At 42.4% G+C, this 144,179-nt stretch overlaps 2 protein-coding genes across 4 annotated transcripts; one reads left to right on the plus strand and one right to left on the minus strand.

Moving 5' to 3' along the window:
• Positions 1-28,712: 28,712 nt before the first annotated feature.
• On the plus strand, positions 28,713-119,448 carry RASSF8 (Ras association domain family member 8). Of its 3 annotated transcripts, none has more exons than XM_030040788.2 (6): positions 28,713-28,827; positions 70,372-70,470; positions 97,701-97,896; positions 109,184-110,073; positions 113,842-113,986; positions 115,133-119,448. In XM_030040788.2, exons 3-6 carry the CDS (start codon positions 97,794-97,796, stop codon positions 115,252-115,254), a joined length of 1,260 nt encoding a protein of 419 aa, XP_029896648.1. In that variant the 5' UTR covers positions 28,713-28,827; positions 70,372-70,470; positions 97,701-97,793; the 3' UTR covers positions 115,255-119,448. The 3 variants fall into 3 exon arrangements, with proteins under 3 accessions (XP_029896648.1, XP_029896649.1, XP_029896650.1); XM_030040789.2 differs by lacking the exon at positions 28,713-28,827 and adding an exon at positions 45,058-45,076; XM_030040790.2 differs by lacking the exon at positions 28,713-28,827 and adding an exon at positions 55,453-55,471.
• Positions 119,449-135,380: 15,932 nt separating this feature from the next.
• BHLHE41 (basic helix-loop-helix family member e41) lies at positions 135,381-139,993 on the minus strand. Its single transcript, XM_030041376.2, is given in 7 exon segments — positions 135,381-137,771; positions 137,773-137,939; positions 137,941-138,191; positions 138,319-138,430; positions 138,680-138,787; positions 139,070-139,133; positions 139,404-139,993. Coding segments are annotated over 7 exon segments (1,905 nt in total). The 5' UTR covers positions 139,979-139,993; the 3' UTR covers positions 135,381-137,143.
• Between the last annotated feature and the right edge of the window lie 4,186 nt (positions 139,994-144,179).

Consider the following 144,179-nt stretch of genomic DNA (forward strand, 5'->3'; position numbering starts at 1 on the left):
TAAATAAAATGGAGAGTTGATGGTACCTAAAATCTCTTTTTCATGATGGTCAAGGAAACCATGCCAGACCCCTGCTTATTAAATCCTTGTTTAAACACAGTTGTCACTAGCTTCAGTGTCAGGCACAGTGAAGGCTCTGAAAAGAGCAAGGAACCCAGGGCTGTCTCAACAGCCCGTTAAAAACAGACAAACAAAATCCTGTTTTAAACTGCTTTTCTATTCCAACACAGAAAAGTAGCCTTATCAAATTAAATATCACAGCAATGGCTACAACTACACAACATTAAGAACATACAGCATCTGCATGTTCAGACACCCAGCAGCACTGAAAACCTATTAGCAGTGTTGGGAAGGAGAGACAAAGGGATCTTCAGAACATCAACACATTTATTTCATAGCACTTTCCCAAAATAGTTTTAATGGACGTGGTGGTTAGGTGTTCTTCCCCCCCAGGGCTTTCATTTGGATTGCCCAGGGTAAATGATTCTGATAATGTTGCCTCTGTTTTCTGTGGTTTGTAATAGAGCTATTATTTGCAAATGGACTTTCCAAATAACAGTGGAGATGAAAGCCCATCAAGCGAACATCTGCTGTAAGCCTTGGGGATGCTAACCGGAAACGGTGTCAGAGGCGTTGTTTGAATAGGCAGTCAAGAAAATACCCATTTTGATGAAATGTGTACAGGCATTAGTCTCAATCATAATCTCCTACCAAAATAAAAACCTTGGAAATGAAGCACTTGAACCCAGCTGTATACACTGCTTTGAACATGTTCAAAATGTCTCTTTCAAAACAGATCTTGCTGGGCTACTTTCCTTGACCTGTCAGAAGAATAGAAAATAATCTGAAGTATCCTAAATGCAGCTAATTGCTCTAAACTGTGACTAGGCACATAACAGAAATAAAAGTTATTTCTCTTTCCCGGTAGAAATCAGCTACAGGAATTATTCATGTGGGGGAGAAAAGAGTGTTGGTCATTTGACATAAATCAGTTCCCTTTGATGTTTGCAAAACAGAGCAAGATCATAACATACGAGCAGACTGAAATTACAGCTGAATAAATTTATAGACTTGTTTTCATTCATTTTAAAATGAGATTGTAATGTCTAAAAGCAATCAACTGATCGTTTTGGTCCACTTCTGTCTAATCACTGCTTCAATTGATGCATCTCCTAAAAATACTTGAAATTGAAACCATCAGATGTTAACAATATCTCTTCTTCTGCCATTAGATAATATCCAATCAGTGACTATGGGCAGCAATGAAGCTTCTTAATTCAATGACTATATGCCACCTATCTTTCCCATTTTGCTGACTGAAGATCCAGCTGTTTCTGGTTCGTATCAATGCACTTCAAAGATTGGCAAGTATAGCTATAAAGCTAAAAATAGGAACACTCTGCATCCCACATCAGTCACCCTTTTGTAGTACAAGAATTTTAGAAAGTTCTTGAATGGGACAGAAAGATGGAATGGGATTTATTTTTAATAAGCAGTAGACACACATAATCATTGTTATATATTTTCTCCATGGAACAAAAAATGACACCTTCATTGGTGGGTTGGTTGACTCTTGGGCTGCTTTGCCTCCAAAAGAATTATCCTATACAGGGAGACTGCTGCATCAGTCTTTGAGCCAATACCTGCCTGCAAAGTGGCTTAAGATTTGATCCATGGAGACAAACAGTTCAGCTATTTTTTCTTCCTCTGTGTCATGGTTTCTTCTGTGAGGCTATGTTCACTGTAAAAGCTTAAACTTATAAAGCACATGGGAAACTCCAATCAGAGACAGCATATTCACCTTGACTGATCCTGGGATTTGTGCCTTTCCTGATGTGAAAGGTGGTAACACTTATACCACATCAAAGCTCAGGCAATCATTTCTGTAACCAAAGAGGGTTTCCACTCTATGGATCTCACTGGTGGGACTGCATAAAGATGAGTTAGTACATGTAGGTGTCAAAATGACTGTACAGCAAAATCAGCTCGCAATTAAGTAGGCCTGCTTTGAGGATAAAGAACGTTATTAACTTTAAAATGTTCTAAAGAAGTGTCTAACCACTGACTTCCAAGAGCCGAGAACTGTTTTAACCACGGGTGTGCAGGACAGCTCCAGACACTGTGTTAACACAGTTTGTTTTAGTCACTGCTATTTTTGGATGTCTGTAAATAGGGCTACTTGAAGACGTGACCATGATTACTTTATGCATTTGTTCAGGGTTTGTGCAGTATGCTGAGCTCCATTGGCACATGTGCTCCTAAGTCACTGAGGCTCATCCATTAATATCCACTACAGAACCTTTGTGTTAGTAGATAAATTCATGTACAATGAAGGCAAACCTGAAGGCCTGCCCAAATTGATTTTTGTCAGGTCCCTGAGGGCATTGCCAGCCATGACTGCCCCTGCCCAGCCTCCCCCAGTGCTCCCGTCACCCTGCCCACGGCCCAGCACCACATTTCAGCCCAACCTGGGGCCGTCAGTCCCTGCCCCAGTGACAATGCAGCCGCGACACCAGCCCACGCTGACCCTGGCAGTTTTGTGCTAGGACATTTTGATGCTGTCAAAAGGAGAGCACACAACATGATGGGCAATGCTCCACACCATGCCCCTCAACATAGGGACCACAGGAGACAGAGCAAAGGAGAGCACGAGGGCAGTATTGACATCTCTTCCAGTTTTCAGAGTAGTAGCGGTGCTCCTCTAGATCTATCTGTAAGTACAAGAAGCTGCTCTGATTTATGGCACACTTGCCTGGCTGCTGTCAGCTTTTCCAGGGTACAGGTTTCTGGTCTGTAGTGTGCCCAGGTCATTCCCACTCTTTCTCCCAGCCCTCCCATGCTGCTGACATGGTGAGGAAGCAGTGTGGAAAGCCTGTGACGTGCTTTCGGGTAGCGAGATCCCCTCAGGTCCTCCCAGCCTCCTTTCTGCTATGAACAGAGACCAAAAGGACTGCAGCCTAGCCTAAGGTGCTTTATCTGAATTTTCTCTAATAAATACCACAGTCCCAATAGCAAATTCTTGCAGACAACTATTTATGGTCAATTCACAGCCTCAAGAATAAATGCCATTACAGAATTAAAATACTTTTGAATTACAAAGCTGAAGAAATTGTGTTCTGCTTTCAGGGAGACCACAGAAAAAAAAGCAGCTGCCTCCATTGCGTGGCCTTTACTTGCAACCTCTTGCAAGGAAGAAGAAGTCACAGCAACACCAGCATTTCCCCCAGGGATCTGCTACAGGGTCTGCCAGGTCAGCGGGGTCCGTAGGGCCCCCGGAGCCTGCCCGGGAGCATTATGCTTCCCAAAACTTGCTTCTCCCTAGACTGGCTTCAGTCACTTCTGTGCCTGTTGTCTGCCTCTTGTGGCTGGTTTTACTTCTTCCATCCCTGCTGGGTGTGGATTTACTACTAGGAGCAACAGTACTGAGCAAGGAATGTAGCCCAGCATTTTACTGCATTGTGCGTGTCTGTAGACACAGATGCATGTCAGCCCGATCTCCTTTTAATTGCATTGGTTTCCCACCAAGGGAACTCAGGATATGATTTGGGTAGGACTACAACACATATGCCTGCATTTCCTGGATGTGGCCAGATTTTCTAGCCAGAAATTTTATCTCATAGGTTAAAAGGGGAGTTCAGACATATTCCTAGGAACTCTTTACTTTTCCGGGAACTGAGTCAGAACGGTCTTTCTGTCCAGACAGTCTAACATTTAACTACGCTGCATAGTTGGTCACTACGCATGTACAGATAAACTCTATAACACATTCCCAGTGGGTCCTACACATCTTGATTGCATCAGAATTACCGTGCATGCACAAACCCTCTGTGCAATAGATGTGCAGTGCCTTCAGCATCTCTACAACATGCTGGACCCTCGACATGTGTGCAGCCCAGCACAAATGGTTATTAATGCATACGTATTCAGAAAATAGCAGAAAATAATATGGGAGCCCCAAAATATAGAAGAATAAATTCAAAATATATTTAAACCTATCTGAATGCAAGCCACAGGTATGGATCTATACTTCTCTTTAAGTCTAGCATTTTTTTGTACATTGGGTATTTGTCCAGAGCATCGGCACTCAGAGGTCTAACAGGACCTGCCTCTGTCCCAAGAGCTGCATGGCATGCAGAAATATGGGATAAATCAGCACTGAAACTGGGCTGTCCAAAACATGGCAGCTTCAATTCAGAGAGATTTGTGGGGCCCTCTTCATTTTTGGCTCAAAACTATGGTAAAAATAGAGCTGAAATAACTGAATTTACCTAGTTGCCATGGCATGGCCAGAGGACTATCCCCATAGATAGGTTGTATTGTAGGGACAAAGTTCCCCCATGTGAAGTAAAGCCATGTTTACTTGTGCTGGAAACAGATGAGTTCTCAGTGCTAGGGCAACCAAATATGAAATTGGTATTTTCTGAATAGTATAGGAGGGTTAAAGCTGCTTTAGCTCTTCCAGCTTCCTTGTGTACCTTTTACAACAAAGTCCCTCCATCCTAGGCTCACGTTTTCCCTAGGTTCATGGTACTGATCAGTCCTGGTTTAGATGCTAGTTGTACGGTCTAGATCTGCTATACACAACTGTTTTTTCTCCATTCCAGCCATATTTGGAGCCTTTACATGGAACCACACAAAGCTTCGTGTGCTGATAAATTAGCCTTTGCTCAAATGAGATTTTCCTCAATTATTAAATGTGCTTCCCTTTTCCCCTCCCTCTTTGATTCTTTTCTATCTTTATGCTCTAGGGAGATTTTCAGAGGTCTTGTGTGAGGATTACAAAGGCAATAAGCGGATTATGGAAAAGTAGCTTTTTGATGTACCCAGCGTAATACAAATTAGGATTGTTTATAACTTTATTCCCTTATCGGTTGTTACTGCATGTATGCTGATGTACTTTGAGGTCTCTAAATAAACCAAAAGGGCCGAAGGTAACAATTATTTTAATTGGCACATTAAGGAATGCACTTGCCAAAGAACAGATCTTCTATACAATACTGCTAATAAGGAAAGTTTGTCTTATTATTAAAAGAATCTCTGAGAAAAGGGGTAATCTTGTGGAGAAGGACATGAGGCTTCTGCAGGTCTAATTTCTCTGTCTATGAAAAGAGGGCTGTCCCTGACTTTGATGACTCTCTGGTCCCCTTAGGTTTTAAACTCTTCAAGGCAAGGAATGCCTTCTTACCTAGCCCAGCAGAGTGAGATTATGAGTTTGATGGAGACCTCAAAATGTTCACCTAGTGCTAATTAAAAACAATATTGTTTAACATTTCTCCCTTTATCTGCTGGAAAAATCTACTGTATATACTTCATAGCGAACCTAAATAACAACAAAACTTTTCCATCTTATCACCAGGAATTCCAAAGAATGCAAAACTGGGTGTTTTATTTTAGACTCTTCTACTTTCAGCTCTGCAGCACCTGCTACATTCAGGAAGGATGTTGATGCCCAGACCTACCAAATGATAGACCAGATGCTCAGGTAGCAGAACCTATGCAGTTCCTCCGGCTTCAGGCATTCCTGTATCTTTCAGACAGGTATAAAAAAGGGGGGGGGGGGGGGGTGGTTAAAAATTAATTGCTCTATCAATGGAATGGATATATCCTCTGGCGTTTTATTGTCCAGCAGAAGTGGTCAGGCAGTTATTCTGCAGCAGTGTTTATGTTGCTAAGAATGTCAGTAACAAGGTGCAGTGTACTGCAATGTTGTTTTGCTAATGAATTGATGAAAGGAGAGAATTATTTTTAGATTGTGAATAAGTGTGAGAAAGTGAGCTCTAAAACTCTTCAGGGAAAAAAGAAGATTCCACTGTTTCCAGGTTTAGCAGTACTGAATGCCATTTCCCTATCTCCTGATAAAAAATACAAGTGTAAATGTCAAGCCAAGCCAGTGATGACCTCTGACTTCTTTGAAAATGTTGTGATTCTTTCAAAAGAGCACTAGGAGAACAGGCTGAATGACTAACTGGTAGATTGTGCCCTCTGAAAAATCCCAAAGACAGTGCTGAAATTGCTGAACTTCCCCAAAGGCAGGATAAGCTGTACTGAACAGAGATGCTGGGATCTGCATAACAACAGCTCTGCCTTCCTCCAACACCACAAAAGGCTCCTTCTCCACATCTGGCACTCAGGGGAGGAAAGGAATGAAGAGAAATCATCCTCTTCAGCCTTTTCCCCCTTGAAACCCGAGCCGATTTTGAAGTCTGTGTCCATGTTTTCCCTTCTTTTGCTCTCCGCCTCCTGTTCCCAAGGGCATAGGTGTTAGCACAGGGGCAGCTGCTGAAACCCACATTGCCCTGACCTAGGAAAACATTTTGGGTTGGGAGGGTCAGAATCCATAATCCCTCTGCTGACATCCAGCCTCAGAGACTGCTGCACTGTTTTTTGACCCTCTCTGTGCGATGCAGCAACTGGTCCGTGGATAAGTCTTACAAGTGAATGTAATTCTGTGTGCATTCCTGTGCTTCGTAGTCTTGCAGCTTGTACTGTCTCATTTTACTGCGGTGTGAATGGGCAGAAGGTGGTCCTAGGTGACACTGGAGATGGTACTGCACACACATCAAGGACTACCTGGTACAGGTATCGAGAGTCAGATACAGTTTCTCAATACAAATATATATATATATCACACACACCTATACATATACTATAAATAGATATATATCTCTTCCCCTGTCAAGGTGTTTAAGGTTTTACGTAACAAGTCATCAGTAATAACAACATTAAACTACACTATAATTCAGGGTATTAGAAAGGCCGACTGTGACATTTCCACTCCTGCAGATTTTTCAACTAGAAGAAACCTTGCTGAGGACTGCAAGGCAGGCTGTCCAGTGGCATTTTTAGCATGCCTTTCCCCCCACAACTGACACAGACACCTCAAATGAGGAGCCCCCTGGTCATTAGTTTCTTGGGATTAGGGTCTTTTTCTGCTCTAAGCAACAGTGACTGGGGTGCAGCCAAGCTGGTGGAGACTTCTATCACACCTTGCAGACATTACTTAATACTTACTTTCTCTCTGGAAGCTCCTAAAGGATAAATCTTCCTGATGCCAGGAATTCTCAGCTAAACATCAACATAGCAATAACCACGTACTCTCCATCCCTCTGGCTAACTCAGGCAGATTTGTTGTTGGTTGCTAAAGGCAACTAGTTCTGATTGATGGTTTCCATGAACTTTCCACTAGCAGGGTGGGGCCTGGGCTATCGTGTTTCCAGGGCTCTGCAGACCGGAGAGGCAGTAGGAGAAAAATAGGGAAACTGGAATACCATAAAGGTACTTGCCCTAATCATTCAGACTTGTACTTGTGAATGGCTTGTAACCACAGAAGCATAGGGTGGCAAAGACTTTTGTGGGAGTTTGTAAGTGACACTGGTTGCACACTGTATATAATAAAGTAAAACAAAACAAAACAGTTTGTAAAGCTCTTTCTAACCCATGAATATTAAACCCCTGGTCTTTTAACTTTCTCATACTTAAGTCATCCTGGTAAGACAAATCTCTTTTTAAACATTTATCAGAAGAGAAGCAAAACGGTATGAAAGAGATTTGCACAAAACTTGTTTATCAGTCCTGGGTGTGTGAGCCTATCTATCAGCCCTTCCGTGACTCTTGGCGTAATTTTCTCTGTCTAGCTCATATACTTCAGATGATACGAAAGGATTTCAATGTGCACTTGAAACATTTTTCTCCAGATTTATTCTACCAGCATTTTTCTTTAACATGCTTATTTGTCTCTTTTAAGGTCTGCTTTACATTACATAGTCTCTTTGTATTCTCTGCAGATGAAAAGCACATGCGTTTCCATTCCTCCCTCATTATAATGCTACTTTTTGAAGAAAAGCATCTCATGTGTTCTAAAAAAATGCTGTTATTACAAAATTTTAAAAAACCTGTTGGTGACTCATTGGGAAATAGTGAACAACATAATTTTCCCAGCTTTGCCTTATACCCATTCAATCTTAGATCTTCCTGCCAAAAGGGTGCAAACCACTTCTTGTAGGTGGGGCTGGCAGCTCTATTGTTAAGATTGCTTAAGTACATTTACCAAACATTAGATATTTTAGCTAAAATTTCCATGCTGAATATTTACCTAAACCTGAATTACATGGGAAACTCTTAGCCAGAAGTTTCTCTTATCTCTAAGACCAGGGATAGGGTATATTTTGCCTTGTCAAAATATTCTGGTGATCTTTCTCAGAGAGGCTTTAATGCCCTTACCCTTTGAAAAAGGAACATGAAATCTGCCTTTGTGAAAGCCTGCCCCAATTTCACCACATTACGAAGCTTTGAAAAATTGCAGGCACCATCTGACCAGATCCAGAGACTGCATCTCTCTGACCAGCTGAGCTTGTTGAGAGGCTCCGGGCTAACAGAATGGGGACAACCCTGCCCAGCTCCTTCTCCTGGCCAGGTCGTCTCAGCCCCCTCCACGTGTCACTTCTCAATCTTATCAGGGCCTTCCATGGGCTCCCCTAACTCAGCTCACTAATCCCACAGAAGATGGCTGCGTTAGCTTTCTGCCAGTGATCAGAGGTAGGTCCGAGGGATATAAGCACTGGTGAAAGATAAATGGTGGCAGCAGGCGCTTGAGAAGAGGAGGTAGGGAGACCTCACGCTTGCTGGTAGTGAGCTGTTAGATCAGCGCACCTGTGCTTGTAAAACTTAGCCTCAATAAAGCTTCACAGCTTGATTTTCTAAAGATTTACTAAAGCTCATCTGCACTATGCACCTGGCATCCTAGGGGCAAGCAGGACTTTCACTTTAGTTGCAGTTCTGGCTCCTCTAGTTTGTGGAGAGGGCACCAAAGCAAAGAGCGGGCATTCCTTCCCTCCTGTTTTCCCAGGATTTCTCTCCTACTGAACAGACCCCATGAAGAAGGAAGCTACCAGAACTGTACAGTGGTATGAGAAGCAAGATAGGGAACAAGAGAAAGAGATTAGACTGTGAGACAATACCTGAGGCAGAGGACAGAGACTAGAGGTCTACAGAGGTTGGACTGGGTGCCTGGGGTAGCAAGAGGGGACCTCACATGACATGGGGGTCAGGACATGGGACCAGAGTCTGGCTGTCAAAGAGACCAAGATTTGGGTAAAAAAAAAGATTCTGAGACTGGATGAGAAGTCGAAGAAGGGTCAATAGGGATGAATGTTGATGGCCTAGGAAGGGGTCTATGCCGGCACTATGTGGAGGAGAAAGATGGCTAGCTGAGTGAGGAGAACTGGAGTGGGGAAGAGACAGGACTAGGTGTGTGTATGTACTGCACACACTATTTCCATTGCCATTCCTGCAGATATACCAAACCTACCTTAAATCTAACTGCTAAGTGTAGCTGTGGCCCCTGGGAACTCCCTGTGGTTTGCAAACCCCACCCAAGATGATGGGCGAATGCACAGGCAGCACTTCGCTGAGTAGCATCCCAAGAATGAAAAGGAGAGGCTGGAAAGACCATGCTTCAAAAGGACACATAGAAGACTGTGCCCACTAAAGCACACCCCTGTCTGGAGCCTGGAGAGGAAATCAGGAGTCCACTGTTCTGCTGTCAGCAAATACCTGCACCAAAGTGCGTCATGCCTCTCCAGTGGCAAGTTCATAGTCATTCTTGGCATTCCATAGGCCCAAATAGCAGAAATGCTTGAGCAGAAGAGAGGGTCCCCCTCCTGCTGCTGATCACTCTGGACAACCGCATGACGCTCTGTTAACAAGGCTTGGAGGGGCAGGGGAAATGCTAATCCAGTGTAAAAATACATACTTGAAATTCAGAAAACTCCAGTTCTTAATATATATAATCTTACTTCATGTTTTTTATGCATATCACAAGGTTCATTAGAGTAATAGCTTTTCATTTCTGTCCTTGTGACCCTTAGTACACAGAGAATGGGTGTGCAATAGGGACCGGTTTGGTCAGGTTTATTTAATGAGGCCATTGCTTTTCTACAGAAAAAAAGTACAAGGTCATGGAAGTAAAGATGTGTTCAGAGTGGCTGTGAACAAGGGACCAGATAAAGGTTTCGGTGACTGTGTAGCTATGGCCTTTCCTGGCACTTAAGAAATTGTCTTTTCAGAGTAGAAGTGATCTTTTAATGGTTTGTTTAATGTTTGTGCTCAGTCACACTGTTATGCCATGCTGCCATATAACCAATCCCCAAAGGTTTAAAAGCAAATTTGACCCCAAAACTGCCATGTTGGCTGCAAGTTCCCAAGATTTCCCTTAATGTAGCCGCCATGAAAGGCTGTTTGAACTAAGCCATGGGACTAACCACTGAAACAAATGAACAGATGAAACAAGTGCTCATATTACCTGTTCCAGCAGTTCTGCTTACATTGTTATGTTTCAGCTGTGAACACCTCAGCACGGCTGCAGACCAGATTAATTCAATCACTTTCAAAACTGACCAGATTGGTGCAAATCAAAGGGCAGACCTCATCTGAGGAAGCTAAGCTAACTTCATGTAGGCTACCAAGCATTTTCCAAGAAGTAGCAACTTTGGATTCTTCCTCATTTGGAGTTGGTTTTAATCTGCGATTCAGAATTGAAAGTCTCTGTTTCATATTATTAACATCCTCAGATATTTAACCTTGGAGAAGTCTGTTTTTCCAAACTGCAACAATTAACAATTTCTTTCCAATGCCAAAATGTATACGTAGGCTTGTCTTTCTGCCCACCAAACCAGACAATGAACACTGCAGCCCCTCCAATTAATAAAGTCCTGAGTTAAGGCTTTATTCAGAGGAACTGAACCAAATGAAACAGAGCGACCCAAACCATTAGACAAACAGCTAGGTCATGCTCTTCAGGTCAGGCACTACCAACCCTTGGTGAGTTTGGGGCTGAGGGAGAAAGTTAACCCAATACACAGAAGAACCTCGAGTTCTTTTGAGCACTCTCTCCAGGATGGATGTAGTTTAAACACCCAAACAACACTCCGCACTTGTTTCCTGACTCCTCTGTGCCACTCTATTTCGGAGAGGGCCTTGCTGCTTTCCCAAGTCCCTAAAATCCTGTTACTCTCTAGGTATCAGGTGCTACTGTGGTGTGTAAGGATGGTGACAGTAGCCCTGTTGTGGTCAAGCTGTCTGTCATGGAGCCACAACTCTTGACCTGTGATTTTCAGTTCCCATAGTATCCAGCCGGGATATATTGCAATTTTGAAAAGATTTTTCTGGTGTTCTCTCTCTTCACATCAAACAGATCATCATGACTTTCATCCACTGCTCTTTACGGTCCTACAAAGACTATTTCTCTTACGACCATATCAAGCACAGATTTTTCACTCCAAAGCCCCACAGCCATCGACTCCCTTTACCTGTCAGGCCTCACCAAGGCTAATGCCTTCAGCCTTTGCCCTGGACTGCCTCCCTTCATCACATAGCTCAGCAAATCCTTCCTTTGCATTTTTCTCAGCAGCCCGTTCTCAGCAGACTGCTCAGTGCACCATCCAAAGCCTTTTTCATGTTGTGTTTTATTAGCTAATGTATCATGCTGTAGCTATAATATGCAGAGTAGCATTTCACTGCATAATTTCAAAACTGGACACATTCATCTTTTCCCCAGTCACAGCTCAGAAAGCTCCTCTGAATGGCTGATTAGTGAGTCAAGAAGTTTATTATAAGACAAACAACATACCAAGGTAAAAGCTATAAACACAAAGCAAATCGCTTATGGCCGTTGTTCTTTCTGATACCAGGAGTAATACAACCTTTAAAGCTGTGTTTGATGGCCTGTTTCTGGCTCTCTCTGGTCTCCTCAGCTCGACATTCTTGCAGGCTTCAATAGAGAGTAGAGATGAGTTCAAATTTGCTAGAACAGAGTATGTCCCAGAAGCAAGCACGGATCTGTATCTCAGGTTTGCCTATGTTGCTATATAATTTTATAATGTTATATTTTGATGGTCCTGGACAGACTGCTTCCTCAGGTTTTCTAAGGTACTCAGCAGGAAACAAACAGGGGAAGCAGGCCAAAACCCTCCACCATATTTCATTATGAAAATATGTTTTTAATAATGGGCTTATAATGCATAGAGGACCAACATAAGGCATGTAATATCAGGAAATAGTCAGGAATACATCATTACCAACATCAAACATTCAAAAATTGTAAGCTAGAGCTCCAAAAATCATGGAATTGGTTTTCAAATAAAAATTTTAAGTATTCAACATTTAAATTTTATGTTTTTCAGCTTTTTCTGAACACAAGGACTAGACACTGCCTTTTGTGTAGTGTTTGAATGATGCTGGGACAAAGGGCTCTAGAGAAAACAATAAATATTTTGAGATATGTCAAAGTTACAGTTTTTAACCTGCAATCTGTGTGTTCAAAGGGTGTTTTTAAGGGGTCTGCAGAGGGTAAGTAAGAAAAGCAAACCTATTTTCTGCAGTATTAAATCACTATACAGGAACTGACACTTCCACTGCAAAAAAAGTTTTAAGGTGCTGCAAATTGTAAAAGGTTGAAAAACATGTTTCTGGCAATTCTGAGTCGAGCTTTCAATTATTTAAGCGATGTGAGGGCCCCAGTTCTACTGAAGTTAACCAGGATTTGTTCTAAATCCCACAGGTACTTCGGAAAGTTCAAACCAGAGTTTCTGGATGAGTGGTTCCAACTGTGTACAGTGTGCAGAGCTCTAAACTTTTTTTTCTTTTTTTTTTTTTTTCCAGTGGAGGTGTAAATCCCTGTGTATCGAGTTTAAGCCTATGCATAGCAAGCTAGCATTTTTTGATTACCTTCTGCAGACTCCTTCCTGATAGTCTGCGAGCCTTGGCATTTCCAATTATACGGGCTGCCTGAGCTTTTAGTGACTTGCTCCTGTCCTTCAGCTAGTATTTCTGGAAGGGATTTCAGTGATCTTTTTTGGCTTGGGAGTAGTTAGTTAAACTGTCAAGGAAATGATGAATGGAATCTGCACCCATGTGTTACCACAAAGATGCCTTGCAGACATTTCCTCAGATTTTAAGGCATCTGGCTAGGACTTTCTTACGTCACCAAATACAATAGAAGAATAGTAATGATTAGCAGTTGTATAACAGCATACTTCTCCAAGGCCTTTTTGCTTGGATGTTTATAAAGCTCTGCTGGAAGAAAAACAATAATTCACAGATGGGAAAACTAGGGAAGAGGTGAAGCTGAAGTTCCTTTCTTAAGCCACAAATCCATCTCAAGTCGGAGCTCAAAACACAATCCAAATTCTGTGCTCAGATCAAACCTTCACAATGAAGACAATTTTTTTAGAAATGAGGAAAAGAGATTTTAGTTTCAAAGCCCCAAAGATTTCTTGACAATAACACTGAAAAAACACATGCAGTTCCTCTGAAAACTATCTTACAATTCAGAAACTGTAACTATTAATTTTCCTGTGTGTCCTTTTCCCATTAAAAGTTTCTAAATACCAGGAGATGAGCATGTGAAACAACTAGGCTCATCCTTAAAAACTTGTGCAAAAGGAAAGCAAGCAATTCCCGAATACAAATTATTTCTTGGTGTTCTTTTTCGGCTCCTACGCCTAAGGCCAAATCACTCCTTTCAAGGAAACATCCACAGGAAGGGCAAGGTTGCTCACACTCTGAGTCAGGGTCTGTCGCTGGGTTGCTGCTGGCTCGCAGCCCGAATCCTGCCTCCCTGCTCCTCCCGCTCCTAGGCGGGGCAGAAGGAGGCCGTGCGTTACTCATGGTATGGGATGATGGAGTCTAGAGTACAGCCTTGCAGGAAAGTATCTTTGCTCTGGCCTCTGGGACATGCCTTTCCCACTCCATGGCATTCCAGCTCTCAGTTCTCAGTGATGGCTCCCTGTGCGTTAGAGAAAAGCAGATAATATCGGAGCTTCCCAGACCCTCTGAGGGGTTAAAAACAGAGAATATTTGGGGAAAAGGTTTGTGCTGATGGTGCTTGCTCGGAGCCAAAGATCTGGAAATTAGTTGTGGTCTCAAAACAGTGGACATCAGGTAGGGCACTTAATGCTGAACTTTGAGGGTGTTATTTTTAAATTCTCAGGGCTGGCTTAATTAACTGCAATAAGTAACAAAATAATTTCAGCATAAAGTGTGTTTTCTTCATATTCCTTATCTCAGCCCTCTCCCTCTAGCCTAGTTTGGCATTCACATAAGGGAAACTGTTGTACAGATTACCCGGCCATAAGAGAAATGCAGCCTTCACGGCGATACCGTCCCCGCCAGCCTCCGGCTCCCAGCCCAAGAGTAAGACGCTGGCAGGAATTTCCCCACTTACACAATCTTGCTGACACAGAGGCCAAATTCAAGCCGAGACCAACTTCCAGGGCCTGTCATGCTGCCATCTCATATCATCAGCCTTTGCTCTTTCCTCCTCACTTTTAGCCACAGGTTTTCTGCCATGGTTGTCTCTGTCCAGGTCCTTCCCATATTGCTGCAGCAACCTCTGCAATTCAGCATTGATTCCAACAAGGACTTTTTGCCCTTCCTCTTCCTACTTAACAGCTCTACTCTCAGAGTTTCTCAGCAAAAGCAGTGGACCTGCAGGGATAATCTCAGTGCAAGGGACCAGCCTTCCTCCAGCTCACATCTGTCACCTTGCCTCTTCGCTGACGCTGCTGCTTTCCGGCATGTTGTTACTCCAGTGCTTGTTGCACTGAAGCATCTCACTCCCCAGGCAAGTTATTAGCCTCAGTGGCTAATCCTCTAGCTGATGGAGTTTGTGTAGCCTTCCGGTTTGACTTCTGAAATTGCTGCTCACACATTTTCTTTGCTGACATCACACAGGCTGGGAACACGGCCACACTCCCTCCACCTCAGCCACTGTCATCTGGGCACCTTTGTATTCCCACGAGGTCATTTTAACTGCAAACATCTACCAAGAGATAACTTAGGAAAGGGTTATTTACACTGCAAGCCTTCTTCAAATCTCCTGACAGGCTAGTTACTTGATGGAGCATCCAAACTGGCTTTTTGCACATTGTGATTATGAACGCTCTTTGGTACAGGAGCTTTTTATTTGCACATGGCTGGACAGTATTTGGCACATGCTAAGTGAAGTTAGCAGCCGCTTCTGTGATGTGTTGCAATTCTACCCAGTAAATAAGGTTTGATGCGTTTCCTTTTTTCTGTGTAGGCTCCACTGCTGTGTCTCTCCATGCTACCTTCCCAAATGATTATTGCCGCTGCACTGCACCCCTTTTCCTTGATGAACAGGCAGCTCCATTAATGCAGCTGTCTCACCGTATGCCGTTATCAGCTTGACTCATCACAGCAAGACCTCTAAAGGTTCCCTAGAATTTCTGGCAGATATTATGTCTTCCTAGATATAATACATTACCTTTTAATAAATTAGTATGTGCCCAACTGTAATGACCCAGGAAAATGTAATCTTTAAATTGATGGTATCCTTTTAAAAGAATTTAACCAAAGATATGTCTTATGTAAATTGCACAGTGTATTATAGTTACATCCACTTTGAAATGACTGAATGGTCTGCCTCCAGCTTATAGGAGATTTACATTTTTTAAAGATACAGCATAGAAAACAACAGTTCCAACCTTCACCTTTCATTGCTTCATACACCGGAAGGTGTATTTGGGTTCACATCCCCTCTCTGGGCTATTTTGCTGCTACATAGTTAAAAAATGTAATTTTGGAGTTATGTACTGTAAATTCACTGAGCCATTCTTACTGCTGCACAAACAGCACTGCCCATTTAAGGGCCATAAAACTGCCCTCAGTCACAGCGTGGGACTCACGTGAGTCGCACTTCTGGCACCGTTTGGCCCTGAGCGTGTTACGGGTTGCAGGAAACTTGTGACAGATCCCATTCCGTGTATCAATGTAAATTTGTCAACCAGTAACTGGTATAATGGTGTTTGAGGAACATACCGTTCATTTGTTAGGTCTGTTTAGTTTGCCGGAGTCTATGAAGGAGTTTAATTTTTCATACCCTTCATTAAAAGAGACCACAGGGAGGAGAAATCATGAGTAAGCAGAGCCATAAATATATTACAGATGTGTGGAGTTTTCTTTGGGGACTCTAGTCAGAAATCATTTGGCCGGAGCTGTCTGACACTCACACTAGTTTCCTGTGTCGTAGCTGTTACACAGAGGGATTTCTCTGTTACGCGGAGGTAAGGGCACAAAGGGTGCACGCACAGAGCAGATACGAAGGGTACCTGATTGTACCAGCAGACCTTGCCAGTACCAGAGGAAAGTAGGTATTTTCTCTCGACAGCTTTGAAAACTATTGCTGGTCTAGGGGATTTCTGTGTCTACACAGATTAGAAGACAGAAACTTATACATTCACTCAGCAGAAAGCAGGGGGTTTTGCTGACACTCTAGGAATTTTCATGAGAATGAGTGAAAAACATTTCCTTGACGTGCCAGACGATGCCCTGCATTAGCCTGGCATGTAACAATACAAATCATCGTGTGCTTGGGCTCTGAAACTACTGCCATACCTGAAGAAAGATTAGAGAAGGTGAAATTGGCCCCTTCATTTCCTGAAGGCCAACGTGATAATTGTACACTGTCTTAGCCCTCAGATAATGAGGCCTATCAAGTGTCACACGTCGAACATGGGACTCGCAGGACAGGCCCCTACTTCACATCCCTCAGTCCCTTGGCTTCTCTCTCATGCATTTACACCATAGGTCCCTGGCCTCTCTTCTTCTTTGGGACCATGCCAGGCATAGCTGTTTGTCCTGATGTACGATCCTCCGGCGGGCTGTACCTGGTCCAAGGGGCTGTGAATCAGCGGAATGCCTGGGGCAATGAACCACAGGACACCTACCAAGGCTTCACATGGACAACAGCCCTGCTCTGAGGCACGTTCCTCGGTTGTAGTCTATCTGTGCAGGCATCTCCCATGGGATGATCAATAGCAGCACTCTTTCACCCACTTGGAAAGCAGATACTGACCGTGAGAAAACAAATTAAAAAGGAATACTTGTTCAGATATGCAGCCTACCCTCTCTGTCAGTGGAGGCCCATAGTTCCACACATAAAATGAGGCTCTTCTGAGAACTCTTTACAGTCCATTCTTTTTCATGGAAGAGATGCCAGGCTAGTCCTGAGGGTGCTGGCTCTTGTGGTTATCTACAAATTGCTTATGCTGAGGGGAAAAAAAAAAAAAAAAAGAATAAAATCAAAACCATCCCAGATGCTTCACTGTAGCATTTCTGAAATAAAGCATTGATTTTTCAAAGCAATGTTTGGTTTTGTAATTTTTTTCAAGGTTATTATTCCTTTGAAGTTTACAAACTGGAATACTGGAACAGAGTTTAATACTGGAACAGAGAGAAAACCCCCCCCTCATTTGTCCCAAAATTGTTTAGATCCTTGTTTTCATGGTGAGTCTCTTTGGCACAGCTTGTGAAAGATGAAATATTCACACAGTGCTAGGCATAAATAGGTGTATGACTTTGCCAAACTTTCCCCAGAAGTTCGGTGTGAAACAGGGATGGGAACATTGTTTTAGGAAGAGTGCCTTTGGATAAAAAAAGCCCTCAGAAAACAAAAGTAGTTTCGCAGCAGGGCATAACTGGCAAATAACAAACAGGATCATCTTTATAACCCTCTCACTATTAAGAAACAAAGCTGTCTAAACCAAATTTCCTTACAGTCTGCCTGCCTCTCTCTATATGACCCAAGTAACAAGGCCCTATTGTTGCTTTCTTTCATTTTACAGCCTACAGGAACTATTCTTGCTTGCCCAAAGTGCCTCTGATTTCAACACCAGCCTGTGTAAGGGAAGCTGAGATGGAGCAGACCCCCAGCTCCCATAATTAGAGGCAGTCAAGAAGGTATTGATTAACAGGAAAGACTTGGGGGGTGTTTGTCCGCAAATATCATCTATTAGTCAATCTAAAAACGTATGTTTCAACACAACTTCTGTCAGTGCTCCTCAGGTGTGGCACGCTTAAAATCAGAGAACCCCAAAGAGAGCAAGAAGCCAAACAGTGGGGATTCAGAGCAAGGTTAAACTGTCTTTGCTTGATGCACAGAAGCAAAACGGGGCATCGGCCCCTTGACGCCTCTCTCACTGATGTGAGCCAGCCCTTTTGCTTGGCAGGGAAATGAAGGTAGGCTCAGGTGAGAGGGAACTAACTGCACCCCTGCAGATGGACGACAGGCAGTCTCAAAAATAGCCTGGCTGGCATTCCTGCCCTGAAACAGAAAGAGCAGAGTTTTAATCTGCCTTCCTCTTGTCCTTTCCTGAGGAATAGGGATGCACACCCCAGTATCCACATCCTATAATTTCACTAGACTGTAGGAGAAGAAATTTGCTGACATTTCTGAAATATTCACTGAACCATCTGGAAAACCATTTCCCACTTGAATCTAGGCAAGAGCCTCTTTTGAATGGGGAGATCTGCACAGCATCTCAGAGATGCCTGGATCAGCTGTGTTATCTAAGTGCAAAGGGCTTATCATTACTTTACAAGCAGTGTTTGTACGGCACAGATAAACAGAATGATTATTGTATAGCAGCTTGGCTCTTCTTTTGTTTCTCTCTTTGGTTGAAAGGCTGGCTCATCAGTTGAGAAACCATTTTCTGCTACAATATCTAAAAAAAAAAGTCAGTCTTGTTCAAGACCTTCTGTTTTTCAGCTTTCCTTAGTATTACGATCCATATAACTCTGCCGTCTGTAAGTACAGCTCATAGAAAACAAGTTAAAAGTGACCAGGAACAAAAGATCATTCCACCTTTTTACTTAGGCATGACACAAACTGAGTGACATGAAAAAGCAAACAAACAGCAGAACAAGTCAGGGACAGGTCAGAAAAAGAGAGAGCTTAGAGGTTACTTGCTATTTCTTGAAAGAATAAAAATTGGCCTAAATCAATTTACTGTGTGTTTACTGCTTTCCTGCTTGGCACGCTGTTTGCCTTTACTTACTGACCAGCCCCTTGAAAGCAGCTTGGAGCTGTGATTTTACAGCAGTGAAGAAGAATACATCCAGTACTGATCCAGTTAGTGTTAGAGGGCTGTGCTTGCCTTACACCTCCTGTGCTTACATTTCAGTAGAAAGTTTTAGTGCACAAATGAAATGATATCTTTGTGTTGGAAATTTCTACCCTGAATTTCTACCATGACACATAACAGATTCCTTTTACAGCTGAGTTCTTTAGAAAAACATCAATAATTTAATAAAACTATTTTGCTGGGTTTTGACCACCTATACTTAATACTAATTTTTTTTCCTGCCATTTAGTATTACAGCTCTTTTTCTGCTTTTACACCCCTTTCATTCTCTCTTGAGGAACTACGCTGGTGGGCTGTCTGACATAAAAGATAAAATTAAAAAAAAAAAAGGTACATCAATAATCAGATTTCAAGGAAATTCACTTACGTAGCAGACTACCAGGCAACTGTAGGTATGTAAAAAAATAAACAGAGCCATTCTCTCTAAAGCTATTACTTTCTCTCTTCCTCTGCTTCCTCTAACAAGCAATTAAAATCCATCATCTTCAGGACATTGCAATATTTATCATTCTGTTCACTGGAGAGTTGTGCTTCAGGCTGTAGGGAGCAGTGGGGAAAAAAATTGAAACCAGTGCTCATTTTTACTTGGTATAGAAAATTATAGACCAGAGCCTCATTTAGTATAAATCGCTATAGGTCTTTTTGAAGCAATGCTGAGAATGTGGCCCCGGACCCCAAATTAAAATTACACTTCTCCAGGCATTATAGTTATGTGCATGAACATCTTCAGAGTTTTTGTTGTTATATTTTCACATATTAGCATGAAACTTTCTCTTGGAAAAAAAATACTATTGTAGATCTGAGCTCTCTTGTGGATTGATATTCAGGACAAGGTGCCACTTGCCTTTAACCACCAGCAGACAGTCTCGGAAAAAGAGTTCCCTCCTACCAGGACTCTGCTTTTCCTTCTTCCAGGAATGCCCCAGAGGACCTGTGTACTCTGCAAGATGAAGCCCCACCTCTTTGCAATAGGGGTGTACAGTCCTTACCACAAAGGGACCCCAGGTGGGCGTTTAGATAACCACCACCATGGTGGAATATAAGTAGCAACAACCCCGCTTCTGATAGCTCTGTGCAGCTCACCAATCCTTCCCAGTTACAAAATGATGTGGCTTTGTGGAGCTGCAAAAAGGAAACTGGCTGGTCCAGAATGGGCTTGCTATTCAGCAATAGAGCTGCAGTTCTAAATAACTGCTGTAAAATACTTACCTAGTATAGAAAAGAGTACATTGTGTTCAGCTTATTTCCCAGAAAGGTAAATCAGCTTGCCCTGATCTCAGGTCAGATCTGACCTTATAACACCACTGTTACAGCTATTCTGTAATGGCTTGGGTATCTCTCTACTATGCTTCAGTCACTCCCGTGAGCATATCCATACCCTACTCTTCAGCTAGCCTGGGTGAGGCTTTCTCCCTTATATCTGGACGCTAGAAAATGCACCTTTCTTACGCTCCCCTGAGACTGAGTGTTGGCTGCACAGAAAACAGCCTGTGGGAAGAGGTGCCAATCTGCTTCTTCAGAGGTACCTCTGTGCAGTCGAGCAGAGCTTCGTGTGGCATTGACCTTCGGTTGGGTCTAGAGCTGTAACTCCGGCTGTGGAGTTACTATTCTTGTGGAGCAGCCCAGTGCCATCCTGCAGTGAGAGCACACCAGTTCAGAGCCCAAAGCTGAGCTGCCAAACTTGGCTACTGACTAGCTGAGTGATTTTTAACCAGTCAAATGGTATTTTCAAACACTTGATCCAAGAGAAACCCAGATTCGTGCCCTCTTCTTAGAACTGGCCTGCTCAATTCCTGGCTATAGTTTCCACCCATCTGTAAAACTATTATGAACCGCAAAGCAGTGTGAAGGCTTTACCTCATTTATTATCTCCCAAGATCATCAGGTCTGCTCAAGTGAAAGTTGCTGAAACAGATTTAAGCTTTGATGTCCCTGGCAGCCCATCCGATAGCTATCAACAGAGCTCTCTACTCTCTTCTGGGCCAGGAAACATCAGCCCAGATGTGCGTTATGTGAGGGTACAACCGGACGGCTGTGTCAGGCCACCTGGCCAGCCTGTGTGTGGCATCAGGAGGAAGGGTCGCACTGGGAAACCTCCCCATGGAGCCCCTCGGGGACCCCGCAGGGCAGCACCCCGTCCCGGCACAGCCTCTCCTAGGTTGTGAGTCCACACGCTACTGTGTGCCTGGTCAGATCCATCAGTGCTCCCAGTGTAGGGTGGCCCAGGGAGGACAAGGAATTAGGGTGTTGCACAACAAATTTGCAAGATTTGTGAGCTGGGGGAAAAACACGAGGCACGAACCAATAGTGAGAATCTCCCACCTTGATTCACCACTAAACTAGGTACTTCCAATAGGGGTAAGAAGCCTTGGCTTTAAGATACATGCCCTTAAAAGTTTAACACAGAAAACCCTAATCCAGTGAGGACGTGCATAGATCCGTAAATACATGTGTGATTGTGGACAGAGCCTCACACAGGTACACAAGACTTTTGAAGATTTTGGACTTAAAAAGACACCATGTAAAAGGAAGAGGAGAAGGGACAAGAAAAGTAGCAGGAAGGAAACTTTAATACCAATAACAGCCAGTTTATAATGTACCTATCTGAAACCTTCTCACAAACCTACTTTTGCTATTCTCTTTGCTCTTTTTCAGTTGTGTCTGAAGTAGACAAAAAATGAAACCTCTCAAAAACAAAGTGCCCAATGAGAAGCAACTACAGGTAAAGCCAGGAAAGAGCTTTTCACAGCTCTGATTTCCAATAACTTACTTGTAAGGCATCGAACTACCCAATTATCCTAAAATAGTCATCCAATTTGTTTCTCTGTGGGGAAGCTTGGCATGCTCAGGTCATAAGGATCAGGAAATTAGTTTTTTGTTGAAAGTGCGTATCTTGCCCTCTCATGTTTCCCAACTGATGGACCACAAAAGCAAGGAATGAGACTGAGAAAAAGACTTTACAAAACAACAGAGAAACTGTTTTCAACAAAGAAATTAATCTGCTGAATTCATGTTAAATACAGACCTTGCAAAGCAAAGCACCAATTTTTGCTGCAACGGATTTGCTAGGATGACCTAAAACATCTATTACAAAGCTTTGAAGATCTGTTGTACAGTGATGTTTCAGTGTTTATTCCCAAGCTTTTCCCAAAATCCATGAGAAGTAAAAAACTCTTCTTTTTTCCCATGCAAACTTCTTAATATGGAAACCTCAGCAGCAATACTTTGTTCTGGTTTTTTCCCTTCTCCATTTTGATGTGTGCTTTTGAAAGCCCTCTAGGCATCTATTTGCATTTTCCAAAAGCTTTGGAAATCTGGCCCTAACTTACTTATGAAAATGGAGTTTAAGCTCTGGAATTACTGAAGTGTTTTTGAAATTTTGCACTCTTTGTATTTTAAAGTGTATTAGACTTGATTTCGCTGCTTCAGGGGACAGGTAATGCCCATAATTTTCGATGGAGATGAAGTACTGTGTGGTAGGAAAAATAGAGGTTTTAGAATTTATTGACAAGGGCAAAATATGAAAGGGTTTAGTATTTCTTTTTATGTGTGTGATAGAAATCTGTGCATAATAAAGAAGTAGGCATGTCTTTTGCAATACTGTTGCCAGCTTTACAGAAGAATAACAAAACTCTGATTTATAAACTGAAAGTGAATATATTTATAAATGTATTTAAATATATTTAAATATATTGCCTATAGAGCCATATCTTACACTGGAAATTATAATTGTGCTAAATCATAAGCAATAGTACCATGATAGGCCCTTCAAGTATTGCTGGTTTGTGAGCTTCATGGAGGGACATCTTAGTATCTTAAAGCTTTGTATCACACCTAGACAGAGAGATGATTCCCCTATGTTTTACAGGAAAAACAAACAAACATTGGAATCGCAAAGATTTTACAACCTTTCTGTGTATTATAAAAGAATATTATTGTCTAAATGTCCTTGATCAGAGAAGGGCACAGATTTCCAGACATCAAGCAAATTAACTTCTACATTAAATATCATACCTGTTTCAAGTGCACGTTTCCAGATTTCCAAACTAAAATCTTTTTCTCGTCATTCACTCCTAGTTAAGTCAACTGTTTTTGTCCCCATCACTGGATTTTTTTTTAAGGTGTGAGGTTTTTTCTATACTAAACCAACTCTTCAACAGAAGACTCATTTTAGGTAGCTTGATCTTCAGATGGTTTCTCAGTCCTTGATTAGTGTAGTGGTACTGTCACCATTTAGCTTCTCTAGGGAAGATGGATGCGAGTTCCCATAGGGATGTTTATTTGTTTTAGCTGATATCTGCCCATGCTTTATCAGAGCTATAGTAAGTAATTTTCTCCCTTCTAAATAGCTTGAGATTTATACTGATACTTCTTGCCAGGATTTGGCAAAAAGATGATGCAAAGTACTTGCATGAAACTTAATAGGCAAAGCATTTCATTGTCATTCACATTAAAATTAAATGTCTAAAGACTAATATTGGTAACTTCTCCCCCCATATCATATGACATTTAGATTTCCTCTTATTTGCATTTTGGTTTTGGAACTGTCAAGGTTCACACATTTCTTGCTTTTCTTTGTAACCATGACAACTACAAACTTACTTTTTTTTCTAATGAAAGTCAAGACTCTTGTGCAATGATCTATGGAAGACAGAACTTCAGGGAAAATACTTCAAAAATTATAGTTTACAACTGACCGTGCCAGATAACTATTGATTTAAACAGGCCAATGAAAACTTTAAAACCTGGTTCATAGGTATTCATCCGGATCTTACAATCTTACGGCTAATGCACAGGGGTGAGGTTTGCTAGTAATGTTTCACTCTGAAACACGCACACCCCACACCCCCCCGATTTCAGCGTATTCCTCTAACTTGAGTGAACTGAGCTCTCTCTGAAGGAAGGAGATGACTTTCTATTAATCAAGGAAAAAGAGAGGAAAAGAGTCATTTCTTGATTAACAGATAGAACCAGGCTTACCTGATTCCAATTCCGGTGCATTAAAAAGAAGAGCCACCACACTCATAGGTAATGAATATCTTGCCTGCCAGAACTGTAACTATCCCTGAACATATTCACACTGTGCTTAGGCTGGAGCCATGAACTGGTAGAGTTACCAGGTATTACTGGTGGTATTGACAACAAAAATAAGAGTATAGGATCGCCCTGGTTACTTATTCAAGGCTAGTTCCCCAGTTAACGTGAGTTAACATACGTGGCCAGGTCAGGAAGATGGGGGAGGAATTTGGTCAGGATTTGTTTGTTTGTTTGTTTGAGCTAATTTGGATTTCTTCCATGGAACTAAGTCTTGAAATCTGCAAGTCTCTGGGAGCATCCAGAATCTGCTGTGTGAAATGAAAATTGAACATATTTCGCATCTTGGAATATCAGTCTTGTGGATTTCAACCGTTTTAAGACAAAGATTGCATTTTTCTGTATATCTAACAGCATGTCACTCATACTCAGTAAACGGCAAATAACAAGGCAAGATCTAGAAAACCTGGAGGAGAAACAACCAGGAATTATTGCTCTTCAGGCTCCAAGAAATAAATATTAATTGAAGAGAATAACAAAACTAAGAAGAGCAAGCTTGAAGAATGCACTTAACTTAAATTCTAATCTGATGTTTGTTTGCTTCCCCTGAACTTCAGACAGCAGCTATATTTTAAAAAAACAGCCTCTTGAAATGTTCATTTTACAGTTAAGCAAATACACCGCAGGACATAAATTAACCCCACTCCAAATTAGCTTGTTTTTCTGCTTGTTGAGTATCAGTTCAGATTTATTTGCTATGGACCAAATTCAACAAAGTACTTAAGCACATGCATAACTTTGATCATGCAAGCAGCCCCACTGAGACTATTCACATGCTTAAATATATGTACACAGTTAAATAATTTGCTGAATCCAGACCTACTTTATTTTTTCTCAAGAAAGCATTTGCAGAGACAGAGTTGTTCTATTCTGACCGTGAAGAGTTTACTGCAAATACATGATACTGAAGGCTGTCTTGATTACTTGTAACTGGTCACATAGAGCTGTTTCTGTTCTCAGTGAGCCTGATTTTATAGTCTGGATTAAATTTAAAGAGCCCACCAAGACACTGGATTTCTCAAGGTGAAATGACAGTGGAAAGGGCAGCAGTAGCTGAAGATAGATCAAGGAGAGGAGGAAATTAAGGAACCTCAGAAACATTCTCTTCCTGGTTTTGGTCAAAAAAGCATAATTCATGGAAAACTTACATAACCAAAAGGCATGTGGGCCTATTTTCTACTTTTTGTCCTCATTAAGAACATATGTGTAAGGCTCTGCGTGTGTGCGGCTCTGTGCTGTAAGGAATTCCCTGCGCAACGCTCAGTGCTAGCATCAAAAGGGCGTCCTACTCCTCTCCTGGGATACTTCAATCACCTCAAGATTTCCACATAAATGTAAATGTTTTACTGAATTAGAGTCCCTACACTTCTTCAGCAATGTGGGAAGGAAGGATTGACTGAAGGTGAATGAAATAAATACAAATTATTTAGGATTACATACAACATAACTAAGTTAGAAAGTGATTGGGATGGGCACGGAGAGTGAGGAACTGACTGCCACAGCAGAGACATCCTACAATGGCACAAAGTCATGTCCTTGGCTGGTACGATTTAGCATCACTCCATAAGATCTTCCTAACCAATTTTCTGGGGAAAAAAGGCACCTTGTTCTTTCAATATAGCTCAAAGAGCAACTAAGCTGCTGCATTATGGGGTGGGGGGAGCTATTTGTACAATTTCAGCCCTATTTTACAGCTGGATTTGAGGCTACTTTCCCCCCTTTTTTCTTAAATGACCATTGTCATCTTCCCTGTTGGAGATAGCCTTGGTCAAATTCTACATACTCATGCAATCCCAGCAATACAGACATTTGGTTTTCTCTTTTTCCCACCACCTCACCTTCCCAAAGAGTTCCATTTCTGATGTGAAAAATCACTCTCAAAAATGTATTTGATACCCTCCCTGGACATACTTGGCTTATCAACCTGTGCAAAAATTACTCTGAAAATTTCACCAACATTATTTTGAAGCAGCAGAAATGTGTTATCTTCGGTGCCTTCATAACTGAACTACAAAAGGGAAATAGGAAAAAGACATTGGAATATTAAAAATACCAATGTTCTTTCTAGCTACAAAAGCTCTGTCACAGCCAACAAGTGAAATACCATGCCAATAGCGAGCATAAACATTTTATGCCTTGTTATGTATGTTCTGAACATCTTCACCAGAAATGTCTTAATTATGGCCATTAATTTCTCCTCTATAAAAGGGTGATTTTCATTCACTAATGTAAACTTTCTAACAGGAAATTATATAGCAAGCATATAAAAATTATTTGTTGGGTCTGAGAAACGAATGGGCAAGCTAGCTTTCAATAGAAAATGTGATGTTTGATGTTCTGGCTCCCAGTTCTGCTGAACACCTCGAGCGGTAAACAATACAAATTCAATGACTTATCAAGTACTTCTTTTCAGTAAACCATTAACTCCTTGAAAGAGGCTTTTCTCCTTCTAGCAATAACTTCCCAGGTCATATAGTTTCAATAGTTTCCCAGATCACTTGCCTTTCTTCATAAGAGTCCCTGAGAAGCCTGGATTTTGAGAAAGGATCTTCCATGCGTTTTATAGCTCCTGTTGTGTTTACAGGCTTCATGAAAAAAGGAAGCAGTGGTATTCTGAGGACAGTACTTCTTGGGATCTTTACAGGAATATTTGGTTAAATATTTGCAACAAACAATCTACCTGAAAAACACATCCCTTTTTCCTCCTTGTAAATTGTCTGCTGACACCCTTGAAAGCCATTGTAAAAAACACTTAATGCAAACAAATCTCATCCAGTAGATTGCAGGAGGACTGATCATCAGCACCATTTCTTTCTCCCAGAGGTAGCCCCTCCAGTGTTGGGTTTTTTTCAGTTTCTTAAGGTGAAGGGGTGTGTGCGTAGCTGACCACGTCAACGACATAATCCCCAACAGACTCACCTAATCTTTGCAATTTCTTCCTAACCATGCCTAATTTCATGTTGCGCTTAAGGTCTTTCTCACAGACTGCTTAGCACTTCTTCCTGTCTAAAGGAGCGTAAAAAGGCATAGAGGCAGCTCAGAACTAGAAGCCACGACCTCCTGTGTCCCGAAGACTTTTTCAGCAGGGACTTTACATCTCGCTGGATGTGCTTACAAAAAATACGCTCAGTGGTATAGAGCCATGAAGGAAGATGTGATCATAACCCAAGATCCAGACCTACTGGAAATATCTGTAGAAACATCCCCAACCCTAAATCTTGTGAATACTTATATGCTTGCATTTAAATTGAAGCATGTGTGTGCTCTTGAAAGCATTCTGCATGTAGTATCAATGCAGAGTCACATGGAAGCAAAATCCTGCTCTCATTGAAAGGATCAGGACTTAAAAAAAAAAAAGCCAAAAAACCAAAAAGGGAAAGCGTGCTACACTCAAAAGCCCACAAGAGGAATGGTATGGGAATATTGTTAAAATGGTGATAACACAAACAACACAAGAAGTTCTCTTGATGAGACTCTTCTTTAAATGACCAGCGTGTCCTGATCGCTGAACAGGGCGCACAGGCAGTTTTGAAAAAGCCACCAGCCCAGGGAAGAGCTAGGAATGACTACAGCTGCTCTGCTGCTGCTGGTAGCTGAGAGCAGACCCAGCGCAAATGTTCGCAGACAGCAAAAAATGCCTGTGCATCACAGCTCTGAAGTTCATTTTCAAACAGGTTTGCGGTTTGTTTTTTTTTAAGGGTCATTTTTCCTATTCCAACTTGCATAAACACAGAACTGATTAGAACTTCTTACTCAAAACTTTCTGCCCAAAATAGCCGTCTGCTTGAGAGTCTTTGCTGCTCTGAGGTTTCTTTATTATTTTTTCGGGGAATTTTCCATCATCAAAATCCAAAGCAGAAACAATAGAAAACACTGACTGCCGGCTTTCCACACTTCAGTTAAAAATAAGCACCAAAGGCATTCTTGCTTCTTCCAGAAACAATAGAAAAATCTCAGGGAAAACACACACACCCCCCCCCCCCCCCGTCTATGCCCCAGCCAGGGCTCTCGCTATTCTCCCTCCTCTGGGACCGGAGCTCTGCCTCCAGCGGGACCCCCGGCTCACCTCCCTCCCTCCCTCCCGGGCTGCGGGCTCCCCGCCCGCTCGCCCGCCCCGGCGGAGGTGGGCGCGGGAGGCCCCGCTCGCTTCCCCCGCCCCGGCCCCGCGGCCCGCCCCGAACTCCCGCTGCCCGCCGCACGCTTTCTCGGCCGCTCGCAGGGACTCCGCGGAGGGGTTTATTTTTAGGCAAGGCTGCAGCGCCTCTCCTTTAAGAGCCTGCCGCCGCCGCCGCCGCCTGCCTCGCTGCCTCCCTGCCCGCCCCCGGCGGCGGGGGAGGACGCGGCGCGGACGCGCCCTCGCCCGGGCCGGCGGCGGGGAGCCAGCGGCGGCGGGGGGCAGCGGGCGGCTGCGGCTTTAAGAGCTCCCACAATGCCGTGCTGGCGTCCCAGTTCCGTTACATGTCTCTCCCGGTGAAGGGGAGCGAGGGAGAGGCAGGAAGGAGGCGGGGGCGGCCGCTCCGGGCGGAGGACACCCACCCACCCACCCAGGCGCGGCCGGCCGGGAGGCGGCGGCCGCCGCTCGGCGGGGCCGGGGGAGGAGCGGGGCGCCCCGGAGGGCCGGGCCGAGCCGAGCTCCGTCCTCCCCCCCCCCCCCGCCCGGGCGCTGCGCTGCGCCGCGGGCCGGCCGCGCCGCCCCCCGCGGGGCGCGAGGCGGAGCCGGCGGCCGTTGGGGCCGTTGGCGCTGCCCGGGGAGCCGCCGCGGGACGGGCGCCGAGCCGCCGCCGGCGGAGCGGTAAGTGCGCGGCCAACTCCGGAGCGGTCTGGTCCCGCCGGAGCCCGCCCTCCTCCCCGTCGCCCGCCGCCCTGCTCGCTCTCTTCCCTCGCCGCCTCCCGCCGCTGCAGCCCCTCTCCCGCAGCCCACCCGGCTCCGCGTCCCGCCCCGCTCTCTCCTCCGCCCTGGCGTCCGTCGGCTCGTCCCCGCTGCGGGGTTTGTGACCCTTCCCTGCCGCCCCGCTTGCGCCTCTCCCCTCCGCCCGCGCTCGCCAACTTTCCCGTCCGTATTGCCCGTTTCCCACCTCCCCCCGAATTTTGGGGTGTTGGGGTTTTTTGGGGTTTTTTTTGGGTTTTTTTTTGGTTTTTTTTTCGTTTTCGGCTCTCCCGTTCCCCCTTACGCGTCTCCCCTGCCCGCTCGCACTCGTTCCTCTCTTTTCGCTTCTTCCTTCGCTACTTCCCCAGCTCCCTCCAGCTTTTCCTCTCTCCTGGCATTTTGTCTTTCTCCTTCCTTCGGGCATCGTGTGGAAAAGTGAGGGATCTCTCTCTGTGTCCTTGAGGAAGGGAGTTCAGAAGCTACTTTTCCTACACAGGGAAATCTCTGTAGTAGTTTTCCTTCCTTTCTCATCCCTCTTAATGTCCCCAAAAAGCAAATTAAACCTATTTTTCTTTTCCCTTTTTTTTTTTTTTTTTTTTGCCCCCGACGTGGACTGTTTGTTTTGGTCTTTTTCCCCCCCACTCTCCAGACAGTGCCGATTTGTTTCACGATTAATCTCTTTTATTCCTGCCCCAACCCTTCCCTCTCTCTTTCTCTCCCCCAGCAAGAAAAAAGATTAAAAGAAAATCTTTTGCCAGCAGGGAATGTATGAGGGTTGGTGTGGTTTTGTGGGGGTTTTTTGGGGGGGGGGGGGGGGGGAGAGTGGGGGACTATTGATGAGGAAAGCTTAAGCAAATACGGTACGGTAGGACAATACAGAGGCATGAACTTTTAAAGGGTAAGAAAATGGATTCTGCTCCTTGGTTTATGCAGCTCTAAACTATTGTTGGGAAGGTCTGGTCCAGGGTCCGGTTTGGGGTTGTAGTAGTCCGGTGTGTGTGTCAGCCTGTGTTTTCTGTTCAGTAAAGCAGTGTTTTAATATGGCAACAGAGCGGTGTACTAAATTGCCGTTCAATATTGTTCGTGGGTTTCATCAGCGTGGAAAATCAGGAGGGGGGGAAGGTTACGGATGTCTGTGTCCCCTTTAGAATTGCACCTGTCACGCTTTCCATCCCAAAACTGCAGATATATCAGAGATTGACACATTAACAGAATTGCTGGAAACTGCTTGCATCTGTGTCAAAAAGTGCTGTTGTGTGGTTTATGAAGTCTGGTTCGGACCTCACAAGCTTCTGCCTCGGCTCTAGTCAGCATCACACATTAAAATTAAGTATGTGCCAGGCTGTGGAGAGCAAGTAAATCAATTGCCTAATGATTTCTGCAAAGACACCTGTTTAAGGGTTTTCAAGCTCCCAGTTAATTGTGTTTGGTAGTGGTGTGATTATGTTAAGTGTTGTAAAAGTTAAGAGCTCTGTCTTTTTAAGTAGACAATATGTAGTTCATGAATAAAATGTCAACTTTTTAGGTCAGAAGGAAACGGTGTGGATCTTGGTTGTGTTACGTTACCTCTTTTGATGGGTACCGTTCCAGAAGACCACAAGGTTATGTGGCTAAATTGCAAATTAAGTAAGCCCTATTTTTTCCCCTCTTTCTTTAAAGAAGAGAGAAAATACTGTTTCAGATTGAATTTTGTTTGATGGTATCTAATTAGAAAGTAGGCTAGACATTAAACTAGGAGGACTTCACTTTGTATCTTGTAGCAAATAATTATTTGATATGTGATGAATTGCTGAGGGAACTGAAATGACTGCTTGGCATTCATTGTATTTAGTTGTATGCCTTTCAGGACAACTGAGAGAGTTAAGGTGGTTCACTTCTTACACTTAAGTAATCTCTCTGTCTTTCTCTTTCCTCACCCCTACAAGCCCAACACAATTTGATGAGTTGTTTGAATTAATCTTTTTTTATCTTTCCTGGAGATGAAAAACTTTGGGATAGGGGGAAATAAAAGGAGAAAAATAACAAGTCATATTAGTGAGAAGTTTAAGTCTTTTAAAAATGTACCTTGGACTGTTTCTGGAAACACCACCAATAATTCTGAAGAGCCAAATCAAGTTGATTAGCATCACTTTTTAAAATCCTTTTGAGGGAAGCCCTGAAAAGGAACATTTTAGATAAAAGGAGATTTAGTTGCTGAAGTGCAGAGCTGAGCACCGAGGATGGTGGGTTCTGTTCCTGCTTCTGCCATCGCATGGCAGTATGACCTCTGCCTAAGCTGCCTTCCTGCCTGCACCTCATAGGATGTGGAGATTTTCCTGAATCTCTGTTAAGTACTTTTACTCATGATTTTAAGAATAATTCCATGTAAATGCATTCCTCCTTCTTTAGTTGTGGTTTTGAGCGCTGGTCGGGTGATAGTTTTGCTTGTGCTAATATTCATTCTTCAAAAGTTGTGAAGTAGAATTCTTGATCATCGCTGTTTATTCTGAGCGCGGCATAAGATTTTTTGCATTGCTGTAATGGTTTTGAGACTAGAGTTATTTTTATCCCCTGTATATCTCTGACAATATCGGTGCGTGCTGCTTCTGTGGTACCTTAACAGTCTGCCTCAAGCTGAATTTGAAGGGCACTGTTGGCCTCTCCAGAAAGAAACTTTATTAAATTGAATTGCAGGGTGGAAAACTGTCTTGTGAGGACTGGGCTGAGGACCCCCCTCAGCATGATGCACACGGTCCTGGTTTTTTTTGGTTTGTTTTTTTTTTTTAGCTCTGTAATTATGAGATTTGCTTAGTACATGTGGGGTTTTTGTTTGCTTTCTAATTTTAGGTTTTTGTCTGGGTTTTTAAGTCTTTTAAGATCTCTATCTTGAAATTAAATGTTAATGTTGTGTGGTTTTCTAGGGCTTTTTTGAAAGCTCAGGTTTTCTTTTAATTTTTTTCTTGCTCGGGTTGGGACTTTACAGCATAATGGGTCATATTATAATCTCACTGCCTGCCTTCCTGTAATGTTTGGGACTTGTAAACTTTGTGAATGCAAGGCTCTACCCTGTTGCAGGTAGTTCTTTCTCTTCAGTGAAAACAAGAGACTTGATTCTGTAGAATCTTGCTATTGGGTAGTTGCGTCAGCTTTGGGTTATAACTTACTGTCCTCTTGCACAGGCACATAGCTAGCTCCATGCTTCTGAATCTGGACAATTAGCCTAGTTTCAAATTCAGTTTTATAAATAACTAATTCTTTCTATCCTTCCTAAGCCCCTTCAAAGTGTGTGATGATCTCACAGCTTTGAAAAGAATAGTTTTCCTGGCTGATGAGAGGATGTTTGTGGTGTTTTCCCCTCCTTGCTGTTCTGAGGACTGTATGTCATCTTTCTCTGTACTGGTAAAGCATGGGGAGGGGGCAGACTGGCCTGCGTGTGCCGAGCGGTGCCGTGCTGTGCTGCTGCTTCTCTGTCCCGTTCGTTACTTGTGAAGTTGAGATCACAGAACTTGTCCTGCTTGGGAAAGGAGGGTGGGTTTGAGCTGTAGCTTATAGGGGCTTGTCACATCTGTCATGGAAACTGCAGACTGGGCCCCTCTGGGCTGTTACTTCACTCAGATCTCTGTAAGCATCTAGTTGTCTTTGTGATAACATAAACATGGAGAGCACTGAATGTATCTGAGAGGACTTGAGGAGATGGGCACTGTAAGCATTCAGATCGGAGGCATTTGAGAAATCCGCTTATTTCACCTCTACATTTGAGTTACTCCTTAAAGGGAGGAGGAGTCTGTTCACTTTCTTGTTGCGCTTGGAAAAAGGGCTTACCCACAACAAAAGACATTGTAATGCTTTCTATAGTCCAGGATTATTGAACAAAAGCGTCTTGCTGTGCAATATTGTTGCTGCGCTCAATGTTGTATGATAACACATGTTTCTCAGCTGTTTTTGATTCCTCAGTGGCACAGACTTCAAAGGAATGTGCTGAAAGAGAGCTGTGGCCAGAGAAAAAACGGGTTTTGTTCCAGTGGCCTGTACCATCCATCTGTTTAAATACTTTGCTGAACTATTCCAGAGTGTTCAGGCATCCAGTTAGGGCTGACAAGCAATTATAGCTGGGAATAGAGCCTACTGCAAAGAGACCACCTAGCGAAGGCTTAAATGCTACCTCCCCTCTATGGGTCAGAGCCCCCGTGCAGTCCCAGCCAGCGAGAAGAAATAAGGCTTGTCATTTAGGGAATCTTTCAACATGACATTGTCTAGTTCCTAATGCTATTGAGGATTTATTTATTTTTACTCTCTATGCTATCTTTAGCACAAGAGGGGAAGAATGGTGATGAGGACAGAAGGTCATCTCTGTAGTCTCCTCTTTGTATGTAACAAACTAGGTCTGTAATTTAAATAAGTAAATATTTATAAAAAAAATACTGAACTCTTTTTTTTTTTTTCCCAAAACACATGGGATAGTTGACAGATCACTCAAGTGTCTGCAAAGGTGGCAATATATATTACTGAATTAGTTTTAGTTCCAAAACATTACTAGTAAAATTAAAATTGGAGCCAATTACGTCGTGCTATTTCAGATTGAGTTTGGGGAAACACTCCACAACTTAATCCATGGTAACAAATAAAAAAACGCTGTGTACTTATGCATTATGATACTCTAGGATGCTGCCAATTCCCAATATTATAATTTATGTTTTTACTTAAATTCTGATATTGGAGTCCACTGTGCAAGATGGGTCTCAACTTGTGGTTGCCAACCAAATCTTCAAATTGTGGCTTATGTGCTCTCTGTAGTCTCAGATACTGGAAGTCAGAGGGGGAATCTTAACAGGGAGACTACAAGTAAACTATTGATAGTCTGTAAAGATCCTTGAAGTTTTTCTGTGAGGGACTGACATTCATTTTAAGTATTGGGACGAGTACTGTAGATAGAGTAACATGTGTTTCAGTTAAGAGGGTTTAACCTTCTTTATGAATGGAAAATGATCATGCAGATGCACTAAGAGGATATTTGAGCTTTGAAAAATTGTGAGGCCCTCCAGGGTTTGTTTTTTCACCTGCAAACAAGCAGCACAGCTCTAAAGGTAAGCTTGAATGTTGTCCTGTGCTGTAATATTACTCCTGCCTCTGTACTGTGATGTGACATTTATGCCTTTGAAAGGATAGTTCTTTCTCCTAGTGTTGGCAGTTGTGATGGTTTTTTGGTATTTTGAGACTTCAGATTTTAATGTCTTGCTACCTCTTTGAGTGGAAAGGGGAGGGAAACTTCTAGAAATGTGTAATGTAACTGACTTCCATCCAGCTCCTGCCCTTGCTCCAGGGTTGAATGTTGTAGTTTGAATTTATTTACTTGCTTTGAAAGCTGTACTAGGTATAACCTTGAGTCTTAATTCCCTAACTGCAATAGTACCTGATGTGTATCCAGCATGCACCTTGCTGTGTCTCTAGATTGTCCAGTTTTAAAATGGCGAGGTGGTATTGGTGCTTTCTTTTTATTGTATGCTTCCCTTTAATCTTAGAGCTGTAACTTCCTTTTGTTTCAACTGAACTGAAAGTTTTTTGCTAAAAGATTTTTGGACCCCTGAAGTGTTTGTCAATGTTTTCAAGCTGTTATTCAAAGGGAGGGTTGCAGTTTCCGGAACAACCTCTTGAAACTTTGCTGACTGACGGTAAAATGTAGTTTCATGAGCACAGATAAGGAAAGGCTGTAATTCCACTAGGCGGCCAGATGTTTTACGTCTATGCCAAAGTGGGGAGACGGTGTGGCTTTAGGAGTTGGAGGGTCTGTTTTTCTTGTCACTGGACTGTTTGGGGATCTTCAGCAGATTGTATCTGCTTTCTCTCCTCTCCCTTCCCTTCCCCTCCCTCCTGCCATGCCTGTACTGATTGTGACTACCTCCTAAGTAAAATGAGATAGAGAGCAAAGCATTCTTTGTTGCTTTCTAAAAGGAGATATTTTTGTTGTCAGTTTGTGTTTCTTAATATTAAGCTTAAAGCCATAGAAAAACTGCATGTAATTTGGCTATTACTGAATTTATAGCTATTATCCAGTAGATTAATACTAACGTTGACTCTGACTAGCGTGGCATTAGGTGAACAATATTGAGAAAGCAGTTTTCAATGCAAATAGAGGGGAGAGCACTCTTAGATGCAAATCCCCCATATTAAATCGCACCTTTTTTTGGCCAGTACTTCTTAAAGACTTGTAAGAACTTGGAGATCCTTGTCTTGCTTCTCCTGCTTCTATGTGACATATGAAGGAAGGAAGGGAAGGAACTCATCAGATGTCTGCACATGTCAAAATCTTCCTGGAGAAGAAAGTAGGAAGATGCCACAGCTAATAATATTTACAAGTTGATCTCGGGAATCAAGATACCAAATGCTTAAATGTGCCTTTGCAGCTGCATAGCTGGCAATGTTAACTAGCACTGCTACCTGGAATAACTGGCATCCGGAGAGAAACATATGGCAGTAGTGCAATGCCCTTGTCCTTGCCCATCAGAAAGTGATTGTATGTTTTCTTTAAAACACGTTATCACTCATCAGAACTGCTCCTTCTGTGTTGTGTGTGCGCTTGCTTTGGGCTTCATCTGTGCCTCCAAGTCAATCAGAGCCTTTGCACTGGTTTCACTGGGAGCAAGGACAGAAACTTCTAATGAATCAGCTGCATGTTTGAGGCTGTGTATTTCAAGTAATGGAATAGGCACTGATGAGCAACAGGACTAACGAAGAACAGTCACTGAATACAATGCAATGTTTTCATGCTCTTCATGGGATTGGAATTGGTAACGTGATACTCTGAAGAGATAACAAAGGCTATTTCTCATACAAGGGAACATTGATTTTTTTTTTTTTTTTTTTGTTAGGGAGTTGGTAAATAGCGTAGTAAAATCTTCCATCAGAACTCATTCTAGTGAACAAGATCTGTCAGAAAATGACTGAATTAACAAGAATTTACAAAATAGTCTGAATAGAAAAGTAATTTTCTGTTTTCTTACCAGTGTTCTTTCACTGCAATTCCTGTATTTGCTTACCAGTTTACCTGCTGATCTCAAGTCTTGTGAATTTAGCCTCTGTTTCAAACTGAGATCAAACACTTTTTATTTATGTTATGTCTTTTTTCTTTCCCAGAAGAGAAGACTTATGGGGATGACAAAATGAAATATGTGCAAAGTTGACATAACAAATATGGTATGTGACTGTTCCCTTGTTTCCCAGGAACAGACCAGAAGGCAACCAACTAGATGTAGAATACAGCAGTAGTACATGGGATTAAGCTATTCTGTGTGAGACTGTGGAGAAATCTTTGTAGACGCCTTTTAATACAAGTAGGATGGACATCTGCAAGGGTCATCTGGTGCAAGAAAACTCAGTCTGACTGCGTAACTCAAGAATTAAGATAATATTCTACTTTAGGCCTGCTGCTTACTAGCAGAAAAAGCTGACTACTTGCCTCCTTTGTGTTTTTACTTAAGCAGAGGAACACAATTGCAGTCCCTGCAGGCAAGGCTAGAAGATAAAGAGAGCATACCTTTAAGAGGAGATATGTGCGATAGGAGATGACCTGATTGTGAGTTTGCTGTTGGCGAACTAAAGTTCTGTGCGCAATAGGTTGGTCGTGTTCTGTAGCAGAAGCTAAGGGAAGAGGCTCATCTTTCCTAGGTAGGGTGTGAGGGAGCTGGGCTCTCGCCAACAGCCAAGAATCACGCTTTAAGAAGTACTCAAGTGGTGGGTTTTGTTTCACTTAAACTCTTAGCAAGACAAGTTTTTCGGATGTCTAGTCTTTTAGGACTTGCAGGTCTACACCACCTCATCAGCAATGGTTGGTTGCCGTAGTATTCGGCGGTCTTGAATGAGATCCCGACCTCTACCGCTAGGCCCTGCGCGAGCGCGGGCGAGGCGAGCGTCCCCCTCCTGTCATGGTCCCCCTCCTGTCATGGTCCCCCTCCTGTCATGGTCCCCCTCCTGTCACGGTTGGCGGGAGCCCTGCCGTGACCTGCCCGCGGGGCATGGCAGGGGAGAGCTGGCAGCGCAGGGCCAGTCTGCGGCCTTCCAGGCCGGGGTCCTGCCTCTGTCGTCTGTCGTGGGCGTCTGTCGTTCAGAATATCCTCTCCCGGGCTGACTCGCCAGGTGCTGAATTTGCAACGTGCCTTTTAAGGGATGGGGCTCTTCCTCAGCTCGATGTTGCTGGTTTCCCACTGCACCCGCTGTCTGTCATTCTGTTAATGCTTTCAGTTAGTGAATTGTTCGTGTGCTCCATATGTATGACAGCACTGTCACTTCTTTCTGTTCTGCCATAAGGCTTCCTAAATACTTGTTCATGAACTAGTGGCTTTCTAGGTGTTTCTCTAGTTGCAGCACAGCATTTGCTTTTTGATGGGAGGGAAAGATACTGGGACTTTCTCTTCGTATCTCGCAGCTGCAGATAGAGGCATTCCTCTAATTCCTCTGCTGCTGAGCTGTTTGGAGCCGGGGGCAGGGGGGACACACACTTGCTTTGCTGTTTCCTTGTCCAGGAGCTGGATTTAACTTGGATGGAGCACCTGTCCTGTCGTGATCCTGACATCCTGGCGGTGCTCGTTCCCCTGCTCCCTGGGAGATAGTGTGTTTGTTGCTGGCAGCTCTCTGCCTTACCTTTATAGGAAACCACAGCCAGGAATTTTCTAGAATTCTTCCCCTCCCTCCCCTTGTCCTTCACTGACCTCTAACCGTGTTTTTATCTTTCTTGACAAGGTTCTTAGTTTCATTTATCTGCTGCTTTTCCCTTCACTCTTCAGCTTTTGATTATTTTTCCAGGAGCTGCTTAGAAACATTAACAGTTACAGATGTGTACAACAGTCAAATACAGTCAAATTCCTTAGTTGTCCTTTTTTTTAGCTTGACTGTAATACTAAAACACCTATGGCGGGTAAATATTTCTTATGTACACTACTTATGACAAAAATATCTATCCTCAGCAGAGGGTAGGGAACTGCAGTGGCTACGTTTCCATATTACAATATACCAGTATTACCTGTTGTAAGAGTTTGATGTTTCCCTTTCCTGTGCATAAACCACTACTATAGTAAGGGCATGTAAGTTCAAACTTTTTGTGTAGAAAACGTTAATGGACTTTTAAAATGTATTTACACACTGTAAGATAAAAATGTGACATAAACAGAAGGAACTGGCAAATGTACTTTCCTATCATAGGCTTATGGCTTCCTAACTGCTTGAGGTATGCTCTGTCACCTCTAGACAATATTATTGTTCTAAAAAACTTTAATAATTACCCCAAATTTTGTAAAAACATACTTTCTTTAATTGTGGGTAGCAGAGAAGAGGATGACTGGATTTGTTTAAATATATGCTGCAGGGATATTTTTCATATTTTGCAGTGCCCTTCATGCTTGTCATTCTAAATGCATATGGAAAAGCCTAAATAATTAGAGATCTGTATGCTTTCTGACTATGATTTACTTTAATAGTCCATAATGATCTCTGGACAAACTGTGTTTTACTTTGGAAGACAACATTTCAAACTAACCTTCATTATCTTCAGCTTGACTAGTATGAATGAGGATAGCATTCAATTTATACACCATTTTTAAGAATACCCTTCTTTTTCTTCCTCACATAGACATAAAGCATGTGGTAGGCAGAAGATAGTTCTGCTATAATGGAGTACAAAATGAAACAAGAGGGAAAATTGTACTGCAGTATCTGAAATCTCCTCCTTACATTCCTGCTGTAAAATATTCTCTGACATTAGAAAGGTGGGTAATGGCTTCCCAGCTTTCTGTCAGATGGGATATTTCTCATCATCCCCTGATTTTGAGAATGGACCCTATTGTTCAGTAGAGCAACATGGGTAGGTGGCTTCTGTGAATAGACAGTGCTTCCCTCGTATGCACCGTGACCCGTGTGGAGTCCCAGGCCCAACAGGACTTCCATTTCAGTTCTGGGGCTTACAAGAAGTGGTTGGCTTCTGAGCCCTGCAATTAGGAAATGGAGCTAACAAAAGTTTGACACCACCTGAAACTGGGATCTCATGGAAAAAAAGAAAAAAGATTGGTTTTTTAGATCAGTGGATAGTATTATTTGAATCCTTCATGATGATCACAAAAAATGTGATGTCACGATGTATAGCAGTAATGTTGAGCATCTTGTTACTTGCTGGATTTCAAGTATGGGGCAGATGAGAATCTCGGGTTTGATTTTAATATTGAGAAGGGAGCTATCTGAGATGCTTCATTCATAGTACAGGGCAAACTTCCTTTGGATATCCAACCACTACTTCTCAGTGGCTTTTTTCATGAAAATGTAGAAGGTATAGCTACTAGATGACTAATTAGACCTTAAATCAGTAGTTGATATGTGTATGTCCCATCCTGAGTCAGGGAGACTTGGCAATCCCCACAAGATGTTGCCATAATGAAGTCCTGCTCTGAGAACCAAGTACTTGATTAACTTGTGTGTCAACATGACTACCTCTGTCCGTGTTCTGAAATGCTTAACAGCAGGATGCTATTTTGAAGTTGCAAAGGCATAGATGTAAAGTTATGATGGTCAAACAAGATGCCACCTATAAGCCACTATAACTGTTAGTAACAATACCTGAGTGCTGTGGCTGTCAGTGGAAATGTCTGTAAAAGATGCTAAGCTAACCTGATTTATATAGCACCTTGAGTGGGATAACAGCACGCACTTAGCTAAACTGCAGCATCTCTGCCAGCAAGAAGCTCAAGCAAAGAGAAATATAAAACATAATGTTCTTATGGTATACTTAACAACAGTACTTTACGAATGACCTTTTAAGGAACAAGTGTCAAAGCAAAAGTTCATCTTGTAAGTAGACACAGCTATGTCAAAAGTGCTAACTAGAAGAATTAGTATTTACATTACAAGCTCGTTAATTGGTTTCAGAGGTAGTGGTGAATTGTTAGCTTACCTTGTTGATTCTAGTAGTTGCAAAGTGTATATATAAGGCGTAATCTAGGAGTTGGTACCTAGATGCTGTGTGGCAAAAAACCTACTGGCTACTCTTACGATGTCTTTTCCTGCAACTCCTACTTTAGCTTTTCCTACAAAATAGTAACTGTAATGACCATTGCTCTAATACTGTTAGAGCATACAGAGCTTTTTATGAGGGTTTGTGTGTTCTTATGCTTGATGGAATTTCAAAATAATCTTGCTATATATCCACTGTTTTCACCTTGCTCTGTGTTGTGTTTTCCCTGTCTTGCTGACTTCTGCAACCAGTTTTAATAAAGTCAGTCCTGTGCTTGTTGAAGTGTCATTAGAAAAATGGAAATAGCTATATGGCCCAATATGGGTCCTTTCTAAGTGAGACATTAAAGCCAAGGCAAACCTAGTGAGTAGTTTGACTTCTGTGCATTTTTATAGCCCTTTTTCAAAGAATCTTGGTATGTCTTGGTCATACGATTTCCTGCAATGGATTTATTCCTGATGCTGAGAATTAATACCAACTTTCAAAAGAGATCATAAAGTAAAGAACGAGCAATACTAATCTACAAGCTTTTACTGTTTGTTTTTTAAAGTTCATATAGAAGCAAAGTGTTGGGAGTATCCTTTTTGACAAGTTCTTCACCATCATTTTTGTAAGAAGAACTTTAGGTGCTGTTTTGCTATGCTGAGCCCATCATCAGGGTATCTGACTGGTTACTTTGTACTCTTTAGCACTCTTGAGATGCACATGGTTTCTGTTTATCTCAAAAGGCATTATTCACACTGAACCCTGTGGATGTACTGAGATATGTTCTTTCTGTGTTTTGTTCACATGACTTAATTTCACTAAAATGAAGGCCAAGCATGTCTGTGAAATTTGTCTAACAATGTTGTTTGCGCTGCTAGTACTTATTTGCTCAGACCAATTTGACAACATGTGAACCTGAGGCAGAGGTTGAATATGTCTGAACTGGTGACTTGTGTCTACATTTGCCTCTTATGTAAATTTCGGGGGGTTTGTTTCAATTATCAGTTATTTCAAAATTTCTCTAATTTTAAATAAAAGTAACCATGTTAATAAGACTTCTATTCATGGCTGTGCTGATATGGAATATAATACCTTAATCTGAAATGAACTTTCTTTGAGGACTGTAAAGATACATGGTGAACCTTTGCATAAGCTTCAACAGTACAAGTTGCCTGGGAGACTTTGAGGAAGAATCATTGTTCGAAAGTGAGTAGAACATTCTTCTCTGGCTAAACTGGATTCCCTCACCCAGAGCTTGTCCTTAGTACTTGTTGATGGGAGCACAAGGATTTCTCTGCAGTCTCCTGTGCTGTAGGAAGCCCTCAGGAAAGAAGCCTGTCTTCTGACTTTCTGTGTTGCTGTTGAAGTGCGTGGTACCAAGCTGCCTGCCTCTTACACTCTTGCCTTTTCTGGTGGGGTCTCAAGAGCAGGCTGGGAAGAGGAGATGCAGTTTGTGATTATGGGCTAACACTTAGATTGATAACCTGCTGGCTGTTTGTCTTTTTTATTTTTTTAAATTAATCATTGCCAGGTTTTGGTCAATGAGTAGTGAAACTCCCAAATGTCTCAAGTCACCTATTTTATCTTTCTTATACCTCCTGGGACCTGTATATGAAATGAGCTGCTTCATACACATTTAACAGATGTGGGATTTTTATTTGAAAATTAAAAAAAAAGCTTAAAGTATGGATTTATAGGATTTATGGATTTATACAAGTAGGCTTGTAAGAATGTGTTACTTTGTTAGTTTATGCTATTAAAAAATATGCTATATGTAAGAATGTGTTGGTCTTCATGTGAGATGCTCTTACGTTCAGTCAGCAAATGCTGAAGCTTATTTGAAGCATCAGAAATGTAGCTGGTAGAGAGTGAGGTAAAGAGTGATGTGGTACAAGTCAATTCGAGCCATCATCTCCAAGCAAATACTGTGACACAAATCACTTAATGTAAGTTTGCTTTTGTGTGTTTGCTTATTTGGATTGGTCTGTGGTAACTGATTTGTATTGTACCTTGAATTGGGGAAAAGTGATGGAATTGTGACAATTCACATTAAAAACTAATGTGCAAACTTATTTACATAGGTTACTCATATGAAATTCAAGTTGACTTATTCCACTTAAAGACACTGGTGTCAGGCTGTGAGAAACCCGGTTGCTTTTTTTAACGAGTCAACGCTAGTCTTCTGAGACTCAACTTCAGCTGTGCCTGTATAGATGTACCCATGACTCGCTTGTGAGTGAACATGACTTGATTTAAAATGTATTAAGCATTGATAACAGCGGATAGTTTTTGCACTTTTAGAAAGGAACGTTTTGGAAAACTGGAGTAATTCAATGGCTCTGAGCTTCATTAACTGTGAAAGTATTTAACAAAGAAAATTATCAAGATTTGTCACTGGCTTAGGGCTAGCCCTAGTGAATGGTCTCTGCACTGTGTCATTATCAATGACCATATGTAAAGAATCAGAGGCTTTCATTTTCTAGGGAAACATCTTCATCCTTTGAGTCTGTTTTCAAGACCCTGCTGGTTAAGGCAGCCTGGTCTGAATTGAGTGTTAGCCTTACTTTGAGTGGGAGGCTGGGCTCCTGTGGGTCCTTCCAGCCTGAAGGATTCTGTCATTTTGTTTATTTTCTTTAAGAGGTGTTTGTACCACACAACCACCATCAGCTGTGATAGGATTGCCTTGCTCATACTTCCAGCAATTAAACCAGAGGTGTAAATAAAGCCTTGCTCCTCAGTGATTTTTTTTTTTTAACATTTTTTTGCTTTATAGCACTTCTACTGGATAAATGCAGAACATCTAGGACTTTCTCTGCATCTCTTTTTCTGGCTACTGCAGAATCTTTGTTTAAATAGGTGGAGTAGGGCAAGTTGATGTGACCTTTCACTAAATTCTAGGGTAAACTCTCAGCTTTGCAGAAGCTGAATTTTTATATGGAATCTAATGATTCTGTACTTGAATGAAGCAAACAAACTGTGCTTAAGGGAAACTTGTCAGAAATGTATAATATATTCAAATTCCCTATGAATTATTTAATGAAAAAAAAGCTATAAACATAGTGAATATTAGAGATGATAATGCAAAATGTATTGACTAAGAAGAAAAAAGCTTTTATTCAGGGTACTTCTAACAAAATTTACTTTATACATTCACCTGATGAGACCTATAATGAGGAGTTAAAAATACAGACTTTTCTATAGGAAAGGACTAATAAGATATTTCTCTTAATTGGTGTATGTGCGTACTTGAGTAAGGTGCATATGGAAAAAACATATGCCTGATAATGGATCCAGGATTTCAGGTCTGCTTGTTCACATGCCACTTCCTTTGTGAAAGGAGTAGTAGAGTGGGTGTTCCTTTGTGTATTTAGACTTGTGCAGCCTGTGTCACAGACAAGCCTGTAATTCACTGGTGACTTACAGAAACATCCAACTCTGGGCCCAACATGATAAATCAGGCTTCAGCTACAAGCTTTGAAGGGGGAGCAGAAGAACATATTTTTAATGAAGTTGAGGGGGAATAATTGATTAATACCCTGTGCTTCACTGGGTGTCACATCACCAGAATTTTTTGTGAAATTAAATCCTTGATCAAGCCATTCTACTGTCACTTTACTTGTTGAGAGAAAGGGTTCCCCTTTGGTTCAAGTACTGATGTACAAATCTTACACAGTTGATAAAATGTATGTTGAGTAGGTTGCTTGGTGTACCTTTTTCATGGAAACCTTATTTTCTTCCTTTCAATTACCTGAAATTTTTTTTTTTCTCGTAAAAAGAATGCTAGAACATGCTATCAAGAGAAAGGGGGGGAATTTAATTCTTCACTACTTATAGATGAAGTAATCTTGCAAGAAGGCAATAGTAGATGGACTAGAGATGGATGAAGCCTTACAGGAGTAAGAACACAAAGGAAACTCACTAAGCGGTCACTTGTGCAAAAATACACAGCAACTACAACATCAATTCTTGGAAAGTTTGGCAAATACCTGAGCATCACAGCATCTGTTTTAGTTACTTATGTATAGGCACCTGAATTTCAAAATCTTGAGTTTCTTAATTTAAAAAAAGTCAGTAAATTAAAAGTTAATTTAATAGAACCTACACTGTGAGTCAGGGGGAGGTTTGAAGGGAAGGAAATCTCAGGATAGCGGTATATTCTGGCATCTTCTGCTGATTGTTTAGTCATATGCATCAATAGTTATCAATCCTAGTGATAACTTCTATTTTCTCTATCAAGATTAGACAGTGATTTGGAGTCACTGCGGTGTCTCAGAACGATTTCTTGAGGAATTTTACCTGATTTTGGTAAAAATGTAAGACTTGATTTAAACTGCTTGCTAGCTTGTGTTGGAAGCTCAGACTTTAGCTCCTTAGTTTACTTGCTGAAAAGCAATGTATTATGAAGATGTGAAAAGTGACTAACTATTGAAATTTGAGCATGGGTCTCTTGAATGTGCGCATGTTAGGCTGATTCCAAAGTCAGTGGCCCGATGCCAGTTGAGGTGGGCTGCGGTGGAACTGAGGCACTGCTAAGTACTTTTGCAAATACGATCATCTGTGCTGTGGAAAGCTGGTGTGCAGTGAACACAGGTTATTGTGTGCAGGAGTCAGAGAACATGTAAATTGCTCTATATTGCTGGTTTTGATGTTGAGATTTTCTTGTAGAAGATGGATGGGAATAGAAGAGTTAATTGTAGTAGGCCCTGTGTCTATAGGGATGTGTAGTTGCAGTACTTTCATTTAGAGTTGAAATAAACATTGTAGTACTTCAGTGCTACCAGCCTTACAATAACATGCAGGCTCACTGCCAGAGCTGTTGTAAAAGCAGTTGTACCAGCTTTTTTGTAAGAAGGTTTGGAGGTCAGTTAAGTGTCTACTTGGGACCAGTAAGTCCTTATTACTGACCGTGTTGTGGAAGTAGGACGTGCTAGAGCTTGGAGAGCCTACTGTAGCAGTATCAGTTGCAAACCATAGTATTTATGATATTGGAGGCAATGTCTGTGGAAATGCACTGGTATTATCGGAAACTGTTTTGTAGATAGCAAAGGGTGATTAAAGATCTGGGACCTCTGAGCTTGTCAAGTGTTTCTGTAGTATGCTTTGGCCATCTTTTAGCCACTTGTGTTGGTAGTCTGCTGAAATTAATGGCTTCTTGGTGTGCTTCTCTTACAGGGATCAGTTGATTTAAGGTGTTAAAAGTTCACTAGTCAAGCAACACCTGTAAGTCCTGTCTTCTTTTGATGTAACTTTAAATAAAAGAGCATTTGTGTGCTTGTATATATCTCTTTTGAAAGGGGAAAAAGAAAATTCCATACTTTAACAGCAATTGTACTTTAAAAATACCTATGATTGGCTATGGAGCGCTTTCTGTGTCTTCATGTAAGAATTTTGCACTTCCTTTACAGTGACGATTTACAGTGGAACAGCATGCTTTATATTTGGCAATCTTCTTAAAAGGGCCTAGATTAAGATCTCTGACCTACAGCTGTTGTAAATAGAAGTCTTTTTGTTATAAAGCCTTTTAAAGTTGTTCCTTTTTGTGTTAATTGATTAACATGCCTACTCTGTTGGCTCAAGTTCCTCTTGCTAATTGGATAAAATAAAACCACAGACTAGATAAAAAAAATCAACAATAAAACTTCCTTGTTGGGAAGGTTGACTGTTATTCTGATGGGCTCTGTTTGCCTGTTGCACACATGTATATATGTGTGTTCTAGCCCCAAGACCCCTGAGACTGACATCCTACTTTACGAGGTCTGTCTGTCTAAATGTTTCAGAACAGATGGTTAATTCAAAAACAAGAGTATTAAAGCTGAGTAGCTAAATCTGATCTCCTAAAAATGAGGTTGCCAAAACAAGCTGCTGTATTTGATGTAGCTGCTGAATTGGTCTTTTATTTGATTCAAAGGCAAACCTCAGTCTAATGCCTAAATGCAAAGAGATTGGCAATTTCAAAATTTTTTTCAGCTTTTAATTTCTCTCAGAACCTATAACTTGAAGCAGTAAGTTGCTTACATATTGTAGGGACCCCAGCAGAGAAAAAGGCTTATTTCAAATCCATTGGTTTTTCTGAGTTTATCACTGTGGCCCTGGGGTTTAAAAGTAATGAAGACAAATTGCAGCAGTGGAATAAGGCTGACACCTGCTTTGTAACTTGCCATGATTTGCTTTTTTCTTCTATTTAGGTGGTCTGTGAAATTAGAAGAAAAAAGCAAACTGTTAGAAGAAAGGATTATTGTGTTTACAGGCAAATTCTTTCTCTTGTTGTCAACAAATAGGATAGATAATCTGAGACAGGTGCTGTTCCAGAAGAAAACTTTAGATTATCTGGTCTGACCTGCACACCACAGATCTGAGGTATCTGTGGACTGGGCCTGGTAGTAAATGAATCTACACACGTGTGTACTGATACAAAAGGGATTAAAGCATTTATTTTCTGCATTAATCCTGTTGGGATTATTTCTTAGGGACACCATTTCACACTAACCTACTTTCCTACTTTCAAATGAAACAGATGAGCAGACTGATGCTGTTTGTCTAAGCCCTTGCGGGTTTAAATACTTATGATTCTTCTATGAGCTGCTGGAAGTTATAGTCACTTTTCAGGAATCTCTGACTTTGCAATCCATTTTTCTATGGTAGATTGAGTATTTGATCTTAAAGAGTTCTATATGTGACTTTTGGGGGGTTACTTTTCACTTACGTGATGCTGTAAGATGAGCTATTACATTTTGTAGGAATACTTTATCTGGAATCATAACGCATGACATAAAGGTAGCTTGATCATTTTATAAAAAGTTGGGGAACGCAGTGAAGTTATTTGTGTATGCTTCTGCCTTGATAAATACCTTAAAGTTAAAAAATCTCAGGCTTTCAAATCTTTATTTGCTTTTGCTGGTTCTTTTAATGTTTAACTTTGTGTATGAAAGGTGTCAGGCAAACAGGTGGAAACTGAATCCTTCCATCTGTTTGATTTACACCACAAGTTTTGTGAGTAGAATTGCACTTGCTGGGTAAGAATCTCAAATTTTTGTGGGGTAGCCCGCTATTTGGCATAGCAAGGATGTTGCTTTACTTGGTGGCATTTTTAAATGCTAGGTGAAATCTTAATTTCCATGGGGCTTTTGGGCTTTTCTTAGAAGAATGAGTTGGTTCAGGGATTTCAACAGCTCTGTTGAAGCTATCAGCCATATCCTCAGGCTTCTGGAGGTGACAGTCTTTGAGAGGGTGAGTAATTTGAAATACCATATTTGTCTGCTGATCTCTGCTTGGGGCATAGGGTTACATGTTCATACCTCAAGTTCTTGCTCACAACTTGAAATGGCCCCTTCAAACCTGGTAAACGAACAAAGCGTGATACATTACGGAAGAAATTGGCAGAGGCACCAAAGTGTCTGAGAGCAGATGGAGTGTTGTCATCAGTTGCAAAATCAATGTAAATACTTCCAGAAAATTAGTCTTCCTCTGCTTTTGCCAAACACAAGGAACAGGAGCCGTAAATACCATTGGCAAATTCTAGCTGCCAGTGAGCATCCTGCAGTTGTAATCAACAAGTTGGAATTCTCCCTTGCAGCGCTGGGCAGCGGCTGCTGCGTAAGTGTTGTATTAGTGGCGACAAAATACACCTTTTTGGTTCTTGCCTAAAGCCAATGGATTTTTACAGTCTAAAAATCCCACAGTTCTGATGGGTCATATCAACAATAAAAATGAGATTTTTTTTAAATTTTTTTTTTTTTTTTTTAACTGATTGTTCCTTGTGGATGTGTTGTATGGTATGACTTTCCTGGTTTAGTGTGGTTCAGTGTTGGGCTGTAAAGCAGTTCTCTCATATGTTTTACCATATGAAATATCACATAACTAGTAACTGGTCTGTCCTCCCAAATGCACAGTTTGGGGATACTGTCATGTTTGTAAAATGTGTCTGGCTGGCTGCCACTAAATTGACCACTATGGTGCATGGCTTATAAGGGGATGGCTACCTCTAAGTGAAAATGAGGAGCCACAAGGCAGGTTGAGTTACTAGATCACAAATGTATATGGCATCTGTGTCTCTCTTGAACCCTTGTTACCCAGGAAAACAAATGTTGGAGTAGAGAGTGTAGGGTGGAGAGTGTGTGGTTTTAAATTCTGAAATCTCTGTTTGTACTGATCCAAATTCCATTTCCATGGAAACTGGAAGTTAGTACTCTCACTTGTCAACTTCAGCTGCTGGCTGGCTTTGGGGAGACTAAATTGTTCCCTTACACTAAACCTTTCAGAATCTAGAGTTGTGTTGGTATATTAGCACCACATATTTTGTGGACACTGAGAAATTGTAAGTAGAATTATTTCATGCACTTAATTTCTGAGAGATGCTTAACTTTAACTGCTTACAGATCAGGTATCTAAATGTTCAGAGCTCATGCCAGGTTATCTAATTGTTGAATTGTCGCGTACATAATGTATAACATCATAGTTTCTTTCCTGATGGGAGTGGTTTCTTCATTATGGTGTAGTTTTACAGATTATGAAGCGAAGCCAATTCTTTTATTAGCAGACTGTGCAGTAATGCAGGTGTCCTCCCTTGCCTTGTACCAGCCATGGAATGCTGCACGTGCATCAGCTGCAGCAACAACTTACACCTAAAGACATCATGAATCTGCATTCTTAAGTGACCCTGGGGCTCAACTGCCCCACCTCATCAACTTTCCAAGTTCTGGTTATGCTCTTGTCAGCAGGACAGAGCTCCCAGGCCTGGTCTGCGTGGAATTTAGAATGGCAGAATGGCTATGCCAGACCTGGGGGGAAGTAGGTGAAGGCTTAACTTTCTGGAAAAAGCCCTGAAGGAACCGATGGCTCTTGCTGCTTCTAAGTGGAATGGGGTTGTTGAGGAGATTATGGAGAATACAAAGAATGTACCACTGTGTTGTGCTCAAGACAAGACTCAGTAGGTGAAACTTGCAATCCTTTGGTTGATGAGTTAAGTGTGCTCTGTTGTGAGAAGGTAACTTTTCTGTTCTTGAAGCTTTGGCTGGTGAAGTGAAACTTTTTTTTAATAACTTAGACATACTTGTATCAGTGTTCCACTTCCACTTAAAGCTGCTTGGGGAGCATTATAATCACTGCGGTTACTGTTTGAAAGCAAGTACTCTTTATGGATTGGCACTTCTGTATTTTTGTAACTTGTACCATTCACTTTAATGCACAAGAACATGACATAGTAGAATTATATTGAGTGTATGGGGAAACAGCATTACGTTAGAGATTTGTAGCCGGAGATGCGTTTGCTTACTCTTTCTTTGGTGTAGAGTAGTAGTGTAAAATAGTAGTGTGGTAGTGCCTGTGTGGGCTATTAACTCTGTACTTTTGGGTCCTGATTCTGCATGTAGAACAGCTTCACCAGAAATGCTGATGCCAGTTTGGCTTTCAACAGGTGCACTAAACTTCAAGTCCTCTTCTCTGTAGGTAGGTATTTGAGGCTTAAAATATTCAGTTGTCAGTCAGGGCAGGTGACCTTCCGTGTAGGTGATGTATTGTGTGAGCACAACTGGCATGCAGGCTGTCCTGGATCTGTGTGAACAGAGACAAGGTTGCAGAGAGAGCTCCTCTCAGGTTTTTTTGTGCAGTAATAAGGCAGTTTGAAAGAAGATGAACTGTTTTGGTAGGTAAATAGTACTACTTTTAAAATAAAAAAAGTAAAAAATTTCAGCTTTACAGCAAGGTGCCATTTTGATTTCAAAAAATGAGTAAGGTGGTTCTGAAGCAGTGCCTGGGATCTTAACAGATGTCTCCCAAACATTTAAGAAAAAAATGTTTGCAAATAACTTACCCTAAAATGCACAAAATTAGATCTTTCCTTTGTCTGACAGAAGTATCAGTTTGTTCATTAGTATATTTTTCTTTTAATGATCATAAGGTCAGTCAACCAAGTAGTATTAGGAATGAAAAAGGAGAAGCCTTTAATTTGGACATACTTGTCTGTCATAAGCTGAAATCTTCTGGAGATCTGTCTTCCTGACTGGATTCCCTTTTCAATACCAGATTTCAGTGTGCTTGCTTGTTTAGGTGCAATATAGCAGGCTTGTTTAAGGGGAGGTTGTCTTGGGAACATGCAGCATCGCTGCTGTGGTGGCCTTGTCCATCATCTCTTGAGGTAGGAGGTTTCAGGTTCATTCTAAAACGTGGGGGACTCCTCCCCTGCTGTGATGGCTGGAATTCAATTGGAATTTGCCAATATAAAACCAGGAGCTGGTAGCAAAAAAAGACATGCATTTTTCTTAGAGCATAGATACAGGGTTGGGGGAGAAAGAGCCAGAAGTAACAATAATTGAATAATTCTGTTGCTACCTGGAAGGACTAGGTGTAGCCAAGAAATCTTGTTTGTATTAAGAAGTTTGCCTTATGTTTGAAAGGTGTTGCTATAATGATTATTTGGCAATGACTCTTGTTCTCTGTTGCAGCAGTCAGGAAGTCTAAAAGCTAAAGACAAGTTTTAAGAAGGTATGTGTACAAGGTAAACCTTTACTTTGGGAAAATATTCCCAAACCACCTGCAGCTAAATGCAGAAACAGTAAGTAACCCAATGGAGCTTCCAGTGTTCTTTAAAATATTGCTTGAAGAGGTGCTTTAACATAACAAACACCAGCAGGAGGAAAGGATTTTTATCTGGCACATGAATTTAAATTGATAAGTAGGAAAACATCAAGTAAGCTTAAGCACAACTTCTCTTAGTGTGTAGCGGGTGTTATTTAAAGGGCCAAGCCAGGCTGCCTGTGTGCCCAGTCAGGCAATTATTCAGCTGCTGTTTATCTGAGTGAAGAGGTTATTCAGCCGCTTGTTTCATCCCTGGTGTTCAGTTCTCCCATGATTACTTGACTTCTTTCCACTAAATATGTTACAGATTTAAAGAAAAAAAAATCCATAACAATGGAAAAGATTAGTAGTATTGCATAAAAACCTTGTGTGATGCAAGTGCATCATAACTGACTGATTAAAAATCTTGCGAGGTTTCGTTCCTCTCACAAGTGGGAATAATCTTACATTGTTCTCACTGAAAATGGTTTTCTGTCCATGTTGTACAATGGTAACGCAGTTTGAGCATAACAGGTGATGTTTACCAGGGATTTTATTATTTATGCTTTGTTCAGTGAATGTAGAAAGCTAAGATGCAGGTAAACAACTTCAGAAATACAGAAATGCTGAACTTTTTTCCTTTTTTCCACCTCCATGTAATATGTCTAGATAATAGACATAAACATAATCATATATAAACGTAATAAATAAGATAACCTGGGTTTTGGTGCTATTTGTCAGTTGTTGATAGCTACTTCCCAGTATCTCCTCTACCTAGAATCGAAAAGCTAAGATTCTCATTCACGTCATTCTTGGATGTAATTTGCTTACCAGTAGTCACACTACTTACATTATACTACTTATTTTTAGAAGGCTCAAGGAGTTATGTTGTAATTTAATTACTTTGAAGAGTGATCTGATCCATTATCTAGCACATACACAGTCATGGTCCGATGGCTTTTAATGGCATTAAATAATAACCTCATTAGTACTAGGAATATATGTGTTTTCCCCAGAATCATAGTTTAAGAATCACAAGCACAGAAAAAAATAGCAATATCTGATAGTCTTGTATTGTAACACACCTGAATGCAAAGGAAAGCACTGAAGCTGCTCTGGATCATAAACATTTGGCCATTCTGTCCCTAAAGTAGATAGGAGCTTGTACTTGACTGTAACTGATTTTACTTTGTACGAGAACTTCATGTACTATGCTATCAGTGAAAGCAGACTAAATTAAAAAGCTCTTTCATGCCTCTTGTGTTTCTCTTGAACACGTGCACATGTTACTAGTGGCAGACCTGCAGTTACATTGCTTTCAGAAGAAGGTGACTTCTAACTCTCATCTAGAAGAGGTGAAAAACTCCTTTTGCTGAAGACTATAACACCAATTTATTCACAACTTGGATTAAAAAACTGGTTTTGTCTTGGTGACTTAGCTCTAAATCTTACATTTCTAAGACTTATGTAGATCATAAACCATGCTATGAAAATAACTTTTGGTTGGCTTTTCAACTAATACACATAAGAAGCCAATTCTGAAGTCTTTAGAATAGTAATTGTGGTTGGTTTATAAGCATACTTCTTAAAGTGATGGATTTCCCCTGCACCGCTTTACGACAATGTACGCTTCTGTGTGTGTAGTTCCGGGTTTATTTTAGGCCGTATGTATTTAATTAACGTGGTTGGCTATTAGAATTGACCTCTGTGCCCCAAATGATACTTCCTTTTGGTGTCTTAATAGCTGTTCTGAGGTATTGTATCCTATTATGTTTTTAAGGTGAAACATTTTTAGAGCTTAATATTGATGTTAAGTCACTGCTTAGCCTGTTCTTCATAGGGCATACAGATCTGGGATTTTACCTTTTGTAACTGCATTGTAATTTGCCTTATGGGGTGCTTCATATTTGCTTTCACATGATGCAGCAGACCAAGGGCCAGCAGTGTTGATTCTGTACTTTCAAGGGATGACTGATTTGATGTGTATCTGATGTAAGCACTGAACTGGATTGCATGTGGATTACTTCTTTCTGCTGCAAACGGAAGTAAAATATTTAATCTCCCCTCTTCCTACAGCAACCACAACTAAAATAGGATGAATGATGATGAACAGATCCTGATGTGCGGTTTATCCAATGAGCTATTTGGCTACGGCATACTGATAGGCATGCCTTTTCATGTTTTTGAGATGGACAGCATTTTGTTTAGAAGAATGACATGCTGTACTTCTACGTGCTGCCCAGTGTTTTGCACATGGCTTATGTTTAATGAGTTGTTCTTTATTTTGTTTTGCCTGCAACTCTAACATTTCTCGGAAGGTATTCCAGAATGGAGTAGCTATGGGGAGGGATATCTGTGCTTGTCAAAGACACCTCATTTGTATGGCCTTGAAGAGTCGCGTTGCTGTCTGTGAAAGGCAACTCTGCAAGTTAGGAATGAACTGGTTTGCAGTTTCAGTAGTCGTGGAGATCTGGGTCCAGACACAAGGGCTGAGGCATATTTGGTGATAAACGCTTCAGTTACCTTCTCCAGCTTTGTCTGTGTTGACCTTTCCAGTAAGAGAACAACAGCACTTCCTTGTATCTTCCAGTTTCTGTGACCTTCTCGAGAACATTGCAAGGTTCTCAAGTTGTTCTTATGTGAGGCTTTTTGTAGGTATGTATTCTTGCTGCAATTTTAAGTGAGAATAGGTGGTGGTCTATGTATATGAGGAACTTTTTGACCTCTGCATTCAGTTCTTGTTTTTCTTTTTGGATAAAACACGCACAAGAGAGATTTCTTTTCTGGATACATTGCTTTATTTTGGCAAATGAACTTTCAATTCTAAATGATGCAATGAAAGCAAATATTTGCAAGGGGACATGATGGTGTAGGTGTGTTTTACGCTTCAGGTTTCCCTGTGAGGCTGCCATCTATGCCTCAGACTTCATCTATGGCAAACCTGCTGCTATGATCAAAGGTTTTTCTAGGACATAATTTTCTAGGACATAAGATGCTACAATATTAAATATTGTGGAATTTTTGTGCATACATATAAACTATATTTCAGCTATGCAGTAATATCCAAAGGATGATGTACTCTTATAGTCAAGCGACAGCAATCTAGCTTTTGTTGTGTTGGTCAAGTAACGTAAACCAATTTCAATTAATGTTGGGCAGGGAAGAAGCTTGAAACAGAGTACCTTTTCGGTTGGATTGCTACCAACCTGTTACACTGGCAGTACTGCTGCAAAAATGAAATAATTGTTGGTCTGTTAATGGCAAAATGCCAAGAAAATGCTGATTTTGATTTTAATTAATTTCAAAAACTTAATTGTTAACAATTACGTAACAACATATTAACAATTACTTTGTAACACTGCAGCTTTGGTAGGTTGGGAGGCTTCACTCTAAAAATTGATTTTATTTTATTTTTTTAATTTTGTTTCCAAGAATCAAACATTAAGAATAGGGTTTTCAGGTTGTATGTTTTTGTTTGGGTTTTGGTTTGGACTTTTTTGTGAATATGATAACTTAGTGAAATGTCTTACCTGCATAATCTCTTTTTTCATTATAAAGAGTTCTTCTGGAGGTGACTGAGCCAATGTTTTTGTCCTGTCTTACCTCCATCTTAAAAATATTTTGTGTAACAAAGAAATAATTGCATGATGATGCCTGGTCACTTTTTGTGGAATCTAATAATTACTCTCATACAGGGTATTATGTCTTATGCAAAGTATGTGCTTTCCTACATCAAATTAATCTCAAGGGCAAGAAGGACAAAAGTGACTGGAATAAAGAGTAGAGTAATAAGATATTTTCAAATTAAAAAAAAAAGGGAATGTCCTTTCTAAAATGTATCTGAGAAAATAAAGTGAATAATAAGGCTGTCTGGGCATATTAATGCTGGTAGTTTGATGTTTTTCCCACTGCTACACATCAGATATGGATAACTCTTGTTGCTCTTAATCCTCATCACTGTTGGACATAACCTTAAAAAATTTAGCTACCTCTTCTAAAGATCTGGACAACTTAAACTTTCATTCCTCTTCTGAAAGTTTTTCTGTTGAAACAAAAAAGTAATGTTTGACTCTGCTGTTGGCTGGGTGCCTGCAGACAACCCGTTTTGCCTTCTAGTGGAGAAGGCACAGCGAGCATGAGCATGCATCCAATGTGTGGGGAGGGTGGGACTCCTGATGTGTTTCGCTGAAGACCTAGATTTCAAAAGCATCTCTTCTTTCCATCAACTGAAAAGTTGTTCGAGGTTGTATAATGCTTCTCCAGCGGGGAGTGCATCACTTCCACGCTGTCACTGGTGGTGCCTGATGCCACTTGGCTCTCGCATCCGCCTGGAGGATGCTTGAAGAAAAGCTAGTTTCTGCCTTCTGCAAATACCACCAGCACAGTGGGGTGAGGACATATCTTAATTTCTGAAGTAGCACGCTCTGCACATGCTATGTAAAAATCATTTTAAGGTGTTGGGGGTTTTTTTTGTGCAGTGTTGTAAAAGCTGTGGGTCAGCTATTCAATTTTTCTGTCAATTCTAGGAGTCTATTACTTGCGATAAGGGGGGACTTGCTCCTGAAAATGCTGATAAGAGGCTGTGCTAAGCAGTGAATGTAGTCACGTTTGATTTCTGCATAGCACAGGTTTGAAAGCCAGTGGTCTTACATTGCGTTGTTTGGTTTTTTTCCCCTCATTTCATTTCTGAATGCCTCCTGTGAAAGTTTTTAAAATCTTACTGAATGCTTTGCTGACTTTCTTGTAGTCCTTTTGCAAGAATTATTAACTTTCCTGTGATAATCATATCATACATACAGAATTATTTGAAAACAACTTACCTGGCCTTTGTATCTCTTCTTTTCTAGCAGTCATGCCTGCCTTGCAGATCTGGACTAACACAAAGAACAATTAGCTACAGGGTTCCTGAAAGAAATTTGGCAAAGGAATAGTACTGACCTAAACTGTTAAATTTTGAGAACAAAATGTGTCTTTTATGTCAAATGATACACTTTGGTTGCAAGTTAAAAGTGCTTCTGCCCAACAATGTTACCCATGCTTTCTTTAGCACAGAGCATCCACTTGGTAAGTCAAGGTTCTTAAATAGTGTTGCTGCCCTTGTAGCTGGTTTGTAGAACTTTACTCCAAAAACTACCTAATTAGCAGTTGTTTCAGTTCAACTCTGGTATTGGAAATAAAAGAAGTGTCAACACAGGCAGTTGGTCCTATGGCAGAAAACCACCTTTCATTCTACAATACAGAATTATTTAGCTGTAGTTGATCAGGTGAAAAATCAATCATTTTTTGTGCTTCTGTCTGCAAAGGGAATGCTTAATCACTCAACTGAATTTAATACAATGTGCTACTGGTGTATTATATTATAAAAAGACCTATAGGTTGATACTTTACTCTCTTGTGGAGCTGAATAAAATTTTCATTGCTATAGATGTATTTCTTCTTTCCAGCTGAAGAGATTGTCTGAATTTGATCATCTTCCAGTGATTATAAACAGCAATACCTAGTAAAGATGTTTGAATGTCAGTTTTAACTCAACCAATTAAGATGTCATTAATGTATTGAAAAGTGGCCCATTTTCTAGCTATAAAGTGGTATTTTTGATTAATATTTGGTTAATCTTAGAAACTGTGTGAACGTACTTTAAAGCTTTTGATAGTTCTAAACTGTAACCATGCTAATACTAAGTCAAATTGGTTGGTGCATTCTTAACATAATTCTTAATATTAATAACTGAGTTGTAGCTGTGTTTTTTCGCAAAGCATTTATTTAATGAGGAAGCAGTATAGGTTTTCACTTAATGAGGCAACAAGAAAGCACATGCTAGAGGAAAAACAAATGCAGACCCTCTAGGGATATCTGTACTCTTTCTTTGCAATAGAAGTTTAGGTGCCCATATGGCATTTCCATAAGGACCTAATATGTGAAATATTGCCTGCTTAAGGGCATTATTGAGGCTCTTTGTGGGCATTACAGCTCCCTGCTTGATTTGGAAATGGATGTTATCAATGGGGTGATTACTGGCTTGTGCTGGTCTGTTTGGAGGTAGAATTATCTTATGTCACTGTGGCAATTAGCGTAGGGAGGAAGGAATTGGACAAATTCCCATTCAGTATGTCTTGAGTAAATATAAACTTCTGTGTGTGAATTTTTTTTTGTTCTGCTCACAACTACAGAACATCATAAACTAGAAATCGGGGAGTGTTTAAAAGTACAGCAAAACATTGTGATCAGGTGATCTGTGTAAATGATGAAAAGAACAGTGTGGAGGTAGAATAAAAGCACCTTCTCTAGTGTGTGGAACACCAGTGATGTAGGACAACTACAGATTTCTTTGGAAATGCCGTCAATGCTGCGCACTGCTCCTTATTGCTCTTGCAGCATTATAAACTGCTTTAACCTTGGAAGAAGTGAATCTGAATTATGGGTGGAGGACTACTGATGGGGGAAAAAAAGAATGGTATTATAAGAAGAGGGGATAGAGGTGGTGAAGTATGCTTCAACCAGGGAAGTTATCTTCTTGGAATACAGGGGTGAAGTACCTGTCCTCCTACATTATCTCTGCAGCATTTCAAGAGGGACTTGAGAGACTAAGGACTGTGATGCACTGCGTTAGAATAGTTTTAATAAGCTAATATGCATCTGCAGAGCTGTGGTAACTTTGTGCAGGTTCTTATCCCATTCTCATTCAAGTTAAAATGCTTTGGTATAAACTTCTTTGCTTGACTTTAAGCTAGTATATTTTACCTCATACTTAGAAGGCCAAATCTGGCAACTGTTAGCTCGTTAATGCTCTACCTTCTTAAGCTTGGTGTTTGTCTCGATGCATAGCAAGTTAAAGTCATTTGGAAACTTCAAATGTCTTTAGGTTAAGTCTTTGAATGTGAGCCTGTAACCCTTTCTAATCTGCCACCTTAATGAAAGAAGTCCAAAGAAATGTTGTCCAGCGTTCCTATAATTCATACCACGGTTCCACTGTGAAACTTAACTGTGGTTAAGCTGTTAAAGTCTTTGCCACGGTGTGTGCATGGAGTTGAGAGCCTTACTCTGGCCACGGTGTGAGATGGGATACTAGGTTAGCTGAATGTGTGATCTGACCTACAGCTAGCTTTTCTTGCGTTATTAGCGGAAGAAGTAAGCAGCAAGTGTTTAAGGTAGAGCCCTTAACTTTTTTTTTTTTTTGAAACTTTTAGGCCAGGGATAGTTGAAACACTCTGGCTTCAGCCCAGTGCTGGCTGAAAGGCCAGTGAGTGCTATGCTCAATTGCATATTACCCTTAGCAGGAATTATATTTGTGAGCTCAGTTAAATTCTTCTCCTGTCAAGTTCTTATCGCCTTCAGTAGGATCAAGACCAGCATCTTGTATGGCGTAGTGACCATGCACACAATATTAAAGACTCCTTTCTAAAAGAGAAGGGAAAAATGAAGTGCAACAAGATAGGAATGAGTGTTTTGAGTAACAGATGGGAGTTGAACCGGGGAACAATGAATCAGATCAGTAATGCTGCTGATACTAGCCAAAAATGCTTAAAGCATACTGAAGGAAGATATTGACTCTACTTAAAGTAGTAAAGCCAGATAGATCTATCATTTGGGAAATGTTTTATCTTCATTTTCTCTTCATTGTTGGAATCTGCTGGGTTAAGTCCACTTGCAGTGAGGTTTACCTAGTGAAGGAATAGGCTGATTAGTTTGTAAGGCAGCATGCAAGCAAGGAGCTTGTCTGTCTTCTCCAATTTGAAAGCCTCCAAAGACTTTTCAGTAGAGAGAAGCCCAGGCATTAGACACTTACTGAGATGCTTGTAACTATAGCTGTATGTGGTTTTCTCTGGTGAGGGGCATGGGAGGGAAGCTGTGTATTTACTAGTGGTCTATTTCCAAAATTTTGCAGTATCAAGTGCTGGCGTAAGTCTTGCTTGTAATGCTATTTGAGCTGGCAGTAATGGGAGAGCAATCCTATCATGGGGCAGCTCAGGTCTGGGGGCACCTTCTTGTTCAAGTAATTTCGTTTGTTTCCACTTGGTATCTTAAGATCTTTTAATTAAGTCATATGAAGCATAAATGGGAAAAATACACATTTTCTGCAAATAATTTGCAGAGAGGTAGCACAGTATTGTAGCTTTGTGATGAAGAGTTTGGTCACTGTGGAACTCTTCTACTCATAGGTTGGTTGTTTCTATGTCACGACCATCTGGTGTACTTAGAGTGCTACTGTTTGGATGGAGTAGCAGGACAGTATTTTCAAATGGGTTGGGATTATACTTTTTCTAGAAACAAGCTGTGCTTCTCTTATGCTCTAAAAGCCTTTTAACTCTTCCTATAGTCTTTGTCATTTTCAAAGAAGGTCAAAACATCTGATTCAGCCTCTTTTTTGTCTCTGATATTTGGCATTTCAAAAACTGTTTGTTTGTGAATGTTGGTTCTGAAAACATGCACACTTTGCCAGTGACTATTTTGAAAGTTTTGTATGTAGATGGATTCTATTTGCCCTCAAGGAAGAAGCTATCCTAAGGCCTTAATTAGTTGTTTCTTAGTTTTCACTGAAATCCTGGAAACTGCAAGTGAGGACTTATCAGAACTACTGTAATTTGCATGGGATCCGAATCAGTGTTAACTAAAAACACCTCCAAATCTTGGGATACTAATTTCATTTTTCTTCTGGTCTATTCCTGTCAGCTGTATGCTGGCTGAGGAGGAATTAGATTTGTAATCTCTTATCAAAAATACTTGCAGTTTTGCAAACAAGTAAATAGATTTGGGGAGGATGGGAGAGGAATTTATTAAACCGTGTCTAGATGTAGTTGAAAAAAGAGCTTTGATAAAAACACATAAAAAGTTGGCAAAGTAGTGACTCATCCAAACAGGCTTATTTTCATATATTAGCAGATCTGGACAGGATATTTTTTGGCCTCTTAGCTTCAGGTCTCCCTTGACTGAGCAGTACTCTGAAGCCAGTGAGGATCTTCAGATCGCAATGCAGATTTGGGGGTGGGTGTTTGGAACTGCTTCTTTCACCCCCCTCTAAGGCTCTTCACACTTCTCTGGGTAAGTGGTCAACACCCAGTGAAGCCTCATGCGTTCCATGAAGCATGTTGTTGCGGTGAAGGAGTAAAACTTTCCGTGTGTGGGTATTTACATGTTGGCACATTAACATTGCGGTACATCTTTACACCATGCTTGCCTCATGAGTATTTGCAGCTTTTTGGCTTTGAACTGCAGAAGTTTGATTAACAGCTGTAGTGCGTGTATACCTCCCACATCTTTTTACAGTGCATGGGACCTTTTCAGGGGGAATTTGGGGGGGTTGCTGCCCAGTGCTCTAAATTAAGGGAGAGACGTTGCCAAATAAGTCTGAAAACAGCGTAACAGACATGATAGGCTTTATTGCTGCTTTTTTCTTTATCTTGATTCTTTTTTTGTTTGTTCTGCTCATGGTAGCAGGATCTGAATCCTGCTTTTGAACTTTCAAGAAAAGCTTTCCATTTCCTCTGGCTTATGTTGAGCACTTTAAGTAAGGAGTTGTCTGGTCCCCTACCAAAAAAAAAGTAAAAATAAATAAGTAAATGGTTGTTCAACTGTAAGAAAAAGGTCTTTGAATGTAAGTGGTGACTTCCACCTTGGCTTGACTATGGAGTTAATGTGAGGACTTTGTTAGTCAGTTGGACTTCATTAGTCAGGTAGAAAAAAAAATCTGAAAAAGAAAGGATTTTCTGACTTGAAGTTGTCATGAAGAAAAGGCTTTGGGAATATGAAGGTTGTCTCTATTTCCCCTGTTCCAGTGCTTGGAGAGTCTGGTTAGCTTAATCTTTATTACATTTATTTTCACTTTGCTACACAGCATATGTTTTAACCAACCCATTATCTTCTTTATTGTAACATACCTTTGTGTGGTTACTTCTTTATTAGACCTAGTAATCTTAACCAGTCATCTATAAAAATAGCTTCTCCCTGTTTCCCATCCCATACCTTGCACTTAACCAAAAGTGTGTATCCACTGATTTTTTTTTTTAACCTTTTCCAGAGGATTAAAGTAATGAATGGTAGGGGGCATGTTCATGCAAGAAAACTTTTTAGCATTTTCATTATCACTGCAATTAATTATTTGCATTTAACAACCACAGCGGTTTGAGGTGTGAAGAGATTGATTTAAAAGTGACAGCACTAGCCCATACTATAAGCTGAACTGTAGAATCTCTGACAGGAGAGCAGAAGCAGTGAGGTAATAATCTGCCAGGTTTGGTTTTATTTTTTCATAGTGATGTTATACTTAAAAAATGTAGCAACTTGTGATCCATCTTAAACTTCTGCTTAAATTAATGCAATCTACATACATTTAGAGTTTGTTTAGCTTCATAGCAATAATCTTCAGGATTGGGTTCTTCCCCTTTCACTATAGGCAGAATATCTTGAGATTTGTCCCTTTTTTGTTTTGGGTTTTTTTTTTTTTTTTTGCCTTTGAGATGAGCAGCCTGACATTTTCTCTAGTCAGTGACTGAACACATCTGACTCTTCTGTGCTTCTGAGTACAGCAAACTAGGAACTAAATCCCAGACATGTTCCCATTAATTGTAAACCTAATGTAATCTTGGACTGTAGCATTGCTTTCTTCTTGGTTACTAGTGGCCTTCTAAATGTTGCCAATGACACAAATTAAGTTTTTTAGTAGATAAAGCAAAAACTTGCTGTTTACCTTTACACTATCAAATAAATAAATTTCAAAGACTTTAATGGCATAAATTGCCTCTTGGGCATTTCCTGGTAGCTGGTGCTTAGTTGGCTCTGGTTCTACTAGGTGGTAATTAACTACCAGTAAGTGTCTGTCCAGAGATCATCATTACCTCTGAAACTGTTGTGAGAGTCTTGATTACTTTCTACAAGGTTTCTCCTAAGTTAATGTCTTTACTGAGACAAGTGCTATGGCTTTACTTAGTGCTGTTTGAGATGGAGGTAATGGCTTGTTGTGATAGAGAAATAAATTTTTCTCTATCTCTCACATTTGTCTTACACTTGCACCTATGCAAGGTCCAAACAAATTCATTGCACTGGGAGGATTGCTTCCAGAGGGTTGATTAAACTTCTTTTGGAGGAGTGCAGAAAAAACAGCAAAAATCAGCTTTCTCTTTGTCTTCCATTGACTCATTGCTAATTGCAAGGAAAGAAAAAGGTAGTTTGGCTTCTGTTGACTACATAATAAAGTAAGAAAGTAAAGCTCCAATAAAAAAGAAATCTATGATTATATAATAGCAGTAGCTATTATAAAATGTTTATTCCTTTGATTAGTAACAATTAAGAAATGGTATATTATAATCCCACTAATAACATTTCCTCACATACACGGGGAGGGGGGACATGATGACACAGGACATGCAGATGTTGGTGGAAGGTCTGATGGAGGGTACTCATTTTCAACAAGGACAAATGCTTGTGGAGGAAGCTAGAAATCTGCAAGCTTTCAGGTCCAACTTTGCTCTCTGCAGGTGCCATCTGTGACTGTTTTTTACGATGAAATGCATAACAGCTGTATACTTCAGTATTTTACCTATTATTATCCAGTGTGTGCTTTCAGTTAGACATTTGAAATTCAGTTTATAGAAGCTATTTGTAGACACAAGTTACCTAAAAAAGACTGCTACTTAAAAACTTACTGTATTATTCTTATACTGAAATTGAATTACTTTGAGTATGTTCCAACATATACAACAAAATGATATATTGTCTTCTACTTTTTCACGTGCATCAACACACAAAGCCCTAAACCAGTAAGGTTTTTTCAAAACTTCTTTTGAAATAAAGATCTCAACATACTGATGATAACATAGAAAGTCTCTTTGGCCCTTGAGCACTTTAACTTTGCCTTGTCTGTGAAAGACACAACCAAGAGGTGGGCTTTCTGGCATCTTTCACGACTGGACATTTTTTGTCTTGGTTTAGTCTTTTCCTTGTAGATGAACATTGGCGTGCACAGGGAGGAATTCACTGGCTCTTTTTATCCTCTTAGCGGTGGTGAGCCATACAGAATTGCTTGCACAGTAGTTTCATTGGCTCATGTGTATTGCTGGACTGTTAGTTTGTGAGCTTTTGGCTCTTAAATCTGGATTTGGTTCCTGAGCCAGTTCACTATAAACTGAGGGGTGCCATGTGGGACAGGAAGAAATGGAGCAGGTAGAGAGAATGGTACAATTTTTGGCTGCAGAGCTGACTTCTGCTGTAAAGTGTGAATGGAACTATGTGCATATGAAATAAGGGAAAGATGAGTTCGGGATCAAATGTGAAGGCTGTAGTGCACTGCATGCAAGATGGCGATCACAAAAGCAAGCACTGCAGGCCTTTAGAAAAGGGGCAGGTTTTCTCTCTCTCCTGCCAGTTTTTGCCGCTACTGAGCACTCTTTACTGAAGTGCTTTACTTTGTCCTGTGCAATTATAAGAAGGCTGGAATCGGGGGGTTATTAGGAGTGGCTTTATAACTCTTTTTGCCAAGTAAGGGTAATTGAAGTTAACCTTTTAAACCCTCTGGGAAATAACTGGTTTGGATGAGAACTTTCTTGTATCAAAAGGGTTAGTTGGAAATGCAGAGCGATGTCTAATGTTCCTGCTAATGTTAAAGACAAAACTGACTAGAAACTGGATTTTTTTTTTTTTGTTGGTTTGGGTTAATGCTAAACTGAACCAATTTGAATTTACAAATAATCTGCAGTGACTGTTTAATTCTGCTATCTTAATTACTTTCTGTTCCAATGTGGATTCTGCAAACTAATTTACCTCAGTGCTCATATAAAAACAAGCTAAATCATCATACAAAATGATGCTGTGTAAACAACCTATGGAAGCAGAAAAGAATGGCCTTTGCTTGCAAAGATAACAGCAGTCTTTCAGGATTTTTTAAAATAGAATAGGATCTCCAGAACTGACTATAAATTGCTATGATGTGGAAATAGAAATTGTCTGGCAGTGCCTAAAAAGTGAAGAATTGTTTCCTCAAGAATTGTGATATTGACTGAGCGAACTGTTGGATTCTGCCTGTATTGCAAACACAGGCTGCATGCTAAACTATTGCTTTGCCACTAGTTCAGTTGTTATGCTGGCCAGGACACATGTTCAGTGGCAAAGGAAGAGAAATGTGGTTTTATTCTTCATTAGTTCTACATGCATGCATGTTCTTAACTACACTAATGCAAGTAAACCAGAATCTCATTCTAGTTTTTTCAGTTACTGTCAACCAGACTTATCCTTAAGGAAAGAAATTAAAGCAAATGCCATACCATTGTGCTACCATTTTTATATGCTACCAGTGTGCTACCACTTTTATGTTGCCTAAAATACCTGGATGACTTGTTTAACTATACTTTTCAGAGATGTGCATGGTTAATGACATATGTGTTTTAACTTGAATTGTTCTTTTAAAATGTCTTCCTATGGTTCTAACAGCTGTGATTAGTAACAGGAGCTAACTCAACGCGCTTTCTGGTAACCTATAACCCAAACAGGCCAGTGGATATGTGAATACACAGACCTAATCCCGATTTCTGCTAATTGCCGCTTGACTGTATTATCTCAGTCTCTTTCTCTTTTTCTTTAAATATGCTTTATCATGCATGCTTTTCTGATAATCAGTGTGAAATATTTAGTCATATGTAGGCACGGCAAGAGTTTGATGCTGTGTTTGAAGAACTAATAGTCAAGGGTGAAATTGTACAGTTTGTTTCAAATGGTAAGGCAGGCATGGAAAGTGATGGAGCTGCTTATTGTACTTTAAATCTACAGAGCAGACATTGGTTGATCGTGAGCAAAAAAGACTATCAGCAAAAAAAGAAATTTTCAACAACAAAGCAAATTCTTGCTATGGCTTTACATCTTCTTTACGATTACATTGGATAATTACCTCGTGAAGTGAGCCTGGATGCATCTAACTACAGCAGTATAGCCAAGGCAGTGTCTTCTAAGGGAGGTCTCTGATCAGCAGTATGCAGGAACCTTCACGCTTCTGGGACTGCCAAGGAAGCAGACAAAAGCATGCCTCTGATCAGTAAGTGTAACATTGCAGTGCCTGCTGTCTTAAGAAAAAACTTGCTGTCAAGGAGAAGAGAAAACTACTGGTTTCTGTGCTGTTACCCTCGTATTCTTCCAAACGGAGTTGCGCGGAATGTGTGAGGAGATGAGGGAGTAGTGTAGTGTGTGCACAGCCTGTGGAGGAGTCTTGGTGGCTCTGTTGTATCAGCATGCCCTTGTGATCTTGGGGTGATTGTTACAGTGGGCTTTAATGACAGGTGTTGCCAAGTAAAATGTTAGTAGCTTGGAAGAAGAGAAAACAATGTGCCTTACCTGTAAGTATTCTACTTTACATGATGATGTCCTCTTAGCTTATGTGTTGGGGCTCTCTTGGATATGTTCTTTAAACAAAAAGAAAATAAATCACTTCAAGTGTTTTTCTTTCCCTTTTCTCAACAGCTGGAACTCTAAAGGTTTAAAACTGTATTAAATGAATCCAAGCCTGTTGTCCCTGGAAAGCAAAGTATGGAAAGCAAATGCCCTTCACATACTTGCAAGGAGAAAACTGACAGGCAGAACTCTGAAGATCATGGTCAAGACGTTTTTATACCAAGCTGCTTTATAATTTTCATTTCACTCTTTTTAGTTTATGTATCAACGTGATTTTTGTAGCACTTGCTGTTCAACACTTCAGTAGAGCTTAAAGAACTAGGATACCATGTCTGTGGAGTGAAGAGGGAGTAATTTAGGGTTGGATTTGAAGAGATTATTATCTGGGTTTTTTTTTCCTTCCTGAGAAGAGCTAAACAGTAGTAACAAAGAGGCGACTTCTTTTCTGACTGACATAGAAAGGGATGTTAATGCTGCTGTTCCTGCTAACACAGGATATGGTTTAAAAAACAAACACATGCAAAACTACGTGGGAATCTGAGACATCGGCTGCTCACTCAGGTGTGACCACGGGCTAGTAGTAACGCAGGCAGGGCTTGAGATGAGTGCCCCAGACAAAATGGACACATGCAGACTTGGGACTGAATGATGCAGTGAAGTCAGGGTTGGACAATTCCTCTGTCAATTCTGTTTAAGGTGTTGGGGTGCTCTGGGAAAGAGCGGGAATAAAACTTTTTTGCTGTGACTAGCTACCTTCTACAGTCAAGTGAAGACATGAACAGGTTAACTACAGTCAGTGAAGACATGAACAGGTTGATGCTCCTTGTATTCTCCTAATAATGTGTCTTACTTCCAGTTTGGATCAGTCTTTTCCCTGTAGTTAAAAGCATTAGTCAAAATAGGCTCATACAGATACTGTTACTTTGGGAGCACATGCTGTTCATCGATAGGGTCAAAAAGGACAGAACAGTGAGTTACCAGGAGGGAGAGCTACCTTCTCCTCTCCACTGGTATACCCATAAATGTTTTTGTCAAAGTTTCCTATATTCCATTTTGGCACTTGATGTGAAGACACCATCTCACACCTGCAGACCTTCATACCACAGGCTTTTTAATGAGACTTCAAGCAACAATGCAGCTTGCCCTAACTGATTTGTGACAGGGAAGCTTTTTTTCTTGCTAGGAGCCAAACACCAATCCCAGATTTATTTTTACATAGGTCATTATATAGCTGCCAAAGGATAACTTTTGATTAACAGTGATGAGAAGATAATTGGGACCATCTGACCCAGATGTGGTTGAACCTCGCAGCACCTGATCTTCCTCACTACTCTGTCCAAAACAAACATACCTTTCACCACTACCTCAAGGCATTTATAAATCCATCTGTACTTTGGCTATGATGGTGTATCTTTTTAGATTGTGACCTCCAGGCTAATAATTCATAGTGGTAGTCTGCAGTCTTTCAGAATTGTCATTACTGTTACAGAAACATAGGCTAACATTGTGTATCTCCCCTTACCCCAAAGAACTGACCAAAATGTTCTGACCTTGTTAAAACTACAGATGTGTCTCCTTGGAGATAATGACTCAATCTTTTGAGATTGGAGATAATGACTCAATCTTTTGAGATGACTCTTTCCATATTTTTTTCCTTTGTGGCTAATTGCTACTTAACTTCAGCAAATACAGAAAGGGCTTTCATTTTAAAGATTTCCTGCTTGTAATCAAGGATGCTGCTTTCTTGTATTTAAAAAAAAAAACAAACAAACAAAAAAAAAACCACCAAACCAAACTTTTGAAAAGCCAACTTCATTCCTTTTTTAAATTATTTTTCTCTATAAGGTCTTTTTCAGTGTCATAAACTACTTGGTGTTTCTCCTGAACTTCATTTCAACAGAGGATTAGTTTGGTTCACATGAAGTGAGGCATAGTTTTGGTCATCCAGTGAGCTATAGAACACCTGTGAAGAAAATAAAGCATGATTTAAGGTAAAAAGATTTGTTACCATGCCAATCCTGTTTTCCTTCCATGTGAGTGAAAGGGTCACAGTTTCTTTAGAAATGTGTGACTGAAAGAGACCACCTGAGTTTGAAAGTAATTTCTTGTTCTTCCCAATCCTCCTTCTGCAGTACAGACTATTGAGTAATAAAAGTTTAGTCAAAGAAGTTTTGGAAAAAACATCAGTGGAAACAGATTTTGCATTTTCATATTCTCTAAAGTGGTGACTGACATCAACCTTGTTCAGTTTGCTTTTGTTGGTAATGCCATCATATAATCAAAAGATGAGTTGTCTTTGGTTCTCCCTTCTTCTATCATCACTAGGAAACCCCTTTCTTCTTTGCTGGGTAGACTCCAAGGTGTGATGCAAATAGTTGCTTGGGATAGACAGGGATAACATAGACTCCATGGGTTTCTCAAAGCGACATCTGAGAGTACAAGAATGGACTGATGTTGCAAAAAAGCTGTTGCCAACAAAGAAAATTAGGTCTTTGTTTCTTTGGTTATCTTTTCTGTGCTCTTGAATTCTCATCCCCATACCCTCTTTGAGGCTATTGGTTGAGTAGGAAGAAGGGGAACACTTTACCATACTTTCACTCTTTCTTTATGTGCTTGCCCAACAATGTGTATATATTTTTTATGAACAGAATTTTACTCTGCAGCAGTGTGAGGCTGGCATACTCCTGTGCCCACTGGTACCAAGCAGCAGAACTGAAGCTGAGCGGTCTCAAGTTTGTTTGGTTTGGTGAAGCAACCAGCCTACTTAGGTTTGGTTTTAATTCTTTTCTCCCTTTTCCCACAGGAGAGTGGGATCTTCCCACCTGCAAGAAAAGGAGTTTCCCATGTACAAGAGCTAGAAATCTTATTCTTCTTTCTGTGCTTCCTCCCTACTATAGAGTTTCTTGCATGTGTAGTGTTTATTTCCTCATGATCTGAGAATAATATGATCACCTGCATGATTTTACAAGTTTGGAGACACCAAACAGATTATGTAGCATGTTGTGTGTGTGGAATTGGTCATCTTGGTTCACCTTGCTAAGAAATCTGGCCTCTGGAGAAGTCCTTTATTGTGGCATCTCTTAAAAGAAGCTTTTCCTTTCAGCTGCTTGTGGCCTACTTCTGGCATTTGCATGTGTGCATCTCCTCAGAGCCTTGTAGGAATAGAAATGATTTTTAATGCCTCTCTTGTTCTGCCTATTTCTGTTAACTAAAAAAAAAAAAAAGTAGTTCTTGTTATTTTGTTTCTTGACACAGTATGCTAGGCAGCCTAGGCAGCAATTTATACTGTAATCCCTACTAACAGATTCAATAAGGTTGGATTCCTTTCTTGTTGGCTTGACTGACTTCTCTCTATTTCTGTATCTTTTTGCATTTTAACATGTCAGGATCTCCTTATACAAGTATGTACTGGAATTGGGGCTCCAGCCTACAAGGCTGCAGTGTGAGAACAAAGAAGACTTTAGTATTTTCCTTGGGACTTTCATAAAATAAAATACATAAAACGTGTCCATTAAAATGTCTGGATTGATGAAGGAAAGAAAAAAAAAAAAGCCTTTTCCTCCAGCAGTAGCTTGATTAATGGATTTATTGTTTGTACAGATTTTGTCAGGAAGCCATATGGCTTGAGGAAAACAAAGAGGAAGTGGCTGATGTTGAGAATCTGATTTAATGGGGGTCCCTAAGGACAGAATGTGGCTCTTATCCTTATTCCTTCCCACTCAGTTTGCAAAGTGGTCTGAGAAGAGCTTTAGTGCTTCAATAGAGCTAAAGATAATGCAGCCCTGTTTGAGTGGAAGTGTTGGTCCCTACTGCTGGATCAGCATCACAGCTACTCTATTCTCAGGTTAAAAATCCACTATTCTTTGCCTGTTGTGTAAAGTATTCTGGAGTAGTTAACAAGGAACAGTAACTGAAATGTTTAGTATTTGGCAGTTGATCAGTCTGCAATAGATGAAGACAACTTCAGCTTCTTGTGGCTGAGCTCTCATAGTTTGGGGTGAGATGATATTGCTCTCCTCTCTACGTCTCCATCCCCCAGCAAAATTCAAGCATATCTCTGGATTAACTGAGTCACCATCTGTATCCTACAACCAGATTTACTTTCCTAATCTAACGTGTATATGGGAATTGATAAGTAACTGGAACTCAAGCACTGGTGATTTAGCCTGATGTGGTGGGTTAAATGAATGTTCAGCATTATCTATGACTGTTTGACTCTAGTTATGGCTACATGGTAAATAAATCTGAGTAGAGAATCTAAAGCAATGTTTTGTAATGTAACTGCAAGCGAATACATTAAGGATATTTAACAAGCACTTCTTCCTTGTATGAAATTACAGCTTCTCAGCTGAGAGGCATAAACTCGCCAGAACATCACTTCACAAAAACATATTCTGACAACTTTGGAATTTAATGAATATTAGTTTGTGCATGAAAGCTACATATTCAGCTGGTGTGGTAAAAATTATTTGATATGTGCCTGAGATCTCTGGAGCTCCTGAATGTCCCGTTTTGAAGTTTTTGGCCATAATGAAAGAAGTAATTACTCCTACAGGGCTTTGATGCGTAGTGTGTGTCATCTAGTGTTTTACAACAGGCCAGACCGTTCTTTCCAGATCTTTAAGAGGTTTTTGTTGTTTTCTGGACCCTTATGACATGCTTACGCTGGAGTTGGTATTTATTGAATCTTGTCATATAGCTCTGACAGATACTAGGAGAAAAACAGTTTATCTTGACAAAATTCAATGGCTGGCAACAGTGGAGGAGGAGATACTAAAAGACTAGAGGAAAGTTTTCCTGATTTAGATCTGTTCTATGCTTCTGTCAAACCGTAAAGTTCCCATTTAGTGTTATGCATAATAGATATATTCCTTTAAAATACTATTCAGAAAGTCTTTGGTAGTGAAGATTTAAAAATAAACACTTCTCTCATGTTCTTCTTGGCTTTGACAGAGTATTAGGTAATGTTTGTAAGTCTGTCACAATGATGCTGTTAAACATCATTGTAGTAAGCATCCCTTCCAAGCTGATTAATATTAGTCTTAATCAGCAGTTTGGGATTTGTTACCCTTTGCCTAGTTTGACTTGTTATGCATGCATTGGCCATGATTCACTACTGTAAGGGAGTCAGGGTATGCAGTTTGAGAACGCTTGGAGGTTTTTACATCTGGAACACCTCCAGTTTGAGGATTATTTTCCTTAAAAAGAAAATTAGGAAAGAAGAAGATTGTGAAGTTATCTCTTATATTTACAATTTAGCAGTGGTAGATGCTCATGACTACCTAATGCAGTGCTTAGTTTTTCCAGATGTTCTGGAAAGCTGTTGAAATGTTGTTTATCACACTTAGTTATTTATAGCAGGAAAATGTCCCACCAGGTATAAGATCTCACAAATTAAGTACAGTATTCCACATTTCTTTTGAACTAACTTTTAAAAAATAAAATAGTACTTGTATGTAGCAGGCTGTTATATATCCATATCTATAGGTGCTAGGTAAACACTGTTTTTTCCAAAGCATTAAAGGGAAGAGGGAGAATAGGACGTTACCCTCAAGAAGGTAGTTTTACTAATGTATAATAATGTTTTCTTCTAGCAACTGACCTTGTCAGCAGAGTTGACACCCATGCCTGGAGTAGCAGATTGCGCTAAGCCCACAGCATAAGCAGACATCTCTGTCTACCTTCATCTGCAGGTAAGAAGTTATGACCAAAAAACTTCAAATAAGAGTTTTCCTTTTCCCTTCTGAAAGTACTTGCACATAAAGCATGCCAAGAATTCTAAACTTTAAAGAACTTCATAAATACATATTATTCACTCCCCCTTTCTTCCTAAGGTTAGAAATCTGAGCAAGATCCCAGCTCTCCTGCTCTGTGCAACATCTGTTTTCTCAAAACGGTTGTGTTCTGGAGCAGACCTGCAATGGTCCTGCCAAGTTTCTCTCTTCTGTGATGATGTGATCCCCAAGCATATGCCCCCACCAGCTGTGTAAGAGGGAGACCCAAGGCTAACTCTGCTGCTGAGGAGTGTGCCCTGAATGAGAGGAGACTCTTGTCCCTGGCTCCCCTAGTTGTCAGGCCTTCTTGGGCAGCAGCTCTCGGTGCCAGCACCAGCTGGTAGGTGGCTCGTAGGTCAGGCAATCAGCTGTGGCTGCAGCTGCCTCTTGGGTTGTGCCACAGATGTGCTCTGAGCAGAGGGCTCCCATCCTGTTGGGTTTGATAGAGTTCCTGAGTGTGTGGAGTCTTCACTTCATTTGGAGAGGGGGACGTTTTCTATTTTTCTTCAAATAGAAGTTCTGCAGGAGAAGTACTGTGAGTACATAAAATACCCCACATTCCACCCCCAACAACTCTGCAGTCCAACTGTTTCCCATTCTTAACGTGAGCATACATTTAAAACACAGTGCTGGTTACAAGGAGACATCCTCAGCTTGGCAAGTCGAGACGTTGCCAAAAATCCAGAAGAGATGTCAGGAAAAGAAAACAGTAGCAGATAATGTTTTTCCTGACTATGTGATTAATTTTTAATGTAGTGGAAATATCAGAACTTGGAATTAAACACTATAAAAATAGATACTGTCAGATTATGTATTGGTATTACTTTTCATATTGCTTTGATTTCCGAGTCCTGTTTTTTATGGTGTAAATGAAGTTAGTGAAGCAAGTGGGGGAAACTCACTCTTCCAGGAATGTGTTCTGGAGTCCATAAGCAGAATAAGCAGTTTATTCTCTGGCTTGTCACAGTTCGTGGGCCTTGCTTAAAGCTAATGTGTCTTATGTACATATGTAAGCTTTTAAGCGGTAGACTTCTATACCAGTCACACCTCCTTCAGCATTTTCCTGTGTAGAATACCATTCTACAACGACTTCTATTGCAAATACAATATTTTGTAGTAGTATTCTATTGATAATTGAAGCAGGTGAGGGACCAGTATAACTAAACAGGACAAAATACTTTGATTGTTTGCCAAAATGATAGCTTGTCTCGTGGTTAAGTTCTGTGTGTCTGAAGTACAGGCAAGCATAAAGGTACAGCAGCTTTTTCTTCCTACAGGAAAGGCGGAAGCACACCGTCATTGGTGCCCCTTCCAGCCCTGTAAGGATAGGCATAATATTGCATGACTCTGAAAGTATTTACTTTCATTGTCTTTAATATAGTGTAGAATGTTAACTAGTAGAAATATGTATACACATATATAAAATGCACTCTGTATACTCTATAGGAGCTTTGCTGAAGTGTATAGGACAAGAGGAAATGGCCTCAAGTTGTGCCAGGGGAGGTTTAGATTGGATATTAGGAAAAATTTCTTCACTAAAAGGGTTATCAAGCATTGGAACAGGCTGCCCAGGGAAGTGGTTGAGTCACTGTCCCTGGACGTATTTAAAAGACATGTAGATGTGGCACCTGGGGACATGGTTGAGTGGTGGACTTGGCAGTGTTAGGTTTACAGTTGGAGTCAATGATCTTAAGGGTCTTTTCCAACCTGAACAATTCTATGATTCTAGATTATGTGTGTGTGTGTGTATGCATACATACATATGTACAGCATTAAAAATACTGTGTTGTCTTGGAGTCTATCTCTAGAGACTGGCACTGTCTTAAGTTGTCCTGTATTTGGGAGGTCTTTTTGGTTATTCATTAAAGTACTTTCAGTCTCACACTCTAGGCATGTTACGTATCTCTTTAATATATAAATCAGTTGATCATTTCTAAAGCAGACTTTTCCAGAGAATTAATTCCTACCTGCAAATGACACAACATATTCTTGCTACAGAATGTGATGATTGTGTGGTGGAGTAGTACCACCAGTGAAGACAGTCCAGTTGACTGAAACAGTGTGCAGAATTTATAGAGACACTGGTCTCTTATTTTCCTAGGTAGCACTTAGCCAGAGTGTGGATACACACACACACTTATAGATATATATATATGCACGTATGTAGGTTAACCTGTAACTCCAGGAAACTGAGAGTGTGGTGGTATTGAGTCCGGTTTTCTTCTGCCAAGTTAAAATATTTAAGTATTTCTTGTGACTATTATTTGAGTAAATTCCTTTCAGTGGAGCAAGTCTGTGGCTAGCTGCCAGGTGACTAAGTGTCACTCCTCTATTTGTCACTTTGAAATGAGCCATGTGAGTTATGGTCTCTGAATGATTTTATTGTATGAGAACAGGAGGTATATGCCTGCTGAAAATTTGTCAAGATGGTGCTTGGCCATCCTCACATGGGGAGAGTTATTTACCTTCATTTGTTTTGAATAAACCAAATTTTTTCTTCATAAACATCACTCATCTAACTTGTTATTATGTGACTTCAGTTTGCTGTTTATTTTGGGGCACAAGACAAAGGGTCAGCTTGTAGTATGTGGCTTAATAAAACACTTCTTCCAAGCTGAAATCATGGAGTTGTAATAGATTTCTGTACTTAAAAAAAAATAATAAATCCACTTTTATTCAGTGTTGATCAATAAATAAAATGAGAGAAGAAAAATAACATTATACCCATATATAAATCTGTGGTTCGCACAAGCTTTGGTTAGTCTTTGCAGTCTGGTTCCCTCACCTCAGAGAGAAGGCAGTAGAACTAGAAAATGCTTAGAGGAGGACAGTAAGGGTGATGAGAGATAGGAGCAATTTAGCAAGCTAGGACTTTTCAGTCCAAAAGAAAGGCAGCTTAATGTAGTGAGGGGAGCCTACAAAATCATGAATGAGATGAAGGCAAGCAGGACTTAATTTATTCACTCTGGCAGCATAAGAACCAGTAGACATCAAATTAAGCTAATAGGAACCAAGTTCAGAACAAACAAAAAGCATACCACAAGAATGAGATTTGTGGAACTCCTTGCCATGATGCTGTGGAGACTGAAGAGTGGAAGAGAAATCCAGCTGAGGCTAATAAATACAAGTCATACCTGTGAGTACAGGAGCTGGGACCAGTTGGAAGCCAACAGGGCTTTCAGGAGAACTATAAAGTACTCTTGCAGCCTTTTTCTTCCCTAGGCATTTGTTATTATGACTCCTTGTTCCTTTTATTTTTATGGTTTTGGAATATTAATGTCCAATATATTGCTGGTCTTCTAGCTTACTGAGGAAAGATCTCAATCTTTTCCACAGCGCATCAGTCAAGGTTTCAGGTCCTGCTCCATGTTCCTCCAGAGGGCCACTACCCTCCTCACTTCTGCAGTTGCTTCATGAAAGTCATGTACGACAGCTTGCTTTCTTGTGGTGAGACTTTGTAGTTGTGCAAACTGTTTCCTTTTGAATGTCATAGCCGCAGTAGCAATTGCCTTTGAACTGTTTACTAGCAAAGGTAGGCTGCTGCTAAGTCAGAAAAAATGTGGTTTATATCACCAGATGGTGAAAAATCTTAGTCACCCTCAAAGGTGATGGATTTTTTCTGTCAGGGGCTTCAAAGATCCACTGTGCAAGGTCAGTATCAGTCACCTGCTTAGAGTGATGAATCCCTGTTGGAGACAGATTTACAGGGCTGGATTGACTTTCGGTCTTGGCCCAGTATGTCTCTTCTTACAGTCTTCAGGTGTTGTAGATTCTCTGAAATTGTCTTTACAGCTTAGAAAAGCAGTAGTTCAGGTCAAGGTTCTTTGTGAATAGTAGGTGGTCCAGGAGCCCTACACTTCATGAAACTTTTTCAATTGATAAATCGGAATTTTAGTCATGTCTCCAGTTGATTTCAACAGAGGAGTGACTTTCTTTGAGAAACTTTTTCTTCTACAACTTTAAATATGGAAAGTAGACAAAAATTGACCTGTTTGATAATTATAGACTTATTTTTTTTCTTTAAAGTTAAGTGTAGGTTTCTAAATTGATTTAACTCGCACAAAATCTTAAAATACAGTTGACAAAAACCTGTGTTTTGAGAGACACTGTGGAGGCTTTCACCAGTAGCACACTACATTTTTTTTTTTGAGTAATAATTTCTTGCTGGATCAGGACCGTAGTGAGTAGTACTGCTTTCCTGAGCTGCCTTTTCCCTTCCATTTGAATGACCTGCAAAAGTTTTCTAGCTGGTTACAGCTTTACGTAGTTTCCAAACACAGAAAGGGAGATATTCCATTCTCTGGGAAGCTTAATAAGCAACAAACCCAGATTTTTTTGGTGTTTGAGCATTGAGACTTCATTTGTATCCTCCAGCTGGAGTAACTGCTAGAGCGTTTTGTGGCCTGTGTTGTGCATGAAGTAGATGTCTTTAACCCTCCTGAGCCGAGAGATACTTCTGCTACTGGCTGGGCTCAAAAACCTCAGTGTGCTGCCTTCCAGAACCACATTTCTGCCATGTAAGCTGAGTGGATTTTCTTTTTTATCTGAATGCTGTGGGTCATGAATCAGAAGATACCTCATGGATCGATCTTGCTGTGATTTCCACCCACCCCACCCCCCAAATCTTTGCTGCTGGTATCTACTGAAAGGAATGAAGAGATGGGACAAGTTCCCAGGTGCTCTCTAAAAGGATCTCTGGTTCAGGTAGAGTTTTTCTGACAGGCCAGGAAGTTCTGGTTGAGGTGAAATAATCTCAAAGGAAACATGCTGCCTCTTGCATTTTCACTGCTTTGCTTGCACTTTTCATCTTACTGTGTATATACCTTTCTCATACTGTCTTTGAGTCAGTACAGAAAAAAACCCGAGCTTGCTTTGACAATGTTATCACTGGGATCCTTGAATTTTGCTGCATTCTTTGGATTACAAGAAATGCTTTTCATCTCTTCTGTCTCTCCATTCCCCACTACAAGTTGGATGCTGCACAATGTACCTCTTGTTCCCTTGCTATCTGTGTTGCAGCTCTTTAATGACCTTGCACTTGTTCAGACTGGTGGGATAGCATAGCTGAAGTTGACGATACCATGATGTGTGCATCTGTTTCTTTTCTTTTCCTCACTTGTTCACATTTTTATTACATGTAGCTTTTTGATGTTCCTTCCCCTTCTTATTGTCCTATGTAAATTTGTCCTTGCATAAAACTCAGATCTTGTAAACAAATCATTTAGATCTGGATATATCTGTAGCAACTGTACTTCAAGTTTCTGAAATGCATTTAAAGTTGAATACTATGACTGTGTTTCTGAGGAAATATACTGGTCTTATGTTTAAAAAAAATAGTAATTCTGCCAGTGTTTTTTCAGAATTGGGATTCATCATTTTCTTGCCAACTGAGGGCAAGCTGAAAATGGAATGTAAGTGGAGACAGTACATCTGGAAACAAGGGCAGAACTATTGATAATAAACGATGGGGAGGGTGGCGTGTAGAAATGCCACTTGTGTCAAGAGACAGTAAAGCCTAGCTGTTCTGCTTCAAAAATGTTTGAGTAGTTCTTTACTACTTGGGACATGGGTCACCGCATCCAAGCCCTTGGTGTTGCAGGCAAACCGTTTCATACTTTTGTTCATTAATTCATTGAGCTTTGGCAGGGTTTGCATCCTCTCGCTGCTGCACTTGCTGGCTAGGCTTTTTCTGTAGAGCGGTGAAAAGAATGGGATCATGTGTTTCCTGTGGACTCAAAATTTAAAGCTAGCCTGACTGACCTTTTTGAGGTCATAGTTTGGTTTTTATTAATTTATTGATCACTAGAGAATTCTTCAATATTCTACTATTTGTAGTAGCAAGATGTAGAAGACCTCACCGGATGGGTGTTTAATGATACATAGTCATTAAACATTTGAGGAAAAAATATGTGCATAGTACCCAACTTCTAACAACAGCTCCAAGTTTTTTGACTTGATGTTTGCCTAGCAGTAACTAAAAACTTAGTTTTCCCGGCCTCCAACTGCAAAGGTAGTATTGATTTTTGCACTAATTGCAATGCACGTTAGTAATTTCTCTCTCTGGCAGGAAAGAAACTGCTTTTTGAGGCATGTCATTCTGATACAATCTTGTTTCTTTTTTCCATGAAGGTTTGGCAATTCTGTAGACTGCTTCCTGCAAAGGATAGTTTCGCAATGTTTAAAAATGAGAATTTCTAGGCTTTAAAGAAATTAAAAGTTTACCTTTTGAGTTTTAGTTAAGGAAACCTGCTGTAGTAACTGATATCTTGAAGTGAGGAAGAAAAAATAGCAGTTAAATGGAGTCAAATTTAAAGTCTATCTCGTTTGTCAATTCTCCAGAAATCTCACAAATACCTTTGAGTTAATATTCAGCTCATTCATCACTAAACAGGAAGAGAAACATGGATGCCTGTCTTCATTCTTTAAGTCTAGCATTGTACTCTTAAAAGTAATTTCAGATTTCTTTTGTATAACCTTTCCTAGCTCTGAGTAGACTTCTAATTGAAGTCTTACAGCTTCTCCAGGAAGCTGTAGAACCACACTGCTTGTCACAGAGCTGGCCAAGCCTGACACTTGTCACCTGTAACAGGATTAGTACATTTTGGACAAAGCACCCCTTTAAATTTCATGTAGCAAGGCTTTGTTTTGTCACAAAAAATGACTGAAGGCCCATGTGTTTTCAAACAAAACCAGAAGGTTAAGATTCCAGATTGCTTCTAAAAACAAGTATTCTGTGGTTCTGTGTGTCTCTTTGTGCTGGGTGATGAATTATTATTTTCAGACTGGTCTTTTTCAGTTTACCAGCAAAGTCCTTTTCAAAATACAAAAATTAAAAATTAAGGCATTTTACCACCACCGCATCCACCCCCCCCTTTTTTTTTTTTTTCAGCTATTTGTTTAATTCCCAGGCTTTCCCATCAAGCTGGATTATTAGGAAGGAAGGGAAGCAAAGTGTTAGGTTGCCAGAACTCATTGCATTGTATTTTTGTTTAATGGATCAGTGGTGAGCACACTTCTAAATAAGGTTCAAGCGTTTTTCTCTGGAAATAGTGCTCTTCCATAAGTTTTTAACTTGGTTTAGAAATGTAAGACTTCAGAAATGCACTTGATTTTGAGAGGCTTAGACAGCTATAATAGTGATTGAAGAGAAAATTCCGTTAATGTTCTTCCTGTAGCACAAACAAATTGTTTTGTTGGTTGGCTCTGGTCAAATAATTACATAAACATCAGAAGACTTGCATCTGAAGTAGATGCACAGTCAGGAAGCTGAAACATGTTGTTTCGTGACAGCCCTGTAAGGATGAAGCTTATTTACCATTTTTAAGTATTTCCAAGTATAATCTAAAATAGGTGGGAGAAACTTGCCAGACTTCTAAATATAGAAACAAAGGCTTTATTCAAGAAATTTAATGTAGCGATTAATATGGCCTTGGCATTTCAGTGTAACCAGTGATGATGATGTTTTTTTCAGATCGGATGTCTTGGAAAAATGGGAGTTGTTCAGTTTTGGAGGTAGGCAATGGTGTGGCAGTAGCTTGTTTCCCAGCTAGCTGTAAAAACTGTGCGCAGCACGTGTGGCCTGTGCATCTTCTCCCTTCCACACAACTGCACTCTCCATTCCTTTCTTTGGAATAAAAGTCATGGCATACAAGTGAATGTGAGAACCATGAGATATATTAAAGTATACCTCTTGTTGACTTGTGGTGTCAGCTTACTTCTCTACTCACTCTCTCAGTAAACCCGTATGATTTTCTTGGCTTCAGTATGTGAGCCATATTAAAGGTGAAGCACTGCTCATACTTCTCTGTTGCTGAAAGCACTCTGGCAGTCCATGTCTAAAGCATGTGTAGGCTATGTTCTGCCATGCCATACATTAGTGATGCATTCATCACTATGATTTGCTGGCCAATATGCTTGTATGTGCTCTAGCTCAGCTCCTGATTTTGTGTATATGTAGACAGTGCAAGCTGGAGGTACAAATAAATGTACATGGTAGTACAGAATCTCAAACTCAGGTGTGACAAAAATGCCTTTGCAAATCTGTTGAGTATCTTTACATGCTTTATGTGCATGTTAACAGGGTCATTTCAGCCACGTGAGAAGTATCTTTACCAAATGTAGTGTTATCAGAGATTTTTGGAAGGGTTTGTGTGATTTATTTATTGATTCTGAAAAACAACATAATGTGGGAGTCCTTGCCAGATAAAGTCATAAACCTTTGCCTACTATTCAGAACATGCAAGCTACGTAATCCCCTCTCCCCTACAGGTACTTTTCTCACCTTTTTCACGTAATCATACAAAGTATTGGGAGGTCATGTAGTCCAACATCCTACTTAAACAGAACCATCACCAACACAGTGTAAAGTCAGCTGTGGATTTGGTCTGTCCATGTCTTGAAAACCTACAGAGGTAGAAGTTTTTGCAACCAGCCTGGCTAGCCTGTTCCAGGGCTGCCCTACCCTCCCAGGAAAGTTTTTCCTAATATCCATTTTGAATCTCCATGCTATCCCTGGTCTTCAGAGCTCTTTGGATGCTGGTTGGAATGCTCTGTTCTCCCACTGTAGCGTGCTGGGGTCCTGGGGGAGTTAGTACTCTCTTAACTTCCAAACAAAATATCTTCAGACACTTCTCAACAGAGTAATGACTAAACAAAAATACTTGAAGTAGTACTGATAACCTAGCTTCTGTTGAATATGTATAATGAAAGCTTTTTGGTAAGATTTAAGACTATTTCACATCTTGGTGTTGAAATCTACTTAATTTGGTGAGGAAGAGAAATTGCCTTTCCTTGTTTATTTTGTATCTGAAAGACTAACCTTGTAGTAAAAAGTACAGTGGTTTTATTAGAAGAAAACGAAGGATAAAGACATCAGCAGCGTATTGTGTAGTTGACAGTCTCTAGTTCAATCTCTTCAATATAGCCTTAAAGAGTTTCTTTAGAGGGTTGGGGTTTTTTGGGGGAGTAAGGGGTGGGGAGTGAATCTTTGCTGTCTTCATAGCTAAAGAACCTCATATTTTCTTCACTGAAGCATAGCTGTATAAAATATAAAATTTAAACGTGAATGCAGGGAACCCTGAGAAAAATAACTTTTAAGTAGCAGTAGTTTCTGTCTCACAGCTTGTGTGGTCTGAGGAGAAAATATAGATTTCTGCGAGTAACATATTAAACTTTCCATTTTCAATTCCATAGTGGCTATCTAAGTCTTACCCTATGTGCAGTTGATGCAAAAGCTATGGCTGAACTGGAAGGAGAACTTTATCTAGAAAATATAGGTGGTAATGCAGTTTTATAGTAGAATCTCAAATGCCTTTACTTTCCTGGGAGATGTGTCAAAAGTACCTACAGAATTACTTAAATCACCAACTTCTCTTTGCTATCTCAGTGCCAGTAACATGTTATGGAAGTTCTTTACAAGTAAAGAAAAATAGAGGTTTTAAAATAACATGGAAAAGGACCTGTATGTCATAGTCTATCACAAGTGGTTTAGATTATCTTTTTACTGTGATGTGTAAAGTATATGCTGTTAGAGGTTCTAAACTGAATCCATCATGGATGTTTTTTTTTTTTCTTACCTCAGTTCTGAGGTAATGCATAGCATTGGTAAAACATGTTCTTGAGCTGCAGTAGACCCCTTTGCAGGGGTATAAAAATGGTGTAAATGGGTATAAAGACATGTGCAGACATTATAATAGCACAACCTTTTCCTAGGTATACCAGTAGTGCTTTACCTGCTAAGTTTGCACAGAAACTTAGGAACATTGAGAAAAAGTGCTTATTAGTCAAATGGATGTGGTATCCACTCACTTGAAAGCTTTTAGGAATGCACAAGATGGTATGAGTTTGTTTAATTTTTTTTTTTTTTTTTTTTTTAAATAAAGGGTAGTAAAGTAGCAATAGTTCCTCTTAAAGAGTGTTTCTAAAAACACAGAGGTAGACTGGAGGTTGAGCTGTGTATATGTCTTGGTAAGCTTGGGCAAGTGTTTCTGATGCTGAATTCTCTAGTTTTTAAGCTAGGAAGATTTGAGCATTGCAGTGTTCCCTTAGCAGTTCTGGTTGGTTTTCATTATGTTCACGATTTAATGGAACTTGTGTGTCTCAATACTTTATCCCATACTCTGCGCTTGCTGACATCTGACGTTTGGCCTACTTGGATTGATTCCTCCATTAAGCGAGAGGAAGGTTGTGCCTGTTTGACAGTTTAGACGATAAGCTCCATTGGCAGTGATTTGTGCTAAACTGGATTTGAATTGAATTAAGGTTTCCTATTTTTAATTAGGCTTTACATTATGTCTTACAGTTTTGCATTTTCTTCAGCTTTCTCTTGCTGTAATGAGTAAATACCTGTGTGTAATTACTCATTATGGCCTGTTAGCTGATTTTTATGTTCTCTCAGGAGTCATGCAGGGGATTTGGAGTGTGGGGTTTGGGGGTTTTTTGAGTGCCAGTGCTGGCTAAATATTAAGACTGTAGGTTGATCTCTGCAAGAGATTTCCTGTGGTCTCTACACAAGTATTGCCGTAGGCCAGTTTTAAGGATCTTGGAGCCTGAAGCTCAGTCTACACCTTCACTGGTGCAATTTTAGTCTCTTTCCTCATGTTCTTGTAATGAGCTGGTGCTAATGTCACAGGACATAAGTAGGTTAAGAAAGTTTTGTGCATATCTCATAAGCTCTGTTTAACAAAAATTTCTTCATGCCTGACTATTTCAAAAGTTTTAGGGGGAACCTGTTGTCTTCCAGTGAGTGTGGAAATAACTTTGTTCTGTGGTAGACTCCTTCCGTTTAAGAAAACCAGTGCTCTCTACCACGGTGTTCGGGCCAAGGCAACATCTGTGGCACTTCTGTCTGACAGAGACAACTTCAAGGTTAAAACTAACTATAGATTAGATAACTAGGGTTGAGCTTCAAGGCAAAATCCTGTTTCATGAAGTACTTGAAGGGCAACTTGACCTCTGCAATCACGTTTAAAAAAAAAAAAAAAAAAAGATTGGAGCCTGAACATTATCTACCAATTATATTGTACTGGACTCTACATTTCCTCTGATCTTGCAACATCACAAGGAGAAGTGTGGGAAGCAAGAAATCCTAGTCATTATCCATTAGCATAACAGGACGGAAGGTTTAACTGTTCTGACTGCTCCCTGGATGCTGAAATCAGAACTTTATAACAGTTTGTGGTGCTGATTAATTAGAACAGTCAGTCTTACTTGATCCATGACTTAAAAGTTGCTTCAGGTAAGCTAAACACTGACTGTTTAACTTCCTGGTTAATATGCATGTGTTTGTATTAACCTGCGCTTATATGTTGACAGGTGATAAGAATCATAGAGCAATTTAGGATGGAGAGAACTTCTGAGACTGGACTAGATGATCTAGCACTTGTCCAAAGCATGTCCTAAAATGAAGCTGAAACACTGTTGTTTTGCAGTGTTCTTTCTTCAAAATTTGCTGTCCCTGTGGTATATTAAAATACTGAAAATCTAAAAGATTATCAGTGAATTACATTTTCAGTTTATTGTTTAGTATGAAGGTGTGTCTGTCTTCAGGCTTTCTTTCCTCCCTTGGGTTAATGCTTTCAGAATACTAAATGATTGTGGGGTTTGGGTTTTTTTTTTTTTATAAAAGCTTAACTTTCCTTTTTTTCCTGTTATTGAATAGCTGATGCAGGGATATACATCTCGTCATGTTTTTAGTCACTGTTGATCTTTTAGAGTGTTTGAGAGATGGCTTTTGTGTTTCACCCTCTGAAAGTTAATCTAATACTCACCTGGTGGTACTGTACTGGAGACCCTGATGCATACTTTTCTCTCTGTGCCTTGGTAAACCTACAGTGTGAGCTGCTTGAGTTCTTGTCTTTGCTACCAGGACTGTGTATGCATTTCTATGAAAGGATTTTTTTTAATCCAAACTCTGTAAGCAGTATTAAGAACTGAAAATTGTTCCATACCATAAGAATGCCTTTAATTACCAGATTTGTAGAGCTAAAATCCTTCTTGCTTTTTCCGCAGTCTCATGCACATTGGGGTTTTTTTTGGCTTCATGACAGCAAGAGGAAGGATACATGCTGTCATCTACCATAATACTTATCTGAAAGTAAAAGATGGGGTTTGAGGCCCTTCAAGCAAAAAAAAAAAAAAGGCTAGAACCCTGCTCTCCTGCTTCAGGGGTAAATGCTCTGAGCTACTCATGTAGTCTCTTCCTTGTCCCTGGGTCTAGTATTCAAACCCAAAGGACAGAATTAGGTACTAAAATTCCTGAGAAGGACTTTGAGCTGTGAATGTTCCCCATCCTCACCCAGCCTGACCGAAGAGCTTGAACACGAGAGATGCGTTTGCAGGTGCATCTGCCTTGGGGTCGGGGGGGGGTCTTTGGGCACACTGACACTCGGTGGCTGTCCTTTTGCTGCACTGGGTAGGGAGCTCTGGTGCTGCAGGTTTTATGAAGTCCATTCCTGGAGCCAGGAAAGAATGTAGCAATGTCTAGTGTGCCTGTAAGGAAGTCTTCCCCTTGGTCTGTCTTGGTACCAGAGGATGTAACCCTACAGAGTCGCTTCCAGTCAATGTCATTCATTGCTGTCTTAAATACTGCTTTCTAAAGCTTTCCTGTCCGTTCTGGAAGTTAAAGTGCTATCAACTGGAGTTTGGTTTCAAGCTCGAAACCATGCTGCTCAGATATATGTTCTGACACTGCTACTCTAAATAATACTCTTCAAAGTGCTCAGACAGCGGTGTATTTGTTTTGATGTGAAGGTAAGAACTCATACCCCCATCTGCTTTTGCATTTCTGCAAGTGTAATATTTGAGGAGTGATGGCATGTGGAAGAAAGCATTAGAACTCAGGCAGGGCTAGTGTCTGATCTTTTTTCCTGCAGGTTTTCTTGGCATGTTTATCCTTAAAAGTATGTTTTGACAGAGCACAGCAGTTATTGTGCCGCTGACAGTGGATTACAATATTGTTTGTTTAGGATTCAGAAGTCTAGTATTAGATTGCTTCTTGTCAGCAAAGTGCAGGATATACCACATGGTGTTTGCACATGGAAACAGTATGACCCCAGCTGTAGCAGTGGAATTCAGATAAAGTGATACCGTTCTCTAGGTTTTTATTTCTCCAGTAAAAGGCATGAGATTGTATGAGTATAGCTTTATGCTGTAGTTGAATGTGCCTTACCTTTGTGAAAGCAAAGATTTCAGAAATAGCTTGGTGGCATTATACTCTATCTATGGATACACCTGGTATTAAAGCACTACTAAAGCAAGAAAATGTATTACCAATATTGAAAGCTCTCAAGTTTGGTTAGTTCAGCCTAAATGTTTCAGCTTCTTATATCTAGGATCCCAGTGAGCTTTTGTAAGTGGAAGGACTGCAAATAGTTGAACAAGCAGGACTTAAGCTCCAAAGTCATTTTTAATTAAAGGGTTTCTCTTCTGCGGACTACTCCCACATAGAGGGTTGGAAACTCATAAGTTTCCATGCATAGAATTTTTCTTTATTCCCTTGGGAGGACAACAGATTTGGCCACCTACAAAGGATGCAGATATTGCAGTGAAAGCAAACTGCTTCCTCTCCAAGCATGAAAATAAGAGCTGAAAGTTTTGATTGTACTTTTCTTTTTGCAATCCAGGTGCAACATGATTTCATTTTACAGAGAAATCCAAACTACTGCTATCTACTATTGCCTATGCTGGTTGCATACACACAGATGAATTCTCAGGCAATGATAGTAGCTGTTCCAGGTCAAAGTTTAGGCTGGTCAGTATGTCAAGGAGGGAATTGCACTCAAATTCAGATTGTGGTGAAAACACACTTTAAAGTGACCTTAATGTGATCTTTAGGTCAGGGGACTGGATTTCTTCTATTGAGAGCAGGTTTAATCCTTTCTTTTCAAAATGTTGCTGAACTATATAGCGTCTAAAAGCAAAAAGAGAAAACCAAAACTTTGTATGGAACATTGCGAAGAGCTTGTTTTTCTCTTATCAGTATGTAGCTGTCATGGTCCATTTGAATCCCTCATCTATAGGACAACATAACTCTGTAAATTAAGCTTTATTTTATGATCTCATTAGGAAAGAAAACAAACAAACATGATAAACAAGGGCTCAATCCCCTTTGCACAGACTAGTCTAACACGTGAATTGGCTAGTTCATCACTTCACTTGTGAGGTTTCTAACTCACAAGTTCTCAAATTCATAACTCGCAACTCATAGCTTGTAACTCGTGCACCTATGAGCAAAATAGTTACCTAGCTGACGGTGAGAGTGCTCCTCCTTTCTCCTCCGTCATGGTGCAGGCGTCCCATATATCACACCAGGAAGCACGAAAGCCACAGCAGTCCAGCTGCTGTTGGATCCGCTTCAAAAGCTTTTTGGGTGACCTGACGCATTTACACCTTCCAGCTTGGAAGTTTGGTCTATACTGTTTCCACAAGTTAGCAGATTCTGAAGAAACTACCAGACAAGCAGTATGCATGGATTATGGCTGCAGGAGACGGCAAGCTGCAGATGGTAATGGCTGCATAATGACCTTTAGCTCTCTCTGGTCACTGTGTCCTGCCTACGTGTTGCCCTTGCTTTGACCTAATGGTGCTGCTCCCTGCATACATCAGGCCTTAGCGTGAGCTGTGTGTTAGCCAAAATCTGAGCGGGAGTTGAATGAACACACTAGCTTGTAGGCAGTGGAGCTGAAAGTCTCTTCTAGGGGCTCAGGGACAGTCTGGGATCTTCCCATTCCCAGTGGAAGGCCACTGCTTTGCAATCCTGCCTCTTCCAGTGCCTCCTTTTCAGAGATGTGCAACTGCATCTCTACAGAACATGGCTGTTTCTGAGTAGTAATACCCTTCAAGGGACTTCAACATGGGGTACCTTTTATGTGCACAACTTACTACTTATGCAAGAACATTTCACTCAAATGACAAAGGCTTGAGCAAACCAGTTCTCCTGGTCTTGAATGAATATTGAGAAGCAGAATCATGAAATGCAAAGTGCCATTGCAAATTCTGTTACAATGCCTAATTTGCCATACTTGGTTTCTAGCAGATAACCATTAAATTATTGTAACCATCCTAATATATTCCCCATATAGTATACAATAGACTTTAGTATAAGTTAATCATAACAATTGCATGTGTTGTCTGTACATCTATCAAGCTGCAGGATATGCTTTCAATTATTATATGGTCTTGTTCTGCTCTTGTGGAGGTTGCTCAGCTCTGTCAATGCCAATGGTTGCATTGTTTCCACAGCGGAAGAAAGGAAGAAGGAGAAGGGAGAAGATCATGAAGACTTAAATCAATGTTGGTTTCAGAATCCTGTTGTTTGCATGTTGGACTTTGTTACAGTGCAATCATTTTGTGAGGAAGGATGGTGACACTAGAAGCTGTTTCTGTAACTGAGATGAGGAGGAGAGAAGAAAGCAGGACGAGGAGAGTTCTTTAGGTGACTAAATTGCCAGGGGTTCCTTGGAAAACTTGAAGTTCACTCATAAAATAATTAACATAAAGTTTGTTTGCCCTTAGAATGAAAACATGCAGTGAAAACCTTAAGAAAAAAAAACCCAGAGGATGGGGATCTTGGCAAATGAGATGAAAATTTTGAGTTGCTGGAGTACATCTGTTTTGGGCCACTCCATTTGAGGTGCTTGAAGTGATTGAAGTTGCAGAGCCTGAGGCCTTGGCACTTTCTGGAAATTAAGGCTGCTTGAACATATGAAACACATAGAAACATGTGCTATGTGAATAATTTTAAATTAGTTGCTATTGAAACTATAGGCCTTTATTGTCACCTCTTCAGTAACGCAGATGTCCCAAGGTCTTGCACGGTTCTGGGGGTTTTTTCAGAGGGGGGTCATGGGGTGGGGTGGTGGTGGTGGTTTTGGTTGGTTTTGGTTGGTTTGTTTTTTTTTTTCCCCCCAAGCTGGCTTGCATTACATGCATATAATGTAAAACTCTATAGTACTCTGTTTTGCACAGAAAACCAAGAAAACTTGATGTACAACTGTGCTAAAGATGTCCAAACCACACAGAATGTTGAACTGTTCCCCGGGATTGCTAATGTCTAATATCTTCTTTACAGGAATGGATACCTTCTCTTTGATAAAGATGCTTAGAAGCACATGGGCAATTTGGACATTGATGTTTAATGTGGCTTTTCAATTTGCTCATTATAAAAAACAGACTTTAATTCTCTTTTCTGATATCTTATACTTCTGTAATTGTTTTTTTACTTTAAATATCATGTTTGGGATGTCTGGACTCGTTAATGCTTTTTATTTTGGATAATTTTAGGTTTTTATTTGCTCACTAGCTTACAGTTAGGAGAAACTTTCTGTGGGCACTCCCCCTTGAGTTCTTTCCAGGATTTAGATTCCTTGCTAGGTAATTGTGCTTAATAAGCCATTCTGGCTGCCTAATGTTACCTGGTATTGTACACTTCCATAGCTGCATATCAATAAAGATTAGAAATCCCAGCAACCACTTCTCATTTAAAAGAAAACTGGCCAGGCTCTTTGCAACATATCTTAACAAAAAGTTCTAAATCCTTAACCCTGTCTGTTAACTCATTCACTGCAGCTAATGGCTCTCCAGATGACACAGCCTGTGCATGTTTCTGTGGAGAGGAGGAGTCCACAGAAATGGATACTTCTTTTTTTAAGTTTGGTAAGAAGGAGCAGTGGAAACTGAAAAATGTCCTAATTGGATCTCTGATTTTTTTTTTTTCTGTTTCAAGAAAGAAATGCAAGCTGGACTTTGTACTTCATAAGCAGTATGATGGTAGCCCAGAGAGTACATGAGCACCTCAGCTCTTCACACAGCATTACTGAGCACCTGAGATGGACTGTATGTTCCTCAGTACCAGTGCCTGGCAACCCAGACACCTTATAATTAAGTTCAGAGACATATGGTAAAGATCCACCATGATAGCAGGAATGATGTTAAAATTCCTTCTGGAGGGACAAGAGTACTCCCCAAAGGCTTGATTAAGTCACTAATCTTCTGGATGCTTTCCAGGAGCTCTTTAAGCAGATCACTGTTTGTCTTGGTCTCCCTAAAAGGCAATAGAACCCCTGAAAGGAAGGTATGCTCTGCCCAAGGTCTGTAGGGCGCATGGAGATGAGTAGAATAAGATCAATTAGCATGAAAAGCTGTAGAGTCACAACATGCCACCCGTTCATCCATTGCGTTTTGGTAGGCCCTGTACAGTAGTAGGTTAAGGGAGAATTTGAAGGAGGATAATGAGGAGATTTAACCAGCAACTCGGTGGAGTTTCTCTTCTATGCACATGTCTGAGGTGACTTTCACAAATGAACCATCAAGTGGTACTGTTCACTTGGAAAAATAAATGAGAAATAAGAAGGGTGGAGATGAGTGTGGCAGGACTTCCTGAATGAAAATAAGTAGATCGCATATGATGTGCTGGAGAAGGGGGAGGGCTTTTTTGCACACTCTGCTTTTGGCAAGTCTGCTGACTCCAGAAAAGTGTCCTGACATCATCATTCTGGGCAAATGGACAAGATGGGATTGCTGAGGGTGCAGTGAGGAGGAAGATGTAGTCATTAAGACTTGAGCTGAAAGCCTGTAACTGCATGGTCAGTAATGAAAGGCTGTATCTCAGAAGGTACAAAATGTAGACAGTGTCTGAAAACATGGGGGGGAATCGGTAAGTGGAAAGTGGTGCTGGCTTAAAAATTGTTGCAACAGAGAAAGAAGATAGGAACAGGAAAATGAAAAACTGTTGTTCTTGCTATATTGAATTTGACCTAACATCCATTTTCCATTGGTATTGCAGACTGTGACATTTGTTTACTTGCTGTCAATTTTTTGGCATAGAATCCTGTTTTTCCCGAAGAGCTCTTTGCTGGGTTAATCTATGAATGCCGTATGTGATCTTTGTAAGACTGCTTCCCAAGGGGAAGTAAGTGTGTTTATAGTGATGTTACTCATCTCTATGCTTCTTGCCCCTCCCAGTGAGTTTTGGACCACTTAGGTGAGTTTTAGCCAAACTTAAGAGAATTAGTAGTTTAGAAAGTATGAAGTTTGTAACAGTTCTCCTAAAATTATTAGCTGAATAGAGATACCTAAGTATACTCACCTCTTGAAGTGGTATTGCAGTTCCACATCCATTTTGAGGCAGTGTGGCCAGTTGGCCAAAGCAGTGTAGTCTTAGCTTGGAGCTGGCTGTAGCACCACCACAGCACTGAAAGCAGGACTATGGAAATTAAGTAATGCAATTAGAGTATTTTAGTCCACAAGCTGTTGCTGTGCATGATGATCACCTCAGATTTTGCTCTAATAAATAAAATTACCCAAGCTCACAGCTGTCTAAAGAGGGGAGGTACTTCAGTGATCCAGCTGAGTCTCTGAACAGCATAGAAGAAGCAAAGAAGTTCTTTTGTGCTTGGGGAGACATGGAAGTAGGCATAGCCAAGTGTAAATTTTGGAAAGGGATGGATTCCCCCCCCACTCGTTTTTCTTACTTGCTCTAACTGTTTAAAGAATCCTTGTAGAAATATGTTCTGTTCTGTCTTGCAGACTCTTCTAGATTGCCAGGAGAGTGACTTGAATTTTCTTAGATAATGTTTAATGAATAATGTAGCTGCTCTCTGAATAAAGTTTTGAGATTATAATTTTTTTACAACTGTTATGTTGAAAGTGTCTCACCTTATTTCTGTTTCAGGAATTGCATTTAATTAGTGAGATTTCTTTTCAGTAGTCACGTAGTACCATGGCTTTAAACCATATACCTAATTGACTTTTAAAACTTCAGCTAATTCAAATTTAAACAGATAATTTAAATTGTAAGATCTTTTTATTTCCTAAATTCTCCAATGCAAGCATGGAAGTGGAGGAATGGGCTCATTTGCACGCAACTTTCCCAGAAATGTAGTGGAAGAGGGTGCTGTGTTTTGGTCTATATATTGAAAAGTGGGAATTATAATAAGGTTTTTGTATGTTTTTCTGAGCTTTATGAAGGTTGCCCTCAGTTTGCATTTGGAGTCCAAGGAACACCTCACTTTGACAGCTGTGGCTGTAGTCAAGTGACAAAGCACAGCAAATGTTGCATGTGGGCTTGACTGAAGTGTAAAGAACAGATCAGCTCTACAAAACCAAGAGTTAAGCCAGTTCTTGCCAAAACAGAGCAGATGACCTCATTGCCATTAGTGTAAATATCGGCAATTGCACACAAATGTCTTCAATCCTTCAACTGGCTCTAAGTGTTTGCAGACAATCCGTAAGGGGAGAGGGAAATGTTGAACGGGTGGGGCTGTGTCTTCCTTGAAACCAGCTGAGAGAATGACCTATTTTCTCTCCTTTGAAGCTAGGGCATCTAGAGGTGTAAGGCAACTTCGAAGCAAGCTGTGTGTATTGTAGCTTTCATTTAAATATTTCTGCTACAATGAAATAGCTTGCTTATTCCTCTGCTCTTTGTTTTGTTTTCTTTCACTCCCACACAGTATTTAGACCATATTAGAGATGTATAAATGTGACTTCCCCTAATGTTGCTGTTGTTAATAAAGTTGTGGTTGCTATTTTTTTCAAATGCTCTATGTGTTTGATACTAATGAAGAACAAATACTTACAGGGCTTTGGAAGACATTACAGTGTAGTAAATGTCTGCCTGTTGACTTGAGATGATCAATCACGAGATGTTTGTTTAATGCATATGACTTTTTGGAGCTGTGTGTCACAGAATTTATATGCAGTGCAGTCTCCTTTCCTAACATCTGGAAGATGAAAAGTGGTCATCTGCCACTGAATAAAATGCATCCTAGCTGCTAACTGTCTTAACCTCTGCTGTGCTGCTACCAATTATCCAACCCTTGCTAGAACAGTGGTGAAGCAGCGAGGCTTTCTGAGATGGGTCCGTTTAGTCCTGCCTCTCTAGTAGGATTGTGATGTTTCATATTGATAAACTTGTTAGTAGCTGGAATACAGAGCGAGGAAAAAGAGTGCTTTGTGTAAAACCACCTGCAGATGATACTTCAGTCCTAATCCTGAAACAGACTCAAGGTTGGGATTTAGTGATTAAGCCTGCTTGAACTGGATTTAGACTTGTATGAAAATAAATCCTATCTCAAGAGCTGAAAGTAAGCACTGCATCAGATATTGTTTTGATTTGCTGGTACATATCCTAAATACAATGCTCTTAAGTTTTAAACTGCTGCTTTGAAATTGTCTGACTGAAATCTAGTTATTGGAAGCAAAGATCCTTGGGACTCTCACTTGAGTGCTATCACCATCTCCAAAATGCCATTGGGTTTTTGTACTTCAAGTCTGTGTGGAGTTAGATGCTTTTTATATCTAATCTTGGGGAAAGGAGAGTACTAATTTCAGAGTTGTTGTTCCTGTTGAATTAATTCAAGTGTGAGAGTGTGAAACTTACTGTTGAAAATGCAAGGTTAAGTTCTTAACAGTGACCAAATAAAAAGAAACTTTAATAAGCCATCTGTTTCATTAGCTCACCTGCTGGTTTGTTTTTCTTTCAAATGTTTTGTAGTGATTTGAAAATGTTATGGAACACAGTTGGGCCAAGCCTTGTGACTTCAAAATTGTGAGTCAAGATACAAGGTGTTACAGGCAGTGATGGGTTCTGAAAGAATTGACACTCCAGCCATCAATTTGTATTCTTGAGAGAGGGTTGGAACTTTGTTTTCTATGAAGGCATGTGAATTTTAGACACAATCTGTGATCATGAAGCTTTCTAGCTACCTCATCTCCTGTACTCCAGCTCCCTAGCTGGTGAGTCCTGTTTTATGCTGCAGTTAAATCATTGCTAAATAGTATCTTGGGCTTCTTCAGTTTGTTACCTGTAATCATGAGTCAGCTTAATGAAGCTAATTGATGACAGTGGAGGAAGAGTGCTGATGCCTTGCTAATGAATTTGGGGATGATCCTGGTATACAGGTGTGGCCTTCAGCTTGCTTGTTAAAGGTCACTAGGGACAGCAAAGACTTGGATTCAGCTTCTGTCTCTTTTGTTGGCTAGGGAGGAAAAAAAAAGGGGGGGGGGGGGAAGGAGAGAGGAAGAGACAGGTTGTGCTGAGACCTGAGATAGCAGTCACTTGTTTCTGTGTGTCTGAAAAGGAAACAAATTATGTCTTGGATAAAGATGGCTTAGAACAACAGACAATGAAAAATCAAGACATGCAAGGGTAGAGATTAAAACATTGTGAGGGAAGAAGATGCCCTAAAGACAAACACACTTCCTGAAGTCAGAGATCAGACTGAGAATTAAAATACTGAAGATAAAAGTATAATTTTCAATGTGGAAGAATTATTTTAACTATTAACTCACTTGATTGTTGCCATTAATAAAATTTATCTTTGAAAGAGATGACAAAAGGTGTGGATGGATTCTTTACCCACTCTTATCACTCCCCCACCCCCAAAAGAAAACAAGTTAATAATTCTTTTTGGCCAGTTCTACCAATACAAAGAGAAGAGAGACTTCCAATTTGATTTTTTTGTGCTGTAAAGATTGTAGCTCAAGGAGAGGTGGGGGATGTTCTGTAATTCGGGAAAATATCTATTGTAGCATCCCCTGCTTCAAAACAATGTTTCTTTTCCTCATTTTTTTTTTCCCCCACCATATTGTTAGCTGCATTGCACAAGAAGAAACTGCAAAGCAAGCAACAGCTCCTGGACTAGATAGCTGAGGGTTCTTGGATGCAAGTCAGCTAGTCATTTGTCTGGGAAACTGGGGCTTCTGGGGAATTCTAGGTTATCTGGAGGCAAGATCTCTAGCAGCCATTGCTGCTAGAAACAACCTCGTGTAGTGCAGAGTTTGTACAAACTTGCATATCGGTGCTGTTCTGTCCTCTCACAGGTAGTGTGTGTGTGTATGGTTTGCATGTGTCTTGGATATCACTTGTGGCATCTGGATTTTGGCCTGTTTCACACAGACATGTGTTAGACCGTCTTTTGGCCAGTCTCATGTGAGGAGAATTCCTTGGTGCTCAAACTCTCTCTCAAGCTCCTTCTCAACACTGTCATCTTCATGGTTGTGGGACCTGTGGTTTGTTTGTTTTAAGCAGTGCTTATTATCTCTGAGTGCTCTTCTGGAATAGCAAAAGAGTAACACTCCACAAGAGGAAATTGCTTAGTGCCACTAAAAAATTTGGATGCTACCTCTGTGTAAACACTTTCTTTTCACAGAAAGTTGTATACTGATTTCAAAACTATAACCTGTTCCTTTCTAGTAAAATTTTGTGTGCAGAAGAGTTTCACTTGATAGCTTGACTTGACATGAAAGGTTTTTGCCCATTTAGTGATAGGAAGCAGTGTATCTTGTAGGATATTTCTCCTTCATCAGTCTAAGGGAGGAGGTAAATACTAGTTAGCTTGGTTCCAGGAGCCAATTCTGTATTTGCAGTCATCTTCATCTGCAAAATGTTGCTTTGCTCTACACCAGTATTCTTATGGTAGGGAGGATGTGCCAGATGCCTCCCTGTTCACAGGGGGTACTGTCACACTCTTCAGGATGGTTTATAAGCTCTTTCTGGGTAGCTGAACTGGCTTATTTGTACTTGGGTTTGGTTTGGTTTGGTTTTTTTTCTTTTTCAGTCAAGCCTGGCTTGCACTAACTAACTATTCTTATTAACAGCTTCCAACCTGGGTGGAACAAGCTGCCTTTTTGTTCGGAGCCCTATCTGGTGTCGTAATAGGGAAAGGCATGGAGCACAACTTGGCCATAGTGCACAGAGAATGAATGAGAAATAAAGGGAAAGTGCCAAACTCTAGAGGATGTTATAGCTAACTATGAATAAAAGTGTGCTCACTTTTAAGTATACTAAACAACATGCTGATTATTTGGTGGGGGAAACAGGAAGTTACTGAAGTGGTTGGTCAAAATTCTCCAGTTGGCTTCAGCTGCAGCAGGATTTTAGCCCCGATTTGAGGTGCATGCTGCTTTCAGATGCTGTGAACCTTCTAAAGATTAGAAATGAGGTGAAATCAACATCTTAATTTTAGCTCTAAGGGTTTCTCATGACTTAACACTTATGTCAAGGATAGATAGGTTTTGCAAGCATCTGCTTGGAATATCTCTTTTTCTCAAATACAAGAAAAGCCCTTCACACTTCGTCAGTTCTGCTGGTCTTCTGTGAAGTTGCAGCCTTTTTGTAGTTTGTAAACGAGCTGTGAAGAGGTAGCCAAATAGTAGCATAGATGCGTGTGTGTATATATGCTGGATTTTTCTTTACACTTAACTGAACAAATATCTGAAAGAGCAAGATATCATCAGCCAATTAGGATAAAAGCAGAATTTAGGGAAAATTTGGTCAATGCGTGGCAAAAAATGTAATTGAGGAGGCTTCAGGCAAGGTAGGGGAGAACAAAAAGCACATGGGAGAGAGTTGGGGAGAGGAAGTAGCTGGGGGACACCAGATTTCCGATGCTTGGTTCCAATCAGAAATACCTGTCACTATGGAGCTGATCACTGAACAACTAGGGGGGAGGCTGTGTTCAGAGGCATGCTTTGGCTTGTGTGCCTCTCCTCAATAAATTCGCTTTGCATTCCTCTTCCCAGTCGTTGCTAAAATAAGAAGTTATGCATAAGGTGAACTAGTTTTGAATTTACGGGACTGTGAAACCTCAGGTGAGCTTTTTTCCCCCCTAACCCTTTCCGTTGGCTTCAGAGAGAAATTTGTATGGTATTGCAGGTAAGGGTTATTTTGCCTTCTCTATTGCAAGAACACAATGTACAGTCTGGACATGAACTTCAGGTTGAAAAATGTATTTGGGACTGTCAGAATGGCCCTCAGTGGAAAGGCAAAGAAACTATTAATGGGGCATGAGTTAACTGTCAGCAAATAAAGAGCTGCATACACATGAAGGAAAACTAAATGCTAATAAAAAGGTTTTATAGAGTTATAATTGGGAAGCAGAGATAGAGATACAGCCAAAAGGTTTTCTGGTTTTCAGACCTCTCTGTAAACTTCTACTGCACAATCCTAGAAACCAAACCAATCCTAGATTTTTTTTTTTTCTTATTATAGATTAGCTTTGCTTAGAAACTATAATGAGACACAGTGATTTCACCACATAGATCTTACACTTCTGATGTCTGTGTGTGTTCTGTTTTTAGTGACAGGTGCCTCAAAGAATCCCATTAGCACTTGTGGGGCAGGCACGCAGTCCTTTAATTCAGCCCTGCATATTGGTCTGATGGAAGCACATACCACAGGCTGCTTTTATTGGTTCGCTATCACTATTCAGTCTATTAAAACTATTTGCCCTGTAAGAAATGAATGGAAATATTTCCCTTGAGCTCGGACTGTTTCAAAGACACTTTGTTCAGATCACCTGCTGCTTTGGTGAATGTTGTTTTCAAAATTGGAAGTGTCAGCAAATATTTCTTTATTAAATAATGACTCTCTTTAGTATTTTTATTTAGTGTTTTGGCATTGTTTTTTTTTCTAAGATGGACAATAGGAAAACAGATGACCAAAACTGATCTGCACTGAACGTAAGACTGTACATTGTGTGCTGACTGGGGGGAAAAAAATGCACTTGCTGGCTTGCTAAATTGAGATAATACTTTGAATGTTGACAGACAGAAAAACAATTAGAGCTGTCGGATGCTTTGCTGACGTGTGTGTTGTCACATGGAGAGATGGCTTGTTTTGTGCCAGTAAATCTGAACTGTTCAACTCTCAGCAAGATATTAAGTTAATTAATAAAATTCCTTATGGCTGGGCTTGGAATGTGAGGTCTGTTTATTTGTGAGGACAGCTGGTCCAGGAATAAACAACGGAGGTCACTGGTGGGGCCTGTTAGGTGTTTTCTCAGTCACTGTTATATTACAGGCTAGTAAAAGACTTTCTTCTGCTTAGTTTATTGGTACGTTAAAACGGTGCTACCTGACTAAAGTATTTCTGTATTTGTACACTATTAATACTTGTGCAGATAGTAGTTTTCTTTGAAGTATGTAACTTCACGTGGGAAGATGTTTATTATAAAACTCCTTGACCTCTTTGGGTTTTCAGGTGCTTACTCATGTCTCAAAAGACTCTCTTTCTGTATACATGGGTATTCTTAAAAGTTATCACTTTTTTGTTGATTAATTATACAAGCATATTTGAAATCTGGTTTTACTTATACATTTGGACTTAACTCATGTTTCTTTTGTTTTCTAAGCGGGTACTTTTGGACAGGGACTTTGGTGTGTATGTGCTGGGCTGACTTTACAGAAGACTTGCTTAGTGCTTCTCCACTAAAGCTTGTCCTCTGACTGTGGTGTGACCCCTGTGGCTCTAGCAGGCTTTGAGGTGTGTTGCTGCTGACTGCCACAACTTGTCAGGTGGAGATCAGTGTGTCTTCTGGATCACGTGTCGATTTTTATCAGCTGCTGAATGAAGTATTTGGTTGTAGAAGGGAAATCATCTTCCACTCTAGCTTGAGGGCTGCACTAGTACATCTTTTTTGATGCAGAAAGAGGTGTTCACCAGGAGAAGGCAGCTCTGATTAGACTGTAAACATGAACTGTACCAAGTATTTGCTTAGTTTTTCCTGCACCATTTCTGCCTCCACATGCAGTTCTGTTAAATCCATCAGCATCATCAGATTCCATGTTCCTTGTGTAACCCTACCCTGCTTGTCTTTACTAATCTCCTCTAAATAACTTTCAGATTTCTTTTATTCTGTTCCTGTGTTATCCATTTTCCTGGTACTTAATTCTTCAAAAATATTGTCTTTAGTTTTATCACTTTATCCATATTGGATTACCTGAATACATGAGCTTCTTTTATCGTATTATCACGGTTTATTTTTCCTCTATCTGCTTAAATAACCCAGCTATCTCATTAGGTTTTGTTTTTAAAGAAAAATCATCATTATTGGTGGTTGGGTTTTTGTTTCGCTTTTGGGGGGAGTTTTTATATTTTTAAAACAAAAATTCTTTTTGGAGTTTTTACTTAGAAACTTTTGAAATTCAGCATCTCAGCAGTTCCAGTTAGAAATTAACTTTTGTGAGCCATGGTGCCAGTGGATCTGTTTATGCAGAAGAAAAGCAGCCCCTGGAAAAGCTGAACTCATAGCAAAACCACTAGAGTTCAGCTTAGTAATTAATCTAGTAGTTAATAGATAAACATTGAGCAGCTTGACTGTTGGTAACAAGACAGCAGAGGGCAAATGGCTGATTGCTAAGTCCTAATCTAGCTCCCTAGGTCTCTAACTTTATTTCTGCGCTTCAAAGTTTTTCTGCACTCAAATGCCAGAAAGAGACTTTTGGATTCATGGGATTTCTTTGTTTCAGAAAAAAGCAACCCCCGACTGGTTGGTTGGTTTGTTTGTTTTTGGGGTTTTTTTTCATTTACAAACTTGGGGTATTTTCTTATTTTAAAATGAAATTGGAAGCTAGTATACCATATTAGCTGGTAGGAGTGGTGTTATTTCAGCACAGGCAGTAGAACCATGTTCGAAAGTGAGAACTGACTAGACTAGATTGTAGGGCTTGATTTTTGGTTTAGTGTCATTGGAGTGCCTATGGAAAACCTCAGCACATTAGCTGAAGTGTTTTCTTACAGAACCAGCGCTGTGTTGGCAGGGGTTAAACCACCACTACGCCGCTTTCTCTGATGCATCTCTCTGTTTTAGAGAAAGAGACAAGCAAATGTCTGCTTGCTTTCCTTTCTGGGTTTTCCAGCATAAGTACTAAATGCACAGGTATGTTGGGACTAGGAGCCTTCAGCTGCTTCTTTATGGAGAGCAAGGTTGGACTCTCACGGATGGCTGTAATTAAAAATGTTTCCCCCTTGTTTTGCTATGCCACCACCTGCTAGGAATTACTGAACAAACACTGAAAGCATCTGTAACCAGTCCCTTGAGACATCCAGGCAATATATAAAGGAAGAGGGGGCACCTGTTAGTGGAAACTGTTATGAGTTTAGTCCGGAGTTGTTTATTTAATGCTATTCCTCTTGGTGCTCTTTTTGTAATAACTTTTAATATTTTAGGAAATAAACTGTAATGAAACTTCTGGTATGTCAACAGAACGGGTAGACATTGCTAAAGCATGGGGTGTTTGATTCCTGTTATTATTTTTAAAGAAAGGAGGCTGTGTTGCCTCTTCAGCTTAGTAGATGTTAAGGTGAATTTGTTCAACTTTTTACATTGGTAACGCCTCACCATAAACACCAGGATTTTTCTCTCTTCTAGCTGCTGAGAGAAGTCTGCTGCATTATCTCTGGTATAGCTGCAAGTATGACTTGACCGACTTGCATTCATGGCTCTTGGATGATCTGGTGAACCATGGAGCTCAAAGTATGGGTGGATGGAGTCCAGAGAATTGTGTGTGGGGTCACTGAAGTCACAACATGCCAGGAAGTTGTAATAGCCCTTGCTCAGGCTATTGGTAAGTACCTCTGTCAGCTGGGTGTCTGGGAACTGGGGTGAAGCTTTTTTTATGACGCTGAATTGAGGGGAGGTGGGGTTGCACTGAGTATCAGTAGAGCATGAACATATAATGCACAGTGGGATAACCCTGCAGTGTAAACTTGCAGCCTTTGTTTTTGAACCTGCTAGAGTGATTAAAAAGAAAGAAAAGAAACACTTTGAAATCTATAAATTTTCATTCACTACAAATTTGTTCTCTAAATAATAATATGCTGCTATTTGTCATTGTAAATACAGCCTGGACTAAAGAAGGTACTAAACTGTCAATGTTTTGAGTACCAAAGAAATATAAAACAGTGCAAAATAACTGCTTGGCTTTCACAACCTAATGATGTTCATTGAAATTACACACGTTATAAGTATCCCTTGCTATATTGGGAATAGTATAGATCAATGAAATAGATCCTTCAAGTTCTCCTCTTACTCCTGCAAGCCACATAACTCAGTGCTAATGAACAGGTAACTTGAAGTCTGTTCGGTGTTAGCTATTTGCTGAACAGTTCAGTGGAAAAAAAAAAAAAAAATTCCTTCAGGCTCCTCTACAAGAAAGAACATTCCTTCAGTCTTGTCAGATCTTTCTCAGTGATTGAGAGCATCCTTATGAATAAGCCTCAACTTCATCCCTTCAGTGCTTCCTATGCTGAATCTTATTCTTTGCTAAAATTTTATAATTGGCTTTACATACTATTTAAATTTAGACATTAAAACTTATGTCTTACCTAAAATTAAATTCATAATTTAAGGGCTAGCTTTTGCATTTTTCAGTATTCCAACCATTTTGAAAGATTATATTAGCAGTCTGACTCGATTGCAAAATAATAATTTTCTAATAAAAAACAACTTAGGGCCATGAATGTCAACTAGATACTCTACCTGTAAGCATGAAGTCAATTTCTCTGAATTTGTGATGTTTGTTTATTTAAATGTGTACTTCTGAACATCATTTCCATATACTTTCATCTGATGGAGTAGAAGACTGGCACTTTTTTATTTTATATCTTAAGGGGATTGAACACAATGCTAGCATGTGTATACTCTTATCTATATGCATCAAATACCTTTTAAAGTTTCATTTTAAAATTGTAGAAAGTCAGTATGTCTCTAAAATCTTTTATTTGATGGTTAACTGTTAAGTGCGCTTTTACTGTTTATATTAGTTGCAGCTTTTCATTTAATGCTAATTGGTTTATGAATTGCTTGCTTCCATATCTCATTTTCTGCCTGTAGGCTTTTTAAGACACAATTATGCTAGCACGATTATTTCCTAGTAATGATTAAGAAGTGTTACATATTTAGAAAAAATAAACTGCTTGTGATAGACTTCTGTTCTTTGCTTTCAATATCTCTCATCCTGTTTCCTTTGCCTCCTCCCACAAAACAAAATATTTCAGACTCCCAGTTCTAGACAATAATTTAATGTTCTCCTGTGTAATTTCTCTTTGTTTTTTCTGTATCTTCAGTTATTAGCCTGAACACTGAAAAGACTCCATCAGCCTTGGAAACACACACAGTTTTTGTCAGCTGAGCAGACTTCCTTTTCTGTAACACGTCATCAGTTCCTCTGGGCATGTGACTCTGGTTCCATGCAGAGATAAATTTTAGTTGCAACCAGAGCCAAATTCAGATAATCCTTTGGAAACTCCTTCCTGAGGGAAATATCCTCTTTAGAAAACACCTAGAGTAATTGTGCTCCAATTTCTCTCTGGGGCTGCTAGGACAGTATTAAACACCATGTAAATTACACTTGCGTGTCTTTGGCAGATAGGGCTTTTCCAACCCTCCTGTCAGGCCATTCATCAGAAAAGCAACCATATGTTTGCTCCTTTGATTTGGCTACAGGTACCAGCTTACTAGGAATATTTATCCCTTGAATTTGAATGGGAATCTATTAAAATGTATCCTTCTAGCTCTCACCTGACATTTGGTGGTGGAAAGTAGCCAGTCTTAGTTGGCTTCCTCCTTGGTTGGCTCCAAACTCATTTTCCATTTTGCAGTCTGGCTCCTTCAGCAGTCGCATAGCTTAGCAGGACTCAGTATTATTTTGTCTGTCTGTTGGTCTGTCTGCAAAGTTTTTGAGATGCCCCTTTTGTTTTATCGTGTCCTACAGTTAATTGCTAGGTCCTTGACTTAAAAAATACAACACTCACACCCCCCCTCAACACAGCCTTCTTCACTGAGCCTGGAATATAAACTGTAATAGGTATATGTTTAGTGTTGAGGTGCAGCATCTGGAATATCTGCAAATTAACTTATTGTATAGCCATATCCACTGAAGAAAGCACAAGCCAAAGATACTTGTACACTTTTAAGACGTCTATAGTTCAAGAAGCTTCACATGGACAAACCAAAGCTGTCTCTACTATAGAGATATGAAAAGTAAAGCTTTACAATGTGTTTCAAAAATAGAAAAATCAAAATTATCTCAGAATGGGTTGTGGTTGAAAGGTACCCCTGGAGATCATCTAGTCCATATCTGTTGCTCAAAGCAGAGTCAGCTAGAGCAGGCTGCTCAAGACCATGTGCAATTGGATTTTGACTATGGCCAAGGATGGAGACTCCACCACTTTTCTGGGCAACCTATTCTGGTGTTCAGTCACTCTTACTCTAAAGCGGGGGAGGGAGGTGTCCTTATGTTTAAGTGGAATTTCTTGTATTTCAAGAAATTTCTTTTCCTGTCACTTGATCAAATGCAGGGCCTTGTCTACTGATCTCCCACTGTGAGAAGAGCAACAAAAAGGTTTCCATCTATTTCCTTTCCAACTCTTCCTCGTGTTGTGGAAATTCAGTAGTAACTTTCTTCAGGACACAAAAGCATTCTTCCTTATTTATCTATTTATTTATTTATGCAAAGACAATGACTTGTGTTGTAAATCGCTAGGGCCATTTTAGCCAAACAAAAATAGCAAGTCATGGCAGGCTGTCCCCCTCTGTAGAAGACTATTTCCCATAACCAAAGTGTAGCCTAATCCTTTGGCAGTGGAGTGCTGTCACTTAACTTGCCTGCTAATGTTCCTTGACCTATTCCTTACAAATTGGTATCTGTCGCTATTACTCTTTCAGTGAAAAGGCCTGCTTGTCTCTCTTCCTTTGGGGCTGTAGTCCTGATGGATAACATTTGTGTTACCTGCTCATGCATTATGATTCCCTTCCCCTGATGTTGCCCATCTCTTGATCATTGTGGAATAGGAAATGATTCTACTCCAAATTTCTGTACAAATTAGGGGTTTTGTAATTTCCATTTGGCTTGAAGTTAAAGGGTTTGAATTAAATCTCAAACCTCATTGTTTAAAACAAAAAAGAAGGGAGAGTTGTCATCTTCGGTGATCCCAGTAAATGTTGTTTTAAAAATACATGTATATAATTTAATGAATGTGTGAGAGAATAATATCAATTGGATATAATTTTGGATACTGTAATTGATTATGTCTCTAACTTAGGAGGAGTTAGAAATGCCTTAGCTGGAGGGAGGTTTGTTGGAATTCTGTTCAAGACAGACATAAAACTATCCAGTTACAAGTTTCCAGAGAGTGAAATCACCTCCCACTGGGATCTTGAAGAACACTTGATATTACCTTTTATGAGTTTTATCCAAGGCTGCTTTTTTTTTTTTTTTAAAAAAACTCAAGCTGCTTGCAGATTGCAGAGAGGAAGATTTGGCCTTATAATACAAATAAGAGAAGTGATTGTTGCATCATGAGAAACTAAGCCCTGACCAAAATGTAAAAAATATACCACAGCTCACAGTTTAAATGGAGAACCATGAGTCTTGCTCTGAAAATATTTTTGCTAGGAGAGATGAGCTAGATTTTATCACATCCATTATTGTCTATTTTAAAAATGTACATTTGACAGCAAATTCTGCGTGTTTTTCTGCTTCCACTAGCTTTTCTGTGCATGCTGTGAAAATCATGCCAGAATGGCTTCATATAAACATTGCTTGCTCATTTTGATTCCTCTTCTCAATTTGGGCAACTGAAAAACAAATTAAAAAAAAAAAGTTACTGATACTTTTCAACTGTGTGTATGAGATGGGTGGTGAATCCGGTCAGGGGTCTCTTTTGCAAATAGTTGTGTGTGTGTGAGCGTAGTGGCTCCTCTCAAAAAATCATTGTGACGCTGAGAGGAAAAACAGATGGTATCCTAAAAAAGTGAGCTAATCATGTTAGCTGATAGTTTAGGCAAGTGTAGTTTAACTACAGAAGATTTTTCTTTTTTTAAATTGGCTTTTACTGGGTGTTCTCCATTCAAATCTAAAAAATAAAAATCTTCCAAAGGAATATGTTGATGTATAGCACAGTCACAAATATACTTGCCCTGTTTATTCAAAAGTGGTGTTCTCCCATTTCTAGCCCCTGTGAGGATTTTTACTCCACTTGTTGTCATTTCTTTTCTCTCTGGAGACTAGAGTATCAGAAGAGTATGAGCAACACTTCACTGAACAAGAAGTACAGCTGTCTCTTTTTAAAATTAAACAAATGCAGCTGTCAATTTTTTTTATTGCAATTGAGTATTTTTCCTCAAAGATAAATGGGGTGTATTTATGAAAATAAAGCACAGATTTGTTGATGATGTTTCAAACATGCTTTACGGCATTGTGAGGCTCAGCCAGAATTGTATCTGGAAGAATCACACCACTTCATTGATGTCTCTTCCTATGTTCATCCCTTCCTCCAAATAATTTCTGCTAAAGCAAGTGCCAGAGCTGGCTGTCAGACACTGAGAGAAAAGAGTCTGAGGTTGAGTTGAATCACAGCACCAAGTCTGAAGAGGATTAGAAAAAGGGAACGATTCTTGTTGTGTACGAACTAATGTTTTTAAACACTGAATTAATCATGTAGTTTACTGCTAAGAATTACTTAACACTTGTGTTATTTTTGACCCCAAAATTTCATTCTCTGCTGCTTCAAATAGCAACATTAAGAAGGATAGTAAGCACAAGAAAGCTGCATGCTGTGGTGATCCCATGGTGTGATTGTATAAAGTTTATCGTTCAGAAATCTAGTGACAGTAACCTTGCCGAGAGGAACGGTGCTTGGGTGGGATGATTTGTTGCCACTTTTAATGATGCAGTACGTCTAGCGTGGCGGTGGCGTGTGCAGCAGAGACCTGGGCTGCTTGAGCTGCTTTGCCAGGTCTTGCTGTTTGACCTCGGCCAAACTGCTCCTCTGCATTGTTTTACCTATTTAGGAAATGGATCTAAAATCAGTGTGGTACCTTGGGGTGCTGAGATGAAAGGCAGTCGAAAATGTGAAATTACTTTTAAGTGCTTTGTTTTGTCAGATTGTGATAAACTCTTGTATAATCTTTTTTTTGAGCGAAAGGATAACAGTAATAAACTAAGACTTCAGTCCTGATAAAGGCATCGTGAGCACAGTTATACCTAGTGAACCAAGCAGACCTTCACTGCCATTAGACTTGAGCCTGTATATCTCTGTGGGCTTGTTTTCCTAGGGCTGGACGCCTACTCTGATTCTCATTGTTTTCTATGGTATGCATACATGTGTGTGCAAAACATGGCATGAATTAAGAAATCTGAGTAATGCAAACTCTAACCTCTATTTTAAAGGCTTTTTTACTCTTGATCTTTCTTGGGTATTTAATGAGTTCTCGGGTAGCTAGAATGGTATTTTTTTTAAATTGCTACTGATGTTAACTGAAGTATCACACAATGAATGAAATGTCAGCTTCATATTTCAAAGATATTGAGTTCAAATCATACTGGGTTTACTAAAATTGCCAGCAATTACATTTCTATCAGTGCTGTTAAAGATTCAGGAGTTAATGCTGTTGCCCCCTTGGTAAGGCAGAGCATTTTCTCCCACATGTTCTACATGTTAAGAGTTCTTACAAGATTTTACCCATGCACAATTATTTTTTTTCTTTTTATTGCTGTGTTAAGGAAGACAGCATCCTTTAGCCTAGGGCTGGAGGACCATCTCTGGGAAACCAAGTGGGTCAGAAGGCTGTATCTGGGGGGGAGAGTAAGGGGTGCATTTGTCAGTGCCCCCAGAACTCTGGGCAGTCTGGCTTTGGCTTGAGCATGTGTTGGCATACCTGGCTTTACCTCCATGGAAACCTGTGCGCAGACAGGCCATAGTATGTATTTTCTTACTATGCACTGTTGTGAGTTTGGGGTGCTAATTCAGATTCAGCTCAAGAGTGAGACTTGTACAACTTCCCTTTTAGTTTGGCTGTGTTAAAACTTCTGTCTTACATGCAGATTTTTTTTTTTTTTTTAAAGACTCTGTCCACAGTGCCACCTTGCAGTGCAGGTCTTTGGCACAGCTGCTGTGCAGCAGCAGAGGTGATGGGATCCCTGGGAAAAAATGGGAGCTAGGAGTATGCCTATCGGGCAATTCCCCTGGCACCAAGTGTGTCCTGGTGGTCTTGGGGAAAGAGGAGAAACTGGGAGCAAGATTGCATGACCTCTAGTGACAAAGGCCTGCTCTTGCCTGCCCTAGCCCCTTCCCTAGGGAAGGAGAGATACCCCCATGTTTAAGACTGCTCATCTGGCCACCTTTCCCAGAAGTTATGTGAGACCAGGGCAATGACTCACCTGCTTGCACTGACTCACTGCTGTAGGTCCTGGCTGTGAAGCATGGGAGACGCTTGATGAAAAGATGGATCTTACTTGGTGCTTGAAATAAACTTTTGTAGCCTGACTGGGAGGATAAGGCAGAGATACGTTTTTACATGGTGTGTTGTGCTACCTGCATACAAAAAACCCGTGTAGTGCTGGTCCCTGAAATGCTTTGCATGTAGAGGATGATGCACTTTTGGGAGGGAGAAAAGGGATGAATCATTTCTGTCCTGAAAAACAGTATTGATGACCTCTCAGGTTACAGTCCTGCCAAAAGTATTGCATGAGAAACCCTGCTACTGCTACTGTGCCAGCTGCAAATATTAAAGCATATAGAGAAGCTTGAAGTGAATAATAGTTATATGGGTCCTGCTGCCTTCATGGAGTGTAATTTAAAAGTCTGCCTCTTGAGACTCTAAAAAAAATGTTCAATTACCTTGTTCCTATATTTCATTAGTTTAATCACCATTCATTGTAATGGAATCTGTGTTTAAATTACCAAATTACATTAATCCCAAACTAAGGCTACAGTGGTTGGGCCCATGACATGGGCACTCAGGTCCAGAGCTTGCTGTTTGGCTGTACAGCAGAGCAGTGGCTGGTCCAGGATACTGGCTGTAGTTAGCTCTTTAATGTCTCATTGATCAAGCAATAATCGGTGGCATTAGAACTGGGTTCAAACCACTCATGACAGCTAGTTGCAGGCTATCAGAACATCAGTGTTCTGGAGTCCATATATTTACTTTTCTGATCTGCTTATCACTTTTAAAATAAAAGATTGTTTTGAAGGTGTTCCTGTATTAATAGAACCTGTGATAAGTTTGTATGCTTAGGTAGCTGTAGGTGTGAACTTAACCTGTTAACCTTGACACTGGCCCTTTGTGCAGATGGCGGTCTGCTTTATGTATGTAAATATATACCTACTTCTGTTATAGCTTGTCATTTGCTGTTTTTCAAAACAGATACAAACTCTTGATGATTGTTTTGAGATGGTAGTATTATATGGTCCATGTGGGGGACCATTACATGGTCAGTGAGTCAGTACAGAGTATTAATGAGAAGTAGCTGGCCAGTGAAGGGGGTGTAGAGGCTCTGTGCTTTCTCCAGCCCTTGAGTTGCTGTTTTCTGAAGAGGGCACCATAGAACACAGCACTGCTGGTGCTTGTTTGGGGCTGTCTGGTTTGTGTTCTCTACCATTCTCATCAGTATAAGGCTGCAATAGAAGTATTAAAAAAACCCAAAACAAACCAAAACTGGTCTAATATGTTCTAGTCATATATGTTCTTAAAGCAAAATTTGATTTCAGAATTTGTAAGGGATCCACTGTTAAGGCGCATACCCATTGTGAACATCAGTGCAATAACTAAAGCTGTGCTTTGGCAGCTCCTTGAACTGGCTGCTTAACTGCTCATTGAACTTCACCTGGAAGTGAAGTTGCTTCATAAATCTGCATGAGATTCAATGTGGTCAATATGCAGCTGGGAGAAATACAGTATGGTTTAATGAATGCCATACATTGGTGGTAGGGGGCGCGTTACGTGAATACAACAGTAACCAATTTTAAAAATGAGAATGTTTGCATGAATGAGGTAGGACTGAGTTCTGCCAGGTGCTGTATAAGCACAAACAATCTCTGTGTCAGAAAGCTTATGGACAACACAAGACAAGAAGCAGCATGCAGGCGTTGAACTGTTCTTTGTCAACAACCCAAGAAACCTGCTTTCTTCTTGTCAGTGGTAGCACATCAAAACCAGCAGTTTGTTACAAGGATGCCTGTGTTCTGAAATATTCTGTCATTAGTTTTGAATTAACGCATTCACCCTTTCATTTGTGAATTAATCCTTTCTAATGCAAGCAAACATCACAGTTGTGGTTGTTGAGGTACTGTTAATCTGCGTCATACATAGGGTGAACACACTAGACCTAGGTAATGATCTCAGACGAGGACAGCTTTGTTTTAGACCAATACTGAAATCCAGGTGAGGTTGTTGAACTGTGTTAAGTATTACATCTACAAAACACTTTCTTTTATGTGGCTCTTGAGTGCCGAGTTCATTATTTAGGACTGCATGTTGCTTTGGAACCCTAAGCTAAGATGGAAATAGTTCTTGCCAAGTGCTTCACTTAATTCCTTAATTCACTTTTGGTCGAGATTGTTAGCTTTATTCCCCTCCCCCCCTTCTTTTTTTTTTTTTTTTTTTTTGCCTCTTGTTACATTTCTTTTCAGTAGTGCATTTAATAGCAAAGTGAATAGAAATTGCATGCTGATCGCTCCCCTAGTGGTACATACTCTTGTTTACAATTTCAAGATTTCTTTGAGCTTGGCTTGTTTCTGACACAAGAACATTAGTAGCATTACCATGAATACAAGCTGAAAGCTTTTAAGATTAACAAAATAGGGTGGTAAAGTGCAACCTTTGTCCTGGGTTCTGTGGTATGTTTTTACTTCATTTTTGTTCTGCGGGATTTTATTGTTAGTATGCTACAGCAAACAGTACTAGGTTTATTTTTCCTGTAACAACACCAATGCCTACTACTAACTATAAATCTTTGTGGATCAATGAGCAATATTGTGGGCTGGAAAAAAATCTCTGACTTTGTATCTTGGTGTAGTAAACTTGTTTTTGAAGGACTTTATTACAATAAACTCTAAATCTGTTTCTAAGGGTGTTGGCCAAGCCTGTTGGTATGCCGATAGAGAATTTTTTTTCTTTTTTCCTCTTCTTTTTTTTTCCCCAGTGTTTATGTAAAGTTACTTATTTATAAGGCATTCGGGGTGGTGGATTGCTGTTCCCATGCTGCTCGCTGTGTTTTGTCAACTTCTTTCAGTCAAATCGTCATGTACTCTTTCAGCTCTCACTCTTGGAAGTGAACGTGGACATTTTGGCCTCTTATTTGGCCAGCTAACTACCGCTAGTATGACCCATGAGCCAAAGTAGCCTGTTCTCTAGGCGGTGCCCATGCAGCTGAATTTTTTGTTGTTGTTGTTCTTTGCATCGTGAGCTAATTGTGAGAAAGTGAGATCAGAGGAACCATTTCCAATACAGTAGCTATATCCCGGGGAGCTCTTTATTAGGCTGGTCTGACAGTATCAGATTTTAGGGGCCACATAGTGGGTTAATCACCACAGTGGAGCTTCTTTCCTGCAAATTTGAGGTGGGGAGTCTGCAAGTGTTGTGGTTGGAGGCAGATCTCCAGCCTGAGATCAGGATGGTTTTGTTCTTCTGGGAAAAGTGCAGTGGTTGGGCACCTTGGTAAGGAAAGAAAACTCATCAAATGGATTACTACTGATAACGACATTTATTCCAACTCCTCCACTCCATGGTTGCATATATGACAGGTGTTTCAGGCATTTGTGTGCTGAAATAAATCCTCATTTGAATGATGATCTATCATGGAAATGGATATATGTAATGCATTAAAATAGCTAATGATGTTTTTAAGGTTAATGGCATTTGTGGAGCTGTTCAGAAATTCGTCAGGATCACATGCTTTAAAAGCAGTTGATCTTTCACATCTTTTTGTAAACAATGTTATGCCTTTTAAGTGAAGTCACTTTCATGGTGAGGGAAACTCTCTCCTGCATTTGGAGAATGCTGTAGCTCAGAGTGGTAAGAGTGTTCAGAAAAAAATACAAACAGTGGAAAGCCTCAAATGCTGTATTTTTGTAGCATTCAGAGCATCCTGTAAGGGGTGTCAGAGGAAAGACTGCTAAGCTGAATTCAACTATGGTTGGTAGCAGCACAAATGAAGCCATAAACAGAAGTTGCGCTTCCTCCTGCCCTAAAAGCAAACGCTACTGCATTCATTGTACTGCTAGCTGTCAATGTAGAGGTCAGAAAACATCTTGACAGTCATTAGAGGACTCGAGCTTCTTCCTGAAGGCCGCGTACCCCAGGGGGGACTTGCGAGCCGCTGTTACAGGTGAGGAGCCTGTGCAGGGAGCCCCACTTGCCGGTTTCCAGTTCGGGCAGACCCTTGCCGCCCTCGGCCCTGCCTTGTGCGCCGCGAAGGTTTGTCACGCCGGCAGCGCTGCCTCGTGAGCGGGCGTCGTGCTGTGGGGGTCGCGAGCCCCTGGGCTTCCCCCAGCGTCTCGGCTAACTGGGGCTGGGGGCAAGATGGCGGGCGAAGGCTCGCTCCGCCATGAGCGGTTGCCGCTCTGGTTGATGACACAGTTTAAAAGCAAACGGGCAGCCTCCGAACGTGGACTTCCCCACGTGGCTGTGTGACAGGCGCGGAGCTCTTTCTGCTCTCGTTTTCTTCCTCTAGAGACGCGCGTTTCTTCGCAAGGCGTCGCCACCGCCGGGTCGCCCGCCTGCGTCGCGGTGGCCCCGAGGCCGAGGGAAGCCCCGGCGCCGTGCCGCTTCTCTCGTGCGCGCAGCCGCCGGTCGGGCCCCAGCCCTCCGGGGCGAGGCCCTCCCCGAGCCCGCTCGCCGCCGCAGCAACCGGCGGGCAGCGCCCCTGCCCCGCGCCCGGGGGGGGCCTCGCCGCCTCCGCGCCGCGCCCCCCCCGCCCCCGCCAGCTCCCCTCACAGCGCACCTCGCGGGCGGCGCCGGCCGGCCGCTGGGGGGCGCCCGCGGCCCGCGCCGCCCCCGGGCGGCGGTCGCGCTGTCCGGCAGCGCCCCCTGGCGGCCCGGCCCGCTGACGGCTGTGCTTTGCCTTGCAGGGCGGACGGGCCGGTACACGCTGATCGAGAAATGGCGGGACACGGAGAGGCACCTGGCCCCGCACGAAAACCCCATCGTGTCCCTCAACAAGTGGGGCCAGTACGCCAGCGACGTGCAGCTGATCCTGCGCCGCACCGGGCCCTCCCTGAGCGAGCGGCCGACCTCGGACAGTGTGGCTCGCATCCCGGAGAGGACTCTGTACCGGCAAAGCTTACCCCCCCTGGCCAAGCTGAGGCCTCCCGGCGACAAGGCCATGAAGAGGAGGGAGCCGAAAAGGAAGTCCCTCACCTTCACCGGCGGGGCCAAAGGGCTGATGGACATCTTTGGGAAAAGCAAAGAATCCGAGTTCAAGCAGAAGGTGCTCAACAACTGTAAAACGACCGCCGATGAGCTGAAGAAATTGATCCACCTCCAGACAGAGAAGCTTCAGTGCATCGAGAAGCAGCTGGAGTCCAACGAAGCCGAGATCCGCTACTGGGAACAGAAGTACAACTCCAGCCTGGAAGAAGAAATCCTCAAGCTAGAGCAGAAGATCAAAAGGAACGAAGTGGAGATCGAAGAGGAAGAGTTCTGGGAAAACGAGCTGCAGATCGAACAGGAGAATGAAAAACAGCTGAAGGAGCAGCTGCAGGAGATGAGGCAGAGGATCCTGGAGTGCGAGAGCAAGCTGAAGGACTACGTGTCTCAGATCCACAACATGGAAAGTGGCCTTGAAGCAGAGAAGTTGCAGCGGGAAGTTCAAGAGTCCCAGGTGAATGAAGAAGAGGTCAAGGAAAAGATCGAGAAGGTGAAGGGCGAAATTGATATTCAGGGCCAGCAGAGTCTGAGATTGGAAAATGGCATTAAAGCTGTAGAAAGGTCTTTGGGCCAAGCTACCAAACGGTTACAGGTAAGAATGTCTTTTTTTTTTTAACCGTAGCGAAAGAAAAGTCAAAGACGTGACTGTAATGAATTTCTCTTATGCAGATTTGGAGCCCGTGAAAGAAAACACGAGAAAGTTTCCACAGTGAATTGGGGTAAAAGGAAGAAAGTGTTGCTCTCATTTTCAAATTGCATTTCAGATTTTTTTTTTTTTGAAGAGCAGACAGTGTTCATTTCACCTGTGTGTGTTTTGCTCACTCAAACCATCTGAAAAGAAAAACTAGCTGTTTCCTTGTCTCAGGGTATCCACCAAAACATCTGCTGGTTTGTGTTCCTGGCCATTCAGAAGGCCAGGGTGGCCTGCAGGGTTAGTGCTGAGCGCCACAACACCTTTCACTTATTTACACGCTGGCTCAGTTGCTTTCCCATCAGTTACAGCTTTGGTTTGCTACTGTTCCCTGACTGCCTGGTGGCCTCTAAGAAATCACTCAAAGCGTATCTTCACCATGCAGTGGTCCGTGATAGAGAAACACCAAAGCTAATATCAGCCAAACTAGCATGGGCTGCACCCGTGGCAATGCATCTAGCCACCTCGCCCTGCTGAGAGGGAGTGCTCGCTAGCTCCAGTGAGGTGCTGCTGTGCTACTGGGTCTGGCCTCTTTTACACCTCAGACAAATAATATCTCCTGTGTGAGCAATAGCACGTTTAGGGCTAGCAGAGAATTGTACTGCTGAGTGCTAAAAGGGGCTATAGTGCTCTTGACTTAATGCCTTTAAAAGTATTAGTCTTCAAACCCCTGTTGATTTGGGGGTAGATATCTTGAGGATTTAGGTCCTAGATCTTGGCAGCTCACTGTTTGATATTGTTAAATTTCAGGGAAATTTGCACCATTATATCCTCTTTTGAGGCTCAACTTCTGATTCTTGCTAGGTTTGTCTGCCACCAAAGTAGATGAATTAAACAGTCCAAAAGCAGCATCTGGATAGATGGATATAGAGCTAAAATAACTGTTAGCTTACAGGGCTTTCATTTTAGAGAGTAGCATCACCCTTTTCCTGTCTGACTTGCTGGTGTTCAGGATTTTATTTTCTCTACACCTCAGGCGTTTGTGGCACATGTATCAAAAGAGAATCTAGTCTCTTGCTTCCTTGCTAAAGTTAATGATATCACCTGGAACCTGATAGACATGAAAGAATAAATATAAATGGAAATCCAGCTGCTAGCTGGATGAGATGAAGGAAACATTGTGGCTCCTGGAATTTTAATGTGCCCCATGTAAGACAGGACTGAGGTACCACGCATCAGTTTGAGTTGTGATTCTTGCTGTATTCCTGGGGTTCACAGTTACTGTGTTCCACAGTGCTGCAGTTGCAGTAAGGTGATGCTGCTGTCAATATGTAAAGCAATTTTGCACCCTTATTCCTGAGCACCTAGAACCGTGTCAGTATAAGCTGTTTTTACTCTGCGAGGAGGGAAGAAAATGTAATCTTTTCATCCAAAACAAAATGGATAAAAACTGTAAGCAGTTTTGGCCATACTTAGCTGTCCTAAGTTTCCAGACACACTACGCTTAAAGATTTGCACTAACAGAAAGCATCAAGTCCTCTTCATGTGTTTTACCTATCCTGAGTAACACTCAGTGAGGCTATGATTGAGTTCAAAATTTTTCTTGCCTTTTTTTTTTTTTTTTTTTTTTTCCTCTATAGGCTAGGGTTTCACTTTCTTGGGAAAGTTTCCATTAAATTCAGATTCCCAAGCTTGTTCTAAACCTAGAGGTGCCCTAATCTAGAAGTCCAGGAGAAAATAAACTCAGCTCTGTATTATACAGTCTTGGTGGGGGGGAGGAATAGAGAAGTATTGTGTTGCATGCTGAAAGTTAAATATTAATATTCATAGAACTGCTGATTTGAAACTAGAAAGGTTGAGCATGGGTTTTTTTATAGACCTTTCAGTAAGGAAGGAAAGAAAATTTTGGTTTACTAGATTTCAAGTGATAAGAACAGGAAGGTGGCATTTTTTGGTAGCATGTGAGAAATTTCTAGTAATTTGTCCTACCTCTTCTTTCATTCCTTTTCTCTAGCCACTTCAGTGACATTACTTTGCAGCAATATGGCTATGTTCAGTTAAGGGTCAGATGCAGCACTCTGCTTTCCCTGTTTTTAGAGAAAGTTTTTAAATGGAAAACAAACAAACAAACAAAAAAAAAACCCAAAAAACAAAACCAAAAACCAAAATCCTAACCTTCAGGTAAAAAAATCTCACTGAAGTTTCACAATTAGATACTAAAATTTAAGAGCATAAACCAGTATGTTTTGGGGTGATACTCTAATATTTTTACGCTATTTCCTGTGAAAGTTGAGAAATATCAAGAACAGTTATTTATGATTTTAGTTTTGCTAACCTGCCTATTTTAGTGATTCAGGTTTTTAAAACTTAATTACCTTCAGTGGCAACTTTGTTGCAATTGCATAAAACATGGAGCTGTAGAATTAACATTGTAGTAAGTAAGGATAGTTGAGAATCTCCTGTGTCCCAAGTGCTCAGTTGTAGAGTCTAAAATAAATTGAAGAATTTTTCTGTAGAATTGTCCTAAAATTTGGAGGTGGCCTGGTTTTCATTTCTCAGTCCGGTTTCTCTGAAATCTTGTAGCCAATGAATGGAAACACAAGTTTAGCACCAGAAGCTGAGATGAACTACATGATATGCATTGACTGAACAGGTCAAATGAACACATCAGTGACAAAGCAATTGGCATTTAAAAGGTACTAATTTAGACATCAGATCAGTTGTGTTAATTTTCTTATTAACTGTTGAATTCAGCCCTAACTGTAGCCTTTCTGCAAGTTTAAAGTGAATAAGGGCTGTGCTGTTGGCAACTGTTCCTAGAATAGATCCACAAAACTATTCTGTCCCAATCCTTGTGTGAGTTCATGTATAATTCTGTTTACACAAGATAATTGGGTAAAATACGGTTGACCCAACCTCCATCTCTTGCCAAAATGAAGATGTAGCAGTCTGCGCTGCATAGAAATGCCCACAGATGTGCTGCCTGGCATCTGGGTAGCTAGCCCATCCCCTGTGCAGCCAGGTAGGCAAAGCCCACCCTGGCGGGGCGAGGGGGGAGAAATAGTTGTAGTCTAAGGCTGTCGTAATCTGTCGGAGCTGTAGGTTTTGCATATCATGCCAGAATTACAGAGCCTTGAGGAAGATCTGAAATTATCATCTTCTGTGCTTGCGAAGGGGTGGTGAACCAGCCAGGATTTGGCCTCATTCTACAAAACACAGTATGCGTGCAGAGTGAGAGAGTTCTGTCCATAAAAACATACACTCTAAATACGAAATGCAAAGAACAAGAGGAGAAGGGAATTATTCTCCTTTTAGGAATAAGAACTAAATGACCTGTCCAAGTCATGCTGGACACTTCTGGCAGAGCTAAGATTTGGTGCCAGACTGATGCTCAGTTGATGTATTTTTTTCAGAGTGCACAATATTACTATTATTTGCTCACATTTGTTGTGCCAATATTTTTCTCAGGTGATATGAGAAACATCTGCTAGTTGTCCAAGAAGCAACATAAACAGACCAGTAGTAACCCCTAATAAGTAATAGTGAGTGTTGCTTTGCTTTCTAGATTATGAGAGTAAAATATCTTTCAATTCTTCCGCTTGCATTTGAATTTAAAAATTGGAGGCTTTCTCATCAAAAGGAGAAGTGTTAGTTGCCCAGTTGCAAACAGTCTTGAAATGCTGCTTTATGCTTGCTACTGCTCAGCAGATGTTTTCTCTTTCCTGGCAGGACAGGGAACAAGAACTGGAGCAACTGACAAAGGAGCTGCGACAGGTCAATCTCCAACAGTTCATCCAGCAAACAGGAACGAAGGTGACGGTGCTGCCGGCAGACCCCGTTGAGGTGGAGGCCCCGCATGTGGAGCTTGAGAGAGGTGCAGTGCTCAGAATGCTTTTGGTGGGCGGGAGAAGGGGATGGCAAAGTGTTTACCATGCTGCATTAATGCTAGCGCTCATACATGAAGTGAATGCTCTGTTAGCAAAGAAGCTAGCAAAATATTAAGAAAGCACGGTGTCAAATATTTCTTTTCATTCCAAGGGTTTAGCAAGCTATAAATAAAACATAGTATGTAGATAACTTCTCTCCTGCTGTGCCTAGGCATGTGTGTGTTTGTCCCATCAGTAACCCATTAGGCCAGTAGCTTTCAAGTGTGGCTGCTATGGCTGCAGGCATGTAAGCTGGCACGCAATATGATTGCATGTCTGACGTTGCTGTTCATCTAGGTTCTTCCTCTTCTAGTGGGATGTGTTGTTGAAGTAGAGAAAGGAATGTGTCTGGATCTCAAGAAATCCCAGACGGCAGCTGCACAGGAATAGGAGCTAATCCAGCTGGGCTGCCAGCCATCTAGAAGTCCCGCACAGATGGCTGTTATGGCATGTGCAAATTGACTTTGCCCCTAGTGAGATCAGTGCATTCTGCACATGCCCACATCTGAATTCAAAATTTCCTAGACAGAAATACAGGAGCACTTTGAATGCGTGTCAGAACTGTGGCAAAAGCAGAAACACCTTTGCCGTGGCTCAGCCTCTGCTGTGGTGTGCTTTGTCCAGTAGCCTGCTTGCAAGGGGCCTGTTTCTTTCTGCATTCTCCTTAGCTGGTTCTGTCCCTTCTCTCAGAAAACTTCCTAACCAAAAGGCATTGGGAAGGTGGGGAGAGAAGAAGAGACAACCAGGCCTTAAATGTCAGCACTTGTACGAACTTTCTCTGCTAAGTGGGCAGGAAGCTGAGGCTTTGAGTTGCGTTCTTTCTGCATGTTACTGTATAAAGGTATTGCATGTATCCATGTGCATGTTCCTTGTGGGAGGGTAATTATATTGCATAGGTGTATCTTTCTGTTTTGAAATGAGTAGGAAGTGTGCACCTTAGATCTCATCACTTCCTAGTTGGGCATTTGAATTTTTTGGTTTATGTGGTATTAGGTTTTTCTAAAGTGCACTAAGGGCACCAGTAAGCAGGGAGAGGTGTTCTACAGACATCTTCCGTGATGATGACTTTTCTAACTGCCCGTTTTCTTGTGCAGAGCCAACATTTCAGTCTGGGTCACTGAAGCGCCCTGGCTCGTCGAGGCAACTCCCCAGTAACCTTCGGATTCTACAGAATCCCCTGTCGTCTGGTTTTAACCCGGAGGGCATTTATGTATGACAGTACATACCTCTTCTGGAGAGGACGTAGCAAGGTACCCTGGACAAGATACAATTTTGTTTTATTCTGCCAATGATGAATGGAAGAAGAATTTTTTTTTTTTTTTGTTAAGCCACCATATTTTTTTTTTCTTCTTCCTCCAACACACCACTTGGAGCCATACCCTGTGCACTGATGCTAAAGAGACAGAGGAACTGTCTGGATTCGTAATAGGCAAGGATGAACTTGCTGTCAACACAGCTAGAGTGCAAAAACCTTCATTTGTTTTTGCCACTTCAGAAGTGTTTTGGAAAGTATTGTTCCTTGTATAGGCATAAATAAAAGACTGAGGGTGAAGGAAACCATGTATGCAACTGATCTGAGGTTTAATTTATTCCCTTTAATCAATGGACGTGTGAATGTTGACCTTTTATATTTTTATTTTTAACTTGTGGATAATCACGTTTGGCTGTATGTCAGTCTGACAAGGTGATGTTAATTTGTGTGTACAAACATCCACCATTTGATCAAGTACAACAACTTGCAGAGTTCTGTGGAGTGCTGAACCATTACAATGGTTTCTCACTGCTGACTTTGTTAATTTCTGTTGTGGGTCATAATATGTCATGTTCCATCCATTGCTACCTTTTAAGGCTTGAAAAGTGAGCTTCTGGGATTTACTTGCTGTTGAATCTGCCTTGAATGAAGCACCTAGTGTTCAAAAGATTTATGGGATTTAAACCTTGGCTTGGTAAAAATATTTCCAGCATATGATTGAGGATGCACTAGTTAGATGATATTTTATTATATAGAATGTATATTTGAAATATTTTGCCACATTGTATATGCCTTTTGAGAAAAGAACAATGTAAGAAGTTGTCTTCATGTATCTTACCAAAAGAGAGTTGGAGGCTTTCACTGTGTGTGATTTTGTACTTTATTTTTTCCACTAGCCATTACAGTGTTCTTGTTTTGCAGTAAATCTTGCTGTTGGAGGAGAAAAAAAAAAAAACAGAAGACAAATGCGCATCCTCTTCCAGAATTCACTTGAGTTTTGTGGAGGGAAGAAACCTGGCAGAGAGTCCTGTGAAGTCAATAGCAGAGCTTCTACTGACTTGAGTGGGGCCAGGATTTCATTACAGGTCCCCTGTATTAAATGGTAGATGTTTAGCCTCTTTGAAAGATGTATTGCTGCTCAGTCACTTACAGAATATAAAACTTAAAAACAGGAAAATCACACATTTGGTAGTCGTTTTTTTACAAAACGTGAAGAGAACGTTATCATCTCTTGATGTCACTCTAATGCAATCATGCAGAAAGTAAAACACTACCAAGTAGCATATTGGTTACAGGCCTTGAAATTAGATTGTTGAAGTGGACACCAAGTTTGTAGAGAAAGTGACTGGCATCAGTGGGACACGTTGTATGCATACCTTAGGAGGCTGGCCTCATGGGTGACTTAGAGAAGGGATGGGACTTGCCTAGTTGCATTTGGATTTCCTGTTCTAACAGCAACTCACACCATCATCCCCACCTTTGAGATCCCCTTGAAGTGAGAGGGGGTCACCGTGCTTTCACTGCAGTATTGAATACCTGGCCTTCAGTCAGTGGCAAAATGACAGAACTCCTGATGTCTGGTAGGGTCAGGATTTTACCGCTGGTAGGAAACTCCAAGCTTTTTGCCATAGAAAATACTTAAGAATTCTTAACTCCTAGCATCCTCTTGTGTTGATTTACTGATGTGCAGATAAATGTTAATTTAAGTTTCCTTTTTTTAAAAAAGGAGCTTCCTGACAAATGGAAGTTTTATAAGATAAAGTAGAAGATGAAGGACTCTTGAGTGTTTAATGCATTTTTTTTTTCCCTTGCCACTTATTAATGGCATCATATATTCTAAAAATGCTGCTGTATTTAGACTAACAGCAACAGATAAGGCTGTGAATATATAAAGGACCTTTCCAAATGGACTCTGAATTTTTACTGTTTAACTTATCAGGTCTTCGCACCGCCCCGCGCCCCCCCCCCCCCCCCTTTGTGAGCAAACTGGACAATGACATTTTCCTACCTGAGGAATCTTTGCAGTGCTCACAGATTTTACTGTTAGTTTATCACAACTCTGTGCTCATGTTTACTGTGCCCATAACTTTGTATTAAAAAAAAAAAAAAAGAATGTGTGTGTGTATATATATATATATATAAAAAAAGTATAAAATATACATAGTTTGGGGACAATATCTGTCCAAGGTACTTGAGCATATATGCCTTACATTCTGGGCTCAATTTACAGAAATAAAATGGCCCTCTCCAGTGGATATCTTGCATCTTCAGCACCTCTTGATGTTAGAGAACTGAGGCACTCAGCACCTTGCAAAGTCTGGCCCAAATTATGCTGCATGGGGGTGGGGGGAAATAAAAGAAAAAGCCTGTTGCAATTTCAGTCTTGTACTGAGATGAAGTATTTTTAAGGCAGATCCATACTTGCCCAGCTAATGTTTTTGTCATACTTTGTGACTAGCCTATCTCCCACAGATGTCAGTTTGAGCTGAATTGGGCTCTTGCATCATAAAAACTGCTCTGTTTCTCTGCCAGGTTATTCTTTAAGATGGAGGGAGGAGGAAAAGGATTAAAAGGAAGGGTAAGAGCAGCTTTGGAGGGCTTAAGTTATGGCTTTGTAATAGAATCAAGGAAGGAATTTGCCATTTAAGTTAAAAAATAGCACCTGCTGACTGCAGCAGCTGTTTGACAGAGGGGCCAGCCTGGAGCTGGCTCAGGAGCGGCCACTGCATCATCACTGAGTGGACCCTCCTTGTCAGGGCTTTAGCATATGTCAAGGTGATCTGAAAAACGTTTACAGCTTCAGCCACAACTTTGCTGTTGTGGCAAAGGAGAGGCTTTGGTATCCAAACCTGTCATTTGTGAGACACTGACAAATTCCCCTGTCCCCACCATACTCCTCTTGCTTATTGAATTTCACCCAGGCTAAAAGTTCTGTAGCATTTTCACCCTCTCTGTAAATAAACCAAAACGAAATGGCATGCCCTTGCATTAAATGTGAATTGAAAAATGTATTACAGTTATAAAAATTCCTCACATTATGGCATTGAGTTTTGCTTCTGATCAACTGCAGAACCTCACTCTTTCTTTACAAATGTAGAAAAATTAATTTTCAGAAGCGTTTCAAACCTACTTATGGGGCATTAGCAGAAAGGAAGCTACACATACGGATTTTAACAAGTGCCATACTATTTACTGGGCAGCATGATAAAAAATGGGGTTTTTTGCTTGCATTAAATAGTTGAATATACAAGCACTATTTTCCAGTGCACAGGGAATTTATATGGAGAACTTCTGTAATTTATTACTAATGGAAATTAACTGTGTTACCTCTCTGATCCATGAGGATACAGTTTATTTTTGCTGGTGATGCTATGTTGTTAGGGGAAAAGGCGGGGGGCATTGACCGTTTGAAAAGCCAGTAGGTTAAGGCTAAGGTAAACATTCTGAATACCCAAGCAAGGGAGAAACCCAAGTCCCACTCTGAAAAGTCAGCTAGGAACCTGCCTCCCATTATCTTTCAGTGGGACTGAGGTTCCCAAGTGCCTGAATTGCTTCTGGAAATGGTATGTTAGCTTTGAGATTACTTGCTTTTCTAAACCCTAGCAAGTTGGAAGTTCTTGAAGGGAACTACCAGTAGCATTAGCGATGTGCAAACATGCTTTTGTTGTGAGGTAAGATGGAAAAGATCCTTTAGTGAAATAAAGATCTCTTGGGGCAATAATTGCCTTGTTTTTAGCGTGGAAAGTATTGCATTATTTTAGTGAACTGGGATCGTATGAGTATGAGCAAAAAAATTGATCCTGTAATTTTTAGTGAGTTATCTTGAAGCATATAAATTCCTGATGTGCATTAACTTGAGTGAATTGGGCCTTAATGATCCATGTAAATAACAAAACTGTATTCAGATATTTTTTCCAGAAAATAGTCTCTAATGGTCTGTACTGTATTAAAATAAGTGTCAAAGTGTTACTTTTATATTACACCTTTTTTTTTTTTTTTTTTTAAGAACATTGAAACATGCATGTTTGTTCTATTTGCTACAGTATTTTAATGTTTTGGATGAAGGCCATCGGTTGTATGGAGATGACAAAACAATCATTCTGTCTATTTATTCAGTATTGCTGCTTAAAGTTTTCAAAATAAAGCTTTCAATGCCAATATAGTGACTGATTGAAAGCTGTTCTAGCTCTCTTCAGGTGTTTTTTTTCTATGTTTATAGAAAACTAAATAAGTGAAACTTCGTATATAAACTGTTATACCAGCAAAGAATTATTGCAATAATATTGTGGGGAGGGGTTGGGGTAAGCCTGTGTAGTATATACATAAATGTATGCATGCAGCGAATGCATTTAGGTCTCAAGTAAATGGATTGCTGAAGAATGTTCGAATCCTTTGTGGCCTTGCAAGCAACTTACACGTGCGATCAAATACTGGTTAGTGCTGCATGCCAGTGTGCAGTGCTTGTGAGGGGCAGAACAAGAAGAGGTGGTCACAAAGGATCAGCTCGGAGCCCTTTGAACCAAATGGGATTTAAGCACATTCTTGAGTATTCCATAGATGCGTTCCTGAATTGGGCCTAAAAGCATGTTCTGATACAAAAATCTTTCAGTTGCAGTAAGGTTGCCTTGGTTCAAGTGTAGCTGGTACCTCTGAAAATTTGAGTAGTTCTGAGGTGGATCAAGTATGCCTGCTCTATTGGTAAAGGGTATCAAAATGCAGAGAACGTTCACCCTCATGATCACCCCATGAAACTACTAACTAGGGGTTCTGACTGGAAGATTTGAGTTGCTGACGCTTTAACCTAGAGAAGCAACACAAACTAACTGTGAAAACATGAGTAAGCATTTTATTACTGCTCTGCTTCAATGCAAGATGAAAATCTGTATTATATGTAACTATATTTTTTGTCATTTAAAAAGCTTCTATTTTTTATTATTCTCATGAATGGTTGACAAAATATATTGGATATGCTCCCATACAATAAATTCCCCTCTGAAACTTTGGGTCTTTACAGTTCATGGTTTGCTGGAATTGCAGTGTACATCTAACGCACATCTCGCGATGCAGCTACTGGAACTCTGTCTGTCAAAGAACACTTAGCCTGAAAGCAGGCCAAGGTAATGCTTGGTGTGTCCAGAGCTAGAACACTTTCAGAAATGGCTGTGTGTCAAGCATTAGGACACAAGGAACACTCCTAAATGGCAATTTACTTGGAGGTGTGGGACACACAACTGGTTGGTGTGGGGCCTCTATGGCAGACAAGAGAGGTCCTCTACCATAAAGTGTGTACATGCTGTATTTTTCATCAGATACAGCCCAGGAACTACAGGAGAATGGAGTAGCTTGTTTTCAGCTGAGGAACTGTTACCAAGATTAATATTAATCCTGAACAGACACAATTGGTCAGTGACTCAGATAAAGTGTAAATTAAAGAGGCAGGGGTTTGTTTGGAGGTGATCAGAGAGAGGAATTGAATGTACAGAATCTTCACACAACAAATAGAAGGTGCACAGATGCTTCAGGGAGCAGGAAGAAATTAAGCTTTGAACAAGGAACTGAAGACCTGATTGAGGCTTCATCCTTGTGCTGAAGACCAGAAGGCCTTTGAAGATCACTTGAGATCATTTGAATTAATCAAGGCAGGGAACTTGCTACAGCTGGGGACTTGTGATTTAAACCATCCAAATGCAGTCTTTAGTCTAATATCCCAACAACTGGCTTTTCCTAAGCCAAATGGAGCCTAATCTCATTAGATGTGAGGAAAAATGAGCTAACAGTAGTAGCTCTGTTGACTGGCGATAAGACAAAGAATGTCATGAGCTTCACTGAAACCTTAGCACGTGGCATGCATATTGGCAGGACCATGTAAGTTGTAGAGGACCTCTGCTCCTGAAAGGTACCCTTTTCTGCTTATGTGCAAGCCAGCTGGCTGGGTCTTATAGTAACTAAGGTTTCCCAGCATGCTCAGTAGAGCCAGGGGTACAGCTAATGGTTCTGATCTTTTGCTTTGCCTTTAAAGAACAAAGTGGTATATTTGCACGTGACTGCTGCAGCACTAACTAGCTCAGTGTAACTGGAGCACTAATGAGTTGCAAAACCACACCAGACAATGGTCCATTTCATTTAGAAGCTGTACTGAGTTGTTCTGCCCGCCTGTCTTTGTCAGCTAGGTGGTATTTATAATCCAAATTTTTAATGATTCTATCAACTAAGTTGTCTAGTGTCTGAAGTATGGCACAATGAGCAACAGTCCCCATTATTGCCTTTCTTGAAAAATGATATATTTGCTACCTTTGGTATTGTAGTTAGTGTTAATGAGTATTTTCTGGGTCAACCACTGCTTCATCATTAACTTTCTCCAGAAATGCTGGATGGAGACAAAACTCAGCTGGTCTGTTTTGTTCCATTTTTCCAGGTGGGTATGCAGGGTGCTTTCTTCCAACCTCTGCAGTGAATTCCCTGTTCCATGTGCTGTCAGCAGTCTGCGGCACTGATTTGTTAAATGTGAGTTACTGTCCGGTGGGTGACTTGAAAAGAACCTTTTCAGCATGTGCTAGTGCAACAAGGAACTTGATGCAAACGGAGATGATAAACTTAACCGAGCAACCTCACCACTTGTCTGATGAACTCAGACACTGCCTGTGTCCTCATGCCTCTTCTGGTGGATCCATCTGTGCCTCCCCCCAGGCAGGAAACCTTCTTGCTGTCATGCAGACAGCCCTGGTGTTTCTCTCCCGTGAATGTGTATTTGCTCTGCACTGACTCCTGGCTAAGACAGATGTCCGTCCCTCATGCAAACTAAAGTTTGATTTGTAGAGGCTTTTCTGATCTGAATCCCTGGCTATGCAAAGGCTGCAGGGATCTCTGCAATCTCTGGCAGAATGAGAGAGTGTCATCACAATATCATCGCACTTTTTTTGTTCAGTCATCTAGAAGCTGACAGAGGTGAAGTACAGCTACAGCAGAACAGGTTTTCAGCTGCAAGAGCTGGCAGTTGGGTGTTAATCTCTAGTATTTGCTTTGGTCCACATGGGTTAAGTGTAGGAGACTTTGATTTCAGTTTCCAGTCCTCTGAGTCACAGGTATGTCAAGGAGAAGCAGAGTTATGAAAACAACGTGAAGTCCAATCAACAGGACAGATTCCTGTATGGTAACACATACTCGACCTGCAACAGTTACAAGCTATGTCTCACACCCCTATCTCATAATGTAATTACTTTATTAATTACCTATGTATTGGCTTGTTCCCCAATAGCATACCTTCATATATACTGTTCCTGCAAAATACAGAGTGATGCTATTGTTCAAGCTATAGTTTTCCCTTTCTGTGCATCTTTTTTGCATGTGCTATTTTGTGCTTGTTGTTTCAGCTACACACTTTGTCTTGCTTTACCCCTCTGCAGAAGGAGGAAGGCAATAAGTAATTGGAAGACTTAGTGAGCAAATGCAATATAAAAGATCTAATATTCAATCCTGGGTCAAGGTGGAGGGAAGAAAAGTTTTCTATGATTTCTTTTTAATGAGCAAAAGTTTGAAGAAAAATATTCAGAAGAGCTCCAGCTGGGCTTATGAAAAGTCCACTTAAAAAAAACCCCTTATCCAATGAAACAGAAATGACTGCCAATAATTACCTGCCTAGGTATTTTAAAAGGGAGGACTTCTGGATAAAACAAAAAGAAAAAAAAAAAAGGGGGGGGGGGGGGTGGTGGGATGTACACCAAGTAAAACACCTTTCACCTGATTTGTATTTGCCCTGAAGTCCCTTTCACTACCCATGTGATGGAAAGTGAAAGAAATCATCCAGCTTTGGAGCCACTGACATGGTATAACAGGGTACCATGAGTAGCTGTTGCTAAAATAAAATTCAGGCCAGCCTTTAAGTGGGGTATAACAGGAATTTCTTTGTTGTTGCCTATGAAGCTTCTCATAAGTTACTAGCTGTCACAACCTGCAATAGCATATCCCTTTTATCAGGTGTACCAAACTGCTTTTCATTAAATGTTATGTGCCCAGAAGAGGTGATTTGACTTTACCAGTCACAATCAACCTGAGGTGAACTTTAATCAATGAGGTAGAACTGCCCCTTCTGGAAAGCTGAAGAGAAACCGGAGAACACCAGCCGACCTTCAACTAGGCTTTGTTGCTACAAAGTTGTCTTAACTGTTCTCTTGACCTAGCAAATCTGCATCATGGTTACCAAGACTATGACCTGGATTCTCCATTGTCATGTAGCTTGTCTCATGTACAAAATGAGCATGGAGACAGCCACACAGCTAAATGGGAAGAGTAACAATGTCCATTAGCTGTACAGCTGGTGTGAAAGGTTACACTAGATGCAGGGCACCAGATAATCGTGTCCCCTCAACTCTCTCACAACACTGCAATTACAACAAGGTCTACACGAGAGGGCAGCAATACATGCTGGCATGCCTGCACCGGCGTGGCCGCACAGCTAGTTGAAAAGCAGATTTTCTAGGCGTATATAGCACATGATAAAGCATCATGTAAAATGCACAACATTCCATCTTTAAATATGTTCTTTCAGAAAGAACACAATAATACTTATAAAGAACCATGTCCTAGTCACAGCATGTGTGTAGCTGACGTACAAATGATGCAATTCCTGCAGTCTCTGTAAGGAGGGCTCACGCCTGGTAGCTTTCTGAAACCTGTACAGATGTGGGTTGGAACATTCCATTTTAGAGATTATCCTGTGCCTGGCATATTTGCGTGGGACTGGGAAGCTCTTGTTTCATTTCCCAGCTCTGCCACAGATTTCCTGTGTGTGACCTTGGGCAAGCTACAATAACCCCTCAGGATTGGAGTCCCCCAGCTGTAAGCTTGAGATAATACTGCTTCATCCCCTTTGACTTTGTCTATATATACTGCAAGCCCTGTGGGGAACAGCATCTCATTTCCTATTTGTTTGGCAAATAGCACTTAGCACAATGTGGTCCTGATCTGGGCTGTGCCGTCTAGATACTACTGCAGTGGGGTATATTTTTATATCATACCAAGAGGATGACAAGAAGTCACTCTGGGTTAGTTTTACCTTACAGTGAGAGCAAGATGCAGGCGTGCTGAGGGAAGCCGGGGATTTCTGAAGGTGAATTCTTGTTTAGCTTTAAATGGATTTCTTTTTCTAAAGGGGTAAAAAGGAAAGGCAAGTAAAGGAATAAAACATTCTCATATCAACTTTTGCTCAACTCTCTTCTTTTTGCAAAGTAATGCTATTACAAGAGGCAGCCTAAATCCTTGGGAGTGTGTTGCACCTAATTGATAGAAATGATTGACCAAGCAGGCTCAGATTTGCTTGGTGGTCCTAAATGTTCCAGTGTTTCCACAAGTCTGATGATGTTCTAACAATGTGCATGCAACTAGTAATCCACCATGACAGGTTGCCGTTTCATGGTTTTCTGTAGATACCCAAGTGCCCTTTGGTATTGGGGGCTGAAGAGATAAAGTATGCAAGAGTTAGAATTGTAGGAGAGTGCTTTTTGTTTGTTTGTTTCCCAAACCAAAGTGTTTTCTACATGCTCCCAATAAATTTAACTAACAAACACTGCTGCACTTACTCTGGAGACCTGCACAGAATGAGCACTCTTTAGCATGCCTTAGCACAGAGACTCTACCCTACTGCTCAGTTCTGAGATTAAAGATCATTTTAAGATGTTGCCATCGGAACCCATTTAAGTAATAATTAGTGCAGCTGCCAGCATTTGACAAGGCAATGAATAATCGGTCCCACATCATTTTATCTAATGTCCTGCTCCGTAAAGTTCTTGCTGCTACCTTTGTGGTCATCTGAGGAACTGTACAGCAGGAAGCACCCCCTTCTAGGAACACATCTTTCCTTTGGTAGATAAAATGGACTTGGCCTGGCCCAGGCGTGCAGTCACACAGGACAAGCACATACTTCAGGCACTGTGAGTAACTGCAAAACCAGGCTCAGTAGCCTGAGAAGCGTGAGTACCCAGTGAAATTGCTTGTTTGACCTATCTTTGCTCATTGTTGGAACACAGCGTAACACTCCCAAGAAATAAAAAATATCTTCTTATGTTACTATCGTTGAGTAACAGTGACCCCAAGCATATACATTTTTTATATATGTACACACACACATATATGTGTATGTAGTCAAGTCATTATATATCATTATCCCTTTTGTCAGCTAGGGAAACTATGGCCCAGGGCAGTGAAGGGCCTTCACAGAAGGAGTACATGCCCTTCATCTTCATGTACTTAAGTTTGGATATGGATCTTTCACTAAAAAGCCTGTTCTGATCACACAGAAATAGAGTTGTCCAGCAATGGTTCAGTCAGGCTGGAGGGTCGTCTGGCCTATAGCGAGAGCTGAATGGGCACAGGCAGCACAACAGTAAACAGTACCCTTGGTCTGGAGTTACCAAAATAACCTATTCAGAGGGAAAGCTTTCCCTAACCCTTCAGTCAAAGGTTAAACCTCTTCCTGATAGCAGAATATTTATCTCCCTTCCAAACTAAATAATGTAAGCACTTCAAAAGAAGTGACTCTTAATTTCTCCTTTTGCAAGTGTTGTGCCAGGTTTGACCAATAAAGCTTTTACCTTTGAGATCTAATTAGTCTGTTCTAAACTTGAAGCTTTACTCTGCAAAATCAATGTTGTCATCTACCATTGATTTTAGCACACTGGTTTCAGCATATGCAGAAGGAGTTCAGCTCCTTGCAGAATTAAAACCCATTTTATGTTCTTTGGCAGGGACTGCAAAGCGGGGAAGTCAAAATTAACAACAATAATAACAAGCTACTCTATGTTAAAGTGTCAGGTTTGTGTTTTCTTGTAGTGCACATCATCAAGACTCTGATTACCTCCATCAGTTTTTAACCGTCACGATGGAAAATATTCTTAGAGCCTGAACTAAGAATAAGGGAAAACTTCCTGGCGTTGTTTTGTCTCATTTTGGCTATAGAAATGCACACGATCCCTGATGCACAGAGGATGGGCTCACTGCATTTCACTGCCTCCATATCTGATCAAAGCTGGAAGGTGAAAAGGAAACTGAGGGGTATTAGTAAAAGGAACTCCATCTGAGCAATGCAATTCTGGAGTGGCTGTGTTTGGGGTTAAAAATTTGAGTCTGTTCTAATTTCTTCTTCAGGTAACTGTAGTTAGCTTATTGCTTCTCTTGTCAGCATATGCAAGTTACCTGTTTTGCTAGAAAAGCCATGCAGCAAAACTAGAAAGACCCAACTGTGATTATATTTAGATTTGAAGCCACCCAAGAAACTATAGTAGTTTGAAACCATACATCCAAAAAAGTTGGCATTTCACAGGGGTGTTCCTGCTACGGTTCACTACTGCATGGCTGAATTGCAGTTTCACCTACCTCGTGGTACTGGTAACAGGGATAGATCAGAAGGAAAAAAGTGTTCCTGTTCTCAGCTGTGCAGCGTGCAGTTGTGAGGCAGTGGTTCTGAACTGCCTTTCTGTTCCTCTGCTCCTTTGGGCCCATCCAGAAGCTTGAGACTCTCCTGTAACATGGAGGTGCCTTCAGTCAAGGGAGCTGGCTTGCATCTTGAAGGCACTGTCACGTGGACTCATCGGGAACATCTGCGGAAAGGGAGGAGATCCCGTCTTTACAGGCTTGTACAAATACAAATGATTTGACTGTACTCATGAGGAAAAATGCTAGGGTAGCCCTAAACTACCACCGTGCTGTCCCAGACCAGGCAGCTTTGTTCCTGGAGAAGGTAAAGATGATCTCTGAGTAAAACGAACAGAAGGGACATGCAGCACCTTTTCACTGACTTTGACAGGCAACTGAATTGCCCTCTACCCCTTTGAATGTATTGCCCTGGGGTTACTAAACTCAAGCAACCCCATGACATTACTGTGTACTTTTAAAAACAGTTATTGCTGACTCAACATGTTCAGCAATCACAGCAAACAGCTGGACTCTTGGAAATACCTTCTGGGCCTGGCAGGACACTGATGGGAGCACGCTTCCCATAGATGGCTCCTGGGCCACGGCACACAGATTACTCTCAAAGGTCATTTTAAATAACTGTACTTACCTTGTAATTTACAACACCAGAATTGGCCCCGTGACCAGTTGTGTTAGGTGTTTTGCAAAGCCACTGCACATTTTGCAGGCAGGTGGATATATCTTTACTTTCTTATTTCTCCACTCTGTAGAAGAAATTGCAATCCAAACATACAGCTTCTTTCTGTTGTGCTAAGGAGCAGGAATACGTGCAGCCCAGGTACACACAAACACATTTTTCTTTACAGATGGGCTAGGAGTACCCATGAGGATTAGCTAATGATGGCAGCTTGTTAGGCCATGGAAGCTCCTTCTCTCTCAGATGTCAGGAGATGTTGAAGGATGCACAGGCAGCCTTAACTCTGACCCTTGCCCACACACATTCCCATACTCTTCAGTTACCTTGGTAGCACCTGTAATAAGCAGTTCTTGCCTAGTCTACACACCTTTTCTATTTTTTAAGCAGTGTGTTATTAAACAGTTTTTTCCTACTCATGGTGGTACATACCCCTCTACAGATGCCCCCTTCCTGACTTCATGCTGGAAACTGAAGCCCCGATTGTAGTGCATTCAGCATGACAGACCCAGCAAACTGCCTGTGTGTCAAAACCAGAGCATCTGTAAGAGTCTGCAGTACTGGAAAAACCAACCCAACCTCACATTCATGCTTTCAGTCCCCTGACTCATAGCAGCTTCTCTCTAGAACAACAGAGGGCACCACTCTTCACACAAAAAGCTGCAGCTGGAAAAGGAGCAACCCTGCATTTAAATAACAGTTTGGCAACTAGAACATTTCTTTCTCAGTAGGTGATCGGGAGTGAATATTCTTCCTCCAAGGAGGTTCACCTCTGCATCTCCCGCTCCCTGTGGAAAGGCCCTGGCCAAAAGCTCTTCTCAGAGATGTGTGTACTGTTTCTCTTGTGGATCTTGTCCTAGTTTGCACAGAATAAATAAGCAGTCACTTACTGAGAAATAGCTTTAGCCTATTGATTGGGGTCTTCACTTGGGGGAAGAGGAAACTAGAGCGCCAGTTCCTACCCCAGCTTGTGTGAAGAACTGTTTTTATTCCAGCAGGTTTGTAACATAAAATGCATAAACACGCTGCAAAGCAGGGCTGGAATCTAGGTTTCTCCTCTCAGATGACTGTGTTATCTTCTGATCGTTCTGTGCTGTCCAACAGGTGCCTCCAGCCGCAGCCTCCCCCGCCACCTGGTGAGTGCTGCCACCGCTGACAGTTTTGAAATAAAGGCAGCAAATCTAGTTCAGCTGTTGAAAAACACACTGATTTGCACACCTACCGCCATGAAAGGCTTTACGGCCGAGGTCAGAGTAGAAGGCAGTCATTATGGTCTGAGGCCCAGAACAAGCAGGGGGTATGGATGTGTCCTATTAACTAGTTTGTACGGCTCTCTTCTGGTCCCACTGGCTGTGGTGAATTCGTGTCCCAAGCAGCTCTCCGCAGGGCGGCTGTGGCTGTCACGTAGAACCTGGCAGCTCCTGTGTCCAGACTGTCACGTGAACAGCAGCAGGATTATGCTGCGGCCAGGACCAAGGTCTGCTCTGGGCCCCTTGGCTGTGGTAGGAAGCAAACTAGCAAGAGTTGCCGAGGCTGGTATCGGTGCCCCTCCCTGGCCCACGCCGGAGGGTCCATGGGATGCCATTCACGGTCCTCCAGCCTTGGGCTTTCTGAGTTACGTCTCAGAAGCACACGTACATGGGAGGACTGGCTAAATGACAGGCAGGGTGAGGGAGGACTGGCAGCTACTAAATAAATAAAGAGTTCAGTTATATAAAATGCGTAGCAGATTCTGCTAGGGAGTTAAGCACTCCTGGTGCTAAAGTCCTTTCGTGAAGCTACGAAAAGGCTGGGGAGCTCGAAAGCTGGTATAGTTTTCCAGTGGCATCATCTGTGCTAATAAAAGGTTTTGCCTTCCCCTGCAGACCATGCTTCCCTCACATCCATAGACCTTCACAGTAACAACATTACTATTTGAGAAGAATCAAAGTGAAAAAACAGCCTCTACTAAGGAGTTCCCCCATCATGGTTTATTAGTCCTCCAGCTGATGCCCTCAAGGGCTACAAACCTCTTGGTCTTTGTTATTTTCTGTACAAGGCGGCAGAACTGGCCCACGCCTGCGTAGTATTGCATTCTGTTTGCTCAAAACGCATTGAGCAAAGCTCTTGAATGCCAGGACTCCGAATCCAACTTGTTTTAAACCTTGAATGCCGCCCCCGGGCAGCGCTAAAACTTATCATCTCCCCTAATCTGCAGTGGCATTGCTGGCCTTATTAGCTCTACACAATCCAAAGGCCACGAGTGCCACTTCACCGCAAGTACACGGTACGCTGGGGGGGTGCTTGGAGGGACAAAGGCAAATTCAGTCTCCTCACAAGGCCGTCGAGCTACCAAGCCCGCGCGGGGCTGCCAAAACCCGACCGATCCGTGTAACGCGTTTGCCTGTCGGCCGGGGGCTCCGAGTGAAGCTGTACCCGACCCGGGTGGGCCCCGAACCCCCGGAGGTCCCCCCCCCCCCGCCCGCCCCCGCGGCGGTGCGCACCGGCAGCCGGCCCCCTCTCGCCCCGGGGCGGGCGGAGGCCCGCGGGGCCCGCAGCCGCCGTCAGCCGAGGAGAGCCGCGGCCCGCGGGGCAGGCCCTCGCCCGGAGCCGCCCAGGGCGGCGGCCGTTTCTCGGGGCAGTCGCCGCCAGGAGGCCGCCGGCCGGGGAGCCTGAGGCGAGGCCCGCGGTCCCCGCCGGTGCGGGCGGCGGCTCCGCGAGGACGGGGCGCGACCCGCGCCACGGCCAACGGCTGCGGCGGGCGGCCGGGGGCGGGGCGGGCCCGCAGCCTCGCGCCGTTGCCAGGAGACCGGCAGGGCCACGGCCCCGCCCCCGACCCCCCCTCTCCTCCCCTCCCCTCCCCTCCCCTCCCCCGAGCCGGCGCACGTGCCGGGCAGCGTGCGCGGGGGTCACGTGGGCGCGCGCGTGACGGCCGTGCCGCCGCCGGCTGCCTCGGGGGCGGCCGCGCGCTTCGGACCGCGGCGAGGCGGGGCGGCGGGAGCGGCGGGGGGAGCGGCTCTGTCGCCGGGCAGACGGCTGAGGTGCGAGCGCTCCGTGGGATCCCGCGGAGCCCCGTCGGGCTCAGGGCGGGCCCCGGTGGCGGTGGTCTCCGCGGCGGGCGGACCCGCCTCCCGCCGGTCCGGTCCCGTCCTGCCGCGGCAAACCGGCGGTCGCCAGCCGCCTGGGTGCCCGTGCAAAACTCCGAAGGGAACGCGGGCGGCGTGCCTCTGGCAAAATAACCTAAATGACCTCTTTCCCCCGTCAGGTTCCGGGCCGGTGTCTCCCAGAATTGCTGTCCGGCACTAACGCGCGTGCACAAGCGCTGGCCTTTAAGAGCAGAGGTAGGTGCGCGGAGAGCCGCGCTCGGCGGTACCGCTGCGCGCCTTTACCGCGGCCACCGTCTGCGCGAGTGCAGATTAGCCAAGTCAGACAGTCGCTCTTCTTTCCAAGCAGAGCATAAAAGATTTTTCATCTTTAGGAGGGCCGTTCTTTTCGGCCTCTCAGTCACTTTGCAGAATAAAAGAGTTCAACTTGCATATTAAAAAAAGACGTTCTGTTTCTCTGACTGCTAGTCCTGCAAACACATTTGGAGATCTCGCTGCCAAGAAAAGCTTTTTTTCTGCATCTCGGGCTGCTTTATTGTTACAGAGTCTGCCCTTGGTGGTTTATGATTGTTCCCATTTGTTTTTGATGGAGATGCTCATGTTCCAGCCAAGGAGAAAAACAGGTCCTGCGGCAGGAACCTAGGGCCCAGTGTTACAACCTTTACTGGAAGCTGTGATCTCCGTACCACAGAAATACTGATCGGGGTCACTCCTCACAGGACCTAAATGTGAAGTCAATTCAGTGGGCTCTAACCAAGTCTGAAGCCGTTAATGCTACAACTAGGACTGTGCAGATGGACTGCTGCTCCTGCGTGGATGGGCCCCTTTGCAAACAACGTTATGTGTAAGCAAAGCAGTGTGCCTGCCTGCCACCAACTGCAGGGCTGGAGCCTTAGCAGTTTTGCTGATAAAGTGCAGTCAGAATGGAATCCACTTCAGTATCTGTCAGCTCAGTTGGCTCTGTAGTGCAGGTATTACTTCCAAACACACTTGGGGAGCCAATTTTCTGCTGAGTAAGAAAGTGCCATATTTACATAGCTCTTTTCTTGAGGTTGTTCTTTAGAAATTTCTCAGTTGTGAGAGTGACTTGGCCACAAGGGTTTCTTTTTTGGTAACTGATTCTCCAGGTTTTGGTCTGGATGGAAGTATTTTAGAATGAGAGCTAGACTCACCTTTGAGAGCAAAACAAGCAAGATGAAATTAGGAGTAGCTTCCCTTTTCTGGCTGCGGGGCTGCAATCATGCAGACAGCAATACCCGGCAGATGTCTGCACTCAGGGAACTGCTGATATCGGCGGATAGAGGGGACCAATTCCCAAAGCACTCATCAAAGATTTGCGCTAGTTCGTATCGTGTAGTTTCTGTTAGATCAAGCGCCTCACTGTGATAAACTGTGAGGGGGAAGGGAAAGTGGATGTGCTTCTGATAAGGAACAAATCTGCATTTCTGATTTGATTCCAGAGGATCTCAGCTGAGGTCAAAAAATCTGTAAAGAGTAGTACGGATCAGTGCACCTGCTTTTAAACTAAAACAGGATAAATGGGGACAGGGAAAGTGAGCTTTAAAAATGTATAAAAGTAGAAAAACCCCAACCAACCAACAGGCCTTTATGGAAGCAGGAAAAAGAACTCTCCCCGGCCCCCACGGCCCAGTAGAGCTCCGGGGGATCACAGTCCCTGGTTTCCAAAACACAAGGTCACGTCTTCCCGCCTGTCCCAGGCGTGACCTCCTCTGGGGCGCGGTGGGAGTGCCAGGCAGGAAGAGGCATGCTTGCACCCCCGGAAAGGGCAGCAGCAGCAGCAGCAGCAGCAGCAGCGGCAGCGGCAGCAGCAGCGGCAGCAGGTGCGGTGCCACTGGGTGCCCCGTGAGTTCAGCGAGGCAGAACAGTTTCTGCAGCTCGGCCCGGGGCAGGGCAGCTCCGTGCAGCCCGCGGCACTGCCGTAATTGAGGCTGCGATGAGTTTAGTGTTTGTGACAGATTGACAACCCTGGAGACTGAAATGCTGTAGCCACGGGAAGGATGCAGAGAGCGAAGTGACAGTGGCGGCTCACCCTTGCTCACGTCCAGCCCACACGTGTCTAGGACATGCATGGCTGCTGCTAGTGGCAGGTGAGCCACTGGCTTCTCTCTGCTGCTTTGCAGGGAGCTACTGGGACTGCGGTATAACCAGACATAGTAAATAGAGATTCAGACTTTCTTGGGTGAAACTGGGTCTGAAAAATCCAAGTCTTTTTTTTTTTTTATGGAGAGGAAATTTGGCATTTTTGTTACTTGCTTTCAAGTTCATTTTTGCAACTAGCAGGCAGGAAACTTCTCAAAGAAGGCAGAGATCACATGACTCCAGGAGCTGATGTTTGAAGAGAAAAGGAAATATGTTGGGAGACCCAGAGTACAGGGCAGACTGTAAGTTTACTGGTGCTGAAACACACATTGCATACAGTCCCCAGGCTTGCTGGATGTCGAAGACATTTAGTCTGCCCTGACTAGAAGTGAAAATTAAACAAACAAACAAGCCCCAAACCATAGACTTAAGATCTACTCCAAAGCCCATTATGGTTGAGAAAAGGGCTCACATTGACTTAATTGGTAGGTCAGACCTTTCTTAAACAGGGCTGATAGTCAATTTGAGTTCTGTAACTGTAATCCATCCAAATATAAAACTTCCATTCCCTTCAGTGGGAGGTACATGATATTACCTTCCATCGGCTTAACAATCTCAGTCGTGTTTATGTAACACACTTTCTCACCACTATAATATACTGGACAAATAAGATGTGTTTTCGAAGTTTATTGATTAAGAAAATATATTTGCCAGCTTACATCGCTTATCTTGTGGTTTATGAGAAAATAGAGTATGTACTCAAGTGTATACAGTAAACGTAGCACCCAGTCCTGCACTCCTAGCACTAGAGAAGTGCAGGTGAGAGTCCAGATATCACAGAGTTATAGAAAGTAGGTAGGAAATAACAAGCATTGATAATACATGTTTGCACATGAGAGAATGTATATTTAAGCCTGGCAGGCTCTTGTCCGTTGCTTGTATGGTTTTTTTTAACCTCAAGAAGATATGAAACATACAATTTGATTTAGGCTCCAAAGGGATCTGAGGAAGCTGACTGTAGGGTCCCTCCTGTCATTTGCCTTTTGCCTCCAGCAGCAGTGGGTTATCAGCCTCAATTACAAACCTTTTTTTCACATGTTTGCTTTTGTTAGGCATTGGTATTATCTGAATACACATATTTTGTCTTTATGTTTTATGTAATAAAATTTAATAGACTCCACTGATGCTGCAACTTGGCGTGAAGTCATTTGGCACGTTTGATTCAAGGACTAATAAAAATAAGCCTTCCTGTTATTGTACGTGGTAAATACTGAAATTGATAAAACCCTATAAGGATCTAGGTTTATAGCCCAATGAAATCTAAACTGATTCATATTCCCAAAGGCTGGAAATTTGAAAAAGACATAAAGCCTGGCCCACTGTCAGGTTTCAAACTACCCACGTTGTTCATGAGGGGTATGATTTTTTTGAAAAGTGCTCATGGCTCCACCCTTTCTGCGCATATAGTAAAATGGTAGGAAGGGCTTCATGCTCAGTAAGCCCGATTCCCTCCCTAGTATGAGGAGTTGGAGTATATGAGCACGTTCGTCCCAGTGTAACTCCGGCCACGTAACAAGCGTTAAGCTGGTTTAAGCGTGCAGGTTGAAGTAAAGTGGTTGGCAAGTTACCGAGCTGAAGGGTTGAAACTAGTTCACTTTCATTCCTGTGTAATGCAAGGCGCAGCAGAGGATCCAAAGACAACTGAAGTCAGACGCATTTTTTTCTATCACCTTTGATAAGCTTCAATTTCAGCCCACAAGTAATTGACTTCAATGGGTATACTGATGCAGTGTAGCGGCCTTTGGTCCATTATCATCACTTTATGGAAAAAGCACTTCTATGTGTCCATTGGTATTTGTACAGATAGCCTTCCTGTGTCTCTTTCTAACAGGAATTAATTTTACTATAGCTTCCACGTGAAAAGACGTATACCTATTTCTTAACAATCCCATTTGAACAGTTTAAAAGGAGCGCTTGTTTTTCACCTAGTTTATAATTCCTCCTATATTTTAAAGGACTGCTGGAATCAACACGAGTCTTACAGTTTTCTATTACGTTTGCGTTCCAACTTCATTCATTGTCAGTGTAGCTCCGAGTTCCAGAGTCATTGGTATTGAAGAACCAGTAGAGGGAGCACGAAACGCTTCCTTTGTATTTCTCTCTTACATAAACATTGGCTACTGTTTGAGGGTTTTCTTAATTTTATTTCTCTGGAACAGGAAGAATTTTTGAAAGAAAAGGTGATCTGCGGCTCAAATATTAAATCTGTGGAAGTCTTTAGGGTGCTGCATTTCCATGCTGTGAATTACTTGCCTGTTTCCACCACTCTATTCCTCCTGCTGCTCTCCGCCCTGCCCCCCCCCCCCCAATGTTCATTTTTCTTAGAGGATTTCCAAGCTGGGACATACATCATTCCTCCAGAGATTATGATACGTCATTAAATCGTCAGGCAAATCATAAAGTTTGTTCATTGTGAACAAAGATAGCTCCCACACAGCACCAGGGCTGTAAAGTGTTAATTTTAAGGATTAATATTTTGCAAAAAGAAGAGGAAAAAAGTAGATGTCAGGAAGAAACATGTATGTTCCACATGCATGCTTTACACTTTGCTTTGCGAAACATGCGTATCTTAAAACAGAGTTTGCTAAAGTGAGTTAAAGGAAACCAAGCAAATTCAAACCCAGATTAAAAATGTGAAAAGGCATTAAATGATTATCGTCAGTCACACAATCATACATTTTGAAGCTCAATGCACCCATTATTATGTATTATCGTAAGATTTGTAATTAGTAGACAACCCCATTTTGTGTATTAAAGTTTTTATTCCTTAGTAAGAATTTTTTTAATCACAAAATAGTGTGGAAATATTTAGATAATAGAATTCATGGAGTGCTGGAAAATACCGAATATAAAGATTGATTTCTAATATATCACATACTAAACTGTTCTAAAACAGCTGGTTTCTTGCAGACAGGATTTATTTTTTTTAATAATTTAAGACAGCGTAAGCTTGTATCAAGCATAAGCATTGTAACAAAAGTGCAACTTTTTCAGCAAATCCTCCCAAAAGATATTTAACTCAAAATATCATTAACACATATTTTCTCCCTACAAAAATAGCATGTCAGACATCATTAATTGGATGTATTAACAACTATTTACATACAGCCACTCTGTAGGCTAGTAAGATTTTTTTAACGTTGTTTAAACACAGCGTTTGAGGCAAACAGTAGCAACAGCAGCAGCAGATGCACCGAACGGACTGACAGACCCCGGACACGTACTCGCTCCTCGCCAGGCTGTTGTGTCTCACCTCTTACATAACATTCAAGTGAGATTTCTCACAGTGCTACCTTGGCAACAAACTAAAAATATCTAGGCAAGGTCTTGGTTTAAGCCTTATTAGAAAAGCTTTATCTGTGTGATTATCTGGCGTCTGGTTTTGTCTCCAGAAAGGGAAATCGCGATATTTGAGCATGGGATGAGGGGAGAGCCCGTATGGGAAACTTACCCCAACCGGTCTAATCGTTTCTGATTGCGCAGTGAGGTGTTTTACCTACGGCCTCCAGTTTGTGTCGTTTGGAATTTAGGATAAAATGAGTTCAGGCTGACGAGTTGCTCTGTGTTTTCTTGGGGGGAAGGGAGAAGGTTCTTTTTGTAGTTCAGTGCAGAAACATTCATTTTATACAGCAAGGTTGGGGGAAAAATCTCTCTGGAACATACTGAATTAAATAAAGACAGGGTGAGAACAAATGCACTTGCCACACCTGTATACCTTAGCCGAAAAAAAATACATAAAATAAACGCAAGGTTACATAATGGGTCTGACCCTCCTTCCCTTGCACACCCAAAACTCGCTGGAGCCAGCGGCATCCCCGGGTGCTCAAGGCACTGCAGGTTTGGGCTCAGGGTGCATCTCTCCACGCTCCGGTTCTCAGTAAAGTGCTAGCACAGGTGCTGGGGTCTGCCCTTCTTCCCTCGCCTCGCCTCGCCCCCCCCGCCCTCACCCTGAACCCACCCAGGTCTCCCGGACAACAAGTGCAATTTCCCAGCTGGGACTTAGGGACACGGTATAAACCCATTCCAAATAAGGTGCAACATTGAAGTTACCCTATAGAGACAGGGAAAAAAAAAAAAAAGTATCCTTACTATTTTTTCTTCCTTCTGTTTTTTTTTTTTTCTTTTTTTTTGTTTTCCTTAACGTATTTACGCATTTATAAAGCCAAACATTAAAAAAATACTGAGTAGCAAATTTTATCCTTGACGGTCCGCCGCGGGGGCAGCGCCGGGACCAGCCGCCCCGGCAACGGGGCGCGGGGCTCCCCGCGGGGGCGGCCGCTCCCCCGGGCCCCGGCCCCCCGCGGCCGCCAACTCCCGGCTCGGCCCGCCCCGGCCCCGACGACCCCTTGCAGACGCCGCCCTGCCCTCCTCCGTAGGAAACCGGGGGCGCAGGTGCCGGCCGCGACGGCCCCTCCCCGCCCCGCGGCGGGACGGCCGGTCCGAGGGGAGGGCGGCGGCGGCGGGGAGCCCACGGAAAGGGGGGGGGGGGGGGCTCCCGGCCGGCGGCGGCTCACGGGCCCTCGGCGCCGGGTTCCTCGGCGGCCGCGGTCTCGGCCTCCTCGCAGGGCTCGGCGGCGGCCAGCCCGGCGGCGGCGGCGGCGGCGAAGGGGTGCGGGAGGTGGGGCGCCGGGGGCAGCCCGGCGGCGGCGGCGGCGGCCGCCTTCTCGGCGGGGCCGAGCACGGAGGAGAGGCAGGGGAAAGAGGAGGCGGCGGCGGCGGCCGCGGCGGCGGCCGCCTGGGCCGGGATGCCCGGGTAGAGGAGCGGGATGGGGGCGGCGGGGTAGAGATACTTCTCCAGGCTGCCCTTATCCAGGAAGGGCTGCATGTAGGCGGCGGCGGCGGAGGGGGAGATGAAGTAGAAGGGCAGGCAGAAAGGGGCCGCCGCCGCCGGCTGTCCGAAGGGGGCCCCGCCGCCGCCCGCCCCCAGGGCCATCAGCGAGCCCAGCAGGGCGGCGTCGGGTCTCACCAGCGCCGCCGCCGCCGCCGCCGCCGCCGCCGCCTCGGCGCCCCGCGCCGGCAGCCCCGGCGGGCCGGGCAGGGGGCTGCTGCCGCCGCCGTCCAGCTTCAGCCGCTTGGGCGCGGGGGGCGCCTCGTCCCCCGAGGGCTCCTGCTTGATGGCCAGGGCCGGCAGCGGCCCCCCCGGCCGCCGCCGCGGCGCCGCGCTCGGGGCGCGCCTCGCCCTCCCCGCCGTAGCCGCTGTCCGTGTCCGTGTCGGTCTCGGCGCTGAGCTCGGCGGCGTGAGTCCGCTGGATGACGGGCACGCAGTTAGCCTGGCCCTCCGGCTTGTGGCCCGGCGCGCAGGGGGGGGGCGGGCGGGGAGGAAGAGGAGGAGGATCCCTTGCTGAGGGGGCCCGGCGGCGGGGAGAGCAGCTGGGGGCCGGGGAGGAACTGCGTGGAGATGGAGTGCAGGTGGCCGAGGAGCTGGGCGCATCGCTGCTCGCGGGGGGTCCAGCTCTCGAAGCGGGAGAGGTACTGCAGCACTTCCTTGGCGCACGTCTGAAAGCCCGAGTGGAAGGCGTCCAGGTCGGCCTGCACGGGAGACTTCATGGACCGCTCCCCTGCGGGGGGGGACCGAGAGGGGACAGCGTTTGCCCGCGGCTCCGGCGCGGGGCGCCCGGCTCCGCGCCTGCCCCCGCCCGCCCCCGCGGCGGCGCCCCCCCCCCCCCCCCCCCGGGGCCCGCTTACCGTTCTGCAAAGCGATGATCTTCTGGTGCTGCTGCTCCGTTAAGGCCGTTAGCGCTTTCAAGTGCTTCAAAGTCAGTTCCAGCACCACCGCTTTCTCCAGGTGGCCCAGCGTCTGCAAAGGCAAGGCAAAGGGGCGGCTGGGGCTACCTCCCGGCGCGCTTTGGCCACCGCCGAAGGCCGCCGCCGGTAACTTCGGGGAAACCGGTCCCCGAGGGGCGTTACGGCCAGGGCCGCCGCCGCAGCCGGCCGCCCGGCGGGCGGGCGGGCAGCCCGAGCCCCCGCCGCCCCGGGGGCTGCGCAGCGGGCAGGCTGCCGGCGCCTGCATCTGCACGTACATCTACTACGCTCCTCTGCGCCTTACCGTCAATTTCAGATGCTCGGGCAGTAAATCCTTCAGCTGGGCAATGCATTCGTTAATCCTGTCTCGCCTCTTCTTTTCTATCAGTCTATGTGGCAGTTTGTACGTTTCCTAATTAGCAAAATCCGGAAAAGCCAAGCGTTAGACAGAGTCCCCCGGAACGACGATCGCAACCAAAACAAATGTCATGCCGACCACATGCCGCGCAAATTATCGCCGAGGCACCGCTCTCCCCGCCGTGCCAGCTCGCTCGTAAACCCGCTTGCAACCCGGGGGGGGGGAGTTAGAAGCGCAGCCCCCCGGGGATGCTCTCGGGAGTGAAGCTGCGCCGTAAAATTCGGCGAACCCCGATGAAGCGCTTAAGCGAGAACAGCCCCAGAAACTTACTCTTACCTTGCTCTCGTCCCTCTTCACGCCTCTTTTGGGCTTGCACATATACAGGGAAGGGTAGTCCAGCCTGGAGAAAAACACAGAGATCCAGCACCGGCAAGAGCGAGGGCTAGCCTAGCGCCTCCGCGAGTGGGCAAACAGACCCCCAGCTCCGCGCGGGGAGCCGAGCGCTCTGCCCGAAGGGCCGGGCGAGGGATCGCCCGGGTCCGCCGGCCGCGGGAGGCGAGCCCCGCGCACCGCCGCGGAGCCGGCTCTGCTTCCAGCGCTTCGCAGCACTTTCTCCAGAAGGCGAAACGCCGGAGGGAGACGAGGCGGAGGTACTGCCCCGGCGCCTTACCCTATAAAATCCCTATGCTCCAGTAGCTGCCTCTCCGGCAAGCGGGAGATTCCTTCATCCATGTCTGGCAGCGGCTGACGTTTCGTCGCTGCTTTTGACCGAGCCTGCGGGATGCTGAGATCACTCTTTGGAGATCCGCGAGCGACGCTGCGCACATGCAGCCCCCGTCCCCCTCTCCCGTGCAGTGGCGAAAGTGTGCGGCGCTTCGTCGTCGTTCCCCCCCCCCGCCTCCGCCGCTGCCGCTCCCCCTGCCCGCCTCGCTCCCGCTCCCCGCGCGCCCGCCCGCCCGCAGCACACGCCGCGCCGCGAGTTTGCACCCGCCGCGCCGCGCCGCGCCGTGCCGTGCCTGCCCGCGGGGCACGCGCGCCGCCAGCCAGCCCCGCACCCGGCTCACGTGCGGCGCGCGCCGGGCGGGCGGGGGGCGGGGCTGGGGGCGGGGCGGGCGGGACCGGGGAGGAGGAGGAGGAGGAGGAGGAGGAGGGGGGGGGGGGGGGGTCCCCGCTGCCGGCCCGGGGGCCGCCCTGCGAGACACCGGCTTTCCCCCGTGTTATTGCTATTGCTGTTATCATTGTCATCGTCACTATGATTGCCGTAATTGTGGTCGTTATCGCTGAATTTTCATTATTTTTATAATTCTGTCTGTACTCTTTTATTCGTATTTGGGGAGGAGACCCGCCCGTGGAGAACGTGCCCACTGGGGGATATCGACCCCCTCTCCCTGGGGGGGTAGGGGGTCACGTTTGGTGTCCGTTTTATATACACGTACGGATGCGTGGGCACGAACGGGCGCACACGCGTGTTCTTGCGGTGCGGCAGCGGCAGCCCGGGGCGCTCCCCGGCTCGGTGCCGCCGTGCCGCAGCTCTCGCCCCCCGGTGACACCGCCCGGCTCCCGGCGGCTCTCCCGCCCGACCTTTGGACGGGAGCCGGATCTGCCCGCAACGCCGGACCGCGGCAAAACCGTCTCTTAATATATATATAAATAGGTATACATAGAATACAATATCTGTGCTGTGACGCTGCCCCCCTGACGGGCAGCCCGCGTCCCCGCGGGGCGCAGGGGGTGACATCGGGAGAGGATTTGCCCCGGTGCAGCCCGACCGGCCGCGGCAGCCCCGGGACGGGGCGGGGCGGAGCGGGACCCCCCCCCCCCCCCCGCGCCCCCGTCCCCCGCCCCCGTCCCTGCGCGCCGGGCGCGCCCGCGCAGCCCCCGCTCCCCGCCGGCGGCGGCACCGACAGCCGCCTCCCTAATCCCGTCTCACACTGGTACGAGCACAGGGCCGGCAACGTGACCCGACCTGCTGCCACATCACTGCCGCCGGCAGCACCGGGCGGCCCTGCCCCGCCGCCCCCCCCGCCAGCAGGCGCCGGCACCCGGCGGCACAGGGCACCCCCCCCCCCCCCCCCAGCGTGTGCGTGTCCGTGTGTGTCCGTGTCCCTGCGGGTGTGCGGCGTGTGCGGCCCTGCAACGTGCGGCGTGTGCAGGGCAGGGGGGGGGACACACACACACGGGGGGGGACGCGGGGTGTGCAGCGGCCCCGTCCCCACGTGCGGTGCGGGGGGAGAGGAGCCCCCGACGCAGGGCCGGGCTGGCGGCTTTCTCTCCGGTTATTCCCGGCGGGAAGCGCAGGCGGGAAGTGTCAGCTGAGGCGATCCATAGAGATGTGTTTATATCCCCCCCCCCCCCCGCCGCCAGCCCTGACCGCTTGCCTTCCATTTGGTTCGGCTGTGCTCCCCCCCTGCCGCGGGCTCCGGCTCCGGGCGGTGCGTGACCCCCCCCAGTCCCGCACTGAGGACAGGGCCAGTTTGGGGCTCCCACCGCAGCTGGGAGGGAATTACCCCCCAAACCAGAAAGCACTCTCCCGCCAGCCAAAAGAGAGGCAAGAGCCTCACATCATTCTTTTCTAACGAACGTGCTCTACAGGTAATCTTATCAGGAGGGCAACTCGTGATTTTTATGTGCGGGGGGGGGGTGGGTGAGGGGGGTGCCGCTGAAACCACACTGCCCACATGTAAAGTGCGAATGAGGCTTTAGGAGCAGCGAAGGCTCTGATGAGGTGTTAGAGGCTCCTGCTTGGCAGGCAAGCAAGTGGCACTGCAGGCTTACACAGCTCTTTCCCTGTTAACCTGATGACATTTTCACACTGTCAGTGCAACTAAAATGGGGGCTAAAAATAAACAACATAAATGTATGCCACATACCTATAGGTTATATTTGGGGGTGTCAGAAGGAGAGGCTCGTGGACTGCCACAGAGGTTGTTGGGAGAATCTGCTGCTGGTGAGAAAAGCAAACTCTTACGTAGGATGGACTATATCGACCTGCTCCCTCGGGCAGGGGGATTGCACGCTGCAGGTGACACTTGCTGGGTGTTGGCACGTGCCAGCAGTAGTTAGCCATGCAGGGTGGCATTGGTCGCCTCAAGTTAGGCGTCCATGTTGGACGTCTAAGGTGGAGCTGCAGGCTCTCTTGCTAGTCAGTGAAGAGAAACAAGCACCTTCAGCATGAAATTCCTCTCCTCCTGACTGGACCGGTCTTTGAGAAAGTCATCAAGAAAACTGGAGGCACAGCCCAAATAAAAGAAGGAGCTTAACCCTGAGATAAAGCACATGGAGACCTTTTGGGGGAGTGCTGACTCAAAGGGACCTTGAACTCTGAAAGAAAAAAGACACTTTCCTCCAGCTGATCCCTCCCGTGGGCAGGAAAGCAGGGCTTTGCATGGTTTCTGTAACTAATATATGGGGTGGGGAGCAGGGGGTGAGCATTTCTGGAGCATCTTTGCCAGCTTCGTCCTCTTTGGAACAACCTGCAAATCTTCAAATTATGGAAACAATGTCCGGAGTGAGACTCGGCTTCTAGGAGGAGAAGTCCTAATTCTGGGATTCCGCTGGAACCAAGTGGGAACGGAAATCGAAAATGACCAAAAGATGCAAAACATGAGCCGAGACAGCTGGAGACTTTGCAAAAGGAGTTCAAGCAACATCTGGAAGCTTCTAAGAGAGGTTTATAAGAGGTCACCTGCAGACAAGGATAAAAGGCTTCAGTGTCCAGAGAGAGTGCGAAATTCTCCTGGAAGATTCCCAGTTTAAAATGGCAAGATGGATCAAAGAGGTGATCAGCAGCATGACAACCATGGAAAAGAATGTTTTCCAGAAAATAAGAGGCGCAAGAAAAGCTTTGGCCAATTTACAAGCCAAGACGAACCACAGCAAAGAGTTAAGAAACTGAAAAAATCACTCAGAAAAGGAAATCAAAGGTTTGCAGGTCACCACAGGAAAAAACAGCCTCCTGCTGTAGACAAGGGCTAGCCAGAACACCGCCTACTACCAAACACTCGCCACCATTTTCAGTCTGCAGGAGGAAGGAATCAGACTGTCTATCCCAGCTGAATCAGTGCAAAAGCCACGGTCTTTGAGGAGAATACTTCTGGGAGGTTTATTCAACTCAGTTCATAACCACAGCTTAAGGGAATGGCTCTGAAGTAGGGTGCCTAGGAGCCAACTTAGTGGGTTCAGCTCTTACGGCAGCAGGTACTTGCCTTCAGGAAAAAAGACTGTATTATCTAGGCTGGCTGTATGACTAGAATCAACCATCAAATTAGAGAGAGCTGGCTGGTCAGCCATGTGCTACAAAGCGGGGGACAAAGAGAATTCAGCTGAAGGAACTGGATCATTTTGGTTGAATAACAAGGTATTATTGAAGACTTCCAGGGTAAATTGGACATTGACCTATTAATAGATTTTTCAGTTATGGGATGACCTGATTGAGACCAGGGGAAAAAATGAAACAAGAGCACATAAAAACCTGAGCTGGGTCAGAAGAAAGGTCCAGCTGTCCCAGAGTCCAGCAGGAGATGCCTTGGCAGGAGCAGACAAATAGAGCCTGCACGTAATGAAAGCTCCCCAGGCCAGTCTCCCAGGTCCCGGTGGCCCACGGTGCAGAGACTTCCCAAGCCAGAAACGATATCTCTGTGTTTAATGGGAAGCCAAAGATGCCGTGAGAGGCAGAGGAATTTGCCAAGGTGCTTAAATCATGGGCTGCAGCAGAGCCTTGGGCCAGGAAGCAGACAGTGGTGACAAGTTGGTCAGTCACCGGGAGTCCTGTCAGCGCAGCTCTGTGGCTAACGCAGAGAGAAGAAGAGAGAACTTTCTATTTCAGAGAGTGTCACAGGTACCAAATGTATGTAAAACGAGAGAGACAGAGGCCATGCAAAAATGCAGCTGAGTTGAGAAGCAGAAATAAAATAACCTGACTGTGGGAAGGCGGTGGGCCAACACAAGACACAATGTGCAATGAAGCCTTCACAGTGTTGCAAAATGGGGAAATGGGCGTAGATCCAGCTTGGGGGGCAGAGTCAGGACCACATTTTTTGTGCAGGACTGTTACAAAAACCTTACAAGGGGGACACTGGTCACGGAGGCACTCCTAGGCCATGTGAAATGGCTGATAGTAACAGAGATGGCCCAAAGTCTGCCAGACCAGCCAAGCTGGAGTGGCACTTGGTCTAATGGTGGCCAAGCTAATCAGCTTGAAATGGATAGTAGTGACAGGAGAGTGTAGACGCTTCCAAACCTGGGAAAGTCAGATTGGTGAAACAGGGGCACTGGAGCAAAAAGTCAGGTGTGATGTTGTCCTCAGCGCCCCGTGGCTGTAACTGTGCGATAAACACCAGGAACTGTGCCTTACCCCGTCAGTTTGGAAATTCCCTTTAAAGGTGTGTTTCAAGTGAAGCAAACTATTTGCAGGTAGCTGGTCTGCAATGAAGAGCTGTCCTGCCTC

This window comes from Aquila chrysaetos, chromosome 17 (assembly GCF_900496995.4).
Source record: "Aquila chrysaetos chrysaetos chromosome 17, bAquChr1.4, whole genome shotgun sequence".
Taxonomy (NCBI): Eukaryota; Metazoa; Chordata; class Aves; order Accipitriformes; family Accipitridae; genus Aquila; species Aquila chrysaetos.

Coding starts and splice junctions, on each gene's coding strand:
- RASSF8 (XM_030040788.2), top strand. CDS start 97,794: ATGGAGCTCAAAGTATGGGTGGATGGAGTCCAGAGAATTGTGTGTGGG. Junction 97,897..109,183: donor AGCCCTTGCTCAGGCTATTG/GTAAGTACCTCT, acceptor TTTGCCTTGCAG/GGCGGACGGGCCGGTACACG. Junction 110,074..113,841: donor AAGCTACCAAACGGTTACAG/GTAAGAATGTCT, acceptor CTTTCCTGGCAG/GACAGGGAACAAGAACTGGA.